Source organism: Tursiops truncatus, chromosome 8 (genome assembly GCF_011762595.2).
Source record: "Tursiops truncatus isolate mTurTru1 chromosome 8, mTurTru1.mat.Y, whole genome shotgun sequence".
Lineage (NCBI taxonomy): Eukaryota > Metazoa > Chordata > Mammalia > Artiodactyla > Delphinidae > Tursiops > Tursiops truncatus.
This window is the reverse complement of record NC_047041.1, coordinates 10,060,334-10,204,512: the sequence shown is the minus strand read 5'-3', so window position 1 is coordinate 10,204,512 and position 144,179 is coordinate 10,060,334. Positions and strand designations below refer to the sequence as shown.

The 144,179-nt window shown below is 45.1% G+C and overlaps 2 protein-coding genes and 1 non-coding gene across 5 annotated transcripts; all 3 read right to left on the bottom strand.

Annotated features, from left to right (window-relative positions):
- Positions 1–28,416: 28,416 nt before the first annotated feature.
- On the bottom strand, positions 28,417–33,122 carry HSPA8 (heat shock protein family A (Hsp70) member 8). The gene is made up of 9 exons (XM_033861883.2): positions 32,996–33,122; positions 32,074–32,283; positions 31,597–31,802; positions 31,252–31,404; positions 30,609–31,164; positions 30,196–30,398; positions 29,737–29,935; positions 29,155–29,387; positions 28,417–28,849 (listed from the first exon to the last, which is right to left on the bottom strand). The coding sequence occupies exons 2-9, from the start codon at positions 32,276–32,278 to the stop codon at positions 28,652–28,654; spliced, it is 1,953 nt and encodes a 650-aa protein (XP_033717774.1). The 5' UTR covers positions 32,279–32,283; positions 32,996–33,122; the 3' UTR covers positions 28,417–28,651.
- LOC117313468 (small nucleolar RNA SNORD14) lies at positions 28,967–29,053 on the bottom strand. The gene has a single exon (XR_004527974.1). It is a non-coding gene; the product is annotated as a small nucleolar RNA SNORD14 (small nucleolar RNA).
- Positions 33,123–36,922: 3,800 nt separating the features above from the next.
- Positions 36,923–127,076, bottom strand: CLMP (CXADR like cell adhesion molecule). Of its 3 annotated transcripts, XM_073808049.1 has the most exons (10): positions 126,911–127,038; positions 125,992–126,323; positions 64,263–64,346; positions 56,534–56,691; positions 44,630–44,725; positions 42,102–42,303; positions 41,241–41,408; positions 40,647–40,769; positions 39,940–40,081; positions 36,923–39,346 (listed from the first exon to the last, which is right to left on the bottom strand). In XM_073808049.1, the coding sequence occupies exons 5-10, from the start codon at positions 44,666–44,668 to the stop codon at positions 39,046–39,048; spliced, it is 975 nt and encodes a 324-aa protein (XP_073664150.1). In that variant the 5' UTR covers positions 44,669–44,725; positions 56,534–56,691; positions 64,263–64,346; positions 125,992–126,323; positions 126,911–127,038; the 3' UTR covers positions 36,923–39,045. The 3 variants fall into 3 exon arrangements, with proteins under 3 accessions (XP_073664150.1, XP_033717775.1, XP_019797297.1); XM_033861884.2 differs by lacking the exon at positions 64,263–64,346 and having other exon boundaries at positions 126,911–127,076; XM_019941738.3 differs by lacking the exons at positions 44,630–44,725; positions 64,263–64,346 and having other exon boundaries at positions 126,911–127,039.
- Between the last annotated feature and the right edge of the window lie 17,103 nt (positions 127,077–144,179).

The window sequence follows — 144,179 nt, the reverse complement described above, 5'->3', positions numbered from 1 at the left end:
ACCAAGATTTTTAATGTAAGAAAAAAGATGTAAAGGGTAAATTTTTAAAAGCTAGTAAAGATCTTGGCAAATAGAGATTATGCAATAAATCCTAATTTCTTCTTCTTCTTTTTTTTTTTTTTTTTAATTTTGGAAAGAGACCTTCCACCTGGATTGGGTATGGACCGAAGGGTCCAGAATACAGGGAGTTTCTTCCCTTTGCCTGGGGTTCTCTTATACTGAGTATTCATTACAAGCAACAGAAATAGCCTCTGACTCCCTTGAGGGGAAAAAAGACCTATTAGCAGGATAGTCACAGGATCAAACGAAGTGCTGACCAGTCACACTTTGGGGAGAGCCCTTCGAGTAGGACAGGCTGGGAGCTGTTTTATTTTTCTACTGCAGCAGAGCAAACCAGCACAAAACTTAGTGACTTAAAATAATAGCATATTACTTCTCATTCCCCTTATGTGTTGGCTGGAAATAACTTCAGTTGGTTTCTCCTGGACTCACTCATGTGACAACATTTAGCTGGTGGACAGACTGGGGCTGGGCTCAGCTGGGAAGGCTGTGAAGACTGGCCCTCTCTTTCCACTGATCTTTTATCTTCAAGGAGGCTAAACCAGCCTCTTCACATGGTGATGGGAAATGCTTCAAGGGGGTGAGAGTGGAGCTGTAAGGCCTGTAACTTCTCTTATGTTCTGTTGGTCAGAGAACCTCACCAGAATAGCCCAGATTCCAGGGTTGAGGAAACAGACTCCACTCCTTAATGGGAAAGACCACAAAATAATTTGTGTCCATTTTTAATCTGCCACAGTCCATCCTTGGGCCACAATTGTTTGCAGCTCCTCCCATCAAGAAATGGAGTTCAGGGCTTCCCTGGTGGCACTGTGGTTGAGAGTCCGCCTGCTGATGCAGGGGACACGGGTTCATGCCCCGGTACGGGAAGATCCCACATACCGCAGAGTGGCTGGGCCCATGAGCCATGGCCGCTGAGCCTGCGCATCCGCAAAAAAAAAAAAAAGAAATGGAGCTCAGGGACTTCCCTCGTGGCCCAGTGGGTAAGACTCCACACTCCCAATGCAGGGGCCTGGGTTTGATCCCTGGTCAGGGAACTAGATCCCACATGCATGCCACAACTAAGATCCCGTGTGCCGTGAGTAAGACCCGGCACAGCCAAAATAAATAAATATTTTAAAAAAAGAAAAAAAGAAATGGAGTCTATGTCTCCACCCCTTCACTCCAGACTAGCTTGCAGCAGGTTTTGAATGGTAAAACATCGGGGAAGACTTGGGCTGCAGTGTCTTGCCTTTTCCCTCTTGGAACACTGTCTCAGCATGTGAAGAAGCCTGGTCTAGACTTCATGAGGATACAAGACCACATGAAAAGAAAGCCACCCCAGGCTCAGTTCCCAGTCAATCTGCCACCTGGATGCAGCTGCATGAGTGGGCCCAGAAGAAGAGCTTCCCAGCCAATTCACAGAGTTATGGGAAACCATAATGTCTATTTGAAGCCACTACACTTTGGAGTATTTGTTATGCAGCAATAGGTAACTGCTACAGGGGCTCTCCACGGCAGGAGTTGTGCAAAGTCTGAGTTGTCATTATGTGACTGCTCCAAAACCTGGTGTCCAGGTCTCTTGGCTCCAAGTTTGAGTCAAGAGTCTACCTCTGAATCAACCAGCTGGGAGGTGAGGGGCCAAGTCTCCTGGCACAGACGGGTGCCCAGGAGTCACCCAAGTTGAAAATCTCCCATCACCTCCATGCTGTATCCCAAGGAGGCTGCTATCTCTGCTTTTAACCTTCAAACCCAAGCCCAGGTAGGATGAGTGTCCTTCCTCGCTTCACTTTAGCACAACTGAAAAATGCTGAAACTTAAAAAAAGAAAAAAAAAATTGCCCAAACTTCAAGAGGAACCAAAGAGACCAAAATAAAGGAAAATGAGAAGTATCTAATAATGTAAATAACAAGGTGTCTGATGTGTACAGACTACACATGGCTGTCACGATGAATTCTATCGGTCCTTACATCTCACATGCTGAGAACAGTTCTGTCCCTGTTGCAGATCGGACAGCATATCAATATCTTGACCATGCAATACACGTCTGTAGAACGTGGGTCTATTCCAGAAACTTTTCACTTACAAATTCCACTAGGGGAAGTTTTTTGGGGGGAGACAGTATTGCACAGTGTTTAATATTATGGATTTTAAAGAATTAGACTAGTCTTCTCATTTGTAAAATGGGAATAAAATGTATTACCCAAGATTATGGGGCAGACTAAAAGAAAAAAGCATGTACAGGCATCCCTCGGCATCTGCGGGGGATTTGTTCCAAGACCCCCACAGGTACCAAAATTCACAGATGCTCAAGTCCCTTATATAAAATGGCCTAGTACAGCTGGCCCTCCACACCTGCGGATGCAGAACCCCCGGCAAGGGAGGGTTGACTCTTACAGCATAGCTGGCCAACAGTGCTCAGTAAATGCTTACTGTTAATAATAAACTGAAAACAGCTTTGAGCACAGGGACTTGCCCCTTCATCTTTGTACCCTCAGATACCCTCAGCATATCCTAGGGGTACAATAAATGTTCACTGAATGAGTCACTATGTCTAGGGGTTGGGGAGCACAAGGACACCCAGCAATAAAGACATTTGCCACTCTGCCACTTCAGAGCAGAGTTTATAAATCTCTCCAGTGTGGGTTTCCCTTTAAGTCTCTTGCTTCCGGCGTGTTTAGATCGTACCTGACTGAGCATAAGTCTTGGGGAGAAAGATTCAATCAAGGTTCCAAGTCTGATTCTATTCCAGCCAGAGCTGAGTGTCTGTCTCTCCTTTTCCCTGGGCCTGCGACAATCTTGACAAATAGGCTTTTAAATTAAGTAGTGATTTGGAATGTAAGTGAGTGCATTTAAGATGATAAGAGACAGATCCTAATGGCTGAAATATTTGTCATATCACAAGTAAACGGAGTGTTTCGGGGAGTCACTAATATAACTAATTTTTTCCAAACCCTCCTGTGTTCTGTGTGAGAAGATGAGGTCAGCACAGGTTGAGCCAGCCTGCAGTGAGCAGCTGTCGGGGGACTGAAGAGAATACTGATGGATGGCCCAGGCACCCGGACTGTTTTCCTAGGGAAACCAGGGCCCAATTGCGCAAATTAAGCTGCGGCTGCCCAACAACCAGCGGCAGGTTGCTGCAAATGAAAAGGTGGGGGAATGAGCGTGCAGCCCAGACGGCCTCCCCCCAGAGAGCAGACATGCTGATGGTTTGGGCTTAGCTCCATGCTGGGGGCTCTGAAGGGAAAGTAGAAATAATCTCACGCAACGCCCTCCTCCTCACTCCCACCCCCTACTCTTGATTCTCCTCTGCAGCAAACCCAAATCATGTTCGGCAAACCTCTTCTTGACTGCTCCCAGAGTCTGGGTTCTCACTACCTCCGAGGCAGCCCACTTCAATCAGCACGTTCAGCAGAACCCAGCAGTGTCCTTTACAGCAGCCTTATTAACATTCTGCTTGTGTTGGCAGTGAACCCAAAGGTGGACAGACCGGTGAGTAGGGCTTGGTGCTTGGAGTGTTTACACTTCCAGCCAAAAACCTGAGTTCAGATCTTGACACCACCACCAAATCTGCTGTCCTATCTTCAACTAGGAACAATGCTTGCTGAGACCCTTCTGGTTTGTAAAAATGGGGATGACATCTACCCCATGGACTTTCCCAATGGGAAGTGTTGATGGAGAGAAAGAGTCATTTCACCTGAGTCTCACATTAATGAAGCTCCCTAAATTTACATTTTGACATTATCTCAAAATGAGTGTACATTCAACTGCAGAGAAATACTGATGAGAGCGAAAGATGTTCATCCTCCACTTTCAAGCTGATGTGTCACACAGCTTCACCACACCTTCTGTGGCACATTCTAAAGGATTTTTAAAAACAATTTTGTCTGGGACAAGCATATGGCATTGTATTTTTTAAAGTATTCATTTATTCCATGTAATAAAAATGTTAATATATCACAATTTTTTAAATCTCACTTTCAGGTTTCTTAATATCTTCAGAGTCTAAAAAAGAAAAATGGAAATGGTCCAGGACTCTAAAAGGCTCTGTCCTACCTGCTTATAAGATTATTGTTGTAGGACTTCCCTGGTGGCGCAGTGGTTAAGAATCTGCCTGCCAATGCAGGGGACAGGGGTTCGATCCCTGGTCCGGGAAGATCCCACATGCCATGGAGCAACTAAGCCCGTAAGCCACACTACTGAGCCTGCATTCTAGAACCCACGAGCCACAACTACTGAGCCCATGCACCTAGAGCCTGAACTCTGAAACAAGAGAAGCCACCACAATAAGAAGCCCGCACACCGCAAGGAAGAGTAGCCCCTGCTCGCCGAAACTAGAGAAAGCCTGCGTGCAGCAACGAAGACGCAATGCTGCCAAAAATAAATAAATAAATTTATTTTAAAAAGAGATTGTTGTAATCAAATAAGATTAAGATGGTAAAAATTAGTTGGCTATAAAAAGGTCTTACATATTATATGAGATTTCTAGAATAGTCACTGTTAGAAAATATAATGGTACTTCTACTTTCCCAGGGGCTGGGGGGAGTGGGAAACGGGGAGTTGTTGCTTCACGGGTGCAGAGATTCAGTTTTATAAGATGGAAAAGTTCTGGAGATTGGGTGTACAACACTGTGAATATACTCAACACCACTGCACTGTACACTTAAAAATGGTTAAGATGGTAACATTTGTTATATGTATTTTACCCCAATTAAAAATATTTTAAATCTTAAAAAAAAAACTTTTTTAACATTTAATATAAATATTAGGTGTTGCTGATAATATGAATACTAACAGTAATTATATACCCAGCCTCTCTTTAAATACATCTTTGTGTATCTACTCTGCACAGTGCCGGACACCATGCAAGGCCCTAGGGAACTTTTAACTATAGGTGGTGAACCAATATAACATAGAACTTCTTGAGATACGTGACAGGAAGTTTATAAAAAGGTAATATAAATTAGTATCTGAGTGTTGGAAGGCTCACCAAACGGAATTCCAGCCTAGAGTGGCAACCTGCCCTACCATCAGCATGGCAGCAGGAGAATGCTAGAATGAAGTCAGTTGTCCTAGACTCTAATCTGGGCACTACTGCTAGTTAACAGCAACAGAGAGAAAATGGGTAAAAGTAGGAACTCAAGCCAGAAATCTTTGGTCCAAACCTCGGCTTTGCAATTTATTATCTGTGTGATCTTGGGCAAGTTACTTACCCAGGCTGTATTTTGGTTTCCCACCCTAGGAAAGGGGGATTTATAACAGTACCTACAGGAGAATGTGATTATGGTTTAAATGAGCTATTTATCAAAGTGTTTAGAACAGTGTCTTCTATATAGTAAGTGCTATATATAAGTATTAAATGAAACTTTCTTGACAGTAGTTAAGTCAGGGTCCAGTGAAGAAACCAGAAACCATACTAGTGATTTCAATGGAGAGAATTTCCTGTAAGAAACTAGGTACTGGATAACTGACAAAGCTAAAAGGGGACACTGAGGTAATACAGAGATAATAACTTCAGTCACCTCATCCAAGGCTGGGGCACAAAGGGACGGGGAGAGGCTACTGGAGCCTAGAAGCTTAGATGAGTCCCCAATAAAGCTGGACCCAGACCTCTGAGGAAGGGCACTGCCTCGTTACTGCTGGGACCTCAGGAGGTTGGAGGGGAGCCCAGTGGAGCTGTGACTGAGACCTCTGAGGGGGCAGTTTTACCCAGTGCTGATAACCTCTGAAGGGCCACAATGATATTTGCTCCAGGTGTGCTGAAAAACAGCTGAACACTAGAACAAATTGCCACTGTCATGGCGGAGGGCCACTGCTGAGTAACGCTATCAGTAGCAGCAAACCAGAACATGGACGTCCCTTATCCTTCCTCCTGCTCTCCAGGCTCCCTTTGATGCCCCCTAACTGGCGAACTTAACGATGATCCAGCTGGAAAGGAGAAATATGATTTTCAGAGTCCCAGGCCCTACATCAAAAAGCAGAGTCTTGGGGGCTTCCCTGGTGGCACAGTGGTTGGGAGTCCGCCTGCCGATGCAGGGGACACGGGTTCGTGCCCCGGTCCGGGAAGATCCCACATGCTGCGGAGCGGCTGGGCCCGTGAGCCATGGCCACTGGGCCTGTGCATCTGGAGCCTGTGCTCCGCAACGGGCGAGGCCACAACAGTGAGAGGTCCGTGTACCGCAAAAAAAAAAAAAAAAAAAAAGCAGAGTCTAAAAGAATTGGTTTGGCACTAGAGAAAATAACTTCATAACTGACAGCCCCCAAATTGCTTCCTGTTACTTCAACTCAGCCACAGATGCCGGTTCTGACCTCCAGAGTAACCCTGATATATTCACACTCTTCAACTATGAAGAGTAGGTAGCCCACAGATTCAATGCAATCCCTATCAAATTACCAATGCATTTTCCACAGAACTAGAACAAATTTTTTTTTTAATTTGTATGGAAACACAAAAGACTCTAAATAGACAAAGCAATCTTGAGAAAGAAAAATGGAGCTGGAGGACTGAGGCTCCCTGATTTCAGACTATACTACAAACCTACAGTCATCAAAACAGTATGGTATTGGCACAAAAACAGAAATATAGATCAGTGGAACAGGATAGAATGCCCAGAAATAAACCCACGCACCTTTGGTCAATTAATCTATGAAAAAGGAGGCAAGAATATACAATAGAGAAAGGACAGTCTCTTCAATAAGTGGTGCTGGGAAAACTGGACAGCTACACGTAAAAGAATGAAACTAGGGGGACGAGGGGAAGATGGTGGAAGAGTAAGACACGGAGATCACCTTCCTCCCCACAGATACACCAGAAATACATCTACACATGGAACAACTCCTACAGAACACCTACTGAACGCTGGCAGAAGACCTCAGACCTCCCAAAAGGCAAGAAACTCCCCAGGTACCTGGGTAGGACAAAAGAAATAAGAATAAACAGAGACAAAAGGATAGGGATGGGACCTGCACCAGTGGGAGGGAGCTGTTAAGGAGGAAAGGTTTCCACACACTAGGAAGCCCCTTCGCGGGCGGAGACTGCGGGTGGCGGAGGGGGAAAGCTTCGGAGCCGTGGAGGAGAGCACAGCAACAGAGGTGTGGAGGGCAAAGCGGAGAGATTCCCTAACAGAGGATCGGTGCCGACCGGCACTCACCAGCCCGAGAGGCTTGTCTGCTCACCCGCCGGGGCGGGCGGGGCTGGGAGCTAAGGCTCGGGGCTTCGGTCGGAGCACAGGGAGAGGACTGGGGTTGGCGGCGTGAACACAGCCTGCAGGGAGTTAGTGCACCACGGCTGGCCGGGAGGGAGTCCAGGAAAAGGTCTGGAGCTGCCAAAGAGGCAAGAGACTTCTTCCCTCTTTGTTTCCTGGTGCGCGAGGAGAGGGGATTGAGAGCGCTGCTTAAAGGAGCTCCAGAGACGGGCGCGAGCCACGGCTAAAAGCACGGACCCCAAAGACGGGTATGAGACGCTAAGGCTGCTGCTGCCACCACTAAGAAGCCTGTGTGCGAGCACAGGTCACTATCCACAACCCCCTTCTGGGGAGTCTGTGCAGCCCGCCACTGCCAGGGTCCCGGGATCCAAGGACAACTTCCCTGGGAGAACGCACGGCGCGCCTCAGGCTGGTGCAACGTCCCGCTGGCCTCTGCCGCTGCAGGCTTGCCCCGCACTCCGTGCCGCCCCGCACTCCGTGCCCCCCCTCCCCCCGGCCTGAGTGAGCCAGAGTGCCCGAATCAGCGGCTCCTTTAACCCGGCCTGTCTGAGCGAAGAGCAGACGCCCTCTGGCGACCTACATGCAGAGGCGGGGCCAAATCCAAAGCTGAGCCCCTGGGAGCTGTGAGAACCAAGAAGAGAAAGGGCAATCTCTCCCAGCAGCCTCAGAAGCAGCGGATTAAAGCCCCACAATCAACTTGATGTACCCTGCATCTGTGGAATACATGAATAGACAACGGATCATCCCAAATTGAGGAGGTGGACTTTGAGAGCAAGATTTATGATTTTTTCCCCTTTTCCTCTTTTTGTGAGTGTGTATGTGTATGCTTCTGTGTGAGATTTTGTCTGTATAACTTTGCTTCCACCATTTGTCCTAGGGTTCTATCCGTCTGTTTTTTTTTTTTTTTCTCTTAATAATTATTTTTTGTTTTAATAACTTTATATTTTATCTTACTTTATTTTATTTTACTTTATCTTCTTTCTTTCTTTCTTTTTTTCCTTCCTTCCCTCCTTCCTCCCTCCCTCCCTCCCTCCTTTCTTTCTTTCTTTCTTCTACAAATTCTTTCTACTTTTTCTCCATTTTATTCTGAGCCATGTGGATGAAAGGCTCTTGTTGCTGCAGCCAGGAGTCAGTGCTGTGTCTCTGAGGTGGGAGAACCAACTTCAGGACACTGGTCCACAAGAGACCTCCCAGCTCCACATAATGTCAAATGGTGAAAATCTCCCAGAGATCTCCATCTCAACACCAGCACCCAGCTTCACTCAATGACCAGCAAGCTACCGTGCTGGACACCCTATGCCAAACAACTAGCAAGACAGGAACACAACCCCACCCATTAGTAGAGAGGCTGCCTAAAATCATAATAAGTTCACAGACACCCCAAAACACACCACCAGACATGGACCTTCCCACCAGAAAGACAAGATCCATCCTCATCCACAAGAACACAGGCACTAGTCCCCTCCACTAGGAAGCCTACACAACCCACTGAACCAACCTTAGCCACTGGGGACAGACACCAAAAACAATGGGAACTATGAACCTGCAGCCTGCAAAAACGAGACCCCAAACACAGTGAGATAAGCAAAATGAGAAGACAGAAAAACACACAGGAGATGAAGGAGCAAGATAAAAACCCACCAGACCTAACAAATGAAGAGGAAATAGGCAGTCTACCTGAAAAAGAATTCAGAATAATGATAGTAAAGATGACCCAAAACCTTGGAAATAGAATAGAGAAAATGCAAGAAACATTTAACAAGGACCTAGAAGAACTAAAGATGAAACAAGCAACAATGAACAACACAATAAATGAAATTAAAAATACTCTAGATGGGATCAATAGCAGAATAACTGAGGCAGAAGAACAGATAAGTGACCTGGAAGATAAAATAGTGGAAATAACTACTGCAGAGCAGAATAAAGAATGAAAAGAACTGAGGACAGTCTCAGAGACCTCTGGGACAACATTAAATGCATCAACATTCAAATTATAGGGGTTCCAGAAGAAGAAGAGAAAAAGAAAGGGACTGAGAAAATATTTGAAGAGATTATAGTTGAAAACTTCCCTAATGCGGGAAAGGAAATAGTTAATCAAGTCCAGGAAGCACAGAGAGTCCCATACAGGATAAATCCAAGGAGAAATACGCCAAGACACATATTAATCAAACTGTCAAAAATTAAATACAAAGAAAACATATTAAAAGCAGCAAGGGAAAAACAACAAATAACAAGGGAATCCTCATAATGTTAACAGCTGATCTTTCAGCAGAAACTCTGCAAGCCAGAAGGGACTGGCAGGACATATTTAAAGTGATGAAGGAGAAAAAGCTACAACCAAGATTACTCTACCCAGCAAGGATCTCATTCAGATTTGATGGAGAAATTAAAACCTTTACAGACAAGCAAAAGCTGAGAGAGTTCAGCACCACCAAACCAGCTTTACAACAAATGCTAAAGGAACTTCTCTAGGCAAGAAACACAAGAGGAGGAAAAGACCTACAATAACAAACCCAAAACAATTAAGAAAATGGGAATAGGAACATACATATCAATAATTACCTTAAATGTAAATGGATTAAATGCTCCCACAAAAAGACAGAAACTGGCTGAATGGATACAAAAACAAGACCCGTATATATGCTGTCTACAAGAGACCCACTTCAGACCTAGGGACACATACAGACTGAAAGTGAGGGGATGGAAAAAGATATTCCATGCAAATGGAAATCAAAAGAAAGCTGGAGTAGCAATTCTCATATCAGACAAAATAGACTTTAAAATAAAGACTCTTAGAAGAGACAAAGAAGGACACTACATAATGATCAAGTGACCGATCCAAGAAGAAGATATAACAATTGTAAATATTTATGCACCCAACATAGGAGCACCTCAATACATAAGGCAAATACTAACAGCCATAAAAGGGGAAATTGACAGTAACACAATCACAGTAGGGGACTTTAACACCCCAGTTTCACCAATGGACAGATCATCCAAAATGAAAATAAATAAGGAAACACAAGCTTTAAATGATACATTAAACAAGATGGACTTAATTGATATTTATAGGACATTCCATCCAAAAACAACAGAATACACTTTCTTCTCAAGTGCTCATGGAACATTCTCCAGGATAGATCATATCTTGGGTCACAAATCAAGCCTTGGTAAATTTAAGAAAATTGAAATTGTATCAAGTATCTTTTCCGACCACAACGCTATGAGACTAGATATCAATTACAGGAAAAGATCTGTAAAAAATAAAAACACATGGAGGCTAAACAATATACTACTTAATAATGAAGTGATCACTGAAGAAATCAAAGAGGAAATTAAAAAATACCTAGAAACAAATGACAATGGAGACATGACGACCCAAAACCTATGGGATGCAGCAAAAGCAGTTCTAAGAGGGAAGTTTATAGCAATACAATCCTACCTTAAGAAACAGGAAACATCTCGAATAAACAACCTAACCTTGCACCTAAAGCAATTAGAGAAAGAAGAACAAAGAAACCCCAAAGTTAGCAGAAGGAAAGAAATCATAAAAATCAGATCAGAAATAAATGAAAAAGAAATGAAGGAAATGATAGCAAAGATCAATAAAACTAAAAGCTGGTTCTTTGAGAAGATAAACAAAATTGATAAACCATTAGCCAGACTCATCAGAAAAAAAGGGAGAAGACTCAAATCAATAGAATTAGAAATGAAAAAGGAGAAGTTACAACAGACACCACAGAAATACAAACCATCTTAAGAGACTACTACAAGCAACTCTATGCCAATAAAATGGACAACCTGGAAGAAATGGACAAAATCTTAGAAATGCACAACCTGCCAAGACTGAATCAGGAAGAAATAGAAAATATGAACAGACCAGTCACAAGCACTGAAATTGAAACTGTGATTAAAAATCTTCCAACAAAGAAAAGCCCAGGACCAGATGGCTTCACAGGTGAATTCTATCAAACATTTAGAGAAGAGCTAACACCTATCCTTCTCAAACTCTTCCAAAATATAGCAGAGGGAGGAACACTCCCAAACTCATTCTACGAGGCCACCATCACCCTGATACCAAAACCAGACAAGGATGTCACAAAGAAAGAAAACTACAGGCCAATATCACTGATGAACATAGATGCAAAAATCCTCAACAAAATACTAGCAAACAGAATCCAACAGCACATTAAAAGGATCATACACCATGATCAAGTGGGGTTTATTCCAGGAATGCAAGGATTCTTCAGTATACGCAAATCAATCAATGTGATACGCCATATTAACAGGGGCTTCCCCGGTGGCGCAGTGGTTGAGAATCTGCCTGCCAATGCAGGGAATACGGGTTCGAGCCCTGGTCTGGGAAGATCCCACATGCTGCGGAGCGACTGGGCCCGTGAGCCACGGCTACTGAGCCTGCACGTCTGGAGCCTGTGCTCCGCAACGAGAGGCCGCAACAGTGAGAGGCCCGCACACCACGATGAAGAGTGGCCCCCGCTCGCCGCAACTAGAGAAAGCCCTCGCACAGAAATTAAGACCCAACACAGCTAGCATAAAGAAATAAATAAATTTATATTAAAAAAAAAGAAAGCCCAGAGATAAACCCACGCACATATGGTCACCTTATCTTTGATAAAGGAGGCAGGAATGGACAGTGGAGAAAGGACAGCCTCTTCAATAAGTGGTGCTGGGAAAACTGGACAGGTACATATAAAAGTATGAGATTAGATCACTCCCTAACACCATACACAAAAAAAAGCTCAAAATGGATTAAAGACCTAAATGTAAGGCCAGAAACTATCAAATTCTTAGAGGAAAACATAGACAGAACACTCTTTCACATAAATCACAGCCAGATCCTTTTTGACTCACCTCCTAGAGAAATGGAAATAAAAATAAAAATAAACAAATGGGACCTAATGAAACTTCAAAGCTTTTGCATAGCAAAGGAAACCATAAACAAGACCAAAAGACAATCCTCAGAATGGGAGAAAATATTTGCAAATGAAGCAACTGACAAAGGATTAATCTCCAAAATTTATAAGCAGCTCAATAACAAAAAAACCAAACAACCCAATCCAAAAATGGGCAGAAGACCTAAATAGACATTTCTCCAAAGAAGATATACAGACTGCCAACAAACACATGAAGGAATAATCAACATCATTAATCATTAGAGAAATGCAAATCAAAACTACAATGAGATATCATCTCACACCAGTCAGAATGGCCATCATCAAAAAATCTAGAAACAATAAATGCTGGAGAGGGTGTGGAGAAAAGGGAACACTCTTGCACTGCTGGTGGGAATGTGAATTGGTACAGCCACCATGGAGAACAGTACGGAGGTTCCTTTAAAAACTACAACTAGAACTACCATACGACCCAGCAATCCCATTACTGGGCATACACCCTGAGAAAACCATAATTCAAAAAGAGTCATGTACCAAAATGTTCATTGCAGCTCTATTTATAATAGCTCGGAGATGGAAACAACCTAAGTGTCCATCATTGGATGAATGGATAAAGAAAATGTGGCACATATATACAATGGAATATTACTCAGCCATAAAAAGAAACGAAATTGAGCTATTTGTAATGAGGTGGATGGACCTAGAGTCTGTCATACAGAGTGAAGTAAGTCAGAAAGAGAAAGACAAATACCGTATGCTAACACATATATATGGAATTTAAGAAAAAAAAATGTCATGAAGAACCTAGGGGTAAGACAGGAATAAAGACACAAACCTACTAGAGAATGGACTTGAGGATGTGGGGAGGGGGAAGGGTAAGCTGTGACAAAGCGAGAGAGAGGCATGGACATATATACAGTACCAAACATAAGGTACATAGCTAGTGGGAAGCAGCCGCATAGCACAGGGATATCAGATCGGTGCTTTGTGACCGCCTGGAGGGGTGAGATAGGGAGGGTGGGAGGGAGGGAGACGCAAGAGAGAAGAGATATGGGAATATATGTATATGTATAACTGATTCACTTTGTTATAAAGCAGAAACTACCACACCATTGTAAAGCAATTATACTGCAATAAAGATGTAAAAAAAAAAAAAGAATGAAACTAGAAGGCTCCCTAACACCATACACAAAAATAAATTCAAAATGGATTAAAGACCTTAATGTAAGACCAGATATTATAAAACTCTTAGAGGAAAACATAGGCAGAACACTCTTAGACATAAATCGCAGCAGCAATATCTTTTTCAATCTGTCTCTTAGAGTAATGGAAATAAAACCCAAAATAATCAAATGGGACCTAATTAAACTCAAAAGCTTTTGCACAGCAAAAGAAACCATAAACAAAACAAAAAGGCAACCCACAGAATGGGAGAAAATATTTGCAAATGATGTGACCAACAAGGGATTAATCTCCAAAATTTACAAACAGCTCATACAGCTCAATATCAAAAAAAAAAAAAAAAAAAAATCAAAAAATGGGCAGAATGGATGGGAGGGGCGTCTGGGGGAGAATGGATACATGTACATGTATGGTTGAGTCACTCTGTTGTGCACCTGAAACTATCACAACATTGTTAATCAGCTATACTCCAATATAAAATAAAAAGTTTAGGGCTTCCCTGGTGGCGCAGTGGTTGAGAGTCCGCCTGCCGATGCAGGGGACGCGGGTTCGTGCCCCGGTCCGGGAAGATCCCACATGCCGCGGAGTGGCTGGGCCCGTGAGCCATGGCCGCTGAGCCTGCGCATCCGGAGCCTGTGCTCCGCAATGGGAGAGACCACAACAGTGAGAGGCCTGCATACCGCAAAAAAAAAAAAAAAAAAAAGTTTAAAAAAATGTGCAGAAGACCTAGATATTTCTCCAAAGAAGACATACAGATAGCCAAGAGGCACATGAAAAGATGCTCGACATGGCTAATTATTAGAGAAATGCAAATCAAAACTGCAGTGAGGTATCACCTCACACCAGTCAGAATGGCCATCATCAAAAAGTCTACAAATAATAAATGCTGGAGAGGGTGTGGAGAAAAGGGAACCCTCTTACACTGTTGGTGAGAATGTAAACTGGTATAGCCATTATGGAGGACAGTATGGAGGTTCCTTAAAAAACTAAAAATAGAGCTACCATATGATCCAGCAATCCCACTGTTGGGCATATATCTGGTGAATAACATGGTTCGAAAGGATACATGCACTCCAATGTCCATTGCAGCGTTGTTTCTTGAAGCCAAGATATGGAAGCAATCTAAATGTCCATTGACAGATGAATGGATAAAGAAGATGTGGTACATATATACAATGGACTATTACTCAGCCATTAAAAGGAATGAAATAATGCCATTTGCAGCAACATGGATGGACCTGGAGATTATCATACTAAGTGAAGTCAGAAAGAGAAAGACAAATATCATATGACATCACTTATATGTGGAATCTAAAAAAAGTGATACAAATGAACTTATTTACAAAATAGAAATAGACTCAGAGACTTAGAAAACAAACTTATGGTTACCTAAAGGGGAAAGGGTGGAGAGGGATAAATTGGGAGTTTGGGATTGACATATACACACTACTATATTTAAAACAGATAAACAAAAAGGACCTATTGTATAGCACAGGGAACTCTGCTCAATATTCTGTAATAATATTCTGTTATTCTTTTCCCTAAATGGGAAAAGAATCTGAAAAAGAATAGATCTATGTATAACTGATTCACTCTGCTGTACACCTGAAACTAACACAGCACTGTAAATCAACTATAGTCCAATATAAAATAAAAATTTTTTAAAAATAAAAATTTTGGGACTTCCCTGGCAGCCCAGTGGTTAGGACTCCACGCTTCCACTGCAGGAGGCACAGGTTTGATCCCTGGTTGGGGAACTAAGATCCCGCATGCCGCATGGCATGACCAAAAACTAAAAAAAAAATAAATTAATTAAATAAAAATTAAAAATAAATTTAATTAAAAAAAAAAGAGTAGGTAGCTCAGCTGCCCCAGGCTTTCCTTTTCCAGCCTAACAGAGACTTATGCTGATTTCTCCACTGTGGGCTCCTAAGACAGAGTCTCTGGGACTCATTTCTGTGCCCCTCTGGAGTCAGCATAACACTACGAACACACCAGGTGCTTTCTCAGCGTTGATGTGAATTGTCAGATGGCTCTAAATGTTGGGAAATTAGTCTTTATACTCAGCCCAAATCAGCCTGTCCTTAAAGCAAGTGGCCTATTCAATTCAGGACACCACCTCACCCACTTAAGACCCTGGCATGATTACAGTTCAGGACTCCCCAGATGAGAACTCTCTGCGTGCCCTTTGCACCTTCCTCTGTCACTTGGCCTAGCTGCCTTCTCCTCCTCAGATCATGCAAGCACTCTAGAGCATTAGCCAGTGGAGATTCTTTGTAAGAGTGGTGGGCTTTCAAGGAGGGATCAATTTTGGCCAATTTCAGGGATAGTCTTGCCTGGCACTGCTCATGGTAGGCTCAGTACAGCGTGGAGGGGAACCAAACAGGCTTGGGAGTCACCTGTGTTCACATTTCTGCTGTGTTCCTTCTTATGTGAACTTGGGCAAGTAACTTGGGCCTCACTTACTCAACTGAAAATTAGAGTCAATAATGGCACTGAACTCAGAGCGTTGTTACTATTCATGACATATAATAAATGCTCAATATATATTAGCTACTTCTGAGCACTGGATACTTGATACTGTACAGAGTGTCCTTTGCTACCCTGTCATTTAAACCTTTGCGTGCCTTGTGACTGGGTATATCACCCACCTTTTACAGATGAAGACACTGAATGTGAAGTGGCCACATAGACAGAAAGAGGCAGTGCCAGGGTTTTTGAACCCAGAGTGATTTCTGAATGTCTTCCAGATATTCATGTAGATGAAAAAGCTTTCTAGGGCTTCCGTGGTGGCGCAGTGGTTGAGAGTCCGCCTGCCAATGCAGGGGATACAGGTTCGTGCCCCGGTCCGGGAAGATCCCACATGCTGCGGAGCGGCTGGGCCCGTGAGCCATGGCCGCTGAGCCTGCGCGTCCGGAGCCTGTGCTCCGCAACGGGAGAGGCCACAGCAGTGAGAGGCCCGCGTACCACAAAAAAAAAAAACAAAAAGCTTTCTATAAATAATGTTGTATAAAAATAACATGAAGTCTTTTTTGCACAACTGAAAAATACACTGAATTTTTCCAGAAGGTGAATACCATGTAAAATAAGAAATGAATGTCCTTGCTTCATTTGGGACAATACAAAGATTTGGTCAGCATTTCAGAAGAGTGTATCTTGATTGACAGCAGTGCCACTGATGTCTAAGCCACCAAAACAATGGCCTGAATTCTGCTTTCACAAGGATTCTGCAGAAGGGGTGAGCATCCCACTAGTTATGTCTTCCAGTTTAACTGAACTTGAGCGTCTATTGAAACACACGTCATTTTATTGCAAACTTTTTCTTTCACTCTTTTTCAGATTTATAATTAGAACATTAAATGCAATATTTTGATTACCTATGAATTTCATTCCAGAATAGTAAACAGATATTATAAAATATTTGTTATAAAAAAGAAATTCAAGTTCTAATTGGATTGGGAACTCCACTGCATTACAGTATACACTTTCTAAAGCCTAGTAGGATTTAACTAATTAATTTTCCACTCACCCTGTGTCTGGGACCATGCAAGATTGTCCATTTGTTCATCTCTAAGCCACACCTCTGTTCCAGTAAAAGAAACTGTGTCCCTTGATTCAACACATATGCACTAAGTGCCTATACCCAAAAAAGAGCAGGTAGCAACTACCTCTAAGATAGGTATTATTATTCCTTTCTTTATAAATGAGAAAACGGAATCTCCCACAAGTAAGAAACAACTTCTTAGAAGGAAATCATATTTTAAAGAAAAGCATTTTCAGAGGGAAAACTTGTTGAGGTTTGCACAGCTGGAGGAACATGCTACGCAGACCCCAGAGCTCTGATTCTGCTCCGTGATTCCCAGGGAGGCAAGGCCTCAAAGGGGTAGGGGGAATGTGAAAATGGAGAAGCCTCAGTCCCTACCTCAAAGGATCTCACTGTCCAGGGGGAGAGAGCCAGCCACACAGACAGCTCCAAAATGTGTGAAAAGTGCTCTACTAAAGATATCAAATGTATAGGGAGAAATGAATGGGGGCGTCACCCACGTTGCCCAGGAAAATCCCGAGAGGGACTATTTCAGCTTTTGAAAAATGAATAGATTGGGACTTCCCTGGTGGCGCAGTGGTAAGAATCCACCTGCCAATGCAGGGGACACAGGTTCGAGCCCTTGTCCAGGAAGATCCCACATGCCGCGGAGCAATTAAGCCCGTGTGCCACAACTATTGAGCCTGTGTGCTAGAGCCCGTGTGCCACAACTGCTGAAGCCCGTGCACCTAGTGCCCATGCTCCACAACAGGAGAAGCCACCGCAATGAGAAGCCCATCCATGGCAACGAAGAGTAGCCCCCACTTGCCACAACTAGAGAAAGCCCGCATGCAGCAACAAAGACCCAACGCAGCCAAAAATAAATAAAATAAAATAAATTTATTAAAAAAAAAAAAGAATAGATCAGCAGGTGGAGAGGAAGAAGGAAGCCATTCTAAGCCCACAAGTCCCATCTTGAGGATTTTATTCTCTCTTGGCCCTGCCTATGTCCATTCTTCCCAGGCTGTCTCTGAAAACCACATTTTGCAACACTTCCTGTTTTCAGTTTCAGTCATTTTCTTTAAATTGTGAGCACCTACATTTCTTGCGTTACTCTCCTTCCTCCATCCTGGTCTTTGCTGGCAGTTTTATCACGGACCGGCTGCCATGCTCATATTTACCTTTAATACAAGCATGATACCAAAACCCAATTTGTTAAAGAATATCTATGAAAAACCCAAAGTTAATATCATACTTAATGGTGAAATATTAAATGCTCTCCTCCTAAGATCAGAAACAAGGCAAAGGATGTCCACTCTCACCATTCTATTCCACATTTTACTGATGGTCTCAGCCAAAGCAATAAGGAAAGAAAAATAAGTAAAATATGTACATATTGGAAAGGAAGAAATAAATCATCTTTCCTTGCAGATAACATGATTGCTTATGGAAAAAATCTTAAGAAACTCTTCAAAACCAGTACTGGAATTAATAAGTGAATTTAGCAAGATCACACAATACATGGTTAACATTTAAGTTCTGCTGTATTCTTACAAAGTAAGAGCAAGTAATTGGAAAATGAAAATTTGAAAACAGTTCTATTTGCAATAGCATTAAAAAATGTAAATGAAAAACGATTTAAAAAAAGGCAGAAGCTTTCTTCATTCTAAACTACAAAACATTGCTGACAGAAATTAAAGAAGACCTAAAAAAACGGCAAGCTATGCTACGTTCATGGGTTGGTATTCAATATTGTTAAGGTATCAGCTTTACCCAATTTAATCTATAGTCATTAAAATTCCAATTATAATTCAAGAAGGAAATTTTTTTAAAAGAAATGAGTTGATTTTTTGGGCTTCCCTGGTGGCACAGTGGTTGAGAATCTGCCTGCCAATGCAGGGGACATGGGTTCGAGCCCTGGGCTGGGAAGATCCCACATGCCGCGGAGCAACTGGGCCCGTGAGCCACAATTACTGAGCCTGTGCGTCTGGAGCCTGTGCTCCGCAACAAGAGAGGCCATGAGAGTGAGAGGCCCGCGCACCGCGATGAAGAGTGGCCCCCGCTTGCCACAACTAGAGAAAGCCCTCACACAGAAATGAAGACCCAACACAGCCATAAATAAATAAATTAATTTAAAAATTAAAAAAAAAACTCAAAGAAATGAGTTGATTTTTTTAATTTACATGGAAAAGAAAAAGATCTAAGAGTCAAAACAAATTTGAAAAAGAAAAACAAAATTGGGGGACTATGACTGCCTGATTTGAAGACTTACTATCAAGCTATGGTAATCAAACTTAATCAAACACAAACTTTACCAAACTTAACTGTTCCAATTACCTGTCACTGTGTAACAGATCACCCTAAAACAGTAGCTTAAAACAATAACAATCATTTATTTTGCCCATAAATCTGGAGGTTGACTAGGCTCAGCTGACCAATTCTCACTCAGGGGCTCTCTGAATGAAGATGTAGTCAGTTGACGGCTGGGGCTGGAGTCAACTCCAAGGTTGCTTCACTCATGTGTCTGGTACCCAGACTAGGACCACTCAACAATGAGGTTCCTCAAGCATCTCTTTCTATGTGGTCTTTCCACATGGGGGACTCAGGGGACCAGACTTCCTACAGGGCAGCTGAAGACTCTACAGTGAATGTCCAGAGAACCAGGTGGCAGCAGTAGGAATTTAATAATCTAGACTTGGAAGTTACCCAGAGTTGCCTGCTCCACCTTCTATCCATTAGAAGTCAGTCCCCGAGGCCAGCCCATATTCATGGGGAGAGGAATTAGACTCCATTCCTTGATGACAGGAGTGCTCAAAAAAATTGCAGACATGTTTTAAAACCACCACATGAACTAAACAAGTGAAGTAAAAATCACTCCTGGCCTAGAAGAAAGTATGGTAGAAACACAAAAGCATCTGACAAAATGATGGGAAATGCCATCCGGGACTTTTTGAGCTTCCTGAAGCTCCTGATGAGCTTTATCAGCATGACAGGCAGGTAGAAGACAAGAACCCAGGTTGGGAGAGGGACGTGTCCCCACCTCATACAAAGTATTGGCCTCAACTAGATGAGGGCTCCAAATTTCTTGGGCCTTCTCTTTCATTGCCAGGCCTTTCCAACATGCTGTTCCACTGACTAGCATGCCCTTCCTCTTTCCTATGACTACCTCCTACTCATTCTTCAGGTTCAGTTTAGGAATTTGTCCCTCCAGGAAGCCCTCCTTGACCCCCAAGCCTGGGTCAAGGCCCCTCCCATGAGGTGCCATAATTTCCTATACTTTGCCCCTTCTCAAGGCTCATTAGTGTCTTGTGGCTACTTATTTACTTATTGATCCCTCTACCGCTTACTAGAGTTGAAGTTCCCTGAGGGCACAAGGCAAGTACTTTGTACTCTGGGAAGGCTGATGAATGACTTACGTGAGGGTGTGGAATATTCCTGATCTAAAATAGGACTCAAAGCTACACAAGGAAGTGGCTGCGAGATCTCTTGCATCACCTCCCTGCATAGGCAAACTAGAACTGGGCAGAGCAGATCTGACAAGAGTGACTAGCTCCCTCAGTGTGAACAGCTGACACTGCAATCTGCTCAACCATGGCCTCCCCTCCAGCCTCCCCAAATCAGCAACTCCCCTTCCCAGCTCCTCTCTGAGAGTAGATCGACCTGCTTCCCACTAAAACCATAGATGCGATAATAGGAGGAAAAAAAGAGGGTCGAGGTTAGGACAATTGGTGGCAACGAGATGAACACAGATTAATGATGAGGACCTCGCCCTGGCCACCCACCCCAGCCTGGGCTGGCGAAGGTTCATAGTTGATACCCATTAAAGAGCTTAATTAAATAATTATAATTCACACCCCAGAGCATCAAAGAATCAATACCGGGGAACTTTGGGCCACTCTGGGGGTGGCATCCCACTGGCTTCACAGTTCAGCACAGCAGGCAGAGCTGGTGGAAGTAAATGCAGTTGACACGGAAGTTGCATTAAAAGAGGGCAATAATAGATTAAAAGCTGCCAGGATCCTGGCGACTGGCCGTCAATATCCTTTATTCCCTACCTCGCCCCAATTCTGCCCCCTCCACACACTATTAGCCCAAATCGATGGGCTGTCAATTGACAACACCAGCTCCAGCATTAATGCGAGCTCACAAAAGAAGCCCGGCCCCATATTATCACTTCTCTTGCTTCCAAATTACCACATAATGCAGGCCGCAGGCAGCTTGTGACATATTAACACCATACACGATTTGTTGGGATTGGACTAAATATTTCATGGCTAAAGATTTCATCAGAGACTTGATGACAGAAATAAACTGCTGCCCACAGGGAAATCACTGGAAATAACAGAATTAGGCATTGTTGGAAAATCCAGAGGGACCAAGGGCTGGTAAAGGGATAGAGAGGAACACTGCCCACAGCTGGTGACCTGCGGTTCAGGGAAAGAGACTGCAATGAAAAAGCCTTTTTATTGGTCCCACAAAAGAACAGGTATTTCGATTTCGTCTCGTTTACTTTCTATTCTTGTGCAAAAGCTGGGGAGGAGATTCCTCTTCTTGATAACAGGGAATGTGATTGTTATGGGTTGAACTATGTACCCCCCCCCAGCCCGCCCATTAAAAAAAAAAAAGTTAAAGTCTTCATCCCCACAACCTCAGAATGTAACCTTATTTGCAAACAGTCTTTACAGGGTAATCTAGTTAAAATGAGGTCACTAGCGTGGGCCCTAACCTAGTACAACTGGTGTTCTCATAAAAAAAGGAAATTTGGACACAGACGTGCACAGAGGGAAGACAATGTGAAGACACACAGGGAGAAGACAGTCATGTGACTGGAGTGCTGCATCCTTAAGCCCAAGGACACAGGAGGCCACCCGAAGCCAGAAGGGAGGCACAGGACAGCTCCCTCCCTGAGCATGCAGGGAGCATGGCTCTGCCAACACCGTGATTTCCGGCTGCTGGCCTCCAGAACCACAGCACGATACACTTCTGTTGTCTAAGTTTTTGGTACCTTGTTATGGCAGCCTTAGGAAATGTTAATATTATCACTTAATTCATTTAATTAATAGTTAATAACCCTTACTAGCACGTACTCTATGGGTCAGGCACAGAGCTAAACTCTCCACATACCCTGGCTCACTTAATCCTCATAACACACCTAATGGCTGATTATTATAATCCCCATTTCATAGGTGAAGATAATCAGCTTCAGGAAGAATAATTCACTGAAGGTCACACAGGTAGTAAACAACACAGCAGGTCCCAGACACACGAGAAACACTAAATCAACAAATAAATAAGGTTTCTGATGAATATCTGCAATGTCTGTTTTGGTTTTTTTAATGTGGCTTGATCTAATTTTTTTTTAAATTTAGTTAGTTTTGTTTGCGTTGGGTCTTCATTGCTGTGCGCGGGCTTTCTCTAGTTGTGGTGAGCGGGGCCTACTCTTCATTTCGGTGCGCCTTATTCTCATCGCGGTGGCTTCTCTTGTTGCAGAACACAGGCTCTAGGTGCACAGGCTTCAGTAGTTGTGGTACGCAGGCTCAGTAGTTGTGGCGCACGGGCTTAGTTGCTCTGCGGCATGTGGGATCTTCCCGGACCAGGGCTTGAACCCGTGTCCCTTGTGTTGGCTGGTGGATTCTTAATCACTGTGCCACCAGGGAAGTCCGTTCAAATGTATTTTCAAGTGGTTACTTGCCTGCAGCCTGCTTTCTTTTCAGCCCAATCTAATTTTTTCAACTCTTGGGTTTGGAAGCTGTATCAGCTTGGTTTGAGAGTCCACAGTCTCAAAGGGATGTGTAGACATTAGAAGGCAACAGCATAGGGCAGTGGAGAAATGGGAGGATTTGGTGAAAGGGTACACACTTCCAGTCACAAGATGAGTAAGTTTGGGGGATCTAATAATGTACAGCCTGGTGACTATATTTAACAACACTGCATTATATACTTGGAAGTTGCTGAGAGTAGATTTTAAATGTTCTCACCACAAAAATGAAACAGTAATTATGTGAGATGATGGAGATACTAATTAACCTCATTGTTTTTTTAATTGGAGTATAATTGCTTTACAATGCTGTTACTTTCTGCTGTGCACCGGGAAGTGAATCAGCTATATGTATACATATATCCCCTCCCTTTTGGATCTCCCTCCCACTCCCCCTCCCCCATCCCACCCATCTAGGTCATCACAGAGCACAGAGCTGAGCTCCCTGTGCTATACAGCAGGTTCCCACTAGCTACCTATTTTTTATATGGTAGTGTATATATGTCAATCCTAATCTCCCAATTCATCCCACCCTCCCCTTCCCTCACTGTGTCCACATGTCCGTTCTCTATGTCTGCATCTTTATTCCTGCCCTGGAAATAGGTTCATCTGCACCATTTTTTCTAGATTCCATATATATGCGTTAATATACGGTATTTGTTAAGTCAGAAAAACTAACCTTATTGTTGTAATCACTTCACAACATGTATCAAATCAACACTTTGTACACCTTAAACTTATACCATGTTATATGACAATTATGTCAATAAAGCTGGGGGATAAAACGGAAAACCACCGCACAGCCAATGTTATTACTTACTTCCTTGAGAGTAAGAATATTGTTTCATATTCACATACATTCTCTCTCCCCCCACTTTGGGGAAGCCAGCTCTGCAGCCTCCTTCTTTTCTAACTCAAAAAAAATTTTTAAGTGCTTTGTTGAAATACTATTCATATACCACACTATTCATTAATTCATCTATTTAAAGTATGCAATTCAATATTTTTAGTATATTCACAGAACTATGCAACCATTGCCACAACCAATTTAGAATGATTTCACCATCCCAAAACCCCATACCTGTTTGCAATAACTCTGCATTTTCCCCCAAGTGTCCTTTCCCCCAGCCCTAGGAAACCACCTCTATCTCAAAGGATGTGCCTACTCTGAACATTCCACATAATCATACAGTATGTGGGCTTTTGTCACTGCCCTGTTTTCAAGGATCATCCATGTTGTAGCATGTATCAGTACTTCATTCCCCTTTACTGCTGAATACTATTCCATTGTATGGACATGCCATGTTTCACTCATCCATTTGCTGATGGACATTTGGGTTATTGCCACTTTCCGGTTATTATAATCCTGCTGTGAACATTTGTGTATAAATGTTTGTGTGGATTTATGTTTTAATTTCTCTTGGGTACATAACTATGAGTAGAATGCCTGGGTCATATGTTAATTCTAACTTTTGAGGAACTGCAGATTGTTTTCCAGACCCGCTGCACCATTTTACATGCGCACCAGCGGTGTATGAGGGTTCCAATTCCTGCACATCCTTGCCAACTTGTTCTTGTCTAGGCATTCTAGTGGATATCAAGTTCTGCCTCACTGTGGATTTGATTTGCATTTCTCTGATGGCTACTGATGTTGAGCTTCTTTCCATATGATTATTAGCTATTTCTGTATCTTCTTTTGTCCATTATAAACATTGGTTTCTCTTTTTTGAGTTTTAAGAGTTTTTGTAATACATGCTGGATAGTACTACTTTGTTAGATCTATGACATGCAAATATCTTCCCCAATTCTGTAGGTTGTCTTTCTTCACTTTCTTGATGGTATCCTTTGAAGCACATTTTTAATTTTTATGAAGCCCAATGTTTTCTTTTGCTGCTTGTGTTTTTGGTGTCTAATGCAAGGTCAAGATTGGCAGCCTTTTTCTTAGGGTCCTGGGGCTGGCTGCATCCTGAGTGTTCTGTGGCCCAGCTTTAGGCTTCAGTTCTCCTGGCAGGCCCTGACTGTCCTCTCATATTGCAGAGACTATGTACACTACTTCTGCTCATCCCACTCATGCCACACACTGCCCAGATCTCAGGGGCAATCTGAAGACTGCAGGTGGTCCTTTAGGTCAAAGACTTGGACAGTTCTGTTACTGCCAACTTTCATTTGGCTAGAGCTGCTCTGGGCTTGATCGTTTCCTCATCTCATGCCGCTCTAATGTTGGCTCCCCCACCCTGCGAGGAGGAACTGTAGTGGAGATCTGCAGGGAGCCTGAACTCAGCCAGCCAGCCAGCCTCTCACCACTCCAAGAGCCATGACCATAGCATCATAAAGCCCAAAGGGAACACATTCTACCACTAACTTCTGGGGTGCCTGCTCCATCCCTTCTCATTCATTCACTTGACATTATGTGTACAATGGGCCAGACACTGGCTGGAACTGTAGGAGTGCGTGGATATTCTTGCACTCATGAGTTTCAGTTTGGTGAGGAATTCGAACATTTCATACAAGTCATGAGTCTCAGGAGTCGGAGTCAAGGGTGATGAGGGAAATAACAGCGTTTTAAACTAGAAAGAGCGGATCAGGAAAGACTGTTTTCTCTTCCCGGGGAGACTCATCTTTTTTTCCTGCGTATTTCAAAGCTCTGTCTGTATTTAACCTGTCTGTCCCAAGTACCCTAAAAATCTCTCCTCAAACCCATACCCCACAGTCAAGACACTTGCTCAACTTATTCAGCCGGGAATGATTTGCCTGGAACGTGAACATTCGGAGCTTTCTTTCCTCAGCATTTACTGTGCTTCTAGTTAGGCAACTTGTGAAACAAAAAGCACAAACCTTAGTGAAAATGTTCCAGCAGCCTCTCTCAGCGACCCAAGTAGTTTTCTAAATAGCTTACTGCCATCTAGTGGATAAAGATGTCCTTACAGCCATATACACCAAAGAAAAGAAAATCCTCAGCCTTTCCTATTTATGTCCCACCAATCACCCATTTCACCTTAACAGAACCCAAAAGGCTATTATTCCTAAGAATGTATATTGTAGGTACTCAATATTGTTTCAGCAAAGAATTGTTTGCAGGCATCGTTTTCTTTACAGTACAGTTTAAGTACATAAATAACTGCAGTAATGTTACTGGGAGTAAATGTACTGCTGTGGCTTCTAAGACGAAAATTATTCCCTTAGTAGTTTAAAAATTACAATTACTGTTTCTCCATAAAAATACATTTTTAAACATAACCATGTTATTGCTAAGTCCAGCTGAAACCAGCATGTAACTCTTAAAATTGGACATGGAGATTGAGGGCCACTGAACTTTTTTGCTCACTTTCCGATCCAATGGTGCCCTGTGCAAAATTTAAATGCCAGGCATCCCAGGGCCATGACCTTAGACTTATAACAATTCATTATAATAATCCACACAAAAGTGAAATTACTTTTGTCATCATCCTATACAGACTTACGCATGCACAGCCAGACGATCCAACCATCACTCTTAAGGTTGTTAGGATAATCAAATAGAGTAAGACAAGCGAAAACCATTAAACTACCTAGACTGAATGGAGAACTGTAAATGCTGTTCTTATGGCCACCTTCTCCACATCTTCTTCTAGGCTGTAATAAACAATCTAACTTACACTTACTGCCATTGTTTCCCCCGCAAAGAGTGCCATTTTGTAACTGTCTTCATCTTGTGAATGTCAGTCTCTCCTATAAGGCTGGAACACATCTTCCCCAGCTTCTGTATCTACTCCTGCAGTCAGGGCTTAGCCCACAGCAGGAAACTAAAAAATAAGGCAAAGTGAGACAAAAATTGACTTAAGTCATTGGGTTCAAATCCCCAGATTGCTTAGACTTCTTGCAAAAGGTAAGTCTCCAAGTTTGAACACCCAAAGGACTGATGGGGGCAAAGAAAGACAAACGGAATTATCTGAAGGACACTGGGACCAAGTTCTTAAGTACGTAATTCCAAGTGTTTTCAGAAGCAAGATTACAAATTCCCTTGGTTTAAAGAAATCCCTTCCAGTACACATGAACCCCAGGCTCTGCATTGAGATGAGCCTGTACTTCATAATTCACTACACTGGGATGCAGGAGGAAACATACAGGTCTTGGAATAAGTCTACCCCAAATTCGAATGCCTGGCTGGCTCCCCCCCTCCACTGTATAATTAAACCTAGCAAATTGTTAACCTAATCCGTAGCTCCTCCCTGACCCCACTTTATTTTCTACTACACAGGCCCAGCAATGCATTGTTTCTCCCACCTGTGTAAAGGAAATAGTTTTATTTCACTGATGAAACTTACAACTTATGTAACTGTTGAAATTCAACAACTTCCAGTAATGGCTACTACTGATAACCTTCCACTAGGCCTTGTGCTAATTTTCACTATCACACTTGATCTTCAATTTTCTTACCAAGAACCCATGGTTCATGCACGAGACATGTTACTTCCTTCAGTGGTCTCAAAAAACCACCACACATGGTTTGCTCCAGGTTCACAAACAATGCAGTAAATACTAAAACACAGGTCAGATTCCCACTCACTTGAAAACAGGTGCAAAAAAAGGTATATCAACTATGCTTTCATTTGTAACCCTTGGAGAAAACAAATTGGGTGCAGCGCTATAAACTCCTGGAGAGTTGCCAAACATTAACACACACCTAAGGCACTAAACTTAGTCAATTTGATGTATTTTTAGAAGAAACTTCAGCTGTTTTACGAATTATAGCCTTTAGCTATACCCACTAACCTGAACAAGGGAGGGTCAACGCTAGGTAGTTATTGGGGAAACTCTTATGAAGCTCAACTGTCATCTGCATTATGCTAGTTGGGTCATCCAAGAACTGCTACAGAAAGGTGAAGGAAAGCTAAAGCAGAAACTAAGATTGGGTCATTCTGCTGAGAATGAACTGTGACCCAAGACATCCCACCATACCAAAACTGAGAATCTTCCCAAGTGACCACTAGGTGGCTGGTTGGCACTAAGCAGGCCCATCTCACACAAACATGACTTTACAGGATTCACTCAGGTGCAATACCTTCTGGCCTGTCAACTCAAGCTAACATACCAATGGCCCAACGAACAAAGAACCAATGAGAAGGCCTTTGCTCCTAAGCAAGCCTACCTAAAGACAGTCCAGTGTAATTAGGCTTGGTAAACACAATTGTTCTGCCTGAAGTTGCTGAGTTACGGTTGGCTATGATTTAAGATGAGATCAAAATTAGACAATTTCCTTAAAGTCTGTTTCAAAGGGGTCAAGGGACATAACTATGCCAACCTTACAGCTAGCTCCATTAATTCCCAGCCCTTAATACTCAGGTGAGAAAACAGAAAAGCCTCTGCCCACGGATTAAAGGATTTCAAATGGACACTACCTGAAGTTACCTGTGTATACCACATGTTATTACTTCTGACAGGATATTTCCTTGTCCTAATTTTGGCCTCAAATTTATCCTCTTTTGAACCCTCAGATGGTTTCAGGTATACCACATGGAATACTCAAAAATATCTGGGATGCCCCTTTCCAGTCTAACAAACACTGGAAAGCACGATGACCTGCAGTTCAAACTACACTAACACTTATGTAGACTTAGTACTAAATGAGCCTAGCTAGCAAAAGGTCTACACATTTTCCCATTTTTTATACCTTAATTTAAAAGGTTCAGGCAGTTGCCTAGACGTAACAATTTGTCATTGACAACCCAGATGCTGTTGTAATACTTATTAGGCCAGAAAGTTGTTCAACCCCCAAACCCGAACACTACCTTACTGCCCTTGTAAACAGAATCAAAACAATTTTATGGTGCCAATTTTAAATACAGTTTTATTTAAGACATTGCATTTTCCACTTACAATACAGTGCTTGTAAAGTGCAATGTTATTTGCTTTCCCTGTGCACACGTTCCATGTTCAAGTATCAAGAATGCCCAGTTTACTACAGCAGCTCAACTTTAAAACTGCCATGGAATTTGCTACAAATTTAGGTCCTTCAATGTTGTGTGGAACAATGCTAAACCTATGCTAAGCTGGCTTAATCAACCTCTTCAATGGTGGGCCCAGAGGAGGCACCACCAGACGGAGGAGCTCCACCACCAGGGAAGCCCCCGGGCATTCCTCCTGGCATTCCTCCTGGCATGCCTCCTGCGCTCTGGTACAGCTTGGTAATGATGGGGTTGCAGACTTTTTCCAGCTCCTTCTGCTGATGTTCAAATTCTTCCTTCTCTGCAGTCTGAGGAAAATAAAAATATTTTATTACAAGTTCTTCAAATAGAAGACTAAGCCTGATGTAATCAATCTGACACACTAGACACACAACAGCACATGGAGTTACGTTTAAGATCTTGGGTCACTCAGACATCCAAGGAAGGAAGTTGCCAACATCTGTAGTTCTGGTGGAAACCGCGAATGTTTTGAACCATTCTCATCATCGTGACCCTACAAATTTGTAAAACCCACCCACCCACCTAAGCTTTTGCTAAAGCCCTTTACACCCAACCCTGCACCCTTAAATCTTTGGCAACAGAAATTACAAACCTGGTTCTTATCAAGCCAGTTGATTATTTCATTACACTTATCAAGAATCTTCTGTTTGTCCTCATCATTAATCTTGCCTTGAAGTTTCTCATCCTCAACAGTAGCTTTCATGTTGAAAGCATAGGATTCAAGAGAATTCTTCGAAGACACCTTATCCCGCTGCTTCTCATCTTCAGCTTTATACTTCTCTGCTTCCTGAACCATGCGCTCAATGTCTTCCTTGCTCAAACGGCCTGTAAAATTAACCAACCTTTTAGGCAAGACAATCACCTGCAGTTCTGCACCATCATCCTGCAACTCCATTTAGCAGCTAAGTATGATCTCCGCTAAATGCCCTTGGAGTAGGAGTAGAAACACTTGGAAAATAAAACCATTATAAACCAAATTCTGCCTCTAAAAAGCAGGTTAAGAGTGCCACAGGGTACAGGGTGCCACAGAACAAGTCAGCATTTGATTCTTCAAATCAGGTATGGATGACAGATACACAAATTGATTCCCTCTACGAAGGAGTCAATCTCAATACTGGCCTGGGTGCTCAAGAGTGCGCACTTAGCACACTCACAAAATACTGCCCAAACTTACCCTTGTCATTAGTGATGGTAATCTTGTTCTCTTTTCCTGTGCTCTTATCCACAGCAGAGACATTGAGGATGCCATTGGCATCAATATCAAAAGTGACTTCAATCTGAGGAACACCACGGGGAGCAGGAGGTATGCCTGTGAGTTCAAACTTGCCAAGCAGGTTGTTATCCTTGGTCATGGCACGCTCACCTTCATAAACCTTGTTATGAAACAGAAATAAATTCAAAATTACAATAAAAACACAAAGACAAGAAAGAAAAATCACAAATATCTGTGCTACTTCAGATTTGTATTAGCTTGATTAGGAAAGACTGATCGCTCAGACATCCAAGGAAGGAACTGGCCAACACAGGATTTCTGGTGGAAACTACGAATGGTTTTGGAATCCATCATCACAGCGGAACAAGTCTTCCCCAGTTTTACAGGACCTCAAGTAATCTAGGCCACAGAGAAACATACCTGAATGAGTACACCAGGCTGGTTGTCCGAGTAGGTTGTGAAGGTCTGCGTCTGCTTGGTGGGAATGGTGGTGTTGCGCTTGATGAGGACAGTCATGACTCCACCAGCAGTTTCAATTCCAAGGGAAAGAGGAGTGACATCCAACAGCAGCAAGTCTTGAACATTTTCAGATTTGTCTCCAGATAAAATGGCTGCCTGGACAGCTATATGATTAAAAAAAAATTTAAATAAAGCACGGTACTACAATAACTCATTATGTAACTAACCATTCTCAATCACTCAGACATCCAACAGTTTTGCCATCATTAGCTACAGCTTTTGGTGGAAACCACAAATGTTTAAAAATCATTCATCAGTTAGCTAAGGCCTAACAGGCTGCCTGTTAAACTGTTTAACTAGAATAGAAAGATTACCTGCACCATAAGCAACAGCCTCATCAGGGTTGATGCTCTTATTCAGTTCTTTCCCGTTGAAAAAGTCTTGTAGAAGTTTCTGAATCTTGGGGATGCGGGTTGAACCACCCACCAGGACAATATCATGGATCTGAGACTTGTCTAGCTTGGCATCCCGAAGGGCTTTCTCCACAGGGTCTAGTGTGCCACGGAACAGGTCAGCATTCAGTTCTTCAAATCGGGCACGGGTAATTGAGGTATAGAAGTCGATTCCTTCATAGAGGGAATCAATCTCAATACTGGCCTGGGTGCTGGAAGAGAGAGTGCGCTTAGCACGCTCACAAGCAGTACGAAGGCGACGGACAGCCCTCTTGTTCTCACTGATGTCCTTCTTGTGCTTGCGCTTGAATTCTGCAATAAAATGGTTGACCATCCGGTTGTCAAAGTCTTCTCCACCTAAGTGGGTATCTCCAGCTGTAGATTTGACCTCAAAGATTCCATCCTCAATAGTGAGGATTGACACATCAAAAGTGCCACCACCTAAATCAAAGATCAGTACATTTCTTTCTGCTCCAACCTGCAATTACAACACAAATTATTCTCATATCTATTGTGGTGACTCAAACTAATCTCGAGTGACGCATACGTAAAACATGGTACTTACCTTTTTGTCTAAGCCATAGGCAATAGCAGCAGCAGTTGGCTCATTGATAATTCTAAGTACATTGAGCCCAGCAATAGTTCCAGCATCTTTGGTAGCCTGACGCTGAGAATCATTAAAGTAAGCGGGTACTGTGACAACAGCATTGGTAACAGTCTAGGAAAAAAAAGATTAAAACTTAACCACTATATCATCTACTTGGACACACAAAGATACATCCTCAAACAACGTTCTGGTTTTACCACCCATTTTGATACATTTATCTACTACTCACTCTTACACCGCCATTATCAGGACACCTGGTAATCCCCATCTATATCCTCCCCTGCAGTACTGTGCACTACTCACCTTCCCAAGATAGGCTTCTGCTATTTCCTTCATCTTTGTCAAAACCATGGATGACACCTCCTCTGGATAAAAACTTTTTGTCTCTCCCTTGTATTCTACTTGAACCTTAGGCCTGCCTGCATCATTCACCACCATGAAAGGCCAATGCTTCATATCAGACTGGACAACAGCATCATCAAATCTTCGTCCAATGAGGCGTTTGGCATCTGCAAAAAGTATCAATACAAACGTTACCTTGAATTTCATTACACTACACCTGTTCCAAGACCAGATGCCTATGGATTCAAATTCCGAATGACCAAGATGCCGCAAACCTTAAGCCTTAAAAGGATAATCACTGAAGTTCCCTACAGAAAACTTTTCCTATCCTTAGGGCTTTCGTGGCCGCCTCACATTTAACAACCTTCTGAGACAACTTCTCAGATTACACACTGCCGAAATCACTTAAATTCATACCATGAAGATTTGCTGGCTTACCAAAAACCGTGTTGGTGGGATTCATCGCAACTTGGTTCTTTGCAGCATCACCGATCAATCGTTCGGTATCAGTAAAGGCGACATAGCTTGGGGTAGTTCGGTTCCCCTGATCATTGGCAATTATTTCCACCTTTCCGTGCTGGAAGACACCCACACAAGAATAGGTGGTGCCAAGATCAATGCCAACTGCAGGTCCCTTAGACATGGTTGCTGGGAAGAGAAAAAAAGTCCATGGTTTGAAAGGCGGCTCAAGCACTTACAAAACGTTTACCAAGTCAACGCTACCAGATACGACCACTCCGCAAATTATGCTTAGAACCTCGCCCCAGAAACTGCTCTCGTTGGAAATAACCACGCGGGAAGGTCAGAGCAGGCATGCCGTGCTGCAGTAAGGTCGCCGTCCGAACCGCAGAGCCCGCCGCAGACGGAAGCACGCACCTACCAAGAGGGTCTGCGCCACACCTGAGCACGTGGTCCCATGCCCCGGGCTGAACCTTAGCCCTCCCCTCCCCCCCCGCGCCGTGCTCAACACAGCAAGCCCTGCAAGGGTCCGAAGCCCCCTCCCCCACTTTGGGCGCGTGCCAATTATGACTTCCTCCTTTAAGAAGAATGGGTCCTGAAACAAGGAAATAGGGCACGACAAGCTCTAAGGCGCCGGTTCCACGCCCCGCAAACAGGCGCGGCCTCTTCTCCCTCCGGGCGGCCCGACCTCCGCAGCCCACTCCTCCGTCCCGACTGCACCCCCAAGGAGGCTGCCTCCCCTCGGAAACAAAGGTCCCCAGCCGGGCAAAGGAATCGCCGCACGCACCCTGCCTGACACACTCAGAAGGCCCCCGGCCGCTGCAAACCCATGCAGCCTGAGGAGGGCGGTAGGCTCCCGAAGGGCCGCCAAAAGCCTTGGAAAACAGAAATCTTAACTTACCTGGAGCGCAGGCCCGGGTCCACTGGAGGAGTATACAGCAACCTACAGAGCTGCCGCCGCGTTCAACGAGACCGGTTTCCGTCCTCCGCCCCGTCTCTTATACCCTGCCTCAGAACCTTCCAGAAGGGGCCCGCCCCTGTCAGAGCCCATCACGGCTCTCTCGGCCAATGGGCGCGCGGCCACCTCCGCAAGCCCCAATGACGAACCCGGCTCTACCTTTCGGGCCTCCCCTCTCCCGCCCCAGCCCGCCCCGCCTAGCGATGACGCACTCACCGCAGCGTTCTGGAACTTTCATTCTCGCCCCCGCTGTCCGAAAGGCCCAGGGGAAAGGGAGGGTGGGGCCGACGGAGCCCGCGCGCGGGAGTCCTCAGTCACCCCGGGCGCGGGGGAAGGGCTCGTCTGCCTCTGCGCATGCGCCCCAGAAATCGCAGGCGGGAGGGACGAAGGAGGGGGAGGAAGAGGGGCGGGCCAACTTGGAACCAACCAATGACAGCAGCGCGATCGGCGATCTGGCTCCTGCGGAACCCCCGGAGCGAAGGCGCAGGGCCTGCAGGGAGGGGTCCGGCGCCTGCAGCCCTGGAGAGAAGGCGGAAGTGGAGCGAGGACAAGATGGCCGCGAAGGTGGCTGCGCCCCTCCCCCACCATCCTCTTTCCCCTACTCCCACCCCGGCCTTGTAGATGGTCTTCTAGGCCCTCCGGGATTCCACACACCCACATAGCCAGCGTGGCTCTGTCCTAGGACTGACCCCGAGCGACGGGGCCGAAGTTTCCGACCCCAGGGCGCTGCGAGGGTAACTTGCCCAGTGGCACCCAGATCTGGGGATGGAAGGAGCCGGCCGGCCGCCGCGGCGTCTCGCCTCTGCGCGGAATACGACAGGTTAGCCGGGCAGGCCCCCGGGACCCTCCGTTCATTGTGGTAGCTGGAGGCCGGCTGACCCCGACGCAGAGTGCGGAGAGGCCCAACTTCTCAACCTCCAGGGTCCCGATGCTGTGTCTGTATCCTTAGCGAAATAGATGGCTAAACTCGCTTCTTGGAGCCCGGATGCCTCCGTCACCCCCCCCCCCGCCAGCGCCCACCGAGAACAGACTCGGCTTCTTGGCTCGGCCCCTTCTCCACCCGCCCGGGCCCCCTCACTTCTCAGTTATTTGTTTTAAAACAAAGAAAAGCTAGGGAGCTCTTTCCTTGTAAGTGAACCGGGCGTAAGGAACCTGGGTTCCGGTAGCCCTGTGTCCTTGATTGAGACTTCCTGAACCTCTTACTTTCAGTAATTAGAGGTAATATCTTTACTGCCTTGACTTTCGGCAAAAACTAAGCGAGAAACCAGGCAGAAGCGCCTTGAGAATATTACTGAACGAGTGGAGTGCACGAAACAGTACCTAGACTTTCAAATTGCGGCGCATGATGCGGTGTTTGGGGCCTTGTCATTCTAAGCCTTTCTCAGCACGTTGAATGCTTTCTAGTGAGCGCTTTCAAACAGGCTGGGCAGGTAGTATTCCTATTGAGTAGATGAGTGGGCACAAATAGGTGAAAAGATTTTTTTTAAGACCACCTAGCAGAACTTTTAGTGGCGTGGCTGGAATTAGAAAGGTCTCCAGACCAAGCCAGTAAAACCTAGAGACAGATTCGAATATTGGATCAAAGGATGTCCTTTCTGTATTTGCCTTCTGGGGGAAAATGTGAGCTTGAGTCCTTGGAGGTATGTACCTAACTTCTCCCCACTTCCCAAGGAGTTCGTTTTATATGATGCTTTCACAGGGTACAAAGTGCTTTCATTTGTTATTTCATTTAATCATCAAAACGATTCTCTGAGAGAGAGATCATTCATTCCTGTGTTAGGAGAGAAATGAAGTTCAGAGATGTTATTTGTGGGAAGTTAAACATCTGGCTGAGCTACAGTAGAACCTAGCTCTGGATTCCAGAATCTTTGGTCTTTTTTTATTAGTAATTTCCTTCCTGAAAACACTGCCGAGAAAGATGTATACTTCTTGCAGTTTTCTTTAGCATCTGCAGACTTCTCTCCCCACCCAATTTATCGAGTACAATCTCTGAACCACACCCTACATTTTGCAGCTTTTTAAACTAACCTCTGAACTACCTACAAGATTTGAACCGGTGGAAAATAGAACGGGTGCCTAAATCCACGGGTTTGGGGTATCCCACCTAGTAGCAGTGATTACAGAAAGCTGAACAGATAACCTTCCCTTCTGGTCATTTTCAAAACGTGTTCTAGGATTTGAACTATCTTCTTATCGACTAGAATGAGAGTTTATGTGTTATGTATAAAGTTCAGATAATGATAAATGTCCTGTCTCCACCTCTTTAAATGCACAGGGTTTCAAACCCACTCAGGATCTAAAGTTAAAGTTTGGGTGCCTGGGGCTCCAGTCTGAGACCTAGAGTTTCTGACTAGGGAAGAGGGTCATGATTAACATTTTTTGAGTGCTTGTCACAGGCCAAGCACTGTTCTAAGTGCTTTGCATATTATTACCTCATTTAATTCTGTGAAATTTTTTTCAGATTTATTTAAATCTCATAGATTTATTTAAATCTCTCTGAAAAGTGTTTACTTTTCAGATTTCTTTGAACCCCTTAGTGTGTACTTTTTTACTGGCACTTCACCTTGATATAAAATACTGGCTTAGTAAATATTTGTTATTTTGATAAAGTCCTTAAGGTCGGAAACGGTCATGAACTTTGTCGTCACTTGGTTTGTCCAGGACTACTTAGTATCTCGCCTTGTGAGAAAAAAGTGCTTGGTATATTTGTGACTGGAATCAATAAATAATAGATCATATTCAGTCTGAGTTCTTCTGTTCTTCAGTTGGCTGCAAGCTAATAAATAAATTTCCAATGCAGGTTATATGAGCTTCAGCCTCTCCTACAGTATCACCTTTACTTATTTATTTTTAAATTGCCGACACAGATGCACCTGTAATAAATACTTGTTTTTTGTGATCAAACACAGTCCCATTTACAAGGCAACTTAGAAGTTAAAATTGAAATATAAACAGCTTAACACGAGAAATGAAGCAGAATTATATATGTCTTTTTCGCAACGGCAGTTTTGAAATTGTTCTTATACAGGGTAACAACAAAGGCATCACTTCATTCTTTTACAGTTCTAAGTTTAGTGTGTGCATTTTATTGAAATGGTTATTTTCTAAACATCCGCATCATTCCATCTGTATCTTCTTCCTACACTTTTTCTTCCACCATCTATTTTATCCTTTTTTGTTTCATATTAAAGAATCAAATTTGTTTGACTTGCAAGGTTAATGGAATATGGTTTGAAACCAGTAGTGGCTCAAACTTTATCTTAAACCCAGAGCCTGTCATATCTGAACCCAAAAGCCTGACTGAAAGAGAAGCACACTATCACTAAGACTTCAGCACCTTATCTCTCAGAATCTTCAATTCTTGGACTTTCTCAGATTTCAGGTAATAATTTGTTTTGTGACATTTTTTGTAGATATCCAGTATGAATGGACTTCCAAAATAATATGGATATTCAACTGGTATTTTAGTCTTCTAATAACTAACCTGTTTAAATAATCAAAACCTTTTCACGCAAAGGGGACTGATTCCTGCTTGCAGAGGCATAGACAGGAAACCTTAGGTTCAAAGGTAATAAATAATGATAAGAGCAAATTCCTAGTGATGGTAGAGCTGCAGCTGCCACAGCATACTCATTTGGCTTAAGTGCTCTAGGAATGAGAATTCTCAGAATTACAGAGCAGATGTGTTATGTTGCCTGGACACCACACTACCAGAAGAATAAGGAAGTGGAGTAAGGAGTTTATGTCTTACAATGAGGCAGTGTTAGTATAAGAAGCATTCCAAATGTGCTAGCCCTCTTAAACTAATGGCAGGCATTTTTTACATTACTTCCTCAATGTCTCTTATGTCCCAACTTTTTTTGGGGGGGGGGGTGGGGGGCCGGGGGCCATGCCGCGTGGCTTGCGGGATCTTAGTTTCATGACCAGAGATTGAACCCATGCCCTCAGCAGGGAAAGCATGATGTCCTAACCACTGGACTAACAGGGAATTACCCCCAATTTTTTTTAGAGGAAGACAAAACTCAAGATGAAACTTTCACTCAAGGATAAAACCCTATTTCTTAAAGGATTTTGGAAGGAAATGCATTTGTACTATGTGAGAATTAGATGTAAAAATGAAAATCAGAAATAGGACAAAATCCCAGATCAACTTTTTCCCTTTAAGCGCCTGATTCCCATTTTAGGAACAGGGCTTTTATCACCACATTCAGCACTACTTTTTCTTTCCTATAGCCTGCTGCCTTTTTTTTTAAAGACTTTATTTTATTTTTATTTGTCTATTTATTTGTTTATTTTTACTTTTGCAGGGCCTTAGTTCCCTGACCAGGGCTTGAACCCTCACCCTCGGCAGTGAAAGCGCAGAGTCCTAACCACTGGCCTGCCAGGGAATTCCATGTCCTTTTAATAATAAAAAATATTTTGCTCTACCACTGGTGATCTGTTGACACTTGCTTCAGAGTCTTTGAAGGGCTATTTCAGGTTTAGCATTCTTGCCATAGGATGAATTTGACTAGCAGAGTCATGAAAACTATTAAAAAGGCAAGTTGTATTGGAGGCTGCTTTCTTTTAATTTCTCAGACACCTGTCTTCTCCCATGTGTCAGCTCTTCTGGGAGCTATCCTGGTAAATCATTTCTGCTAATTCTTTCCAAGATGCCAACAGTATTTAACAGGCACTAACCTAGATCCCTCCTGCCACCCACTAGTTATCCTCACCATCTCTTCCCTAAATGTTAATATCCTATCCTTCCAGCCCAGAGCTAGGCTTCCTGAGAGGCTAAACTGGGAAAACACTGAATTTCTCTCTGTCTCCACCTCTCAGGAGGGAATGGTATGATGTCCATGCAGTGCCATCAGGAAAGGCGGTCAGTCCCTGAACTTTTTGATAATTTAAGGCCTAGAATCAACAAAAGTCCCAGGTTCACATCTTTCTCCGAAAATGAAAGCAATGGAGGAAGCTCCAAGTTTGGTGCAATGCTGAACTTCTGATGACACTCCTTGACATATTAAGAGAAAGCTGACCTAGTCTCCCTTTTTAGTCTAGTCAGTCTTGAAATCCTGATTTCATATGTTCACTGAAAGAAGAGACTGTGGTTGGATGATCTTCCAGCATTCTGAAAAGATCTCTTTCTCTAGAAGACTTCTTTCTAAGGAGATTGTTAAACGACACCTAATGATTGTTTTCTTGCTCCAGAGATATCTAGCAGGGAAGTCCTTAGAGACATCCAATTTGAGGGAAAATCCACAATTATTCCAGCATTATATTTCTGATATTTGTCAGTGGCCCTCTGAACATCAAGATGGAAAGCTTTTCACAGTCCCTTGTTACACATTTTGGACTCCCTTTTTTTTTAGTTCAATATAAGTAGGAAGATTACTAGTGAACAGAGTGGGAAAATCTCAGTCATTCTCCATCTCCCACTATTTCTCAACTCCTCTTGAAATTAATATCCAAACTTTCTGGTAAATAAAGTCAGGTCAGGATGGAAGAGACTTGTTTCCTTTTTTGGAGTTTTTCATGGTGCAGATAGGTGTGATATAAGGCTGTGGGTTCTGCTTGACTCTGAATAATCATAGCAATCCAGTAGGTTTGCAGAAATGCATAGAAAATTTATGAACAACACCTCATTTCTTAACAGTGGTGAGTCAAAGTGTTGACACAAAACAGCCCAAGTGAGGAATTCTAAGTGTGTTCACTTCCCGTCTCCCCAGCCTTTCTCACCACAGGTCCTGGTCCCCAAATGCACAGATTTGGCCCCCGCTCTGTTCTAAAGGCACAGTGAGATGCCTTTTTGGAGACCATCAGCTTACATCCTTTTCCTTGTTTGCTGTCATATGAGGAAAGTGCTCATTTGAATCTCTCCCATGCAATGGTCACTGCTACTTAAATGACCTCTCGTTTGGTCCGAGGCGGTTGTGTGGCTGGTGACTGGGCGTCAATGACGAGAAGAGTCCTGACTCCTGGGAAAGGATGGGAGTCAAGTCCGCTCGAACTCAGACAGTTTGGAAGGCTCTGCTCTGGCTGGGGATCGTGCCAGGAGTGCTCTCTGCTTTGGTCAGGGTAGCGTGGTGGACTTTCTTTGGTTCAGACCCTCTTGCCTCCGGCCCCACAGGACCGTAGGTGTGGGTAGCCAGCCCTGGCCGGGGCGCCGCTTCCGAGGACGGTGTCCGCTGGCTGCGGGAGCCGCTGTTAGCCGTGGAGCGCGTGGAGGAGGAGCCCGAGCGTGAGCTCCGAGAGCCCGAGGAGGAGGAGCTGGGTTTCACAAGGCGGGCTTTCGGGGCTTCGGCATCTTCTCTGAAGAGGAAAAAGAGCAAAGATAGATTTTAGGGCCACAGGACTGCGAAAGCTTCCGCTGTGCTGCTGCTTTCTGAGGTTGCCCGATCAGCTCCTCAAGGCGGAAACCTCGAGCTACCACGTAGGGAAACAGGGACTCCCCCTGCGTCCTGCGCCCTTCCGGCGGGCTTGGGCGGGTGTGCGGCCCCTTGGCCGCGAGGTCCACCCTGTTACTCTGGGGGAATGGGCACTCCCTACTGGATGTCTAGACAGCAGTCCCCTTGACTGGGAGTTTGTCTGCAGAAGCCCTTTCATGGCCCGTAGGCTAGGCCCATTCTCTATTGCATGGCCTTTACAAGTGGAAGGCAATGAGAAGGAACGCAGAGTTTAGCTATTACGTCCCTGTTGCATCCCTGTTGCGGATAGTTTCACAAGAAAGCCAAGGTAAACCAGTCCTCCTGCCCCTAGGCTGGAGCTCCTTACCCACCAGAATAATCCTTTTAACAGATTTAAGGTTAAGAGGAAATGGGACATTTTTGTTGTCACTAGGGAGCTGGGGAGCTGGCGGTAGAAAGGCAGCCTAGGTGAGGAAGGGGATTTTGCGGGAGGTTTACCGGATTTCATTCGGTCTCTCTTCCTCCTCGTATCTCTCTTTGTCTTTCCGTCGGATTAGCAGCCACACCAGGAGGAAAATCAGCAGGGCTCCAGCCACCATACCTGTCACCGCTCCTGCAATCATGCCGATGCTTTGTACATCTGTTTTCTCAGAAACAAAAGCAAAAGTAAAACCAAGCATAAGCTAAGCAACACATAGACTTAAAAAACATAAGCTCTGGACAAGATGAGTATTTCCAGATCTTTGTATCTATCTTCCTGAGTTCCCCATATACCCTTTCTTGGTGTATGACTGTCCCTCTTGATATTGAAGGGGAGCAGAATACGACACCCCAAAATATGCCTCGTTGACATTAGGATTATTTTTAGCTGATTATTTTTGAGAAACAGCAGACACAAGAGAAGCTCTGAAAACAGAGTAGAAGTTACCCTTTGTAAGGGTATATCTATAAAGGAAACCTCCATTTGGTTTTGGTCCCCTCCTGGATATAATAAATTTCTTCAGGGGGCTGGAAAATTCACACATACTATAAATACAGAGTTAGCTACAACTGTTGAACAGTCCTTGGTAACTACTGAATTTATTTCAGTGATAGCCATGTTCTTCTGTAGATAAAGATGTTGACCTTACTCTTACTTGTGATTAAAAACATTTTACGCTGAACCACTGCAGAGACAAAACCAAACCAACCCTTTGCGTACTTACACTGAACAGTCACTCGCACCACACAGCTCTCCTTCCCGGCCTCATTGCCCGCTGTGCACTGGTAGAGCCCAGAGGAGGACATGGTGAGATTCTGCAGCAGGACGCGTCCAGGGTGGTTGTAGTCTACACAAGCAGAAAGATGACTGTAATCCCCTAGTGACAAGGTCTATATTTATCGTTTATTATGTCACTGACCTAAGATTCTATCAATATAATACGGTTTGGTAAGGATGAGGTGAGAGAATCGATCCCTTTTTGGAATGTGGGAAGAAAGGTGAACGTTCCTTTAAACTGCAGTGCATCCTCAAAAGTTACAAAAGATTCTGAACATTTAAGGGATACTAAACACAATAATTAGATATAATGAATTTATAGAGTACATTTATTCCTAATCTCCTTACCACTTTTATTTTTGCCATTTGAGGAAAGAAAAGACAGATTTTTCTGTCCCCGTTAGGGATGAAAAATGGAAGTTCAAAGAGGTCCAGCAGTGTGTTCAAAGTCACCTTGTGAGTTGCTGACAAAACCAGATTTAGAATTCATGGAGAGAGTACTGTCCTGCTATCTCAATAGACCGGTAGAAAGATGACTTACCAATCCTAGATTTGGGAGGCAAACGTTCATCCTCTCCCTCCTTCTCCCGGATTCGCTGCCAGTAATACACAATGGGCTTTGTGCCAGAGGATGACTCACACTGTAAAGTCAGGTCACTTCCTTCTGTCAGCTCTCCTTCCAATTCACACTTGGGTTTTGATGGTCTCACTGGCAAAAAAAAAAAAAAAAAAAAAGATCCCCAAACACCCGATTCAGTGGAAGAACTACATCCTGTTGACTTGTTTTTCCACCCACATGGTCAACTTTTGAGTGTGGATTCAATAGTACTTTGTTACCTCGCCATGCTTTACACCACTCTCCAAAATACACCCACTTCCATCCCCTGCACACATATACACCCAACTCCAGCTGTTTCCAGTGGTGCTGTTGTAACTTTTAGAGGCTGCCTCAGAAACTCTCTCATCACTTCTCAAAGAAGAGAAACTTTTATAATTGGAAATTTTAGGAAAGTTGAGTGTGATTTTACTAATACTGAAACAGGGACAGAAGTTCATTAACTTGTAAGCAATTAAGAACTTAGTAGTTCTTGCTATCACAAAACAGAGAAATGGACTTGAAGCAGATCTGAGAGATTTGTTAAGTATGAGGATACTATTTAAACATTAGAGGATATTTAAATTTTGTAATGGGCTACCGTGGAAAACTGTGATTATTTTTTCTTCTTTCATTACGACTAAAATACAAAACATACACACTTCTTCCCAGGGAACTGGACTAGGTGACGTCTGTATAATACGAAGGATTGAACAAGAAGTTTTGTAACAGTGTGACACATTTGCCTATCCGTCACCAAGACCTTATTAATAAGATGTAGGCATTTACGAGGGCACTCTGTCTTACCTAAGACTTTTAAGATGACGTGGCTCCACACATAGCGCCCTGAGTTCTTCACCTTGCAGGTGTACCGGCCCTCATCGCTGGGCTTCAGAGGCTCAATCTGCAGGGAAGCATCTCCTGCCAGGAAATTGGAAGCAAAGGCCACTCGGCCCTTCTGCTCCTCAGTCAAGTTATTGTAAACATGACGACTGGAGTAAGTGATCACCTGTGGGACAGACGGAGGCAGACTCAAGTTGTGTGGCACTCAGTCTTGCCCTCTAGCTGAGGTCAAGGTGAAGAAAGGATGGGAATTCCTGGTGGTCCAGTGGTTGGGGCTCTGTGCTTCCACTGCAGGGGGCCCGGGTTCATTGGGGAACTAAGATCCTGCATGCAGGCACGCGGTGCGGCCAAAAAAAAAAAAAAGACGAGGAAAGGAAAGGAAATGGAACAAAGCAGTCAAGCCTGGGGGTGATTCTAAGAGTCCAAGAGATCTCTGTTCTAAACAAACCTAAATACACTATGTTTGTCTAGGCCTTCCTTTTTCTAAGAATACGAACACCTCATATTTGTGTAGCATTTTAACCATAAAGTAGTAATTGTTGCATTAAATGCTCAGAACTTTTCTATTTTACAGGTAAGGAATTTTATTTTTATTTAAAAATTTTTTATATGTGTATTTTTTTATTGAAGTATAGTTGATTTAGAAGATCATGTTAGTTTCAGGTGCACAGCACAGCAATTCAGTGATATATATATGTGTGTGTGTGTGTGTGTGTGTGTGTATATACACATATATATACACATATATATACACATATATACATATATGTGTATACATATACACACATATGCATATATACATACACATATATACACATACATAATACATACATACATGCACATATACATATATGCATATATACACATATATAGATATATACATAATATATACATACACATATATACACATATACACATACATACACATAATATATACACATACACACATATACATACATACACATATATATACATATATACATACATATATATACATATATATATAAAATCTTTTTCAGATTCTCTTCCCTTATAGGTTATTACAAAATAGAGTATAGTTCCCTGTGTTATAAGGAATTTTAAATTTGAGTTACAGACTCAAGTTCTCACAGCTGAGTCCAGGAAAGAAGTAAATGCACAGAACGGTCCCCAGAGTTGACTCTGAGGGGAATTGAGAGAGTGGAGGCTAAGGAGGGGAGAAGACTTACCTTTCCCCTGCATACCTTCCTCACTTTTGCATTTCCTACCACTTGCACATGATCTGGTCAGAGTACATACACTCCTTGTGTTAAGTGCTTTTACATCTAGTTTATTTCTCACAGTTTTTCCAAGTAGGCGTTATCTATCCCCATTTCACAGGCACATAGCAGAACCAGGATTTGAACACGGCAGTCTAAAGCCATCCAGTTCATTGTTTTGCTTACCACAGTTACCTCTCCTTGTCCCACCTGCACTCATTTCGCTGCTCAGAAACTGCTGTTCCAGAAAGTTTGGAAATGAAGGAGAAAATGTGAAATGAAAAAATGTGTTTTGTTTTTACAAAAGTTTCGAGCCCAGCTGAAGTTAAGGAGTAGAAGTTTATGGTTAAAATCTAGGTTTGATACTGAGGGATTCATCGTTGGCTTTCCTTCTTTGTCTGGCTTCGCTGTGAAGTAGTAACTTAGGTGGGAAAACATTGTGTCCTTTCCTTCCATAAAATACACGTGAGCTTCATGTCTTTGTTTTCCCTGATAGGGGGACCAAACTTCAGATTTCCCCAACAGGAAAAAACAATCATGATTTTTACTGGATTTTCATCTGCCTGCAACACCACCTCTAGTTCTTGAACCTTTTCCTGGTTCTCTTAGTCCATCACCTCCTGGTAATCATGAAAACCATGCTGATCTTGTCTACCAAGACCTCAAGCCATATAACTTCAGTTCTGTACTCCCCGCCACTTAGCAATCATATTCCTAAAATTACTTGATTTAAACATCAGCAAACATTTATGGAATGACTGCTCCCCATCAGGTCAGGAGGAGGCTATACAGATGAAGTAAAACCCCCTTCTTATCATCAAGTAATTTATAATCTAGCAGGATTAACAAGGAGAGAAATGTAAACATAGAAAAAGGAATGACTAACTTGAAAGAGTATCAAGAGACAATGTCCCAGAAGAGTTGGTGGCATTTGAGTTAGGCTTTGAAAGATGAGTAGACTAAATAAGAGATTAGAGAGGCAGGGAGAAGCCTGCTGGAGGGGGCATGCCAGATACACAGAACAGCACTAAAAAAAGGCCGCAAGCATATGGGAATCCCCCAAGCACATTTCTGGCTGCAGCTGTTCCAAATTGTTTCACTCTACTTTAAGCCCTTAACCCTACTGTCAATCACGTGATGCTCTGCAGCACAGGAAATGCTTTCCTGAAAAGATACGAAGCCATCCAATAAAATGGCCATAAATGCTGTCACCATTGTATCAAAACTTTTCAGTATCATCCATTTTGCCCTTACCACCTCTCTGAAAAAAAGTGCTTTCTCCTTTTTCTGCATGTTCTTTTTCTTCAGCAAATGTTTATTGAACGCATCTGCCGGGTGCTTTGCTGGGCACTGGAAAACAAGCAGGAAGAAGACACAGTTCCTACCCTGGGGCCTCACAGTTTTGTGGGGGAAAAAAATGGGGGAGCAGCAAGTAAGAAAATTAAGGTAAACACTGTAATCGATAATACACTTAAAACGTTTTCAGTATTCAATTTTGTCCCCTCACTTCAACCAACACCACAGTTGTGATAATTCTGACATCTTTGTCACTATCGCCAACATATTTTTGAGCTCCAGTTTTATATTTCCAGCTACCTTGCCCCTACAGATGTCTGTCTTCTCCAGTCTACCTTACATAATAATGTAAGTTAATGCCAAGTTAATATTAATGTAAAACTCATGCTAGCTCTTTCCCAGATCAAAAGCCTTTCATGGCTCCGCGCCACCTCTGAATGATGACCAGATTCAGACCAGGGCCATCAAAATGATCTCTGCATTACCTTCCCAACCTCGTTTCCTATTTAGTCCCCCTCACATTCTTGAGTGTAGTCACGGTACATTTCCCTTGCTTTCATGTGAGGTGCGCTTTCTTTATGCTCACATGCCTTTGCCCACTGCACTTTTCCACTTAGAAACTCCCCTTTCTCCATCTCTCCACATAAAGAATCCCTGTTCATTCTTTTAAACCCCAAATCAATGTTAATTCCTTATGAAACCTTCCCTGATAGGACACTCAGACTAAGAATGCTGTCATCCATAGCATGTCTTGGCACCATTTTTTTTTTTTTTTTTTTTGCGGTACGCGGGCCTCTCACTGTTGTGGCCTCTCCCGTTGCGGAGCACAGGCTCTGGACGCGCAGGCCCAGCGGCCATGGCTCAGGGGCCCAGCCGCTCCGCGGTACGTGGGATCCTCCCGGACCGGGGCACGAACCCGCGTCCCCTGCATCGGCAGGTGGACTCTCAACCACTGCGCCACCAGGGAAGCCCCCTTGGCAGCACTTTTATGTGAGGAGAAAGTGTGAAAGACAAGACATTGGGCAGACAGGTTGCTGGATCCTCTTTCTATAATTCTGGGCATTGTCTGGGAGATCCTTCAGGCCACTGTGATTTTATGTATGTCTGTTGCCATCGACTGTCTTTGGCTAGGCAATTTTGCAACCCGGCAATCGTTTATTTAATAAACACTAATTGAAAACATACTCTACACTTGGCACTGTTCTAGAGATGATAACAATACAGGGAAATGAATTTTATAAGTGTTGTCAGGGACCAGGACATGCCACCCCCAAACATGCCACTTTGCATATGCATAAGGATAAGTTTCAGCGGAAGTCACTTGAGCTCCTGAAATCCCTTCTCTGCCCAAAAGCAGAGCCTCGCCAAAGAATTTGTGTCCATAAATCCCCTTTCCCAGGGCAACTCTAACCTTCCCTTCTGGGAGATCAGAAGTGGGCCTCACACCCAGACATTGTCACAAACTACCACATCTCCCATCTATCCTTCTAAGGGCCCATTTATCTTTCCAAAAGGTCATTTGCTTTACCATAGGTGCCCTTTCCACCCCTCCCTTCCCACACTAAATTAGGTATCCTCTAACCACCTCTTTGAGTTACTCATTGCTGGGTACTCCCAGGTGTTACTTACACAATGCATGGGTTAATAAAACGTTTGCTTTTTTTCTTATTAACCTGTCTTTTGTCAATCTAACTGACAGTGCCCCAGCCTGAACACCTAGGAGGGTAGAGGAAAAAAATATATTTTTTTCCTCCCTTACAGTTTTAAAGAACAACTTTTTTTAAAAAAAAGGTGAAATCGCGACTCTTATATACGTAGAAAATAAACACGTATCAAAGATTTTACTTAACTCGTTAATTAATGATGGAACCAGAAAGCTGTTACCACAGGTTCACAGGAGAATTGGACTAAAGAGTTTATATTCTCCTTTGGACAAAAATTCATTTGCATCTCTATGAACAGGAACCATTTCCATCCTATGGATAGGAAGCTTGGCATCACCATCAGCATTCCCCAAGTTAACTTCCATTTCTGCAGAAGTTAATACGTGAGGAAAATTAGACCCTAATCCATCGCCAGGAAACTTGGACTCTAAGCATAAAGCTGATGTTCAGGCGGCACCTCCCTACGGTGTATTGCAGGGAAGGGCCAAGTCTTCAGGCTCGGGTATGGAGAAAGCCACTTTGGTATGACAATGAGGGGAATTAGATCCCTTGAAGGCTGTTTCCCCTGCGTTCCCGCTCCCCTACAGCTGCCTCCCTTAGGGTGTGGTCTCCAGGTTCAACTCGCTGAGTCTTTACATTAGAGAACCTGAAAGGCTACTGGGAACAGCACTATGGGGGTGTCTCCTTCTTACTGGGATGAGGGTGGAGGGGGAATTGGGGCAGCTTCGCTAGGACAGCACCATCAGGCTGCTCCCTAAGACTAAGGTGAACTCTTCAAAGACATCTTAAAGCAAGTTGGGGGAGTCCCCTAACCACGTGGTCCAGTGGTTAGGACTCTGTGCTTCACTGCAGGGGGCACGGGTTTGATCCCTGGACAGGGAACTAAGATCCCACATGCCATGTGGCACGGCCAAAAAAATAAAACAAATTGGCAAGCATGGCCAGTTAGAGAATATTTAGGAGAGCGAAGAGAGGGTAGGAGGGAGAGTCATCCATAGGTAAGGCTGGACATGTGACCAAAGGCTGGACTTGAATCTTAAGCTGAAGAGATCCAAGATGACAGTCATTCATTCAACACATTTTGAGCCTCCACTGTGCCAGCACCTTTTTAGGCACTGGGGAAATATCAGGGAACTCAACATGTAAAAATATGAGAAGCATATATTCTAGTGATGGAAAACAGACATAGAAGAACATTACATGGGAGACCCGACAGCGTGAAATACTATGAAAATACAGAGCGGGGGAGGGGGTTGTGGGCCAGGAAGACAGACTGCAATTTAAATAAGGTCATCAAGGTAGACCTCACTGGAAGGTGAAATTAGAGCACACAGTTGAAGGAGACACAGACTTAGCCTTGGAGTTATCTCGGGGCAGAGAGGCCTAGGCAGAGGAAAGAGCCAGTGCAAAGGCCCTCAGGTGGGAGGGCGCCTGGCATGTTTGAGGAACAGCAGGGAGGCCAGGTAGCTGGAGGACAGTAGATGGAGTCAGGCACTGGGGCCTCATCATGTAGGGCCTCATGGGCCACTGTAAAGATGGCTTTTACTCTGAGGGAAATGGGGGGCCACTAGAGGGCTCTGAGCAGAGGAGTATCAAGACCGATTAATGTTTTGAGAATAGGCTGTAGGAGGTCAAGGGTGGATACAGGAAAACCAGTCAGGAGGCTACTGTAGTGAAGATCCAGGCAAGAGATATGCTGCCTGGAAGGGAAGCAATGGAAGTGATAAGTCATCAGATTCTGAATGGACTTTGAGATAGAACCTACTAGATTTCCCAATAGACTGACTGAGCAACTTATTGAAATGTTTGTGGCATGAGAGTGTGAACTAAAATTCGTATTTATGGCAAGACAAGAACGATTTAAACATAAAGATTCTTCTTTGCCCTTTGCCCCCACCCCCCACCCCGCTCCGCATCGTGTGTCTGCATTTTGCATTGACCACACCCCCCATCAGCAGGAATGCCTGCTCAGCTGTAAAAAGCAATTCTCCTAGCCTCAGCAAGACCGCTCCTTAGAGATAATATTCCTTCTTGATCTTATAAAGGGTCACATGACCCACCACGATGGTGCTTAAATCTGAATTATGTAACCTGTCGATCATATGTCATTTAATGTACAGCCCTCTGGCTCAAAAAACGTATATAGGGCTTCCCTGGTGGCATAGTGGTTAAGAATCCGCCTGCCAATGCAGGGGACGTGGGTTCGAGCCCTGGTCCGGGAGGATCCCACATGCTGCGGAGCAACTAAGCCTGTGCGCCACAACTACTGAGCCTGTGCTCTAGAGCCCGCGAGCCACAACTACTGAGCCCGTGTGCCACAACTACTGAAGCCCGCGTGTCTAGAGGCCGTGCTCCGCAACAAGAGAAGCCAGCGCAATGAGAAGCCCGTGCACCACAAGGAAGAGTAGCCTCCGCTCGCCGCAACTAGAGGAAGCCCGTGTGCAGCAACGAAGACCCAACGCAGGCAAAAAATAAATAAAAATAAAATAAATAAATACATAAAAAACATTATAAAATGTGTCTTGACTTCTAAGGGGCAGAACAGTTCTCAGAGCTTTCTGAGATGCTCTTCCTGGGTTACAATCCTCAAACTGGGCTCAAATAAAATTATCCAATTCTTTCTTAGATTGACGGATTAATTTTTCATCGACAAGAGAAAGAGGAGTCCAGGACTACTCCCAGGTTTTTGGCATGAGTCCATGCAGGGAGAGAACTGCCCTCGACCAAGAGAGGGAAGACTGCACAGAGCAGGTTTGGGGTCAGAGCATGAGGAGTGGGGAGGGGTCAGGAGTTTAGTTTTGGACTTACTCCATTTGAGGTACCTGCTGGACACCCAAAGGAGGTGTGGAGTAAGCAGCTGCATACTTGTGAGTCTTCTGTGCCGGGGTGAGGCCTGGACTGGAAATAGGCATGTAGGAATTACAAGCATGTGGTTGGTGTTTAAAGCCAGGAGGCTGGGTAGGATCGCTGAAAGCATGAATAAGAGACCAGGAACACAGAAGGGAGAATGAGGCTATTCATATAGTGGATATGGAAACACAAGAACGAGAACTCCAGTAAAATACCAACAACCTCAGAGTAAAACGAATGACTGTCATCTTGGATTGCTTAATATACAAGTCCCGCCTCACCTCTGGATGACAGCTTGTCTTCCTCCCACCCTCTCTTCCTAGAGGCTCTCTGAGTCACTGGTGAAGTCTCAGTGAGACCACAGACCAGGAGGAGGCCTTGGAGGCATGGGGGCGGGGAAACAGCCAACTGGAGAGCTAATTCTCCTCATTGTCATACCAGTAGAGGCTCTCTCCCTACTCCAGCCTGAAAACTGCCACCTGCACAACTTACCCTCTAGGGAGGTGCCTCCTGAACACCGTCTTCAAGCTGAGGAACATTCCAGAAAGTACAGGAAATGCATGGGGAGGGGCAGAGGGCTTTAACTCTAGGAATCTTGGGTTCAGATCCGAGCCCTGAAATCTATCAGGCAAGTCCTTCATGTTTGCAAGTCCGAAAGGTTTATTAGAGTCCAAGTTTTCTGGAGATGAAGTAAGGTCTCATGTTCCTCACATATTAAAAGAAAACTACTGTAACAATCCTTACCCTACCGACTTCACAGGCTTATAGGAAGAATTAAATTTAAGATGGGAGTTCCCTGGTGGCCGAGTGGTTAGGATTCTGGGCTTTCACTGCCATGGCCCAGGTTCAATCCCTAGTCGGGGAACTGAGATCCCGCAAGCCATGTGGTGTGGACAAAAAAAAAAAAAAAAAAAAAAGTTTAAGAGACGACGTTTGAGAATGGGCACAATTCCTTCCCTCGATAACCATTTAGCAACTCCTCTGCCAGCACAGTGCTTGGCTCTGGGATCAAGCATGTGAATTAGATGTAGACATGAAAATCCACCAACACAATACAATACACCCACTCAGGGTTCTTTGTTTTTATTTAACAAACACGTATGTGGTATTTATTTTGTGCTGGGCACTGTTCTAAACACTTAACAAATATTAACTCCTTGCATTCAAGAAAAAAAAAAAAAGGCAGCATCATACAGTGAAAAGTTTAAGACAAGATGAAGGAGATTAAGGAAGTAGGCGCTCCCGTACACTGCTTAGATTTAAGGCCTTTCTTTTGTTTAATAAATATCTGTAGAGTGCCTTCCATGGGGTGGGTACATATATCTTTAACCCGAAACTGGGGCCCTGCAGTTGAATCCTGCTAGAATGGGGTAGTTCTTTTGGGCCCTCCTGTAGTTGCTAATTAATAACTGCATTTCCCACTGAGGCTGGGCATCCCAGGGAGGAGTTCTTAGGACCCGGGAGAGGTTTCTCTCCTATTCTTATCCCTTAAAAGGCAACCAGCCTCATGTGCCAGGAGGTGGCCAGCAACATTTCTGAATAATTTCTTCATCCCACCTCACTACTTTTTGTTTTTCTCCCAATCAGATAAAACCTATGAACTCTGACCCAGAAAAATGTACATGACATCTTATTTTGCAGATAATTCCTTAGGGTTCCTGGTGTTCAACTTAAAGCCCTGTGCCTTAGACCCAGGCCAGGAGGAGCTAGGACCAATCCTCCCGATATTGTACTTGTTCGTTTTAAATGTTTGCAGGGTTTTCTTGCCCCACCTCCTGTTGCGCTCCATGGGAAGAATAGGTTTCTTACAGGGTAGAGGAGCTGCCATAGAAATGCCAAACCAGTGGGACAATGGGGAGAGGATGAAACACATTAGCAACAGGAAAAAAGTGGAAGCTTTAGCGCTCACCTCCTCTCTAAGAGGGAGTAGGGGGGGGCTGATGTTTGGAGATAGAACAAGTAAGCGTGGAACACTTACTAGGCACGCGATGTTATTTTCTCTCTTTTTGACTTTTTCATATTTGTGTACATTTATGTAGGTGCACATCACCTATGTGCTTCCTAAGAAGAACAAAGAGACTCTAAACCTAGAAATTAGTACAGAGCTGGGTGATTTTTAGGGACTTTTGGGTTTTGTGGGCTGTGGGAGGTTGGTGACCCCTTTGTGGTCTAGGGAATTTCTTCCTTGTTCATTTTAGTGTCTGGACTAATATCAGGAGATACATTTGTCTCAAAAGGTACTTTTGACTTCGGAGAGCCTTAGGAGGTGTGGTCCAGAGTTGAATCTGACTGCTTTGGACTGTCAGAAGTTCACTACCGTAGGAGCTTTATAACGTTTTGAACAGGCGCACACTAAGAAATACATTTTTCTTCCTGACCCAGCACACACAGAGCGTACACACATATAACTGAAACATAAGTTTCATGAAACAGTGTACGTGCCACATGCCCTGATACTTTCTAGTCTGTGTTAAAACAAAATGTCTTGTTGCTTAGGATCCACTACTGAGTCCTAATTTTGAGAAACGCTACTGTCTGGGAAGTCGGTAGTCCTCTATTCCAATGAGAGTTCCTCCACCTACAGCTGTGTGCCTGGGCTCAACTAATGAACTTCTCTAAACCTTAAGGTCCTCAACTGTCACACAGGGACAAGCCACTTCATAGGACTTTTGTGGGATGAGACAGTAAGCGTTCATGATCACTTTTATTAGGCAGATTCTGGGTTCAAGGAAGCCCCTAAGGTTTCCAAACTGTTCAGCCCATTCATTCCATTCATTTCTATAGTGAAGCTCTCCTGGCTAAAAGCCTCCGTTGTTTCCCATCACCTGTGAATGCTGTGGTCTACGGTTTGACCCTCTGAATGTGGCCCCTAAGGCTAGTGCAGCCTGGACCACACCTCAGCTTTGACCCCTGCCCTCACATCTCTGAATAGCCTAGTCCCCAAACTTGAGTCCCTTGATTCCGAACAACGTCCTCTGTTGTGTCTTTGTCTTGAAGCATAGTCTTCTCCTTCTGAAATGCCTCTCCTTTTATTTTTACCTAAACAACACCTACACAGGTCTCAGGATCAAGCTGAGGGTCACCTTCTTGTATACAGGCTTTCCCGGTATATTGCTTTTCCCTCCCTTTCCCCCAAATCCCGTCCTAATATTAAATGAAGAAAAAAGAGATAACTACAGGTAAGTATTTAACATCTTTGGGAAGCAGAGATTATGCAACTTCAAAATAATTTTTTTTTTTGGCCACGCCACCCAGCTTGCAGGATCTTAGTTCCCAGATCAGGGATCGAACCGTTTCCTCAGCAGTGAAAGCGCGGAGTCCTAACCACTGGACAGCCAGGGAATTCCCCCAAAATAATATTAATAGGGACTTCCCCGGTGGCTCAGTGGTTAAGAGTCTGCCTGCCAATGCCTGCCTGGTCCGGGAAGATCCCACATGCCGCAGAGCAACTAAACCCATGAGCCACAACTACTGAGCCTGTGTTCTAGAGCCCGCGAGTCACAACTACTAAGCCCGTGTGCCAAGCCCGTGTGCCACAACTACGGAAGCCCGCGTGCCTAGAGCCCGTGCTCTGCAATAAGAGAAGCCACAGCAATGAGAAGCCCACGCACCTCAACGAAGCGTAGCGCCCACTCGCCGCAGCCAGAGAAAGCCCACGTGCAGCAAGGAAGACCCAACGCAGCCCAAAATAAATAAATTTATTAAAAAAATAATCTTAATATAATTAAATAACCCTTATTTAATATGAGAATTTCACAACACTTCTGACACGGGTTGGGGCTCAGTTACAGCCTTGCAATTTGACTCTTTTTTTTTTTGTTCAGACACACACTGAATCTCAGATGCTTGTGTGCCTCTCCGTTTCATTTTGTTTTTTAATTCTAGGGGATGGAGTGCTGAGACCAAGCCATGGATCAATAGGGGTGTGATGGGGGGAACAGTGAATAAATTTAATCCTTCTGCAAACAAACAAATTAAATATATGAATCGCAGCTGCTGTAGGGCTGTTTGTCTTATGACATTCCTGGTGGGCCTGCTCCGGATGCATTTTTAGGGAAAGAAGGCAGGACAATTTGTTAGGACTCCAGTGGAACAGCGCAACTTTCTGGCAGTTGCTCTGCTGTGCCAGGCCCTATGTAGCAGCTGTGAAACTGCCTTGCAGGAGATGGACGTAGACCCCTCTCTCTATGTTTTAGATCAGGATTTTTCTTGCTTAAAGCCAAAGGGAAAGGGGAAAGGGTGAAGGAGTGGCCAAGAGGGTTGGCATGGGAATTGGAACACTTCTGTCCTGATTTCTCCAACTGAAAAATAGAGGGGAAATGTTGTGAGTTCCTGACTGACCTTGGGGGAGGTGAGCACTCTTACTTTGGAAATTCTACCGTGTTTCCATCCTAGAACCAGGAGGAAAGCTCCAGGTTTCTAGTGGCCACGCTCTCTAGGTTGAAATTCAAATATTCCTAAATGTTCCCTGCACATCTGAGCATCCTAGACAAGAGGGATGAAAGTGTTTCTGCTCAGATTGAAAGGCAAAGCTAAGCTTGGGATACAGGTCATTGGTTAGCCTCACATCCGGGAATTCCCTGGTGGTCCAGTGGTTAGGTCTCTGAACTTCCACTGCAGGGAGCACCGGTTCAATCCCTGGTTGGGGAACTAAGATCCTGCAAGCCGTGCAGCGCGGTCAAAGAAAAAAAAAGAAAAAGAAAAAGAAGCACTGCGTCTGTTCCAACCCTTCCTGTATTTTATTTTCTTCCTTGGTCCCCCTTACTCTCACTCCCAACCCCCTGGCAATTAACCAGCTCTGGCAACGGCACCCACTGCTTGGTATCCCAACTCCCCATGACTGTAGTTTAAGCCCTTATCGTATAGCTGGAAACTGTTCAGCTGACCTTGTTTCTACTGGAGTCCCGCTTAGATCAGCCTCACAGAGCCAGAATGCATACTCTAAAATGCAAAGATGCCCTTTTCACTCTTAAAAGCCTTCAAGAACGCCATGACCTTGTAGGGAAAATTCTCAGCTCCCTGGTATGAGAGACAAGACCTTTCAGTTTCTGGTCCTGCAACCGCACAGGCTCACACTTGCACTCCTTGAGAAGCACACCTTGACCTCTCCCCTCCTTCAAAGGCTCTCAGCCAGTGGCTCCTCCTTTGTTTTCCTCTAGAACACTCTGCTTATCTCTATCATGATATGTATCTCTTGAAGTAGCTCCTTTATGAGAGAGGGTATGTGTGTTTAGTGGGAATCCAATATTTATTATATTTAACTAAACTGATTTTTGATATTTCAGAACTTCCAATAGTGCTCAGCTTTTTCCAGCAACAGAGTCTCTGCATAATTAATTCTGTCTGGAATAATTTTCTCCCCATATTCTCCTTATTTCCTATATAGCAGCACATTTTCTAATTTCAAATTATTTATGAAGGTGACATAGCTAGTGGTTAATAGCCCAGGTACCACCGATGTCAGCGTGCCCAATTTCAAAAATGGTGACTTTAAGCAATTTTCTCACTTTGTATGTGTATATGCACATGCCTTAGCTCCTTATTTGTGAAATGGCACCAATAATCCTGGTTATGAGGATTAAGTTAAGTGAGATAGTATGTGCTAAACAGATCTGTGCCTGGCATGTAGCTAATATTTATTGCTCGGTCTTTAAAAAAAATTTCTTGGGGGAGATTGGGATTGACATATATGCACTAATATGTATAAAATAGATAACTAATAAGAACCTGCTATATAAAAAAAAAAAAATTTTTTTTTAAATTATTGAATGACATTTCGCTTTAAGCTCCAAGAAGGCAGGGATGCTGCTATCTTCTTCACTATTGTACCCCAGTGCCTACCGTAGCACACAGTAAGTGCAAAATAAATTCATGCCATGTGAATGACTGAATAAATGGCAATCCTTACTTCAGAGCCTTCACTGAAGATAAGTAGGGAACTGTGCCTGCTTATCAGAGTGATAACAGAAGCCGTATCAGTGGCCTTCTTTAATCAACCCTTATGTTCACTTGGCTACATAACCAAGCAACTCTTTTCTTCTTTAGTTTAAATGAAACCCCTTGGGTGAAAGTTAGATGAGTGGTGTCATTCTTGGATTTTTATTAGAGGAACATGGCCTCTTATTTACTTCCTTCAGAACTGAGAGTATCATGTCTAGGGTTGATTATGAAATTGTTGGAATAAACATGCACAGGTTAAGGTGACCTTGCTCTCGAGAGAACAGAGTGAGTCTTGGGATGATGTACTGTGAGAACAAAATGACAAGCAGTATCAAAATAACAAGGTGATGTAGGCAGCTCTGTAAGCAAGTTAAACTCCAACCGTGATCCTGGATTTTCTTTTCAGCGAAAACCTTTGCTTCTCCCTGCATAAACCACCTTATGAAATTAGTAGCATAGACAGAGGAGAGGAAAGGACAACTTTGCACTTTTTGTAGGGAAAGAAGTAAAGTTCTGAAAACGAAGCAAAGTCTAAAGTCAGCTTCCTAGGTTATAGTTTTTTGTTTGCCTGTTTGTTTTTTTAAAATCACAAGACTTTCAACAAAAAGATTTTTAAAAATAAGCCAATGGGTAAAGGGAGTAAGAATAGTTATGCTAGAAAACCTAGGTTGAGGCAAGGTACAGTGGCTGAGTGCAGCCAAGGCAGAAAGGATGGTAACAACAGGGTACCTACTTCTCATTCTCTAATGAAGACCAGACCAGGGGGTCACCAGGAGCAGAGAGTGACAAGTTCTGTTCACACCACCAGAAGTTTGTAGAAACCAATGGACCACCCTGGTGGTCCTACAGAACCTGAGCACTGCAGACCCAGGGCCAGCTCCTTTGTTTTCCAACTCTAGAACCAGTATCAGTTCTTTTGCTAGCCAGTTATACATGTGTTAAACATTTCCATTTATGTCCTGTACTTGTTCCTCTGTATCCTATATTGTTTATCATATTACACAATCTTAGAGTTCAGAAGGCATGAGTGCGCAAAGCTTAGGCATCGGCAGGTGGGGACGGTTTCAGAGGAGAAAGAGGAGCAAGATTCCCAGTGCAGGTGTGACTCTGGCCCATCAACCAGGCAATCAAGCTACTTCATCCTAGCCCCCTTCATAGGAAAGACCCTACTGGGGCAGATTCCCTCCTTCGGCAAATGATAGATGGCTTTCTCGTAGTTCTTGCTTGCCCAGGAAACATAGAATCTCTTATCCTCACAACCCAGTACCCTTTCTTGTTTATAGTTTTGCATCTGGAAGACTCTAGCCTTTTTCTAGCTAGAAAAGCAGTTCTAGCCCTTTCTGACACAAGGAGAAAGGCCAGGGAGGATGGGGGAGAGGAGGCGGGGCTCTAGCCGGCGCACACTCACCACTTTTTGGTTCCCTTCATGATCGGTGAGCAGCCATTCGATATCCAGGGTGTCTTTTTCTGGGAGCCCCAGTTGATGGTGACAGGGCAAAGTGACCTTTTCCTCTGCCACTCTCTTGATCTCAGTGTGAGTCCCCAAGGTTCCAACATAGTAGGAAACTGGAAGAGGAAAACCTCTGATGAATCACGCAGAAACTGGATGGCAACGTGCAGGAAGCAAATATTACAACTAATAGTTATTGGATGTTTCTGTGGGCAAGGGGCGAGTCAAAGTGTTGGAAGAATCCTGGACCAGAAGTAATGGAAGTCCCGGGTCTCACACTGGCTCCTCCATATTAATTGAATTCATCATATCTTCCTTAACCCCCCAAATTACAGTCCAACTAATGCCCACCTTTCCTACCTTACTGGGCTTTTAGGAACAATGAAATAACTCAGGTCAACAACAGCTTTGTCTTTTGACCTTTCTCTCCTCTACTAGCAAAGGCCTCCAAAAGAACGGAACTTAAAAGGGAAGGCAGGGTTGGCCTCCTCCCAGAACAGGCTCCAGATACCGGTTCACTCCTGAGAATCTTCTTAAGGTCAGGCTGCCCTCACAGAACTCTGAGTAAGTGCAGCATTGCCTCTGGGAACAAGTGGGCTCTTACAGGCAGTCCCTGCTTCCTTTATGGACACACATTCTCCTACCTTGCCACCCCCGCCAACTTCGCTCTTTCATTCTCTGTAGTTTCTTTCTTTTTTTTAAATTGAGTTATAATTGATATAATATTCTATATAAGTTACAGGTGTTCAATATAGTGATTCACAATTTTTAAATGTTATACTTCATTTATAGTTATTATAAAATATTGGCTATATTCCCCACGTTGTACAGTATGTCCTTGTAGTTTATTTTATACATGATGGTTTATACCTCTTAGTCCCCTACCCTTTTATTTTCTCTGTAGTTTCGTATCATAGGGCTTCAAAATATCAAGCAGCACTTTCTATCCAAAGCAGAATTCCAAGTTACCACATTTGGATGCTGTCCCTTCATCCATCCAATATTCCTCTGGCCAATAGGAATTCAGTTCCACTTTTGCTTTCTTTAACTGTCATCTTTTTCCAGGAATGGTATGGTGTCAGCAACTTTACATCCCAAGTTCACCTTCTCTCCTTCCCATTCATCTCTTAGTACCTGAGTTTTTCTTTTTCTTTTTTGTAACTTTTTGGCTGCACCACATGGCATGTGGGATCTTAGCTCCCCAACCAGGGATCGAACCTGCGCCCCCCTGCAGTGGAAGCTCGGAGTCTTAACCGCTGGACCTCCAGGGAAGTCTCTCTTAGTACATGACTATTAAATCTACAGTATTGATGACCGATACATTGATATGATGAAACCTCACCTGATTCTAGGTATGTGTCTGGCAGTCAACGTGTGCTTTAGCTCTGATCCTCCTTTATCTCCTTACACAGTGATAAAGAAGCTCAGTGTCAAAAATGACCTCTTTCAAGCCATTCACAATGGAACAGAATCACACAGCCTCTAAGATGGAACAGCCCCAAGTGCCAGGGCTTGTGTGAAGCCCTCTCGCTGGCAGAGAACTCACTTTGTCACTTTAGAAGGGTGTTAAGCACTAAAGACCAAGAGTCGTGACCAACAGAAGCATATAAACTACCTCTCTTATTCCCTGTTCATTTCCCCAAATTGATTAGCAGCAAATCTGTAGGAAGGAGAAGGGCCTGTCTTCTTGCCTGCAGGGAAGTGAAACAAGGAAGAAGGGAGCAGAGGAGACTGTGGTTCTCGCTCGGGGGGCTGACGGGCTGAAATGCAGGGGCCCTCGGAGGTAGACCCCAAGAGAAGCAGCAGGTGGATTCCCAAGCTCCATGGCCAAGAAAGGAGACTAGAGAAATCTGCTGAGCATAAGGAGGGGCCTCAGAACCAAAAGACAAGCCCCTCGTGGGGTCTAACGGACATTCTCAAGAAGCTTTCCGTTATCTGTTTAGAACTTGACACTGCAGTGGGCGTGGCCACCATGTAGTGAGCACTTCCAATGGTGCGGCTCTGCACTGAGCAGCCACTCTATAAAGAAAGGGTTATCATCCAAAATCACTGAGGAAATGTAAAGAGGGGGTTAGCAACTTGCCCAATATCATACAGCTAGCGCAGTGTGGCAGTGCTGGGCTCCACCCAGATCTGTCTCACTGCGAAGCTCACGCTGACAACCATGCTATGCTGCACATGCCCTTTGCCTTTTTTTTTTTTTTTACAGTTTGTTGGTATTTTAATCTTCAACATCTGAGTGCTTTTTTGGGTCTCTACACAGGTGACCATTTGGGTTTGATCTCTACACAAATGACCATTTCTCCAGTGCTTTTTCTGGAGAGACGACAGAGACAGCAAGGTCTCAGTTACCTGGCAGACACAGGGCAGTACTTGATGAACTGGGGGAAGAACTCTCCAGGGCTTCTTCATACTCCTCTGTCAGATTTTCATTCTTTTTTTTTATTCTGCTGGTGGTAGAAGACTAGTATCATTGACTTCTTCCCTTTCTTACATTTTTCCACACTCTGCCAAAGGGTTGATCTTACCTTCACGACTGTCTTCTGTACCTTCTCACTTTCATAGTCCTGGAGTTGATCTCTGAATCCGAGTTAGGCTCCTGTGGTTTCTCAGTGACCTCTGCCATGGTGTAGCAACAGTGTGATCTCGTGCCCTTTGTTTTATGTGGCTTCCTGGATGTCTGGTTCTCCCGTTAGCCTCTAAGCTCCTCGAGATCAAGTTCTGTTCACCACTGCGTGCCCAGAGCACTCAGCCTGGGTCTCACATGCTGCAGGTGCTCAATAAATATGTGTTGGATGGATTTGAATCTAACCCACACAATGATTTTACCAATGAGCAACCTGAGGTCTGGGAATAAAGGAGTCGGCCCAAGGTCCTACTGTTAGGGGAACCACTGACCAAAAGTGCCCTTCCTGGTCAGGCACGACAGTAACCACTTGCATGAGTTATCTTACAACAGGAGGTCCTGATAAGGAACTCGGAACTGACAAGCTACCACCAGTCGGAATAAGTCAGGAAAGGTCAAAAGGAGAGAGGAGATGCCAGTCCGTATGTCCTACCAACCTCCCAGAATCCTTCTCGCTGGAATCCATCTTGGCTGAGCGATGCACGTGTCACCAGGAAGGACCCTGAGTCAGAATGATTGGCCAGAGACAACCCGGAAACTAAAACCTGAGACTGTGAGCCACGTGGCAGAGCCTTTCTCCAGGGTTCCCTTACCCTGCTGCTCTCCCCCCGGGGACCCCTTCCCCATAAAGTCTCTGGCTTTGTCAGCACGTGTGTCTCCTCAGACAATTCATTTCCTAGTGTTAGACAACAGCCCACTCTCGGGCCCTGGAAGGGGTCCCCCTTCCTGCAACACTACAACTCATTTAGTGGCAGAAATAACCCATATAAAACCCATCCTCCCTCAGTCCCCACAAAGCAGAGGCGGTTTGCACTGTACTAAGCTAAGCCTGTAAGAAGGAGCTCTGGCTTCCATCCCTGATCATTCCACTGGACACGACAATGTTCAAATGAAGCACTCCTGGCAAAGCCAGAGAACCCAGTACCAACTTGGTGCATACAGCAGGCACTCTATACCTTGAATAAATTGCAAAGAATCAGCTACGTAAGTTGCCGATTTTAGCCACTAGAGGGAATCAAAGGCTCAGATTTGGTTGCTGTCCCACAAGGAAAGGAACGTAGTGGTGGGCGGCGTGCTTTGCCAGAGCCCCAAGTTCTATTCATACCGCACCCAGAATTAAACACAGCAGTGCAGGGACTGGCCACTCAGTGAATACAAACGGCTTTACCAAGGCAGGGGGCCTCAAGATCAGGGTGCACGCACCTTCAGTCTTCCCTGAACCTCAGTTCCCCAGGACCCCTGGAGATTTCTCAGGTCCTTCTGTGCTTTTTAACCCACACTCATGTTCTGCAGTCTACACGGACAGGGGCCTGGGCTCTGATTACCACCCCCAGGCTCGGCAGTGCTCATGGGGGATGCCGAGCACGTCTGCCGCCTGGCCGGTGAGCAGGAAGGAGCAATCCCAACACCCCGGGGCCATCCTTGGGTTCCCTGGACACTGAACGGTTTGTCTTCATTGAGAAAGACCTTAGGGATCATCAAAATTTAACTGCAGCTTGGAGAACTGAAGCGTCAAGTCACAAAGCTGGTTGGTGGCAGAACTGCAAGTAAGGGAATTCTCTCTATCGTGTGACTGGGACTTGTGGCGTTTGACAGTGGGGACAGGTGCTGGAAGGCGGCAGTGGTAAGGACCCCCTCCATGTGCAAATGCAGTCATGGATGCTGCGGCCGCTCCCTAAGCTGAAGCCTTTGCCTACAGCTCCAGCACTTAACAAAGGACCCCTGTGAGCTTGGGAGAATTACCCTCTCTGAGCCTTAGTGTTCTCATCTGCAAAATGGGAATTAAGCTGGACGCTGAGGTAAAGCACCTGGTGATGGCACATAGGGGCCTCCCCCTAAAATGTTCTTCTCTAGTACAGAAAGGAGCTTCTCCTCAGAGGACGGCTGCCTACATTCGTTAAGGTTAGTTCAAGGGTTTATTCTCTAAAGGGCATGTACATTTATTAAAGATTCTCTTGAACCTTCAAGACCTCCTTCAAAGAGAAGGGGCAGGGGTAACTTTATCTTTTCAACATGAATACTTGTATATAACGGAGGGAAAATAAGCCACATATCTTGAAGATGAATCCACTGAGGAGATGAGTCAGTTTTTATTAATTAATTCATTTATTTTTGCTGTGTTGGGTCTTCGTTTCTGTGCGAGGGCTTTCTCTAGTTGTGGCAAGTGGGGGCTCGTCTTCATCGCGGTGCGCGGGCCTCTTACTATCACGGCCTCTCTTGCTGGGGAGCACAGGCTCCAGACGCGCAGGCTCAGTACTTGTGGCTCACGGGCCCAGTTGCTCCGCGGCATGTGGGATCCTCCCAGACCAGGGCTCGAACTCGTGTCCCCTGCATTAGCAGGCAGGCTCTCAACCACTGCGCCACCAGGGAAGCCCGATGAGTCAGTTTTTAAAAGGCGATTTCTATAACCAATTGACTATTCACATTAAAACACTCATAGTTGACTATTCTACTCACATAAAACATTCACTCTCAAATCGCCTTTCTAAAAATGTTATATATGAAGAGCTGGCCTTGTTTCAGTGGTCAGGTAGACGCCTTGGACAACACTTTCAAGGAAGCTCACTTAGGCCAAGTAAGTGAAGCCTATAGTCTTCAAGCCCTGACAAAAACACTGTTTCCCTCGTATACTGAGGCCCTATTTCTGGATCAGACTGTATGGGTTCGAGAGATGTGGCAGGAGTGAGAACCCTGGCTGAATTTTCTCAGATGGCTCTCCTAGGGCTGCCAGTGACCCAGCTTGCTTTCACAGATGCAAAAAGACAAATGGCCAGGGGTAAATTTTAATAGAAACCAGGATGCTGCATATAAAATATCTATTTCTCTTTTCTTTCCCTAACAGAGAAATTTTCTACTTCTCAAATACTTACTGAATGCCTACGGGGTACAAGTTGCCCAGGGTCTGCTTGCTACTCTCTCCAAAGAATGGATCCTCTCTGCTGCCCTCATCAACACAGGTCATGCACACTATTTAGTGTACAGCAGGGCACCTGCTAACAGGCTATGGAGGGGTGCAAGCACCTGCTTCCACTCGGTGGTTACACTCTTTTCAATGGACCTGTTCTCTTACCTGAAGAGGAGGAGAACTTTCTTGTGTTTTGCTTTACATGGAATATTTGAGAAAGCCTCAAGAAAATCAAAATCATCGAACGTCATTTAGCAAAATTAAAAGGATTTTGGAAATTTAAAAATAGACTTCTCTTAATTTATAGATCAAGAAATCGAGGCTTAGAGAGAAGTGACTCACCCAAATTCCTCCTGATTTCTAAGACTAATATATATATATTATATATATATATATAAATTCTGTAGGGGTGTGTGTGTGTGTGTTTGTGTGTGTGTGTGTGTGTGTGTGTGTGTGTGTGTATGTGTGAAGGCATGTACCTTCCAGACTGTATGGAACACTGTATGCAATTCAAGTTACAGCAGGATGCAATAGAAAGAGCATGAGTTTGGAGTCAGACAGATGTGGACTTAATTGGCTCTAAGACCAATTAATTCCCTGACTGCTCTTTTTTCCTTCTCTGTAAAATGAGCATAAAAACATCAACCATGAAAGGTGATTTTAAGGGTTACATGTGATGTATGTAAAGTGTCTGGCACTGGCACATGGTACACAGTACATACTCAACATGTGTTCATTGTTATTATTAATAGTTGTACACGCCATGCTTTGAAAGACAAGGAAAACCAGAAAAACATGCTGAGGAGGTGAAGAAGAATTGTGAGGAGTCTGAAAGTCATTTTGCTAGATAACTCTTAATATTTGGCCATATTTGCTCTCTCTCTCCATATATATATATGTATCTGTATATATATGTATGCATATGTATATATACATACATATATGTATGTATACATGTATATTTTGCTGCATATTTTTGCTGCTATGTTTCAACATCTTGATTACACCTAGGAAAAGTGATCATATTGTATGGAAGATCAATCATTTCCGACAAGAGTGGTTAAGGAAGACGCCAAAAGTAAGTGGGATTAAGCTGGTTCTGGAGAAGACAGGCTTTTCCTGCACAGACCCCAGGGAAGGCAGAGAACATTCCTGGTGGAGAAGCAGCTTGAGCAGAGGCAGCCTCTCTCCTCTCGTCAGCCTCTCAGGCGCCCTTGCTGTGAACCAGGCAAGTTTCTCTTCTCTCTATTTTGCTTTCCCAGTCCAAACCCAGCATCTCTCCAGCCAGCTGCCTTTATGAGGTGTTCGGAAAAGGAAAACCAATTCACTCTGAGCTGCTAGATTCATCTCAATGTCTTCTCAGAGACAAACGTATAATTGATATTTAGAGAAAGCCTGGAGCTGAAGGAACGCAGCTGTGGTTATCAGTGGAATTTCAGGCATCTGGGAATCAGTGTGGTGCCTTGTTTTTTTCCCCCAGGAGGTGAGCATTTGTTCCTGTAATCCTAAAATTAATGTGGGTGCAAGGACCAAGATGGCAGCCTTGGGCTTCAGTGGCGGGGTGGGAGTGTATAGAGCTTCCTCTGGCTTCCCAGCCTGGGGGTTGGTTTCAGAGGAGAAGGAAGGCAGAAGGAAGTGGGGAGGAAGATGGAGTAAAGGAGGAGGGAGGGAGGGAAGGAGCAGGGCTAGATGTAGGGGGGAGAGGAGAGGGGAAAAGGGAGAGCCTTATGCTGATAGAAGATAGTTGAAGAAGTTTCCAGACTAAACACAGGCTGATTAAAAATTATCAACTCATGGGCTTCCCTGGTGGCACAGTGGTTAAGAATCCGCCTGCCAATGCAGGGGACACGGGTTCGAGCCCTGATCCAGGAGGATCCCACATGCCGCGGAGCAACTAAGCCCGTGCACCACAACTACTGAGCTCTGCGCTCTAGAGCCTGCGAGCCACAACTACTGTGCCCGCGTGCCACAACTACTGAAGCCCGTGTGCCTAGAGCCCGTGCTCCGCAACAAGAGAAGCCACCGCAATGAGAAGCCAGCGCACTGCAACAAAGAGTAGCCTCCGCTCACTGCAGCTAGAGAAAGCCCACACACAGCAACAAAGACCTAATGCAGCCACAAATAAATAAATTAATTAAAAAAAATTATCAACTCACCTTCCTTCCCCTCTGTGAAAACCTGTCTCAATATGTACTTTGTGTGTATTTATCCACATTAAAAAATTGTACGGAGCTCTTCACCTATCAGATATAAAGGGATCACATAAGATAACAGTTTCTCCTCCCTCCTCAAACCATTTGAAAGCTAATGATTAATAATACTATACATTTATTTAGCAATTAACAATTAACTCAGCCTATTCAAATGCATCATCTCACGCGGCCCTATGAGCACACGATGAGCTCATGTTATCACCTCTGTTTCAGAGAAGAGAAAACAGAGGACCACACAGCTGAGGCCACACGGCTGATGGTTGGGACTGTGGGGACATGGGCCCACCTCCAGTGTTTATTCTAATCTCTTTCCCACACCAGAGGTCATTGCCTTTGCCTTGAAATTCGTTGGAAACACGGAGGTCGTGTTTATTAAATATGGGTGGCACAGAGCTAGGTAGCTGAGCTAATCTGAGTGAACACATTTAAGATATATAATTATCTTGCTAGCTGGGATTCTGAGCCAAAGGCTAGATGAAATTTAACAGAGACAATTGTTAGAAGTTATAGCTAGGCACAAGTACAGGGTGGGAAAGACCTGGAGGACCTGGGGGGCTACAAGATTTACACTGACCAGTAGTATGATATAACTGCTGAAAAAGCGCATGGAGTTTGGGTTGCAAAACCGCTTTGAGGAATAACTGCTTCATTGTCCTCTATCCTAGACAAATGAGCACACCCAGAACAACTGTGTTCAGTTCTAGAAGCTGCACATGAGAGGGACATTGACAAAAAAGTTGGTATCCAGGGTTGTAACTGGGAGATGATGGGATCTAAAAACATGTCATATGAGGAATAGTTGACACAATTATTGGTGAAAAGGTAGCAAGACGGAAGACTAAGGGACAACATGGTAGTTCCTTTCCAACATTTAAAAGCCTACAAAACAAGTAATAGGCTTATTGAGTGTTGTTCCAGAGAGTAGAATTAGGTCCAGATGGTGTAATAGATTCAATCATAAAAGGATAAACTGGGAGATCTCCAACACCTCTTTCCAGTTCTGAAATGATATGATTCTCTTACAAAGGATCTATTCCTTTTGGGCTTAATATCTTTTTTAACTGAATTATAGTTGAATTACAATGTTGTGTTAATTATTGCTGTACAGCAAAGCGACTCAGTTATACATATATATATTCCTTTTCAAATTCTTTTCCATTATTGTTTATCACAGGATATTGAATATAGTGCCCTGTGCTATACAGTAGGACCTTGTTGTTTATCCACATCTGGGCTTAATATGTCGATAGACTTCCTAACAGTTAGTCCCTGCCTGATCGGAGAATGCACTGAATCATTTAGTGAATTTTCCATTCCTGGAGTCACTCAAGTGTGGGTATGTCAGGGGCTGTGAAAGGGATCCTTATGTGTGGATGTTAAACTCAATATTTCATGTCCTTCCTAACATTCTATGAAATATTTTTCCAACGCTTGATATAGTCAAGGCATGGTCCTCGCATACAAAGTGTGAGATACAGATGTATACTATTAGCTGTCAATGTATTTTGTCATCACCTATCAGCTCTTACACAATTTATACAAATAGTCTAGTTTTGTTCCATTGTAACATTACTTTTCAAGATCACTGACGGGCTCTTTGATAGAACTAAAAGGAACTGGCCCCATGCAACTGTAGCATTTCTTTCCTAGCTGTGGATATTTTAATCCACAAGGGGGCAGAATTTGCTTAGCGAGATTAGCCGAGCCTCACCTTATGTTTTTATAATAGTAAAAAGGATTAAAATTGACAAAGAATTATAGACGACCTTGGATTTAAGCTTGAAAAGCACTTTGTTGCCATTTGTGGTTATATGCTAAATTTCAAACTGTATGCATTTAGTTTCCAAGGGCCATGAAAAAAATGGAAATCTTAGAAAATATGATCAGGCATCTGAGAATAACGTCATTAAAGAAATAGAAACACACACTTTTAAAAAATAACTTAAGGTCACTGGTTTAACTTTTTCCAACTGAAATAGGTGTTTACTTTGTCTAAGACCAAAAAAACTTATTTTCATTGCAGAACTTTTATGAAACAAATCAATTACTCAGGTACTGTGAAGTATCATCTTCAGAGAGTCGGGGAGGGAAGGAACAAAAATCCATCCCAGGTGGCTTAGAGGGGAGAAATCAGCAGAAGAACCCTCAGGGTCCTTTACATCTTGATGTTTAGCCTTTGTTTTAGGTTGGTAATTTACTGAATTACAAAACCCTAGAATGCCCTGGTTCTCTGTAATCTAGAATCTCAAGCTTGGGAAGGCCCCGAAGGTCATCTTGGTCATTATCCTGCCTTCAGGTCAATTTCACATTTAAAACTAATCTGCTAAAACATATGAAGTTGTTCATAGTCTCTCATTATCACTGAGAATCTGAAATCACAGGAAAACTTTTATAAGTTCTTGACAGGTCTGTTAGTATCAAATTGTTTATTATTGTATATCATAAGATATTCAGGCATACTGATTTCTATAGCATTTCCTTAAACATCTCATCCACCATGCTTCAGATGCTGGGTGCCACAAACTAACGGGAACATTGACAAAATAGTTGGCAGCCAGAGCTGGGTAACCAGGAGTGCACAGTTGTTCAAGCAATATGAGTAGCACTCCTGTTACCACCCTAGATGGTGCCGGGCTACAGAGATGAACAACATTGTCTTTTGTCTATGAAGACGTCCCAATAATAGAGAAACAAAAGAGGCACCCAACAGATCCAGTTCAAGGCAGTGTGTGTGATAAATATGAATGTGAGGGTCAGAACATGCTCTAGGATTTAGAAGAGGAAGATCACCAAGGCGATCAGGGATGGCTTCATACAAAAGGAAGTATTTAACCTGGGCCTGAAGAATAGGTTGGACTTTTAGCAGCTCTAATTCATAGGTGATGACATTCCAAAGACTGGGAATGGCGGCCTGACTGCTTAGGAAATGAGTTGTGAAGCTGACCTCAGTGTTTGGCAGATTAGAACATCACTGTGGACCCTCGATCCTGGTGAGGTCTCACAGACTGGTCTGTAGTATTACAAAATCAGCATGTAAGCTCTACCTACCACTGTCCTACACCTGGGGGTTGGCCATCTGGGAGTAATGGTGTACCCTGATTTCTCCAGTACTAATTGTCAGGGTAAGGCTACCAATCTAGTCTACAGGGATCACTCTGCTACTAAAAAATATACCAGTTACCCCTCAGAATTCTGTTCGCAGTAGTATGATTGTACATGTTCTGTGCCTGTATTCATGTCCACATATGCAGCACCACACACACACACACACACACACACACACACCTGTCTAGAGACCCCACAAGCATGCCCGTGTCAGTATGCAGATCAGACAAGAATGTATGCCTTTGATGCTGAGATTCCAAGAGCTAACCTGTTTCATTGACATGCCTATTTATAGCCTCTATCTCATTCCAAATGCTAAGTCGCTTTCTAAATCTAAATCTTTTATTACCTCAGCAGAGATTTGACCAGAGGGAGGAAATTAAAAATAGACACAGACTGGCTACTGAGAAAGCAGTAGTCAATTTTTAGGGATTCACAGCAATGGAGACTTGAGATTATGCTTATAATTAAAATCTATTGATAAGTTAAAGCCTCATTTCAGCCTTTAACTTTATCCTTCCTCCTCCACCTTCCCATCAAAGCTAATTACAAAGAGAAGATGCCCAGTCTGAACTTCATCTGTTTCCCTCTCCATCACCCACTCTAGGGACAGACAGAAGAGCCAAGAAACAAAATGACAGTACAAATTGGTCACCCAATATATTTTTTAAAAACTCCCGATGGAGGGCTTCTCTGGTGGCACAGTGGTTGAAAGTCCGCCTGCCGATGCAGGGGACACGGGTTCGTGCCCCGGTCCAGGAGGATCCCACGTGCCGCGGAGCGGCTGGGCCCGTGAGCCACGGCCGCTGAGCCTGCGCGTCCGGAGCCTGTGCTCCGCAACGGGAGAGGCCACAGCAGTGAGAGGCCAGCGTACCGCAAAACAAACAAACAAACAAAAAACCCAAAAAACTCCCTATGGAAACATTTATCAATAATAGCTAACAATTTTTGAATGCTCATTTTGTGCAAAGCATTGCACTACTCTATTTATATTTATTTATTTTTAATTAAAAAAAATTTTTGGCTCCGTTGAGTCTTCATTGCTGTGCGCGGGCCTTCTCTATTTGCAGTGAGTGGGGGCTTCTCTTCGTTGCGGTGCACGGCACGGGCTTCTCATTGCGGTGGCTTCCTTTGTTGTGGAGCACAGGCTCTAGGTGCACGGGCTTCAGTAGTTGTGGTGCACGGGCTTAGTTGCTCAGTAGTTGTGGCTCAGTAGTTGTGGCTCACGGGCTCTAGAGTGCAGGCTCAGTAGCTGTGGTGCACGGGCTTAGTTGCTCCGTGGCATGTGGGATCTTCCTGGACCAGGGCTTGAACCCGTGTTCCCTACATTGGCAGGCGGATTCTTAACCACTGCACCACCAGGGAAGCCCTCAATTTATATTTATTTCCATTTTTAAACTTCTCAACAATGCTGTGAGGTAATCACTAGTACTATTCTCATTCTATAGACAAAGATGCTGAGGCACAGAGAGATTAATTTGCCCAGATCACACAGTTAGTAAGGAGTAGAGCCATGATTCTAATCCAGGCATGTTATCTGCAACACCCATACTCTTAACAGTGTATTATACTGCCTGTCAGTATATATATATTTAACAAACATTTTATTGCTCTAGAGTTCTGCTGGGATTCTTGTGAATTCCTGCAGACCTTCTCATCATCTTCTTTTCTACTCTTGGTCATATACAGAGATGCTTCTCAATCTTTCTCTATTATGCTCCCATTTTTACATATATATCAACTCACACTCTTCTTTACTACTATTTGGAATAGATTAAATACTGTAATTAAACAATGGCATTTTAGAGCAGGCCTTTAAAAACTAGACAAGAGGAATGTACTGCTGACCCAAAGAAGGTAGACACAAAAGAGTACATGCTACGTGCTTCTGTTTATACAAGGTACAGGAACAGAAAATTCATCTATTCTGTTAGAAGTCCAGATGGTGGTTACCCTTTGAAGGAGGAGGAATGGGTTGATGGGAACATGGGGAGGCATCCAAGGGGCTGACTAAGTTCTATTTCTAGATTTGGGTGCTTGTTAACTTGGGAGTGTTCATTTGTGAAATTCATCAAACTGTACACTTATGATTGTGCATCTTAGGTATGTATCTTATACTTCTTTACTAATTTTACCTCTTTCTGCATACCAAATCGAACTTATTCCAAAACTTAGCAGTTAGAGTTTCAAACTCATTCCAAAATTTAGCAGCTTAAAACAACAAACATATTTCATAGTTTCTGTGGGTCAGGAATCTGGGCACAGCTCGGCTGGGTAGCTTTGGCTTAGGGTCTCCCATGAGGTGCAGTAAAACTGTTGGCTGGGGCTGTGGTCTCATCTGAAGGTTTGACTGAGGTAGGGAGACTCCATTTCTAAGCTTACATACGTGGCTGTTGGAAGGTCTCAATCCCTCACTACATGGGCCTCTCCAAAGGGCTGCCTCATCCCATGGCAGCTGGCTTCTCCCAGGGTAAGTGACCCAAAAGAAAGCACAAGAAAGTGTCGAAGATGGAAATGCAGAGGAGACACCTGTTGCCATATTCTTTTGATATTTGTTATAAGTGATTACATTATTCCTGCCCACAATCAGGCAGAAGGAATACTAGGAGAGAGGAATTCTGGAGACAATCTTAGAGGCTGCCTACCACATCCTTTAATAAATGTTTAAAAAATTATGCATTAGCTTCCTCTACCTCCCCATTGACAATGATAATCACCGTCTCATAGAATTAAAAATGCTTTAACTATTCACAAGTTTTTTGGTAACCCAACAGCCCTAGGAGGAGGTTATGACATGAATTCTTCATTCTGTTTTATAAAAATGTAATGATAAGCTTGATATTTTACCACTTTTATGTCTGCATAGCACTTTTTAGATTTCACTGTTCTTTCCCATATATATTTTGAGTTTTGTTATGCAGAGTAGGTGGGAATTGTAGTTTAGTGTTAGTTTATCTGAAAGTACTCTGCAATCATAAAAATGCTTTATAATATTAACAATATCTAACATTCATTGAGTGCTTACTATATGCCAGTTACCGTATGCTGAGGAATACATACATATATGTACATTTTATATATATAAACTCACTTAATCACTTAACCCTATGAAGCACGGTTTGCCTCATCTTACAGAGCAAAACCTAAGACTCAGAGAGGTTAAGTAATTTGCTAAGATCTCAAAGTTAATAATTTCAACTCAGTCTGACTTCAGACCTCCCATGCTCTACACATGATATAAACTATACTCTTCACATCATTCCGGTAACACATTTTCCTGGAATATGTCATGGGGAGATGTTTACAGAAGCTGTGCCATCCTAATATCATGGGGGCAAAAAGAAATCATCTTCAAAGGTTACAGCAGGTAGAATGTGGAAGACAGTAATTCCCCCAAATGGCCTTTGTATCCAAGAGTCAAGAATATAATCCTCCTGCCAATGCAGGGGACATGGGCTTGATCCCTGATCCGAGAAAAGCCTGCGTGCTGCAGAGCAACTAAACCCGTGTGTCACATCTACTGAGCCCATGCACCACAACTACTGAGCCCACGTGCCTAAGGCCCATGCTTCACAACAAGAGAAGCCACCACAATGAGAAGCCCATGCACCGCAACAAAGAGTAGCCTCTGCTTGCCACAACTAGAGAAAAACCCGAGCGCAGCAACAAAGACCCAACGCAGCCAAAAATAAAATTAATTAATTTTAAAAAAAAGGATATGGTCTTTCTCCAAGAGGCTGATGCTACTGACCTATTATCATTTGGCTAAAGTGCTGGAATATATTCTTACTAATATGCTCATGAAAAGGTGACCATTCATTACCATTTAACACAGATTCTTATTTATTTTTTTTCTTACGTGGCTTAGTGTTATTTTTTTTTAACATCTTTATTGGCATATAATTGCTTTACAATGGTGTGTTAGTTTCTGCTTTATAACAAAGTGAATCAGCTATACATATACATATATCCCCATATCTCCTCCCTCTTGTGTTTGCCTCCCACCCTCCCTATCCCACCCCTCTAGGTGGTCACAAAGCACCGAGCTGATCTCCCTGTGCTATGCGGCTGCTTCCCACTAGCTATGTATTTTACATTTGGTAGTGTATATACGTCCATGCCACTCTCTCACTTTGTCCCAGCTTACCCTTCCCCCTCCCCGTGTCCTCAAGTCCATTCCCTACATGTGTAACACAGACTCTTCTAAAAGGGCTTATAAATCACTACTGAATTAGATAAGTTCTTAAGGACTGCAATAAGCTTTCATATGCTTCCTACAACAAGTATGTGAGCAGAACTATAATCAGGCTTAGCTCTTGCTTCACAAGAAACATCTCAGAGCTTCTCTTCTCCCAGAGACAGAGAATGGCAATTAAAAATCTGGACCTTGATCTGTGTGCTATGTAATGATGGTATACAGCTAAATCAGCTAACCCAGACTTCAGCTTCTCATGTTGAGGTGGCAAGAAGAGACCTAGCGTTGCAGCCTGGCTCCCTACACCCAATATACATCCCTGCAGAAAATGTCAGGTCTCAGCAGGGGAGGATTTACAGTGCCAAACAATTTCCCCTAGCTTTACTTCCTTCCTCTCACTCACCCACACCCAAATGACTCAAATGGCTGCTTCATGCTCATTTATCCTTTCATTCACTCCTGTATTTATTCAAATGACCTAATGATGAGTCTTGGCTTTGGCTCGCCAGAGGACTGACTTCCAGAAGATCTTTGCATTTTCACCAGTGCAGCAGACAGGTTCTGGCTGACATCCCTTTCTCCCTGCCTACTCCATGCTTACAAGAGAGGAGTGGAGAACTGGTAATCATCCAAGGGCTTTTGATGGCTTCCAAATTTAATTAACTATTGGCATCACTTAAAAGCGATTTCTTGATTCTAAACTTTTTGGAATAATGTGATAAGCATATGGTAAACATTCAAACAGAACAAAATGGTCCACAGTGAAAGGTAAGTCTGTTACCCACACCTAGTCCTCAGTTTCCCTCCTACAGGTGACACTTGTTACCAGTTCCTGTGCATTCAGTGTCTCACACTTGACTCCTGGCTTGGTTGCTATGGAATATTAGGTTGGATACAGTTTTCTCAATTCCGGAAGGCATTGCTCCATTCACTTCTGGCTTCCAGAGTCACTGTTAAGAAGTCTGATGCCAGTTTTAATTCCAATCTTTCATAAGTGACCTCTTTTTTCTCTCTGAAAGTTTTTAGGGTTTTATCTTCATCCTTGGAGTTGTCAAATTTTGCTAAGATGGGTTTTGGATTGTACGTCTTTTTTTTTTTTCCCCATTCATTTATTGTTAGTAATCTGAAAGCTCATTTAAATGTAAGGCAATGTTATTATACTATTTAAAAATAATTCCTTCCATTTTCACTTCTTCCTCTTTGTATACATATGTATTAGATGTTGGACGTCCTGGGTTGATCCTCTCATTTTCTTACCTTTTTCTCATGTTGTTTGAGTTGTTCCGAGAGTTCTTTTCAAAGGATCTCTTAGAGGTCATTAAAATCAGCAACTCAAACACATTTAGTACATACTCCTTTCTGGTTATATAACCTCTGACAAGTTCCTTACCTTCTCTGTGCCTCAGTTTTCTCATCTATAAAATGGGGAAAATAATTGTACCCAATTCATGGGCATTTAATGAGGATTGTTGATTTATACACACTACTATATATAAGATAGATACCTAATAAGAACCTACTGTATAGCACAGGGAACTCCACTCAGTATTCTGTAATGGCCTATATGGGAAAAGAATCTAAGAAGAATAGATATATGTATATGTATAACTGATTCACTTTGCTGTACACCCGAAAGTAACACAACATTGTAAATCAACTATACTCCAATAAATTTTTTTTAAAAAGATGTGGTATATATATATATACACACAATGGAATACTACTCCCTAACTATTAAAAAAAAACATAAAAAAGAATGAAATTTTGCCATCTGCAGCAACATGGATGGACTTGGAGAGCATTATGCTATGTGAAATAAATCAGACAGAGAAAGATAAATACTATATGATACTGCTCATAAATGGAATCTAAAAAATACAACAAACTAGTGAATATAACATAAAAGAAGCAGACTGACAGATATGGAGAACAAATCAGTGGTTACCAGTGGCGGGGGAAGGGCATTATAGAGGTGGGGGAGTGGGAGGTACAAACTGTTGGGTAGAAGATAGGCTCAAGGATGTACTGTACCACAGGGGGAATATAGCCATTATTTTGTAATAACTGTAAATGGAAAGTAACCTTTAAAATTGTATAAAAAATTTTTTAAATTTTAAATTAAAAAAATGAGGATTAAAGCATGTAATGAGGATTAAGTTAGTTTAAATACATGCCTGGTACATAGTAAATGTTCAATAAATATTGTTATTATTAATCTGTTCCTTTTGCATAACATTCTACAATTTCTTCTCTTATATCCCTTAGGATATTGATCATAGCGCTCCTTGCACAGTCTCTGTTTCTATTTGTTTTCCTCTTACTTTTCTCAAATGTCTCATGTTAGGGAAAGAGACACCAAAAATCTCTTTGGAAGTGCTGTGAGCCAACAGGGCTTTTTGTGCCACGGATTTCTCTGTAGGCTTTTTCACTGCGGGATTCCCAAATGTCAGCATCCGGAGGCTTTTTCTTTGAAGCTGTTCTCTTTCTCCAGAGAATTCTCAAGTCACCCATCTGTCAGTGGGAGGTGAGTAATGGCTGCCAGTGATCTCTGAGCTGGGTGGCCAGGGGGTCGGAGGGAGAGTCCTGTTCAGAAATCCAACAGCCTCAAAGAAAAGGCCTCCAGACCTTGACTTTGGGAAGCCCCATGTTTGCAGTTTGGCCCTTTGCTCTTTGCTGTGTCTGATGTCTCTGTTTCTCCAAACTCCCTTCTCCTGTAGGGTGGGGGAGGAGTTGGGGCTTCTCTGTGGAGGGTGCGGAAGGAGAAACTTAGATCTTTTTAAACAGACTGTCACCTGATCCCCCAGCGTTAAGAACATGCCTCAGCTCATCTTTTTGCTCCACGAGCCGGCTGCCCTCTACAAGCAGCAGGTTTCAGCCACGGGGACCTGGTGAGTCAGTTCTTCCCTTCATCCAAATGTTTGCCGACATTTCTCTTTCCCCTCAATTTCCTCCCCTATTCTCTTGACCTTCGTGGATTTACAGCCGTTTTATTCCTTTACTTTCATCTTAATGGGATTTGGGGAGGAAACAGAGAAAAACACCTGTGTTTAACCCAATAGGGGATTGGGGGCGGGGAGCAAGCGTTGTCTTGCCCTAGACATTTTCTCTGCTCCATGTCTGAGACCAACTAACAACTTGATAACACCTGTGGCTTTTTATCCTCCCACTTCTCCTGTTCAACAGATACTCATCTTTGCAGGGTGTGTCCCTCGACTGTGACACTGATATCTGACCCTGTGCCCGATGGGACAGTCCTTTGGGAACAGAGCTGCGTGTCCTTTTCCTCAGGCCGCTCACGTTGGTGTTGGCGACAGGATGGTCACACCCCTGCTGGAAAGTATTTCTGCTGCAACCTCCTTTGTTCAGCCTGATAGGAAAGGAGAAAGGACGCTTCTGTCTTCTCCACTGGACCTTGCCTGAAGAGCAGGGTACCAGAATAATGTGAAAGCAAGTCTTATCTTGTTTTTTCTTTCCTCCCTCCCTCCCTCTCTTCCTCCCTTCCTACCTTCCTTCCCTCCTTCCTGTTCACCGGGCATGTTGTATTTCAACTATTTTGGTTCAGAGTGGGGAAAAATGAATCAAGGTTTTCAGAACGCATGGAAGCAGTTCAGAAACCCTGGGGATAAAGCCATCCTGCCCAACATAAAAGCAGCCCTGTTCTGCCCAGCACCCTCCTTCCTCCGCCCTCACCTCTTTTGCTGCGTTTGCAGCTTAGAAACCCTATGAGAGGCCGAGGCCCTCCTAGGAAAAATATTTGTTTAAAGTTCTCATTTTCTCTGTGGTTAAAAGCCACTGTGGTTCTTAGTCCCGGAATCAGCTTTTCTGGGCATATCACACTGGTCTCCATCTGTGACCTTTCTAGGGGCATGAACTCTACAGAACTCTAGCAGAGATCTGAAGATTTTTGTTCAGGAGAAATTGGTGGCAAGCCCTGTAAGGAGCTGCTTGGGACATGCAAGCAGATTTCCTTGACCACTAGCTCCTGTGTCAACCAGGGAACCAACAGCGTGAGCACGTATTATGTCCCCACTGTGCACAGGGATTTTGTGAGAGATAACGAGAGTAGGATTAACACAGGATTCCTGATTCCTGCTCTCAAGGAGCATCCAATATAGTTGTAAGTGGTGTGCAAGAATCAGAATGCCATGAGACAGTACAGAATGGGCAAATCCTGGGAATTCCCTGGCAGTCCAGTGGTTAGGACTCCACATTCTCATTGCTGAGGGCCCAGGTTCAATCCCTGGTTGGGGAACTAGGATCCCACAAGCCGTGCGGCGAGGCCAAAAAGAAAAACCAAAAAACGAAACAAACAAACAAACAAAACCTCCCAAATGGGCAAATCCTGTAATGTCTCAGGAGCTCAGAGGAAATAGTAACCCAGGGATGGTGACAATCAGTAGAGGAAGTAACCCCTGTGGTCTGAAGGATCGCAGCATTTCAGTAGGTAGGACGGGTGACAGGTAGAGGGGAACTTTGCCAGGCAGAGAGTTGGGAGTAGAGTAGTGCTGGATGTTTGGGTGGGAGTGACATGATCACTCAAAGTTGGGTTGCAAGGGAAAGAGAAGAGGAGGGCGCAAGTCATTTGCGGCGAGATTCAGGATACGGAAGCTTCTAGAGAAATACTACTTCAACTGGCCCGCAGAGCACAGCTCTAATTTTTCTTTTGATTGTTGTTAGTTTAACAGTGGTCTCAGGTTTTATCAACAGTCTTCCCGCCTGACCTGGTTTACTGTTCTCTGAGATTAATCCAGAAGCAGATGGAGACTTAATTTCGCCCGCTCTCCACCCTGTGAACCCCTCTTAAATTTCCAGGCTTTTGCTGGGCTGTAGTGTCACAGGTGAGTAAATTGAGATAAAAAGGAATTTAGACATATTTCATTCAGCACCACAGGCCTATCTGGCAGCAGAGGCCTGAAGTGTCCCATCCCCACTTTTCTGGATCGTGCCTCTGAAATAGTCTAGCAGGCATCTGCCCATATCGTTTTTAGGATAGCTGGGGGTCTGAACATGACAAAACCCACCCCTTGCCATGACCCGCAAGAAGTTGCTCACTCTCTATTGCCTCACCTTCCCTGCCTGGAAAATCTCTCTCCCTCTCTCATGGAAACAGCCCAGGTAGGTGGCTTTCCCTAAACAACATGGCTTTCTCTTATCCTCTTTCCCATAGTACTCAACAGACACCTATTAGAGTCTTTATAATTTGTTGTGCCTGAATATTTGTTCGTCTTTTCTCCCACTAGACATTAAGCTTCCCAGGCAGGGACAGTTTTGTACCCATCTTTGTAGTTATACAATGCTTGTCACAAAATAGGCCTTCAGTGAAACGGAGCTAATTTTTCAGAGGGACATGCAAATTCTCTGGGAAGCTCATCTGAAAGCATTAATTTATTCATCATCTCTCCATTCATTCATTAAATACTTGCCAGCTTTCTACAACTGAGCCAGGTTTATGAAGATAATAGTAAGGAAAACAGAATTAGTCTCTTCCCTCATGAAGCTTATATTTGTGTGATAAAGACTCACAGGAATAAAAGAAAAATACTTAATCGTAAGTATTAAGTTATATTAAATGTGATCAATTAAATAGAATTAAATAAAATCTGTAAAAGTAAAAAATGTTTTACTTTTTTACTGGGCCCGTGAGCCATGGCCGCTGAGCCTGCGCGTCCGGAGCCTGTGCTCTGCAATGGGAGAGGCTACAACAGTGACAGGCCCACGTACCTCAAAAAAGAAAAAAAAAAAATCAATCATAGTAATCTCCCATATTTATAGAAAAGGAGAAAAGAAATGTCATTTCAGTAGATGAAGAAAAAGAATTTAACAAGTTCGACACTCACTTATGATAAAAGAAAAAAATTATTGGCAAACCAGGAAAAGAGGAACTTCTTAAAAAACAAAAAAACAAAACAAAAATAGAACTACAGTGGGAAGTCTGCAGCCCGAAAGAGGGTCCTCACCTGACCATGCTGGCACCCTGATATCAGACTTTCAGCCTTCAGAATTGTTAGAAATAAATTTCGGTTGTTTTTTTAAAAAATAGAACTACAAGTAAAAAAGTGAACATTACTTAAAAATGTAATCATCAATGACCTTTTTTGCAAATTGAGTCATAAAATGTAGAGGTGAGAGGAGCCTTGTGGGACTTCTATGCTAATAGCTCTTTTTTTTTTCCCCCTGACCAGGGATTGAACCCTCAGGAGTGAAAGCGCAGAGTCCTAGCCACTGGACCCCCAGGGAGTTCCCACTAATAACTCATTTTATTGATCACTTCCTAAGAACCCTACGAACATTATCTTATTTAATCCTTAAAACCAGTCTATAAAATAGTTTCAATTTTTTATTCCCATTTTACAGATGATGAAACTGAGGCTTGGAGAAATCAAATAAAGTGCCTAAGGAAATGCAACTAGTAAATGGCACAGCCAGTATTTGAACCATGGGTCTGTCATTTGGCATTCGTGGTCAGCACTCATTTAGCCACTTTACCTTATAAACTAAGCAACTGAGTGTTGGGTCACACTGATGCAGGTTACTGGCAAATTTAGGACTAGAACCCAGGCCTTCTGACTCCAGGGGCACTATGTGTTACTTTCACATCTAATCCTCCCACTCCTTCCTTTTCAACAAAACACACGTTATTCCTCCTTGGAAACTCCAGGCCCAAAATACTAGAGAAATAAATATAATTTAGAGAGCCAAGAATTGCATTTCATCTCCTGCTTTGTTTAGCATTCAAAACCACTAAGCCACATAGAAGACCCTGCCCACGGTCAGAAAAGAGCAACTTAAAGCAGGATCGAGTGGAATCCTCCCTTCATAGGAATGCAGATGGTGAGAAAGGAAATGTATTAAAGGGAAAAGGAGGTAAAGAAAGTTAGGGGTGAGGGTAGAGAATGCTCATGGTTTTCATCTCTCAGAGATTTGAGACTCTGCCCCCCACCCCTGCCCCAAGAACAGAGGAATGTGGACTGTATAAGTGCCCCAGGAGACCTCAAACTGGCCCTTCTGTGACAAAGATCAGTTCCCATCTTCCTACTCACAGCCCCCAGGACTCCTTAGAACCATCTGAGAGGTGCTGGGAAGTGGTCCCAAGGGCATCAAGGCTCTGGAGCTTTGCTCTGCCCTCTGGAAAGGTTTGGCAAAGATAAAAAGAAAGGAAAAATTCTTTGCAATTCAAGAAATGTGAATTAAGAAGAGAAATGGTATGGGCTGGATGGTGTTGAAGCAGATCAGGAGGGAGAAGAACAATGTCAGCATCCTTCCTTTTAGATGGGCTGAAGTTCCCTAAATGATGCTCTCATCTGGACAGAAAGGAGCCCACCTTCCCTGTCTGGCACCACCCATCGTGACCGGCATCATTCCTGTGTCCTGCACTACATAGAGGAATGTGGGGCAAGCATTTTGAATGATGAGCGCTGAGCTGTTGAAAATGGTTGCAGATTTCTTTCCAAATTATAGCATATTTTCAATATAGAGGAAATTAGAATGAAGGAAGTAAAAACCACCCATTTCTTATATCATCCAGAGACAACCACCGAATTCATCAGGAATTTTATTTTTACTTTTGTTAAAATACTTTTTATTTTTTAACAAAATAATAGTGCATCTACAATGCTCATAAATATAACAGTGATCTCCACACTTTACTTCCCAATTTTTGTTCCCCAAGGGCAATCACTCTGAATTATTCTAGCTATTTCTCTGTCATATCCCTTTATTAAAAAAAAAAAGTTAGATATTATCTGCTGACTTTCTCCTACGGAAGATGAAAGTTTATACTCTTTTTTCCTTCCCACTCCTTGCCTCTCAAATACACACTTCCCCTCCAGCAATGATCACAATGGAGTTATATCACATTTCAATATGTGTATTCAGCATATATATTATTGTGACTGTGCAAATAATACTCACAACTGACCCACGCAATTAATTCTGATTACATTTTCTTTATTGTATGATTTTTTAGTATTGAATGCTGTTAATATTGAAAAAAAGAAAGAAAAGAAAATGGTTGCAGAAAAAAAAAGTAGTTCAGGAGTCAGAAAATATTCACAAATCTAAAACTTGGTTGAAAGTTGTTTCTAAACACATCATGGTACACATGTGCATATGATCTTCACTCAGAGCAGAAAAAGTGTGCCTAAGATCTGCAAAATCTTTGTTATTCTTCCCCAGGTGGATTTCAAAACTAATGTACATCATTCCAAAGTAGGATGGATGTACGAGATTGTTCTTCCTTCCCCCAAAATGGTTTGATCATTTAGTTTTTGTTCCTTGTTCTCCTTCCTCAAATGCAAAGGAAGAGGGGCTTCCCTGGTGGCGCAGTGGTTAAGAATCCGTCTGCTAATGCAGGGGATACGGGTTCGAGCCCTGGTCTGGGAAGATCCCACATGCTGTGGAGCAACTGAGTCCGTGCGCCACAACTACTGAGCCTGCGCTCTAGGGCCCACGAGCCACAACTACTGAGCCCACGTGCCTAGAGCCCCATGCTCCGCAACAAGAGAAGCCCCTGCTCGCCGCAACTAGAGAAAGCTCGCACAAAGAAATGAAGACCCAACACGGCCAAAAATAAATAAATAAAATAAATAAATAAAATATCACTTTAAAAAAACATAAAGGGATAGAAATTTCACTTGCCCATCAGTTGCATTAAGAAATATTTCCTGGTAGCCACAGAGGTTAGAAAATAAATATGGAAAAGAATATTTTGAGTCTTGGAGGGAATTCTTAACTTCTCTTAATTTTATGTATTTAAGATTAGAAGCAAAACAAAACAAACAAAGGACAGTAACAATAAAACAAGCCCCCACTTACTTCCTCCAAAGTCTTAAAATAGTAATTTTAAACACAGCGTGGAGAGTGGTCACCCAAGCGGGCTTGGGTCAGGCTGAGTCCTGATCCTGCCTTTCACTGGCCAATACTATGTGGCCTTAAGATCCTTAAACTTGTCTAGACCTGATTTTATTATCTGTAAATTATATAGTAGTAGTCCCTTTTCCACAGGGCTTTTGTAAGGATTAAACAAAGGAACGCTTGTTTTAAAGCACATGAATGCTTTAAAATATGAAATATGAAATATGTCTTCGCTGCTATTATAAATAGTACAAAAGTGGAAAGAAAGTAGTCATTCTAGGGAGAGGGAGGACATATATGTAAGAAACTTCTGAGGAAGGAGCAAAATTGACCCTAGGTACTGAGGCAGGGCCTCTGCTAGGACAAACAGCACCTTTTTTGAGCAAATGGCAGAAAGACGATTTATATCTTTCTGTGGGCTGATTTGTTCTGATGCCAGTGCACATGGCTGGTGAGTGGGCAGCAGCTCTTATTAAGGGACTCAGCAAAGGAATGATTACTCTGGGGAACTGTCGAAGACAAATACATCACGATCCCACTTATTTGTGGGATAGGGAAAGCTTTTTGGAGCGTTGCTGTGGAGAAGGCTATTTCCTAAATAACAGCTTCTCCAATATTTCCTATTTCTCTGTGGGCTCTCAGGTTATAATTGCGGACTAAGGAATTCCAGAGTTGTTGGGATGACCTGGAAATATGTTCAGGGTAGGATGAGAAATTTCCAGGAACTTCAGCATAGAGTTGACAGGACCTAATGACTGGATATGAGCTGCAAAAGCAGGATAGGGCCAGGCCAGGAAAACTTTGCCTGACATACTAAGAAGACTGGAGTTTATCCTTGATGCATAGGTAATGGGAAGCCATGAGAGTTTTTAAGCAGGAGTGTTTCATGCTAAATTTATACTCTAGCATGAGAACTCTGTTTACCTGTGTGACAAATGGACCCTGCACGGGGAGGGCTTGGTTCATGGAGGCTGGGTGCTATAAATCCATGAGCAGCAATAAATAAATTAACAGCTTTTGGCCTTGTGAAAATTCTCCTTTCTCCTTATCCGCCTTGAGGACAACAGAATACCTGAGAAACTTGTCAAACATCCTTGTAATGTTTGTACTGACAGTCTCCAGAGTAAAGTATTTCTATGAAAATGGCAATCCTGACTTATAATATCTGTAAACTACATGCATGTTAAGGTCAAGGCTAAGGACTGAAAGTTAATGTCCCAAGAGGGAAGAACAGTGAAAAAAAAAAAACAAAAAACCTGAATGAAGTGTCTGTCATAGATATTTTTCAGGAATGTGGGATGGGTATTGAATTGTTTGAAGCAAGATGATTACCCATAGGTTTTCATTTCCAGTGTAACAGTTCATGGCTGGAACCTAGCTTATTACTTTTAAACAATACATCTGAAATGTAGGCCCGAAATGTAACTTTAATAACTTGCCATAAGTGGAATCTTACTTATGGGCTGGCTAACAGCCTCTGGTTTTAGGTGTTACAGGCTGCCAACACAGACTGACAGGGTTTATCCTCATTCCAAATTGGGTAAGTAGACCTCCAGTGCTCAGTTGCCTGAGCCCCAGAGAAGTTTCCAGCCACTCTTCTTTACTAGAGAACCAAATTAACTTCCCATGTTGGAATTTTCCTTGCAGTCCTCTGTTTTAAAGTTCACCCAGTGGTATCAAATTCAGAGGAAAGCATCTCAGAGGGAGGGAGGGGGAGGAAGTGAGAGAGGAGGAAGGCTGGCCGAGCCCGCAGGGTCCCAGAGGGGAGATGGCCATCTCCTAAGAATAAACTGTTTCACCAGAGGCTGCGCTGGGGACATCTGCTGGCTGTTTGCTTTGGACAGAGCCGGCCAAGAGGTCTCAGGGTTAGTGGTCCCCAGAGATCCCGAGTGGCCCCAACCTAGCAGCCCAGCTCCCTGAGCAGCTGCCCGAGCCTGCAGCCTGTTGCCTGAGGCTGCCCTGCGATTTCCGGAATTTTACAGAAGGGGGAAGGCCGAGCCCCAAGACGGCTCTGAGGGCAGCCACCCTCGCGGGGTCCAGCTCCTAGCAAACAAAGAAGTCAGATGGGCGCCCGGAGCTGGAGCTGCTGGGCTTCTGCTCTGTGATTGAAGCCACGTGGGCTGCAGGTTTTCGCGCCCCGGCCCAGATGCTGGGGAGCCTGCGGCCTCCTTCTCTCTGTTTCCACAGTCAGATGCTCTAAGGGCTCTAGACCCCCAGTATCCCAGCAGAAAGAGCAGTAAGTTGCTTCCTCTTTTTCTTTTTTTTTTTCAATGTAATGAACGTAATGTAATTCCACCCCCTTCCCCACCCCCAAATGACTAGAAACCCCCAGGGGCCCACGGGCCTCTGCCTCGAAGCACTCTCCTAGATTTCCCTACCTACAGGAGACCTCAATTCCCTCGCATAACAGCAAGGAGGGGTGGAGTTTTGTTTCTGTTGTTGTTGATGGTGTGGGAGGGGGTGGTGAGGCATATTTATCAAAATAGCATAAGATACACAATAACCTTTTTTTTTTTTTTGCGGTGTGTGGGCCTCTCACTGTTGTGGCCTCTCCCGTTGCGGAGCACAGGCTCCGGGCGCGCAGGCTCAGCGGCCATGGCTCACGGGCCCAGCCACTCTGCGGCATGTGGGATCTTCCCGGACCGGGGCACGAACCCATGTCCCCTGCATCGGCAGGCGGACTCTCAACCACTGCGCCACCAGGGAAGCCCCACAATAACCTTTTTAAAGTTTAAAACTTTATGAAGTTCTAAGACTAATACATAACTGTAGTCTCACTATTAAAAAAAAAAAAAAAAAGGAAACACTTCAAGGCTTCCCCCGACCCATTCTTTTTAATCCTCCTCCTCTCCCCCAGGTAATTCATAAAAGCTATTACTTTGGGAATTCCCTGGCGGTCCAGTGGTTAAGGCTCCATGCTTCCACTGCAGGGGGCACAGCAGGTTCGAGGCCTGGGTGGGGAACTAAGATCCTGCATGCCATGCGGCGCGGGCAAAAATATATATATATTACTAATTTTATGAATATTCTAGATTTCTTCTTTCCAGGTTGAAGTCCCACATTTCACCTTTGGGGTCTCCATAGATCCAGGAAGGGGCATGTCAAGAAGCCAGTAGAGGCTCCTGGCAACCTACTTCCTGTGTGGGAGCATGGCTGAGTTCTAGGTGGTCTTATTTCTAGCTCCTACTCCCCAATTTTTTTGCAAGCTGCCTAAATGTTAGGGAACCATTGACTGAAACTGCCTGCCATGGCCAGGCAGGATAATATAGTAACCACTTGCATGAGTTATCTCACAACAGGAGGTCCCTGACAAGCCGGAAGAATTCGGGAGGGGCCAAAAGGAGGCAGGAGATGCCAGCCCATAATATGCCCTGCCAACCTCCCAGAAACCCTTACGATGGAAACCATCTTGACTGAGAGATGCGCACGCCACCAGGAATCGGACCAAATATGGGCACAGGCAAGATGACTGGCCAGAGACAACCCAGAAAGCTAACCCCATTACCATAAAACCTGAGACTGGGAGCCACACAGCTGAGGAGTTCTTCTGGGTTCCCTTACCATGCTGTTCTCCACCCGGGCATCCCTTCCCAATAAAGTCTTTTGCTTTGTCAGTATGTATCTCCTCGGACAATTCATTTCTGAATGTTAGACAAGAGCCCACTCTTGGATCCTGGAAGGGATCCCCCTTCCAGTAACAAAAGGGCAGGACCCATGTCTCACTGTACCTATGTGGAAGAAGGGATACTGGCCATGGAATCAAAACACATGGACCTTAGTTCCCTACAACCTAGTCATTCTCCCCAACCCTCACTGCCCACCTCTGTGAAATGGGGATAATACCCCTGTAGTGACAGAGCTGAAGGTGGCCCGCATGCCCCCACCTCCTGGTGTTCATGTTTTTGTGTAATCACCAGCCCTTGAGTGTAAGTGAGACCTGTGACTTGCTTCTAACCAATAAACATGGCCAAGGTGATGATGGGCTGTCACTCATGATTATGTTCAATTACAAAGAACTCCCTCCTAGTGGACCGGAGTTAGAAGCACTCCTGCTGGCCTTGAAGAACAAACTGCCATGTCGTAAGCTGCCTATGGAGAACGGCCCATGATAGGGACCTGGGGGTGGTCTCTGACCAATAGCCAGTAAAAATTGGAAACTCTCAGTCCTCCAACCACCAATAAACTGCATGCTGCCAACAACCATGTGAACAGGTACATACATCCTTCCCCAGGTGAGCCTTCAGATGAAAACCTAGCCCTGGTTGACACCCTGACTGCAGCCTTGAGAAACTAAGCAGAGGGTCCAGCTAGGATGTGTCTGGCCTCCTGACCTGCAGAAATTGTGAGATAATAAATGTGTGTTCCTGTGAGCAGCTAAGTTTATGCTAATTTGTTACACAGCAATAGATAATAAATACACCTCTCCCTTTGGTTTGTGTGTGAAGAGCTCTGTAATCTGCTGGGCACTGTATGTGCATAAGGCTTTACTGGATCCAATATCTAGCAAGTTTCAGGCACACTGTACTCGCAGTAACTACTTGTGCATGATGACATTAAAATGGAAACCAAGGTGAGCATCATGACAGAAAAGAAGGCGTACAGAGCAACAGACTGAGTTTTTTTCAGGGCAGGGAGTCCTCCACCTTGCAGATTTATGGGCTGATTGCACATGGCCCTGAGGTTACCAGCTGGTGGGTCCCCCTCGACCCCATCTCTCTGGCTGTGTGGGGTCTGTCCCCATTCCACTGCCTGACTGGAGCCTGGAGGGACCCTGAGCATCTCTGCTGTCCCAGCCCCTCACACTTACAAAGGCTCTAGAGCTATGCCAGCCACCCAACCACACTGGGCACTCGAAATGTGGCTAATTGGAATTGAGAGGCACCTTTGTATAAAATACACACAGATTTTGAAAACTTAGTGCAAATAAAAAGAGTGTAAAATATCTTGCTAGTAATTTTTTATATTGATCACAAGCTGAAATAATCATATTCTATATATTTAGGGCTAAATAGAATATATTATTAAAAGTAATCTCACCTATCTCTCATTGCTTCTTTTTGACGTGACTACTAGAAAATGTTAAATTACAAGTGCGTTTGCGTTTTATTTCTGAATTTTTTATTGGGCAGCGTTGCTCTAGAGCAGGGGTCCCCAGCCCCAGGGCCATGGCCCAGAAGCGGTCCATGGCCTGTTAGGAACTGGGCTGCACAGCGGGAGGTGAGAGGCGGGCCAGCGTGGGAAGCTTCATCTATATTTACAGCCCCAGGTTACCGCCTGAGCTCCGCCTCCTGTCAGTATTATGGTGAGTTGTACAATTATTTCATTATATATTACAATGTAATAATAATAGAAATAAAGTGCACAATAAATGTAATGCGCTTGAATCATCCCCAAACCATCCCCCCCACTGCCGCCCCATCCATGGAAAAATTGTCTTCTGCGAAACCGGTCCCTGGTGCCAAAAAGGTTGGGCACCGCTGCTCTAGGGTAACACTAAAGGTTAACTTTGTGCTCTGATCTAGACTGGCTGGTGGAGAGCTGCTGCCCAAGGTAAGGGCTGTCTTAGGTCTGGGCCAGGGAAACCCAAGTTAGAGGACACCCTTTCCCTTGTGCATCTCGCGCTGCTCCGGGAGTGGGTTCAGCTCCGCTAATGGTGTGAATGTGCTGAGTGAGCTGTGCTCCTGACCGGGTAATGCAGGGACGACACAGCGTTTCCGCCTCCGAGCCCTAGTGAGCCTGATGAATGCACTGAGAAGCAGCAGCTACTGCATCGCCATCGTTACTCGGCATATCCGCTCCTGCCCGTCAACTCACACCTATAGCCCTCCCAGGGGAGAAGATTCACGGCCCCAGCAAGCCCGGTTCTGGGCCGAGCGCAGGGAGCTCCCAGCTGCCTTAGTTTCTCCCACTCGTTAAACGCACGCTCACCACGCCTAGAGGAGGCTCTCGGGCAAAACCCCAGCATTATTTCCTCTCAGTTTTAATAGTGAGGCTTATAATTCTAGCCATTCTTAAAGGTTTAAAGATTTCTTTTCCCCTGGGAGGGGTAATGGGTTCAGCTTTTGTCGATGGGCAGCATCACATAGTGGTTAAAAGCAGGGACACTGGAGTTAGACTGCCTGGGCTTGAAATCAAGCCCCACTGCTTAATAGCTGTGTGACTCTGAACATGTTTCTTAACTTCTCTGTGCTTCACTTTTCTCACCTATAAATGCAGATAAGAAGGTAATGTACCTTTTTTTTTATTGTGGTAAGAACACTTAACATGAGATCTACCCTTTTAAATTTTAAAATGTTAAAAAACAAGGTCCTACTGTATAGCACAGGGAACTATATTCGTTATCCTGTAACAGATCATAATGAAAAAGAATATACATATATTCAGTTACATATATATATTCAGTTATATATATGTATACATATATATATACATGAATCACTTTGCTGTACACCAGAAACTAACACAATGTTGTAAATCAACTATGCTTCAATTAAAATAAAATAAAACGTACAATAAAGTCCTCAACAATTGGCGCAACGTTGTACAGCAGGTCACCAGGATTTATTCACCTTGCATGACTGAAATGATGACTGTTGATTAGCAACTCCCATCTCTCCCACCCCCAGTCCCTGGCAAGCACCGTCGCACTCTTGGATTCTAGGAATCCGACCATTTGAGATCCTCATGGAAGTGGAATCATGCAGTGTTTGTCCTTCAGTGACTGGCTTATTTCACTTAGTATAATGTCCTCAAGGTTTGTCCATGTTGTCTCACATTGCAGAATTTCCTTCCTTTTTTAAGGCTGAATAATAGCCCATAGTGAGAGAGAGAGAGAGAGAGAGAGAGAGAGGGAGAGAGAGAGAGAGAGAGAAGAGCATGTACCTAACAGCACAGATGTGAGGATTAAATCAGATTATCCAGGCAAAGTGTTTAGTGCTTGGCACATGTGTACACAGCAAGCGCTGGCTCTTCTCACTTCCTTACTCCTCGTGTATTAAGTGCTTGCTATTTTGGGGAAACAGAGATGAATCAGGCCCAACCCTGTTCTCAGGTCACAGCCTTGGTGGGTAGGTGATGTGTAAATAAGAAGTCGGCCCACCCCTCGTGGGTGACGTGTGCTCATTTCTAGAACTCTGCCTTTAGCTTGTGTGACACGCCGTCTCTGGGTTTCCTCCTTCCTTGTCCTATCATTGGGTCTTCCTCTTGGGAATGTCCCATGAATGCAGGCGCTGCCCCAAGGCCCCTCCTTCAGCTCTCTTTCGTCTCTCCCTGTGCGCTCCCCTGGTCTTCGGGGGCTTCCACGCACCTAAGTGCTGATGACTTAACTTCCTATCCAGCCCTACCACCCAGACCTCTTCCCCAGGGCCTGCAGATGCAGGGAAAAGAGCTCTCCTTGCATGTCTCACAGGCTCCTTGAACTCAGAGGGAGGGTCCCAAACTCAGAGGGAGGGTCCCAAACTCAGCGCTGTGCCTCCCATTTTCCTTATTTGATTGAATGGCCCCTTACTTCCAGAGCCAGAACTGGGAGTCACGCTGACCCCTCGCTCCTCCTTTACTTGACGTTCACCCCACGCCCATCCTGTGGATTCTGCCTCCTGACACCTTTGACTCTGACCCCTCTCCATCCTCGCTGCCCTGCTGTAGTGCAGCTGCCCAGGATCTTCACTGAGTTACCTCCAAAATGAACCCCTTGCTTGCAGTTTTATACTTTCCAATTCATTCATTATTGTTTTCTGAAATGCTATTTTTTCTCTCAGGTTCAACCTCAAATTCAGTACAGTAAAAGACCCTTGGAGATCTGACTTTGCTCTCCAACATCCTCCCTTGTAACCGGTCCACCCCCATGCGACGTTCCAGCCACAGTGAACTGCTTCCTATTCTGCATGTGAACTGTTATACCCTGGTCTTTGTTACACCTTTGTCACTGCTTCCTCCATCTAGAGGGCCTTCCCTACCCTTCTAGCCTGCCTGTGGCCTCGTGGTCTACCCTCCACTGGTCCCTTGAGACTTAGGGGGTCACATCTTCCTCTCTTGATTGCTCCTCCTCTGTGTTCCCCTAGTGCTGTCTGCACACCTCTGACCCAGCCCGCTGAGTTATGACATCTCCCCCTCTAGACTGTCAGTGCCTGGAGGGTCAAGGCTGTATCCTTTCTCACTGCATCTTCAACACCTTGTGCAGAGCTGGACAGAGATGGCGCTCAGGAAGTGGCTGCTGAAGAAATAAATGAAGACAATGTACCTGGTGGGAATGTAAACTGGTGCAGCCACTGTGGAAAACAGTACGGAGGCTCCTCAAAAAACTAAAAATAGAACTGCCACATGATCCAGCAATTCCACTCTTGATTTAGATTACAGTTATACCCCAGGGGAATATAAGAAGGAAGGTCATGTGATTCCAACCCACCTGGGACCTCTCGATAGACGCTGAAAGGAGAAAAAGTCACGCTGATATATTTGGTTCCTTCCCTCTTATCACCCCACCTTTTTCTTTTTATCCTTCTTTTTTTTTTTTTTACTGAAATGTAGTTGACATACAATATTATTAGTGTCAGGTTGCTACATAGTGATTTGACATTTGCATGCCTTATGAAATGATCACAAGTCTAGTAACCATCTGTCCCCACACAACGTTATTACAATATTATTGAACCTATTCCTTACACTGCATATTACATCCCTGTGGCTTATTTATTATGTAAATGAAGGTTTGTACCTCTCACCACCTTTCTTTTACAGGTGGACTTGTTCATTCAGCAGGTGTTTTGGGGGCCCCGCTGATACGCAGCAGGGGTGGCAGCAGCAGGGAGGACAGGAGGTCAGCCAGGAGCTTGCGGGGAAGGACCCTGGAGCACTGACGGGCTGAGGCCATGGAGAGGAAACCACTGGCTTCTGCCCATAAATCTGTTCTTTGAAATAAGTTATTTCACGTCATTGGTGCCATCTCCCTAGCAATTCTGTACAATAAAGTCCATATGTGAAAAAGTCTGCTGCCTGCAGTGAGCTGGTGGGCAAAACCACTTCCTTGAAGTTTCTCGGTCTTAACAGAGATGTCTGTTAGGTCCATTACCTGACTGCAGAGGAGGCTGTCCTGGGGACCCCTGTGAAGTTACTGACACTTGCCCTCAAGGTCCTCTGCCTCTGCTTTTTATGCTCTTTCCCTCCTCTGTGTCGGTGTCCACCTGCTCACTCTCATTCATTCATTCAAAAAGTGTTTATTGAGCTTCTAACTATGGAAATGTTTTACTAGGTACCGGGTATGCAAAGATGAATAAAATACTGTCACCTTCCTAGCGGAACTCATGGGCCGGGGAGGGAGCAGACATATGAATATAATTACAGTGCAATATACTAAGTGCCTGTAAGAGACACACAGGAGCACAGCTGCACTGGCGTCCTCCCTGCCCCTGCTCACCAGTCAGGGAGGAATCTGATCAACTAATTCATGCTGGGAAACAGAAGCCTGATGAAAACCAAATGCGTTACCCTTCCCAGCGGCATTTTTGCTAATCTCGTAGCAGCTTCGTTCTTAGCTTGTTTATTAATCAGAACCAACATAGTATGTCTGTTTAAATTATCCCACTTCTGGTACCAGAATTCCCCTAATTCAGGCTTTCATCACTTCACTCCTGTTCTGATTTCTAACAGTTCCCTGCCCCTGCCTCTTCACACCCCAAAGCCTTCTTCACAGCCTGTCAGATTAATTTGCCGACAGCACAGTTCTGATCGTAGCCCTTACATCTGCTGGTCAAGCAATTTAAACTCTCGCCACCTCAATCTCCTCATTTATAGGCTGGTTATAAAGATGCCCTGCTGATTTCGTTAAATATCTGTGGTGAGGAAATGGGATAATGTATATGAAAAATCTTAATAATTGTAAGAGGCTGTTCACATGTGTTATTATTCTTCTCGTTTTACTACCAGTTTAAAAGCCCTCAGTGGGAAACAGTCTCTCTGCAGCCTAGCCCTCCACGCTTGAGTTTCAGCTTATGTCCTCAAGCTCTTCTCCTCTCCTTTCCTATAAAATGGATGCTCCAATCTTACAGGACCAGTGTAGTCAACATCCTCTGAGCACGTCTTCTTAGAGCCCCACCTAGACCATTTCCCATGCTATTCCACCTGGAATGCGCTCTCCTCCATCCAACTCCCTTCCTCCACTCTCATCCAAGCCTTACTTTCCTCTCTAGCTAGTTCAGTCCCATCGACACATGAATGGATAAAAAAGATGTGGCACGCGCACACACACACACACACACACACACACACACACACAAAATGGAATATTACTCAGCCATTAAAAAGGATGAAATAATGCCATTTGCAGCAACATGGATGGACCTAGAGATTGCCATGCTGAGTGAAGTTAAATACCATATGATATTGCTTATATGAGGAATCTAAAAAAAAAGATACAAATGAACTCATTCACAAAACAGAAGCAGACTCACATAGAGAACAAACTTATGGTTACCGGGGCAGGGGTGGGGGACGGGTTGGGGGGAGGGATAGTTAGGGAGGTTGGGATTGACATGCACACACTGCTATGTTTAAATGTTTAAAATGGATAACCAACAAGGACCTACTGTATAGCACAGGGAACTCTGCTCAATGTTATGTAACAACCTAAATGGGAAAAGAATTTGAAAAAGAATAGCTACATGTATATGTATAACAATCACTTTACTGTACACCTGAAACTAATGCAACATTGTTAATCACCTATGCTCCAGTATAAAATAAAAAGTTAAAAAAAATAAAAATGAAGGCCTCCTCAAACCACTCAGGCTCATGGCAATTCCTCCATCTCCTGAGCTCCTTCGTAGTAGCACACACCTGGCAGGTAGCACAGCCGCCTAACTGATAGATTAACATAACTTTTCACATGGTTATGAGTTGTTTCCTCCTCTAACCTAAACATCCCTTGTTATGGACTGAATTCTGTCCCACCCAATTCATATGTTGAGGTCCTAACCCTCAGTACCTCAGAATGTGAAGGTATTTGGAGAGAGGGTCTTTACAGAGGTAACTGAGTTAAAATGAGGTCATTAGGATGGGCCTTAATCCAATATGACTGATGTCTTTACAAGAAGAGGAGGTTAGGACCTAGACAGGCACAGAGGGAGGACCATGTGAGGACATAGGGAGAAGACAGCCATCTGTAAGTTAAGGAGAGATGCTTCACAAGAAACCAACCCTGCTGACACCTGAATCCTGGGCTTCTAGTTATCCAGAACTGTGAGAAAATCAATTCCTGTTGTTTCCATCACCCAGTCTGTGGTACTTTGTTACGACAGCCCTAGCACACTAGTACTCCCATGAAGGAGCCCCTGAAGGGCAGCCACTTTTGCTTTTCTCCAAAGCTCAAATTAGGGAAACATTTGCCAAGTACCTTGTCATCTTCCTTTGACTCCATCTTTGCCTCTGTATCCTTGCATGTTGTGTATCATGTATGTCCCAACCAGACTGTACATTCCGAAAGCGCGGGGCCACGTCTTTTATTGTACATACTCAGTAGGGCCCAATAAGGGACTTGGAGCACAGAGGTTTTGTAAGAAATGCCTGAAGGGGAAGCATGTTAAAAGTATTTCACCACTGGGCTGATACAGACTGCCCTCAAAGGAAGTTGATTGAGGACATTTGTTCTTTTTTCTAAAGGTTTTCTCTAGGAAACGAAATCTCTTGCCTTGAAACGCATCTGGCTGAGAGAGTCCAGAGCAATGACATTAACCGTAATTGACATTAAAGCATCTCCCTGGACCGCTGTTGATGGGGCTCCCAAGGTTTCAGGGCTCGTGTTGCAGGAAGCACTGACATTCAAGCTTGCCCATCGTCTGGAACACTGAACTCCTCTCCTCTCCCCAGGCACAGAGCAGCCGCCAGGGTTTGAGCAAATAAGAGCTTCAGCTATTTTCTCTTTATGGAGGAAGGCACAACTGAAAACTTTTATCTGATCTTTTTCTCTGAAGTTCCTTTTTTCTCCTGCCAGCTTTTCTCCTTTGAGTCCTATTGCCATGACCACATCTGTCCCCAGAGATTTACCTCTCCCGCTTAAAATTTTGGCCCAAGTATGGAAAATAGAACATCTTCTCTCTTCATGTCCACTAATAAAGCGGAGGCAGGCAGGAACATTCAAAAGGAACTTTACTGTGAACTAACAGGGGAGTGAACATATGTGTTTATATGTAATACATACATGCAACAACATACGTGTGCATATGAGCATCAACATTTATGAAGTATTTGTTTTTAAACAATTGGCCCACTTAACATGCTCATAGGCATTATTCTTTCCACCTCTAGGCTGAGGAAATTCCTGTGTAATTCTTTGGCTTTTCTTCCTTTGGTTCTTTTCTTTTCCCTTTCAGAGAAGGTACTGGAATTAAACAGTTGTCATATACTGACCTGCTGGTCAAAAAGTGGGTCGCAGGAATTCCCTGGCAGTCCAGTGGTTACAACTCCACGCTTCCACTGCCGAGGGTCCGGGTTCCATCCCTGGTCGGGGAATTAAGATCCTGAAAGCTGCATCGTGTTGTAGTGGGTCGCAGGTCCACCCCAGATGAATGCGGAACCCTCCACTTCTCAGCTCTCATTCTCCACAGCAAGACAGAGGGCATGCAGAACCGCGCCCTCCCACCGCCTCCTCCATGCAGGTATTGTAAGAGATGACGTCATTGCCCCATCCTGACTTCTTTTTTTAAAATATTTTATTTATTTTTTATTATATTTGGCTGCGCGGGGTCTTAGTTGCGGCGCGTGGGCTCTTCGCTGCGGCGTTTGGGCTTCTCTCTAGTTGTGGTGGGCAGGTTTTCTCTCTCTAGTTGTGGTGCGTGGGCTCCAGAGCACGTGGGCTCTATAGCTTGCAGCACACAGGCTTTCTAGTTGAGGCGCATGGGCTTAGTTGCCCCGCAGCATGTGGGATCTTAGTTCCCCTACCAGGGAATCGAACCCGCGTCCCCTGCATTGGAAGGAGGATTCTTTACCATTGGACCACCAGGAGAGTCCCCCTGACTTGACTTCTATTTGTCAGTGAGAAGCTAGTTTCTCTTTGTGATTGGAGCGTATCAGAAAACTTGAAGACACAAAACTAGCTCCCTATCCAAAAGCTCTGATTAAATAGCCTGAGAACTTACAGGCATATTGGCTAGTGAGGCAGCCTTCCATGGAGGCCACACAGGCAGTAGCCTGTTCTGCGGTATTTACGGGCCCACAGTGGTAGGTTTGGAGGTCTTGTTCATTTGTGCTATTCATTCAACCTGAGCCCTGAGAAGGATTTTTTATCCTGGATTTTTACGTTAGACTGAAAAACACCATAGATCTCTTATCATGTCAGATATAATGACCTATAGCACAGCACATCAAATAAATAAGGTGACAATTTAGAATTAGGGGACGATCATTGGTTTGGAATTAGGAGGTCCAGGTTTGAGTCCTAGTTATATCATTAACTAATACAAATGACCTTTCATCTCTCTGGGCCTCTAAGATGATAATTGCTTTGCTTTTCACTGAAATTTTATCACAACTCAGTGTGGAAACACTGACGGTCTCTCACTGATCAGAAGTTCTGATGGGCAGTTATATATGCCTTTGATGAATTTAATGGGAAATGAAATGTGTAGTTAATGTAATTTGGGGATCAAAAGTATTTCAAACTATGGGTCTCACTGGGAGAAAAAAAATACAACCTTGGCAGTTAAAAAATTGGGATTATTAGACTAGATTATACAGAAGTCCTTCTAACTCTGACAATCTAGAATTCTTGTCTGTATCGCCATTGTACAGGAAAAGTATGTGAAGACTGGGCAAGCGCTGGAAGTGGGAAGAGCAAGGTGGTGAGAGACGAGAGAAGGCTGGGGAGGGAAAGAGTATTTACTTGATAACCACAGTTTGTGACTCAGCACATCTATTCTCTCCTTTAAGACAACCATCCTATGGGGAAAGGTATCATTAGCCTATGGTGGAGAAACAGGCTCAGACAGCTTTAGTGTTAGCATAGCCCTCAAGTGGTGGAGCTGGGATTTGACTTCGGCTCCAGGTCTGCTGGCTGTACTTGGAGATGAAACCTAAGGTTAAGTGAGGTCATACAGGCAGGGCCCTGATCTGACACAAGCAGTGTCCTTATAGAAGAGGCACCAGCGCATTCACACCATCTCTCTCTCCCTCTCCCTCCCTCTCCCTCCCTCCCTCTCCCTGTACCCATGAGGTCACAGTAAGGAGGTCCACCTGCAAGCCAGGAAGAGAGCCCGCAGAAGCAACCAATTTGCCGGCACCTTGATCATGAATTTCCAGCCTCCAGAACTGCGAAAAAATATAAGTCTGTTTCTTAAGCCACCCAGTCTGTGACATTTTGCTATCACATTAGCCTGAGCACGCTAATACCAAAGAAACAGATCCTTCGGTCTCAGCCAAGCCTTCAGATGACTGTAGCCCCAACGTGACTGCAAACTCAGGATCCCAGGCCAGAACCACCTGGCCAAGCCTCTTCGGAATTCCTAACCCACAGAAACTGTGAAATAATAAATGCTTCTTGTCTTAAGCCACTTAACTGGAGGGCGGGATAATTTTGTATGCAGCAATAGACAACTGACGCAGAGGTGAGGGAGAGGGCTGTTGATGGCAAGGCAGTACCCGTAGGGCATTTTGCATAGCCAAGGAAGGAAGCATCATTTGTGAGACTTTACCTGTGGGACAGAGCCCAGCTATGCTTTGTCCCACAGGCAAAGTCTCAGACGATGCTTCCTCCTGTGGCTATGCAAAGCGGTGGAGAGATGTGGGAGAGAGGTGGCCAGCTATGCACCACCCCACAAATAACATCTCCCAAATGATGCTTCCTTCCTCTCAGAAACATTTGCTGAGCATCCCCAGCAGCAGTGCATACAGCTCCAGGGAAAAATCTCCCCAAATGTCAGTACTTGGACACTTGCTTTCCTGGACACTGTCTTTTATTTTGCTAATAAATTATTTTGGTTAATATTTCTATTGAATGCTGAAGCTTATGACCAAATTAATGTTTAAGAGTTTTAGGAGCAGATACACTGAGGGGATACAGTTACAGTACTTCCAGGAGAACACTGGAATCATGGATGGTAAATACCTGGGAACAAATTAGCAGCTGGCTCTGTATTCCAAAATAAAATTCAGAGGAACTGGGAGAGGAGGTCACAGTGGCGGAATATTCTGAGAATGTTTAGGATATCAGGCCTAACCTTAAATCATCCCAGTTCAGGAGAATCTGAGAATTTCAGAGCTAAAATATCTTAAAAATCACCCAAGATAAGCTCTCTATTTCACGATAAAGGAGAAATGAAGGCCCAGCAGCTGAGTCACTTGCCCAAGCGTACGTGATATGCGTGTAAATAATGGAGCAGAGCCTGGAGCTCTGGCCTCTGGATTTTAGTGCAGGCTGTGCTGTCCCAGGGCTGGGAGGAGAGCGCCAAACCACTGCTTCTTCTAAGGGGGATCTTGACCACTTCCCTCCCTGCAGCCACTTCCTCATTAGCTGATTTTTTTTCTGCTCCTTCCTGCGTGATCCCTTCTACACAACCCCCCCAGGTCTGCTCTCGCAGGTTTCCACACATAGATCACTCAGCCTACCTGAAAGTACCCTCTGCTGCTTTGCTAGAACTCTGATAGTCAGCAAGCCTTTGTCAGGTAGGAAGGTAGGGGGAAGGGAACGTGCCCCGGACGGCAGGGTGAGGGACTGGGGCTCCAATATCGATCGGCCACCAGAGATCGGCCCTGGAATCTTAGGCAAGTCACGTACTGCTTCTCAGCCTTGAAGTGCCCTTCCAATTATAGCCCGCCGCCCCATCAGTCAGAGAGAGCCATCCTTTTTAATGAGCTAGCTAGCTCTCAGTGTGGCTACATAATGGCATGCTGCAGTCCTGATGAAATGCCTCTCTCCTGGAGAAGACTAAGGGAGAGAACAAAGGTGGAGGATTCAGACATTGTGCAAGCTGCTAGAAATCAGCCTCGGGGAACCCAGGGACAGTGCTGCCTCAGCCTGCCTGCTTTGGACGGACCCGGGCACCTAGCTGGGCCTCATCGTCTCCCCCTTGAAAAGGCACTGCTCATTATTTTCTCATACATGTTATGCCGTCGCGTATATGATTCTAGTTTTGCAATAAATCACAAAACCAGTAGCGTAGTTGAATATTTCAGTCCCTAAAATCAGAGTCAGTTCAACTCTAGTCCTCATGTGGTGCGGTATCAAACACACGGGCTTTGGAAATAGACAGACGTGGATTCAAAACTGGCTTTACCACTTCCTGGCTGTTGGACTTGGGCAAGTTACTTCCCCTCTCTGAGCCCCATGCTGTTTCCTTCTACCACGTGTGGGGCTAGTAATCCACAGCCCACCAGGTGGTTGTGAGGGTCACGCTAAGGTCATCACATAAAGGTCTTCACAGTGTGGCACGAAGAAAATGCTCAGTGAGCTTTAGCTATGACGCTTGCTCTTCTGTGCCTAATTCTCTGAGCTCCTTTATGTGCCAGGAATTATACTGATCACTGGGGATTCAAATAAAAAAGACAGTCGTTCCCTCAGGAAGTTCATGAAGTAGCTGCCTTGCGTGCCTGGTTCTAAGACATTTGGAAAATGTGGAAAGCCCAAAGATCTGTCAAAGCATTAAAAAAATGAATGTGCTTAAATATGGATGGGTGTGTGTCATTTAAACAAATGGTTACAACAGTGTCTGGAAAGCCCAGCAAAAACCCAGTCTCTCCAGGGAACCATTTAACCCCTATTTTGAATGAGAAGATAAGTATCAGGCTATGAACCTTCCAGAAAGTGCACCTATCAGATTCCCCATGGGCCACTGTGCAAACAGAGCTGCGTGGCCCCCCATGGGGCGAGCCTGGGCACGGGAGGGAGGTGCAGGGAGACACCAAGACCCAGTGGTGAGACGGGTGAATGGTGTCCCGGGTGTCTCCTTTGGGTCCCCACTCCGCAGGCAACAGATGATATGGGGATCACCTGAGTGTGTGTTGCATCTGGATGAGAACATGAGAACGTGGAGCATGCTGGATGCTGAAAATCTGTGGGCTGCATCAATTTTAATTTACATTAGCTTCTCTACTGCTTCAATCTTGAGATAACTGTCTCAAGCATAACAGAATAGGGGCTGGTCAGCTGACGTGACGAGGCAGTGAGGTAAGTGCTATCATGGTGGCAAGAGGCTGGGCTGTGCTGGGGGCACAAGGTAGGGGGTCACAGCATGCAGACCCCAGAGGACAGCTGGGAGGCCTGCCCCGAGTCTCCGAGGAGGTGTCCCCATAATTCTCCGCAAATCCTCTGGATTACGAATTGCTGTTCTAAAAAATTATTTTAAATTTCTAGCCCTAGAGGGAAAAAATGAGGACTTCATCCATTTTTTGCTTAAATTTGCCACGTTTGTTTGTTATTAACACCTCCTGCCTAATGGTGATGATGGTGATTTTATAACAAGTTATTAAATGTTCTGAGAACCACAAGACAGACCCTGGTGATAAGAATTTATCTCAACAATCCAGGTATACCCTCGTGAACTTAATTTTTTTCCCGAGGAGGTAAATAAATACTGACATTTTAGGAAGGACAGTCCTTAGAAGCATGTTTTCCTGAGTGGCTTCTCTACGTGTTTTAATGATTTCCTAAATGCTGGCTCACATGAACACTGTTTATTTTAAGGAAAATCAGAAAGCAGATATGCAGCACCACAACCATTGGAAGAGGGGCTGAATCGTGCTGAATTAGTCGGGATGGTCTGGGTTAGAGACATGTCTCTGATGTGCTGATTTCCTCAGACGCAGAGAATGCGTGGGCCTGCTGTAGTTCTCTTGCTTAGAAACCTCCTCCTCTGTAAACATCTTAGGCATGGGCGCTTCAAAGAAGTTGACAAGGAACTTGCCCTCCTCCTATTCATTGATTGAAATGGGGAATTTGAGGTTTCCTTGGCTTTCCTGGGACAGCAATACTGAAAAGGAACAGGAAAGGCCGCTCTTCATTCAAAGGTATGTATTGAGTGCAAACTTGGGGCCTAGCCCTGGGCTCTGCCTGATGGAATTTGCAAGAGAAGTAATTGAAGACTTGGTCTCTAACTGCAAGTTACTTATATAATCTATTTGGGGAGGTAGGACTAAGGTAGATGGAGCAAAGAATTTGATCCACTAAATAGTTATGAAGTCCCTACCACGTGGTAAGCCCGGCACAGTCAGCCCATGGGAAGCTCTGTGGCTTCTTTTCTTTCTTTCTTTTTTTTTTTCTTTTGCAGGATCTTAGCTCCCTGACCAGGGATCGAATCTGCACCCCCTGCAGTGGAAGTGCATCTTAACCTCTGGACCGCCAGGGAAGTCCCTGTGGTTTCTTGTCTTTAGATACAGAATGGTTGGGCCTCACCCCCAGAGCAGTGGTCCAAGAGTCATTTTCAGAGCAGCATCAGTCATCTGGGGACTTGTTACAAATGCAAATTCTTGGTCCCATCCCACAGTCTCCAGGGTAGGGCCCAGCCATCGCCGGTTTAACAAGCCGTCCAGGTGCTTATGACACACACACACACACACACACACACACACACACACACGTACATCTGAGAACCATCTGATTCAACAGGCTTGGTGTGGGGTGGGGGGCTCTGGGCTCCTGAATATTTCCAAAGCTGCACAGAGATACTGATGTGAGGCCAGGATTGGGAACCACTGGGCTGGTGATATGAGAGACACAGGGATGCTGAGAGCACAGCCCCTGATGTGAAGGAGCTCACAGTTCAGTGGACGGTATTAAACTAGATGCTACTGGAGGCCACGGAACAGCTCCACCTTGGGTCGGGGGGGATTCCTGGAGGAGCTGGAGCTCACGCTGCACCTTAAAGTTGAACAGGATTCCAAAGAGCTGCAGGGGGACCTTTTAGAGGGACAGATGAGCAAAAGGTCCCGAGGCAGGAAGGAGTGGGAAGGGCAGACAGCAACCTGCTCTTTACTCGGCCCTGAAGCAAGCATCCATTTATTCATTTTACAAACATTTCCTGAATGTCTACTCTTACAGCTGATTATTTACGATCTCTAGCTCGCCAGTTTCCAAACAGGATTTGAGGTGATTTACAATGTTAAAACACATCTAACACAGCATCATAAATAAATGCAAACGGAACAGGGTCCCATTAAAAGGAACTGGGAAACAGATCTTTCAGGCACTAGGATGTATGAATCGAGGGCTGGCTGGGAGAAAAGCTCTATGAGAGGTGCTATGGGGTTTGCTGAGAGAGATGAAGGACCCCACCAGGGAAGATGAAAGTGCACATAAATGACCATATTTTAGCCAAGAGCTGTGGCACTTTCGAGATCATTCTGAGCTGGGGAAGTGGGTGTCCGTGCCTTGAAGGAGGGAGAGGATTTGGGTGCTGAGATTAGGGCCACAGTTGGAAGAGGGAAGGGGCATCAGTGGGAGGAAGAGAATCCACGAAGTCCCTGAGGCAAAGAAGTGCTGGAGAGAAAGAACAGGGTAAATCAATGGGAATCGTGAGACTTCTCACACTACAGAGGCTGAGGCTAAATTCGAGAAGGTCTGAACTGCAGCCGGAGAAATCTGTGTCCCGTGTCCTAGTTAGTGGGGAGTCGCGGAAGGCGTTTTAGAGGGGAGCAACCTGGGGGCACTTATGTAGGATGGAGTGGAAGTAGAATGTATAGGTGGGGAGACCACTGAGGAGGCTGGGTCTAACCTAGAGGAGGGAGGATGGCCTGAGCTGGGGGTGGCAGCAGCAAGAGAAAGGCAGGTCGTTGAAAGAGAGGCTTTGGAGTTATAATGGACAGCTCGCTACTCCTGGGACTTGCAGTACCAGCTTCACCAGGGAGCTTGTTAAAAATGCGACCTTAGGCCCCTCGCCCGACCTCTACTGAGTCAGAATCTGCATTTTAACAAGAGCCCCAGGTGATCCGTATGCACAGCAATACTAGAGAAGCAAGGGTTACCAGGACCAGGCAAGTTCCTCAATACAGGGAGTAGGGGAAGGAGAAGATTCGAAGATATCATCAGATTTTTTTTCCTTTTTTTTTTTTTTTGCGGTACGCGGGCCTCTCACTGTTGTGGCCTCTCCCGTTGCGGAGCACAGGCTCCGGACGCACAGGCTCAGCGGCCATGGCTCACGGGCCCAGCCACTCCGTGGCATGTGGGATCTTCCAGAACCGGGGCACGAACCCGTGTCCCCTGCATCGGCAGGCGGACTCTCAACCACTGCGCCACCAGGGAAGCCCCATCAGATGTTTTGAGGACTGGACCATAAGGGGTTGGGGGTCGAGTCAGAGTAAGTTTGACTTGAGGCTGAGAGGACCAGACTACTGACTGGCTGTGGGTTCAAGGGCCTGTAGCTGGAGGCATGTGTCGGGAGCCACAGTATTTGCTTAATTTGTTTACTCCAAATCATTGTATGGTGGAGTCACTTGAATCATATTTTGTAAAATTTTCTCTGTAAAATGGAGAAATAACAATATCGTCCAGCTTCTATAAATTATGTAGGAAAAGATCCACATTAATTCGCCAAATGTTTGCTAACAACAGTAATAGTGATGATAATAACAGCAACGTATACTACCATTTATTAAGTGCTTGCTCTGTTCCAGGGAAAATACTAAATCATTTACTACTGTGCAAATCAATAGTAATATGCCTACCAAATGTTGCCCTTGATTGTTATAGATTTTTACCTCCTTTGCTCCATATAATTTATCTATTTATCTATTTATTCATCTGTCTCCCCCATTCAACTCTTCTTAGTTTTTCTAGTACTTAATATAGCGCCTTACAGTGAACTCATTGGGGTTTTTTAATGAATGAAAAACCAGTCGAGTGAGACTAGCTATGTGTACGATGCTTTAAACATCTTGATGTTTAGTCACACATTACATTGCACTTGATAATGCATCTGCCTCATACAGGAAGAGACAAACTTAGTCATTCTCCTGTTCCCAGTATTGAACCACTGTCAGGCACATAGCAAGTACTCGATAAATTTGGATGAATGAATGAATTTGTAGTTTGCACTAAAAGGTTTTTAACATGTAACAACAAACCCCTAAAGTTAATAAAAACAGGACCTCAGAATCCTCGGATGTGAAACTAACCAAAGAATGTTGTAACATAACCAAGTAGGTTTTCATTTAGCCAAGGAAGAAAGGATGTCATCAGAGAAAGGTCATGATCTTTACAAAGTTCTAGAAAAATGAACCAGAAAAATGAGATTGTGACAGTGTCATTCCACACTGTGCAGGGGACAGACTGTTCTGATAAAAACAGACACCTCTTCAGACTGGAGACAGTGTCTCAGCTCCTTCAGCCTGATGGAAGGATCCTCGTATCCACTACAGCGACTTCTGGTCTGTCCTCTGGCCTCCCGAGCACATGTAACTCCCACTCCCCCTATGGGAGTGTCCTGAACAAGTAACTAACCTTCAGCTGCTGAAAAGGCCTGACAGAGTAGAAAGAAGTTGGAATCCCAGCTCCATCACAGGCTAAGTCTGAAACCTTGAGCAATTTACTTGGCCTCTATGAGACTTAGTTTCTTCATCTGTAAAATAGATTGAAACTGACCTCTCAAGACAATGAACATTAAAAAATAAATTAGTGTATGTAAAGCGCCCAACCCAGTATCTGGTACCTAGGACAATAATATCAATGCTCCTGTCCATCCCCTGCCTCTGCCCATCCCTCACCCCTGCTCCCCCCATATCCCTATCATGGTGAACAAGGACATTATTACTATTTTGCATTCCTACACATGCACGCAGGCCCGTGGTGACCACCTCAAAGTACTGTTTTCCTGTGGCCTCAGGCCCCAGTTAGCCTTCCCCTTTTATCACCATTACTTGGAGTTTCCCGTCTTGCTAGCAATTCACCCAGCTGGCTTTGAGGACAGTGTCCTTTTTACCCAACCCTGACTCCGCAGGACTGTTTCTAAACGCACCTCTTCATCTTTCATCATCATAGGCACCAAGAGAGCGCAGGGTCTACCTAGGACCCATGTAATCTAGTGCCGTCTCCCGAAGCTGATGCCACAGAAATCACAGTAATAGCAACCACAGCTCACTGTCCAGACTGAACTGTGGATGCCGTCAAGCCGTCTTTCCCTTTCCCAAGCTTCGTTAAAGGTGTGCTACTTCCAGTAAAAGGGTCTTGAATTACATTTAAGGGAAAAATCAAAGAAAACTTCAAGGGGCACAGGGACTGGATTCCCTGCCACAAAACCATACGGGCTTGTCCTGCATTAAAACTCGTGTGGCCACGCTCCTTCGGTCCCTTCCACCGTCCGACCTCCCTTCGGCACTGGCCTGCTCTTACATCTTAGGCCTGAAGAAGGAACAGCAGAGCACGGGTTCTGGGAAACGTGTAGCATGTGGAGGTAGGGAGGTGTTTGTAGTGACCCCCAGCCTCCCCACGGCCAGGTGCCTCTCCTCCAGCTTCATCATTTTCGCCCAAGCCCAGGGCTACATTCGCTTCAGAGGGATTGACTATAAATGGTCATCAGGGGGAAGCGGCCAGTATGCCAAGAGCTACAAGCCTGACAGAACTTGTGTATCAGCCTGACAGCTTCAAAAGCCCAGAGTCTACATGGAATCCCAAACAGCCCTTGTTTCTTCCTCCCCAGCCACAGGCCTCCTGCCTGCCTCCCTGGCTTTATTTAAACAAGATGAGAGCAGGCTGTGTCTGGACCAGAACACCAGGGACCTTCCCCCAGCACCAGAGGGCAGGTCAGCGAGTCAGGGCTCAGACTTTAAGGCGAACTGCTCTCCTGCCTTTAGGTCCTCTGACTCGTATAAACTGGAGACCATAGGAACTCCATCATCTCAGAATCAAAGGTGAGGCATGTCCGTGACCAGTGCTGATGGCTGGGGTCTGCGTGTGGTAACAGTTACGGCGCCGGGCTCAGGGTGGGGTGGGGCAGGGCTGTGGTGATGCCTGTCCAGTGCTCAGCATGGCACATATGGTATACAGTAAGTAGTCAGTAAGTGAGAGCTCTTACTATCAATAATCAATAATCTTATAGATCATCCTACGAAGATGTATTGTTATTCATTATTACCCTTTTTTCTTTGTTTTCTCTTTTGTTTTTTGGCAGCTGAGGAAACAGACCCTCAGAGACGTTCAATAACTTATTCCTGGTTTCATCGCATTCAGGTCAGGGTGTAAAGCCAGACATGGTACTGTAGCCTCTGTTCTGTGTCACTTCTCACCGTGGGGACAAGACGACCACGTATTATACTCCAGCTCTGGAAAAGTCACCTCCTCACTCTGGGCTGGACGTATGAGTTGAAATTAATGACCCCTAAGGATCCTTCCCGTGTTACCTGCTGTGACTTCAAGTTGAAGATCTCAGGGGCAGGGGAACTCCTCCCTAGCTGAGAAGTCTGTCTCCTTCCCCATCCAAGAGAGGCTGCAGTGATGGGAAGGATGACTGCGGTCCATGAGAAGCAGATGCAGAGCCTGGGCTCTTTTAGGCCCAAGGAAGAAAGATGGAGAGGAAACTAGGGTGAAGGATGCTTCAGAAAGCAGGATGCTTGTTCTTAGCCTCACTGAGGGACATCAGGTCAGCAAAGGAAGTGGGACTGGAGAAACCTTGTCCAAAGAATCTGAGCTAAAAATGCTGTCAGAGGTTGGAAATCTGCCACCATAATTTCCTCCTTCCACTTCATCCACTGCCCTCTTCTAGTCCTCTAAGGGATACATGTGTTTTCTTTGCAGAGCAAGCTGTAGAGGGAGAGTCATGTATCTGGCCAGGGCAGAGCTGTGACACCACATCCCACAGCTGGGGCCGGAAAACACCGAGGCACCCACACCGGGCTCTCCCATACATATCGGGATTCCACTGGCTTCATTTCATGGCTTTTCTCTGCAAGCCCTTCTTTCCTTCCAGACTTGGAAACAATTGAGGTAGTTGGGCTAGTTACTTTGGAATGAGACGGGGCTGTTTTGGGGAGTCTGCAAACCTCCGGAGCTGCTGTCTCTCTGCCGATTGCCCTTCCGCACCCCTGGGTGGGTGAAGGGCAGCCGATCAGCTGTCCCTGCCCAGTAGTCGGTACCCTTCCCAACTCCATCCTTTTCCTGTCAAAATTCACCTCCTCCAAGAAGCTCTGAGGTTGGATGGAGCCAGACTTCCTTCCTGCCCTGCCCCCTCCTGGGAATTTACAGGCTTCACACACTGCTGATTACCTTCTCATTTACATCTCCCTGCCGCTGGTACTATGTCTCAGGTTTCCACTTTTTGATTTTCCTTCTCTGTTTTGTATATTCCATTAGACTGGGGGCTGTTTAAGCACAAAAAGCCCAGAGTGTCCTTACTCCGTCAGCTCTGCATTTTACAGCACCAAGTCAGGGCTCTGCCCGGGGCTGTGCTGCATCCATGCTGTGGGTTCACTCTGCCTTCTAGTGTCCAGGATCCGGGCTGTGAGACGGACAGCAGGGAAACCCCTGGTCTTCAGAGACCTTGGACCACCACGAGGGGGGGCGTGCAGAACAGAGCTGGTCTCCCAAAGGGCCAAGTGTCTATTTTTGCACCCCGAAAATGAGCTGTTGGGCCCCTGGGCCAGGGAATAGCCGCACAACACTGGGCTCCCCGGAGGCAACTGGGCTCAGAAAGCCCAGGAGGAGGTGCAAAGCGGGAGAGATGTTACTTTGGCTGTGAGGGCCTCTGGGACTCCTGGGTGAATCCACAGGCCTCATATATATTTATGTGAACTTAAGATGCTAATGAATGGTGTGGAGCCAAGGGCCCTGCTGGGCTCTGTGAGCAACTGGCTTCACTCTTAGCAGTCTTCTTTGTCTGCGGGCCTTTAGGTTCAAATTGCAGATCTGGGTTTGGAAGTACAGCTGACATGGAAACCTGCCCGGGGCTTAGAGCAGAATCACAGCAGGCTGGGGAGAAGCGGGGAGCCTCCCACCCAGCTTCTTCGGACAATTCGCTGAAGCCTGGGTCTGGCTGAAGTCCCCTTGTCCACCTTGCAATCACAACCCCTCTTACACAGGGAGGTTTCTACCCTCTTCTGAAGGCATCTCCTTACCCCAAACGTTCATCTATTCCAGTGATGGCAAACTGTGCAACTTTTTTGGCTAACTTAAATCTGTTTGGCTGCAGTGGAATGAAGGTCAGTTCACCGCCATATTACACAGATGACCTCCTTGGCTTTAGAACCCCCTGCTGCCTCCTCTGGTCCAGCTCAGTCACCGGTTTTCTTACCTATCCATCCCTGGACTCTGTGCCAGTCACCGGGCACACCAAGATGAATGAGTCTCAAAATTGACCCTCACAATCATATGGTCTTACATAGGGAGGAAGTTGAGGGGGAGCAGAATATATTAAAATACATTTATTATGATAAATTATATTTGCTAACACAGAGCTATAGGCAAAGTCTTTGGGGACAGAGCCAATAGCAACCAGCTCTGCTTGGGACTGATGGGTAAGATTTCATAGAGGGGCTCACCTCTGAGCTTGGCCTTCGTGGCAAGTAAGGCTTTCCCAGGTGGAGAAGGAAGGAAAAGGGTGTTCTAAGCAGAGGGAAGACCATGCATGAGGCCAGAAGATCTGAGAGTCTGGTCTGTGTGGTTCAACAGCAAATCACACAAAGGAGTTTGAACCCTACCTTCTAGTCTAAAGGCAACAGGTAGTCAGAGTCTGTATTAGACCAACGGTATTAAACCTGATCAGCTTGGAGTCACAGAAGACGACTCTGGAGACAGTACAGGCTGGGCTGGGAAGCGGGTAGGATGGGAGGAAGGGGTGGCGGTTGGGAGGCTGCCGTACTTATTCAAGCAAAAGAGAAAGCCACTTAAGGACAGCACTTAGAGATTTCAGCAATTCTAAAAATAACATTTAAAAAAACAGAAGTTATGTGTACTTATTATACAAAAACTGGAAAACAGGGACAAAAATAACACAGAAAATAACAAACACCTATAAATTTTCCTTCCAGTCTTTTTTCTATGCATACACACACACACACACACACACACACACACACACACACACACACACACACTACAGATTTTACTATATACATAGTTCTGACGTCTTTTTATTGCTTTTTATATCATGAACATTTATACAAGTCATGAAAGTTCTTTGTTACCTGTTTCACTAACAGCATTATATTCAATTGTATGGATTCACGAATTGTAATTTACTTAGTCACTTTCCTATTCTGGGACACTTAGTTTGTGCCAGTGTTTTTACTGCAGTGCACATTCTATTCAATTATCTCTTTAGCATAGGTTCCTAACAATGGAAGTATTGGTCCAAGGCTATGAATGGCTTTAAAATTCCTGAAGCAGACTTTTAAACTGCTCTTTAAAATGGTTTGTGTTATTAGCACCCCACTAATTATGCATGAGCACTGCACCCTTGGGTGCAGACCAGGAGTTCACTCCCTCTTTATCATTTCCTCAAAGTCCACACTCTTTTTCCCAGACTTCCCCAGAAGAGTGATCAGTCAGAGCAGATATGGTGTTTGCTTTAATCTCTTAGAAAGAGCTCATTTCTGAGGTGGGACGAGGCTCATCCCAGAGCAAGGGGAGTGTCACTCATGCTGGGAAGATCAGAACTGGCATTAGAGCGCGAGCAATCGTCTGTGACCCAGGATTGCTTTTCCTGTGGCTGGAGCCACCGCCAAGCCTGGATTTCTGGGACAGTCCCTGGGTTTGTCCATTTATTCTTAAAGTATATACTCATGCTGGTCAGAGCACAAAATTGCTTCTGTTTGTAAAGCACAGTCTGACATGAATGTCTTCGTGGACACATGTAGAAGTGGGCTGACATGTCTGTTTGCACATGCCAGGTGGAAGTCTGTGTCTAATAGCCACCAGGGATGATTGCACAGTACCTGGCTCATTGCAAACATTTCAGTGCCTATGATCTCATCTTGGTGTGGTTAGGGAAAAGAGCACAGGTTTCGCAATAAGATACCTACTGGGCTGTGACTTTGGCCAAGTTTATGAATCTCTAAGGTCCTTACCTTCCTCCTTTGTGAGATGGGAATGCGTATTCTCATTCTGTAGATAAGGAAACTGAGGCTCAGGGGTAGGTGACTTACCTAAGGTCACAGAGCTGATAGAAAATGGAGCTATCACTATCCAGGGCTATTTCCAGCTCCCACCAGATTTTAAAAATTCCAGCCCTATGAGTCTAAACTTCCGTGACATGGAGGCTAGGACTCGCCCTTCAGATTAAGTTCTTCTTACACTTACTTAAATGTCCTTTCTACTACATTATGCTTCCTCACGTTTCCCTCCAAATCTAGTTCTTCGGGAATAAGAAGCAGTTTGAAAATTTTTTGTTGCGTTCTATCTATAATAGGAAGTGCCAACTGTGTCTTTCTTTCTTATTGGGAAGCAAGATGGTTAAGGGGAAGGGATGAAACAAGCAAAGATCATCTGGACTTAAACCACTTTCTATCCTGAACCTGGCTCCCTTTCCATCTGGATATTAAAGCATTGTCTCCGGAAATGTAATATTTCACATCTAGGTCTGACACTGGGTCTCCTTGAGCTGATTTGTGAAGCACTGGAAAAAAAAATAACAGTGCCTCCCACTTGCTTCCTCCTTTTGAAGGTGTGTCTGGTCTCCGGGGAGACTTAGCAATGGATGACCTTGCTGGCCTGCCCATCTTCTGAAGAAGGCCCTTAAGTCTAGAGGCAGCACCTTAAGGGCCTTTGTATTCTCTTTCTATTTCAGGCCTCCATGAATTTCCTTAGTCCAGAAATTAGGAAACACTTCGGAATTTTTTTTACATGGTTGTTTAAGGGTTATTTAACTCATACCCTGTTACTCAACCTAGCCTTTTTTCCCTTGGCTTTAGCCATCTGGTTTGTATTCACTGTGAAACATGATAGCGGGATATTAAGTTTTTCAAAGTACAGGCAAGGAAAGGGGAAAAAGGCTCTGTCTTGCAAAAGTGGTAGCTTTTCCTCCATCTCTCATGACCCAAAAATGTAGTTGGAAGCATTTTATCTTTGGCTGGATTGTGATTTACTTGGGTCATTGCATTTGTAGATAAAAGCTGCAAGCTTGAGAGTCTCCGTTGCAACTGGGAACGGAACTCGCTGGTCCCACATCTCAAAGAAAACTTCAGAGGAAGATCTTTGTCATCTGGATCCCGCATCAAGCGCTCGCCCTGAAGGGTCATGTCCTGGCCTCTGCATCAGGCGGAAACTTTAAGGTTCATGGGAGTTTGATTCCTAGGCCTGTGAGTTACCTCTAAAAATTCTCTCAGCTAGTGATTCCCGAACTCTCGGGTATAAACTGGTACCATTGGTCCATGATGAAATTTTCATGGTTTCACAGGGAAGGAAAAATGTAGATGATATAATATGTATGGAGTAAGATGATAAAAGTAAAATATTTAGAATGGCGCCTCGCATACTGTTAGCACTCAGTAAATGTTAGCGGAGACAGACAGCTGTCTGTGTACGGCTGTCAACTGCCTTTTTGTTTCTATTATTGTTTTTGTTGTTGAAATGCCGTTTCTTTTTAGGAATAATTGTAACAGGATGGTAGTTTACATTTTTGTCTAACGTCAATAGTCAGCAATATTTAAAAAGTGGGCACCTGACTTCGTATCCAAATTTATTTTTGAACTTTCACTGGTCTCTGAAATCTAAAAGTCTGAGAAACGGTAATCTAGGCGCACCTATACTTCGAATCAAATTTTGTCTAAAACATGAATGGATTCCTTTCCCAGCGACCTAAGGCATCTAATCACTTGGGCCTTGCCCCGTCTGTCCACAAGGAATGGCTGTCTCTGGACGGGGAATTGGACTGGCAGCCCACAGGTACCAGGAAGCTGTAGACTTCTTTCCAAACGGGACCCTAGCTGCTGAGCCCCCCACCCCACCTTGCTCAGAACTACTCTCTCCCGCTTCAACCACCTGCCTTCCCCTGGCTCATCAGTACCAGCTGGAAGCACTGGAGGCGGGAGCCACGTCTCCCTCGGAGACAGCCTCACCAGCAACGGCAGGCTGACCAGTTATCAGCAGCCCATTTCCTTCCGTGAGCCAAGCCTAGCAAGCTAAGCCTCACCTCTGCTGAGAATTAACAGTGTGTGCGAAGATGGTGTATGCATCTTTCTGGCTCTGTTTATGTCACCCGAGTGAGAATCACATTTTGGGTGTAATATACCCCTACTCCATGTGTGACATCTGATGTGCGTGTGCGTGTGACACTGGGATAATGCTAGGCTCAGCTCTGAGTCCTGCCTAAGCAAAGCGACACGGCTCTTCCCTGAGGTTTAGGACAAGGTGGGTCATTCATTCCTTTGTTCAACGAGTAGCATGTGTACTATGTGTTAGACACTGCAGGGGATGCAAAGACGGATCAAACCAGGATCATGCCTGAGAAAGCGTACAGTCCAGAAAGTGAATAATTATATTCTAAGGGTAGAAGGTGATTGGTGACACAATGATAGTTTTGGGAGTTTAGAGCAGACAAAGATTACTTCAACTGAGGGAAATGAGGACGGCCTTAGAGTGAAGAGGGTATTTAGGCCATTGAGCTATCCCAGAGCAAGCCTCTGTCTTTGCATTCAGAGTCCTTCCCTGGAAGGACTTATGGTGTCTTTGCTCCCTTTAATGCAGTGTGTATTTGGGGACGGGGTTTCAGGAGGCAAGGGTGAGGTAAGAGGGGCAGCAGGGAGATAGGAATTGGACATTGACCCGGTGCCTCCTATCTCCTGGAGACTCGGATGGGCCATCTCATCATTACTGAATCCAGAACCCTGAAAAGACGGGCCCCTGAACTGGAGGACCAGCCCCATTGGGTTCCATTTTACTCAATTTTTCAACCCCAAGAACTTGATAGTTAACTTATTCCTGAAAGGTTCACGGGAATCCAGAGAAGCCAAACAGGGCTGGAGATGTGGGCTCTGGCCTCAAGGTCAAAATAAGTTGGAAGACTGCAAAGTAGTATGAACATCTAGAAGCAAAGGGAGCTGGAGGCTCCTGCAGATCTGGACTACCGCTGACCTCAGGTCTAAACCTTCCACAAGGCTTTCCAGGGATTGGAGATGGTTTGCGTCCTTCCTGGGTCCTTATACTAGACCCTCCATGAAGATCAGAACCCCCCAAATTCATAAGTAGGCATGTCATCCTTCTGGATTTATGACATATATTTAAAATATCTTGATGGTGGTGATGGCTTCATGGGTGTATATATATATATGCCAAAACCTAACAAATTATATACCTTAAATATATGCAGTTTATTGTACATCTCAATAAAGCTGTTGGGTTTTTTTTGAAGTACTTAGAATGGGTGTGAAGTAACCTTCTCAATAACAAAGCCCTCAATAACTCTCAACCTGCACAGATGCGGCTCCCCTGAAGGCCCAATTTAGTACGTGGTTGTTGTGTAAGGGAGGCCATGCCTGCCAACACAATAAAGATAGTTACGATGGGAGAATGTCCAAGTTTGCATCATTTCTCACCCGAATCCCACTGTCCTCATTCCATCCCTTCACCCAGCATTCTTCTCATTTTCACAGCCTACGAGGCCCAGGCTCAAATCCTCGCTTTCTGTCACTTATTAATTAAGTGACATTGGACAAATTACTTTTCTGAGTTTCAGCACTTTGCTCATCTACAAAATGGAGATGTCTTAAGGTTCTTGTGGAGATAGATTCAGTCTACATACTGGGTCCCTGGCTCATAGCATGGCTTCAGTTAATGATGGTTGTAGTAACTGGGGAGAAAGGTTAAAGGAAATAGGAGGGTTTAGTTTGTAAAAGGAGAGAGCAGGATAGGAGACAAACATGAAAGAACGTTCTTCAACTATTTATAAGGAGGATGGGCAGCTATGATGCAGTAGAAATGACATCGGCCGTCTGTCTTGAGACGAGTCACTGAATCCCTCCCTCAGTGTCCATATGTCAAAGGGGGATTGATCACTACATACTTCAGGGTGTGCTTGTAGTATTACATGAGGTGACGTGTATATGAAAATGTCTAGCACAGTACCCATCACAGATAAATGCTCTCAAAACATCACTTTACAAATTGGAGGGCCCTTTACTTGTAAGATTATGGCAGTCCTAATCTTTGTAGCCTTGGGAGGTGGCAGTTTCAAGCATCTCCAACTGAGAGCGGAAAGTCCCTCCCAGGGTTAAGAGCTGTCCTGGAGCGGATGGGGCTCTGCAGTTTCTGAGTACCCTGCAGTGTGTTCCACTGGAGGATGGACGGTCATCTTCCAGAGGGACTTCTGCTGGGTGGGAGGGGGAACAGACTGATGTGTAAAAGTGTTCAGAAATTGAATCGTCTGTGTCAGCAAGGCAGGAACTGGGAAGGCTGGGGAAGGGTGGAGGCGGCTCAAATGAGCTGATGCTCCCTGTGATAAATACTATTGACATACGCGCAAACCTTAGAGCAGCCAGTGGAAGCTCGGTAAACTGGAGGTAATGGCACGTTCTGTCCTGGGCGTGACAGCTTTTGTTTTGAGAGACATGAATGGTTCCCCAGAATTTCCAGACCTCCTCCAAGCACACACACTCAGCCGCCAACGTGTGTGATCTCCGCGTACCCCCTCCCATGCCCTCTGCCTCGGGGATGGAAAGAAGCCCAGCAGCAACCAGGCATCCTGGTCATGATGAGCAGGGGGCACGGGCCAGCATCTTGGGCCCCTTTGCAATCTCCAATTCAGGTGGCTGTATTCCTGCAAACGGTCTCTGAAGATGTGTACATGCTTTAAAATCCTTGGGGCTGCTGAGCCATTGAAAGAGCTTTAGGCTAGGAGCCAGGACACCAGGCTGGCCATGAACTAGCTACATGATCTAAGGAAAGCCACCTGGCCTGTCTGAGGCCAGTTTCTCTCCCTCCGTCTCTCCCTTCCCTCCTGAGAGGTATTTTCCATGGACCAGCAGCCATAGCTGGAAACTTGTTGGAAACATGGAATCTCAGGCTCCACCCCAGACCTCCTAAATCAGATCTCGCATTTTAAGAAGGTCCCCAGCTGATTCATAAGCACCTTAAAGTCTGAAAAGCGCTGGCTTAGGTGACCTGAATAGCACGTGAACTTACGGCACCAGCTCTGCAGTCAGACTGCCTGGGTTCAAACCCAGACTTCACAGCTCACTAGCTGTGTAACTCTGGCAAGGACTTCACCTCCTCTGTAAAAGGGGATCCTAATAGTACCTACATGGTAGAGCTGTTATGAGGATTAAATGAGATAACATATACAAAGAGCTCTGCACAAAGAAGGCCTCATTAAATAACTTTTTTCATTTATAAAATGTCTCGGTTGCTAGGCACACCATAGAGAAAAAAAGCAGATGTTTATTTGTCGTCTCTTTACTGACTACTTATCGCTGTGTCAAGCACTGTGGGGATACAGAAGTCAGTGATACAAAGTCCAGACTCTTGTAGAAAGAGACAAGAGACAAGTGCATGAGCAGAGGTAAAAAGAAGACTTCAGACTGTGATAAATGTTAGGGGGAAAATAGAGCAGGGTAATGTGAGGTGATCAGGCCAAGGCTCTGGTTAGAGGGGAGGCTGAGTGGAGCTCAGGGAGGGTCTCACGGAGGAAATATTTGCACTGAAACCGGTAAGGTAAGAGCCAGCCTTGCAAAGACCAGGAAGAGAGCGCTCCAGGCGAGGGACAGATGTGCAGAAGCCCTGGGATGCGAGCATTTTCAGAGGCAGAGGCCTGGGCAGGTCAGACTGTATGTGGGTCTATTCTAGTGCCAGGGAAAGCACTGGGGGCACAGCCAGGGAGCTGGGGGAGCAGGGAGACCTGGTGGGGGCACAGGTGAAGCATCAGCTCACAATGCCTGCACGGGGAGGATGGCGAGGGATCGTTGGGGTCTGAAGCCTTCCGCTAAGGAGTACAGCTGAGTCCTCCTGCTGCAGAGTGGGAAGGACCTAGAAATTCTCCCCTCCGATCTCTCCTGGTGCACGGTGACAACTGAGACCCAGAGAGGGAGTTGCCCAAGGTCCTTCTCCACACTGCCTGAGGTAGGTCCCCAAATTGGCCCGTAAACTATGACTGCGTGTTATTTCCAGAGTGAGGCTGAATAACTGTTTCACAACTACTCCCCACCCCCCGCCGTGTCCTCCCTGCCCCCTCTATGCCCCCAGCTGCGCGTCTCCAGGCTCCTGACCCCTCACCCACCCCCTGACGCAATATCTTCATCTCACATGACACGTACTCTTGCTCCACTGTTTGCCGAAGATCTTACACCTTAATGACTCTCCTTTTCCAAATCCCGCATTTCACTTCCTGTCTGTACCAAACATTCTGGCCTTTAACTACATTCCGTCTGACATCGTTCACCATTTCCTTTTTCCTCTGTCAGCCTGGTCCCCTGATAGGACTTGGATGAGCAAGTATCCAGCACACCACACAGGAGTTGCTTCACAATGGAAATCTGTATCTTCTGATAAAATCCACCCACAGCCAAGCCCTTGGAGCTCCCAGGGAAAACAACATGCACAGACGAAACTGTTACAAAAACCAACCTAGGTCAGAGGCATCTCTCCCTATTATGAGAAAAGCGATGGTTTGATTTCTTGGTGTCAGGGTGGGATTAAAATCACAGCAGAGGGCTTCCCTGGTGACGCAGTGGTTGAGAGTCCGCCTGCCGATGCAGGGGACGCGGGTTCATGCCCCGGTCCGGCAAGATCCCACATGCCGCGGAGCGGCTGGTCCCGTGAGCCATGGCCGCTGAGCCTGCGCGTCTGGAGCCTGTGCTCCGCAACGGGAGAGGCCACAATAGTGAGAGGCCCGCGTACCGCAAAAAAAAAAAAAAAAAAAAATCACAGCAGAAATAGGCTTTGTCTGAAACGGCTCTAACTGAGCAGATGAACACATCCATCTCCAGGCCTGCCTGTCGTCCCCTCCCTTGAGCTGCCCTTCTTTCAGAGTCCCTACTGAGCATGTGACTTGGAACAGAGAGAAAGCGGACCAATGTGGGTTATGCTTCATTCATTATGAGGCTGCTCCGCCACCCCAGCCTTACAAATGTCTTTTCCTACCTTGCCTGGTACCTGTGGTTTTCACATGTGACAGTCAGGTTTGAGAGCAAAGAAACTAACAGAAGATGACACACCACCACCATCACTCGAAGGACGAACACCTGCTTTGACCCAGGTTTACTCTAGGATGAGCCAAGGCCTAGAGGAGCCTGTGAAGCGTGTGAGGAGCTGGCCAACCACCTCCTCGCTGGAGCACAGGTTCAGTGATAACTTCTATTTACGTCCCAGTGAAGTGCTCACCGTGGGGAAGGAAGGGCCAGGTAACCGCTGCCGGCTTGCTTGCAAAGCTAGGTTAGGATCCTGTGACGAGGAGCCAGGCGTCGCACAGGAAATCCTGTAGGTGTGGAGCGCTGCTTGAATAGCCTACTATTCCTTCCATAACTAACTTGGAGAGTCTGCTCTTCGGCGAGCACGGCTCAATTAGGTGCTTTGCCCTCTGTGCTCTCATTTCCCGTGTCTCCAGGCCCCAGGGGCATAGGCCGCTGCTGGCCCCAGGCAGACCCTGGGTAATTTGCTGTCGGCCACTGCCCGCTCCAGCCTCGCCCCAGTAAAAGGAAAGGAGAATCCAGGAAACTTCAGAACCTTTATAACGTCATCATTCCAAGGACAGACAGAAAAGCTTAACCACGCATCACTCATGCCCACACAGCACCAAGACACCCTCCAGCCTTCTCACCCCCATGTGCTCAACCCTGGGACCTTTAACTCTTTTCCTCTCAGCCTATAAGCCTAAGTCTTGAGTGTCAATGGACATCACCTGAGGTTACAGCAGGTGATGGTCCCAGGTCAGGGAACTCAGGTGCACATCTTCCATTTCCCCAACTCCTGCCAAAGGTGCCTGAGGTCCTGCTCTGGAGCTTCTCAGATGTTTCTTATGTTCTGCAGGGAGCTTGCAGATCCTGGTTCAGTGGGTCTGGGTGGGACCCGAGATGCTACATTTCTAGCAAGCTCCCTGAGCTACCCCTGCCACTCATCTGAGGATCACACTTTGAGTGGTCTACTGCTTGGGTGACCAACCAGATGGTTTTCTCAGGACTGTCCTTGTTTTATCATTGCAAGTCCTGTGTTCCACGTCCTGAGAAACCTCCCAGTCCTGGGCAGATCAGAACAGTTGATCACTCGAGACAAATCTCAAGCCTTCCCAGAGTTGAAGGCAGCCATATCTGGCGACAAAGCTTATGCACTGCCCCCTCCGTGAGCTGGTAATGAGACACTGCAGGATGAGAGCCAATGAGGCGTCCTGCTGTGGGGTGTTGCTGCCATGCATAGGGAGGCTCATGGTCCAGTGGAGGAAGGGGATGAGCAATGGTTTGGGAGCCAGAAGACCTGACTTCTCCTTTTGATTCTGCTACTAATTAGCTGTATAACACCAGGAAAATGTCTTAACCTCTCTGATCCTTTTCGATAAAATGGAGGCTGACAATACCTGTCTCACAAAGCTGTCGTGAAGATTAAATGCGCTAACATACACATAAGCACTGAGCTGGGAAATAATATTTTTTGAATCCCACCAACACTTCCTGTAATCATTGACTTGTGTTTCCTCTGTTTGCCCTACCTCGGATACCCTAGTGGAGTTAGTGATGTGCAGGGTGAATCCACCAAGACAAAGGAGAAAGAGGGAGGAAGAGGACCTTTGACTCCACGTGCCGGGCAACACAGGAAAGACGAGGTGTACAGAGTTCACACTTGCCTGTGCTGCATGTATGTGTGTGTGTGTGTGTCTCACTCTGTCCCCCTCTCCCTGTTTCTCTCTCTCTCTGTCTCTATCTCTTTGTGTGTCTTTGTCTCTGTGTGTGCATGTCTGTTTCTCTTTGTCTCTTTCTGTCTCTTTCTCTGTTTTTTCTGTCCCTCTCTGTCTTGCTCTCTTATCTCTCTCTCTCTCTCTGCTTCTCTGTCTCTCTCTCATTAAGTACCAGATCCGAGAGCAGCCACACTGGGTCCAGAGAGAGAGAGGGGAAGAACAAGGGGAAGGTCAGGCTCAGGTGCCAGGCATGTGAGGACGGTCACCTGGATTCCTCAGGGCTTGGGAAGCTACAGGACTCCGGGAACAGGGAGGGAGAGGCAGTGGAGCAGAGACGGTGGCTACGGAGAGGTGGCCCCATTTCCGGCTCACCTCCTTTGAGGATGGAGAGGCCGCAAGGCGGGAGCCTGAACTTTGCTATTGGCTGGAGGGATGGGGGATGGACCTCCAGCCAAGGAAAGCAGATGGAGACCAGGCCTCAGCTAGAAACCCAGACTCTACCCGCCTGGGCCAGGAATCCATTCTAAGTGGGAATTCTAGGTCTGCGGAAATCTGGGACACCCAGTTTAGCCCACACTCTTTGTTGTTCAGGTCAGTGGAAAAAATCAGACATTTTTCTTCCCACCTTGAGGTTTGCCTTTCCTCCCAAATTGAAACAGGAAATACAATTCAACATGTCTCGAATGTGGGTATTGGGCTCACTGGATCTAATCTTGGTCAGGACAAAAGTAGAGGATGCAGAGCCTTGCAGCTCCATCTTGGGCCAAATCCTCAAGGACCACATGGTGGCCTCCCATCCATGTGTCCCCATAGGTACGTCATCCATCTGTCTCTCCACTCCTGTCTTCCCCAGATCATTACTGAAGCAGAAAGCAAACTCAGCTCCAGTCTGTACAGCTGTACAGCCTACGACAGAACACCTGACCTCTTCAGCCTGACTTTTCTGACCCAAAATAGGGATGACAATAATACTGACCTTGCAGTGGACTTCCCTGGTGGCGCAGTGGTTAAGACTCCACGTTCCCAATGCAGGGGGTCCGGGTTCGATCCCTGGTCAGGTAACTAGATCCCATATGCATGCCACAACTAAGAGTTTGCATGCCACAACTGGGGAGCCGGCGAGCCACAACTAAAGAGCCGCAACTAAGACCAGTGCAACCAAATAAATAAAATAAATATTAAAAAAAAATAATACCGGCCTCACAGATTGTTGTGAGGATACCAGAAATTTCTGGTATGAAAGTCCCTAGGATGATGCCTGCTACATAACAGGTGCTCAATAAAACATTACCTGACAGCGAAGGCAGAAATTAACCAGCCTGTGTTTGCCCAGGCTGGACAGCCCAAGCGGGCACAGGCCTTGGGGAGCGTGTGATGGAGAGGGCAGAGTGGGGAACATAAGTCTGGCCCCCTGTGATTCAGCTTCAGCAACCTGCAGACAGTATGCAGGGCAGCATAAGGAAGGGCGCCTCTTGCCTGGAGCTGAATAACACAAAAAGTTACTCTCCTAGAGCAGTTACAGACAACTGGGGCACAGACAGGGTTTATGCACCTCTTGGGATCCTGGAGCAGGGTGACATTCCCCGAAGGACATATGGGAACTCATCTGCAGGATGGAGGGGCAGTGGTGACCGGAGCCCTGAAGGCTGGCCCTGCTGGCCTGGTATCTGCTGGCTTCAAGCAGACCCTGCAAATACCTCTGGGCTGAGCCTCTCCCAGCAAGGACAGTCACGGGAATCAGGACAGCCATTTATTAGCTTATTATGTACCAAGCAGGATGCTAAAATTCTTTGTATGCATTGCCTCATTTAATTCTCACAACAAACCTGTGAATTGTTAATAGATGTGAGTACTGGTGAGAAAACTAAGGTCAGGAAGGTGAAGTGCCCAAGGTCACACGGTTATAAAGTGGCCCAGCCAGGAGCCCGGGGCTGAGCTCTTACAGAAGTGGCTACGCGGCACATCCACATGGCCGCCTATGTGCCTTCCCCCACTCTTCCCTTGAAGAGTGATTGGAAATAAGTGGAACTGTCACTGGAAGTAATGAGAAGTGACAGAGGCTGGGTTGGAAGGCTCATTGCTCCAAGTCAAAATGATCTCCACAAACCCAAGCCTAAATTTAAACAGTGAAGTCGCAAAGCACTTTCCCTCTCCAGGAGTTGACACCCTCTCACCCCCAACCCTCCCAACAAGAGAAGAAGTAAGGTTATGTCAGGGGCTGAGTCTGTTCAATACACCAGATTTCTTCTGGAGCAAAAAATTCCTTTTCGGCTTGATCTTATTCACTTTCCACATGGACAAATATTACGAAAACCTCAGGTGACCAGACCACCGTTCTTAATTAAGAGATCCAAATTCACTAATGTATTTCTTCCTCTTTTTCTTTTCTTTTCTTTTTTTAAACATCCCATGAGGGACGAGGAACCAGAGGCAGCTATGTAACTGGCAAGTTGTGAGGCAGAACGAACCATAACTTTCAACAGGCAAGGATGTCGGGAGGTCCGATCCTTCCAGAAAGCACCTGGCTGAACGCCAGGACACACAGCACTGCATCCGTCCCTTCTGATGATGACGGGGGGGATCCATCAAGCCACCAGCTGTTTATTTAGCACCGGCCCCACTAATGTGCAAGTGCTGTGGATGACAGGGGAACATCAGCCACCGTCCTGAAGACGCACGTGGGAAGACACAGCCCATCTCCGTAAGACGGCACAGAATTGAGTTGCTACCCCCCAGGACTCCTAAAAGCCCTGGTACTTGCCTTGATGACAGCGCTCTCATATATCTGCAATTCCCTGTTTATGACTATGTCGCCCCACTGGGCTGAGTTCTTAGATGGTGGAAACTGTGTTCCATATCAGTGACACCTGAGAGCCTAGCCCAGGGCCTGAACTACAGAAGGAGCCCCCCCTCCTCTAGTTGTTTTGTGAGTGAGGGTGCATGAATGATGTCGAAAATGTTATGGGACACACATGAGAGTCCCTGGAAGCTCCTGAAAGCCGCTGCCACTCTCCGTGAAACAGAAAGAGCTCAGAGAAGCTGCTCTGTAAATGCCAGCAGGGCCGAGCTTTCAGCTTTTGCGTCCTCGCTCTCTGTTTCTGTGTCTTCCTCTCTTCCTCCCTCTCCTCTTTCTTCTCCCCCGTCGCCTTTCGTGACCTCAACTCTCCAGATCCCCTTGCTGCCTCGCTTCAGAAAAACCTCCCATATTCCACACCGACCTCGGAAGACAGCTGCCCATGTTCCCTTCTCAGTGTGGGCACAAAGGCAGCGGCTTTCTCCCCTGTGTCCCGTGGAAACAAAGTAGCCTTCAGTCTTATCACCAGCAGACTCTGGCCGAGGCTCCACACACAGTGATCCAACCACTGTCACTAACAAAATAAAGGTTGTCGGACTTCAGCATTCTTCCCCATTCTGGTCTATGTGTTGCCAAAGGAAATAAACTTATTTTCCCAGACTCTAGACAGTTAGGAAGCTCAGATAACCAGATTTTTTTTTTTTTTTTTTTTTGGTACCGAATGCATTCTTCTTTGGGAAGAAGTCAAAACTGCTGAAAAGAGGAATTTAACTACAAAAGGCAACATATAGGGTGAGTTGTAGCCAATACACTCGCCACCCATAGCCTCAGGACAAATAAGGAGTTCACGCAACCAACCCCAAAGCAAGGCGAGGTCTCCACGACTACGAGAGTCTTCCGATTCGTTAGAAGGAACTAGTAACCCATGTACGACATCCATAGTAATTCTGGGTTATAAACAATAGACATTAACCCAAACGAACCATTTCTTAACAATTTGAATGGAGTGGGGGGGAGGGGGTGATAAATGTTCTAACCGAACTTTCCACTGTGGGATTTATCGTTTGGAATCCTGTAAATGAAGCCTTGCTTCAGCCTGATCCTCTCTTCTTGGTAACACAGAAGCCTTGATTTCAGAATAACTATGTGCCTCCTGATAATTGGAAAGCAAATAGTTTTTGGAATCCAAAATGTTGGGTCGGTGTCCTGGCTCAGCTATGTACTGAGAGGGTCATCTTGAGAAACTCACTTTATTTCTCTAGGCCTCAGTTTATTTACCTGTAAAGTGGCATAATGATGACATTTACTCTCAAAGAGTGAGTTGAGAACGAGATAAGGTGTGTTAATATATTTTGTAAACTGTGAAACTTTGTACAAACGTTAGCAATAAATTCTACTGCCGTCATAATCCTACCCACATCGTTCTCTCTCAGGTACTACGAGTGAGCTCATAATACACAATTCATATTTCAAAACCCAACCACAAGTTCAAATCCATGCAGGGAAATCATTAAGCTACATACTTAGTGGGTGCACTTTACTGTATGTAAATTATGCCTTAATTTTAAAAACTGAAGGAAATGCTAATGCCTGCAAACAGTTTCATGCAACAGACCCTCTACTCAGAAGTCTACCCTGGGTGCCCATGCTTGGGGTTGTTCTGTAGGTAACTCTGCTCAGGATGAGGTCCTTTTGGTGAGTATTTCAGGTACTAAACTTCTAGGGCAGAGGTCTCTGGCCATCTACCCTGACCTTGAATGATGCTGCCTGGCTAACAGTGCCCCAGTGCAGACCCAGGATGGAGTCACTACTGCTCTCTTCACATTAGGCAGCCAGCCGTTCTGGATTCATAATCATATGCTACCTATTGCCATGAGGGCTCCGTGCCTGAAAAAAATCAGATGAGCGTGGTAACACCCATGTGTTCTGATCACAGCCACATCAGGCAGGACCAGCCGGAAAATTCTCAAAATTATAAAAAAAACAGAGAATGTTAATGGTACAAGGAAACACAGAGATCACCTGAGTCTAGCAATCTCGTTTCACAGAGAAAGAAACTGAGGCTCAGAATAGTAATGACTTGCCGAGAATAACCCAGCAAAATTGTGAAGAAGCTAGAGCTGTTGATTTCCCTTTCTATTCCTGTAGGCACACCTGCATCTTTAGGACTTTGCGTATAATCCCTTTTTCCTGAATATACCAGACATTATACAAGGCACTGCAGAAGTTTCCAGGATTTCTAGTTATGATGGCTAAACTGAAATGTTATGACATCGGCCCTATTTTTCAGACAATTTCTCAACATAAAACCGATGGCAATTATTCAGCACTGACTACATTTAACTGAAGCATCTGAAGAGCTTAACTACATGAGCTGAAAAGGAGGGAGAGAGATTTTCCACTTCGAGAAGGTGTGATAGGACAGACTATGGAGTTAGGGGGTCTTGTCTTGGCCCTTCTACTAAGCTACCTGTTTAACTTTAGCCAGATCTCTCTGAACTTTGGTTCTTTCTTCATCATAAAAGAAGGGGTAGGTTTAGATCAAGGATTTACTTGGGTTCCAAGGAACGGTATCAGGAGGTCAATGAACCCCTAGAAGTTATAGGAAAATCTGATGTATATGTGTCTTTTTCTAAGAAGTGGATTCAGGGTTTTCACTGGATTCTCAGAGGGGTCTGGGATTCAAAATTTTAAGAACCACTGATTTAGATAGTGTCTTAGCCTTTCCCCATGTCTGCTAATCTTTGATTCTACCTTTTAAAAATGTCTGTCTAGTTCATCATCATTAGGTACATTTATGAAATAGACTCATGTGTACTTTGCCCAGCTGAGCAAAAGATAAAAATTGAATGAGACAAGATATGAGCCTACCGGGAATGTATCTATATTATAACCATCACCGTTAATGTGGGAAGACGAGGGAAGGACATGGAATCCTGCTGAGACCCGTCATTAAACCACAGGCCAGTGGACCAAGCATTCAAGCACTCCTCAAACTCATTTTTTTGGAAACAAAGCTCCTTCCCCATCCTGGCAAAAGTTTCCATGAATTCTATTGTTAATGTCTGGTACTAACGTACTTGATATATTAAGTTTGTATAACAAATGTATTATCTGGTCCTTGTCCATGTAATGTTCTATGTATAATTATTTTGAAAACAGTACTCATTGTGTTTGCATTAATGGACAAGGCAGCACAAAAGCAAACAGTTAAAACTGGGCTCCTCGCAATTGCGTTGTTCCACAGTCAAAGAGTAATAACACTCCAGATCTTTCACCTCTCTTGACCTTAAATGTTTCAAATATCCAATTATTTTAACAGATACTTCACAAGCTTTCAGTTTCTGCTAGGTACTAAAAGTGGTACCCAGATGAATGAGGCATGGACCTTACACTCTAACTGGAGTGTTAGGTAAGTATTCAGATCGCTGTAATACAAAGTAGCATAATAGAACAGCTACTGGGATTCAAAGGAAGGAAAAACGTATATTCTGCTGGTGAGATCATGGACAGGTGTATGGAGGAAGTGGTATTTGAGGTGAGACTTGGAGAGTGAACATGATTTTGATCTGGAGGGTCAACGATCTGTAAGGGTGGAGAGTAAGAGGGCATTTTTGGTGGAGGGATTATCATAAACAAAAACATAGAGCCAGAAAGAAGCATGGGGCATGGTTTGAGTACAGGAAGTAATCCAGGTTTCTTGGAGAGTTGTTGGGCGGTGAGTTGTGAATGATATTGTGTAAAATCTTTAATATGAGAATGAAGTGTATATACTTGACATTATAGGCAATGGAGACTACTAAAAGTTTATGGAAGAGCAGAGTAAGATCATGGAATCAGAGAGAATGCGAATTCAAAATCCCTCCACCCCCATTCTGCAGTCAAGGAACCCAGAGAGCTTGCCAGATTCCTAATCCAAATTCTTTGCCTTATACCAGCTGTTTCACGAGGTTACTAGGGTAGCAGTATGTAGGAAGGGAAGAGAGAGCTTGGGCAGGAGACCACGTGGCAGCTATTACAGAAGTCCAGGAAGAAGTTCAGGTAGGATAATGAGACCTGAGCAACAGGGGAAGGGGAGAGGTGGTGGTCAGAGGAGCTGCTGGGGGAACCCATGAAGTCCCCCTTGTTTCTCCTCCGTGGGGCTCAGAGCATTCCTTTTCATTCACATCAGAAAGGCAGGACATTTGATTTCACTCACTGGTGGGTCCAGAACTCTTAGCCCTCCTGATTCCCCTTCAATACTGTGCTTTCTCTAGAAAAAAGAGGCCAGAAGTCACGCTAGCAGTGGCCAGAAGCCACGCGGGATCTGTTCCTTTCAGGGAGCAGGAGATGATTTTAGGATTCAGGCAACACTGAGGGCTTTCTTTCTGGCTTTCCTAAAGAGTGCCCGTCCAGGCATCCCAGGGCTCAAAACCACTTTGCAAATAAGGCTAATCCAGCCCACAAGAGTGGTTCCCCAGGGGCTGCTGACCCATGCAGGGATTTCAGTTCCTTCAGTGTTGCTCCCCTCAAATGCTGGTCTCTGGCTCTCCAACCTCATCTCAGGTTTTCTGCCCTGTCCCTTGTCCTGACCCTTCAACTCATCTCCTCTGTGACTTCTTACTTGAACAGTTTATTCAATTCAGAGCTGGGATGTCATATGTCATGACAAGGGCACTGATGTGGCAAAAGCTTAATAGTAGGTGAACATCCTATTATTAGGCGAATAGTAGATGAACATCCAGTTATGAAGAATTTCTAAGTCAGTGGTCCACTTTTTCTCTTCTACATGGCATTTGGTTTGTAACAATTTTATAAAGACAGAACCCTCCCAAAAAAGATATCATGAGAGACAATTTCTATGAGAAAGACATCAACCCAACAGATGATATTCTCACCAGAGGAATGATACACATAGTAGGCACTCAATAAAAAATGGCTAAGGAACCAATGACATCTTTTGATCCATGCCTTGGTCTGTTCCTCTTTCTCATGAACTAAGACGTTGACCATCATCAAAGCCAGCTGATTTCAACTGACCATGCGGGCCAAAGTCACTTTCCACCAGAAACTGTGCCCAAATGGGGCTGGTGTAGAGCAGGTGCTCAAACACTCTTAGCTTTTTTCCCTTTCCCAGGCTCCTCCCATGGGGCAGGATCTCGCTGATGTCTCCTGCTCCATGAATAGGACTGAACTGGATCTCAATGCAGAGAACATCTTTAAGAGTCCTTCTGTGGTGCCGGAAGCCTATAACATGGCGGTTTAGCAAGCAAACAACGTGCATTCAAATCCTATCTCTGCCAACGAGGAGCCTACGGCTTTGAGCGAGTTACCTGACCTCTTTACATCTTGTTTTCTTCACCTGTAAAATCGGGGTAATAATAGCGGGTGGCCAATAGGGTTGGCGTGAAGAATAAATGAGTCAACAAGATAACCCACATAACATGCTCAGCATAGTAAGTACTCAGTGAGTTCCAGCTGCTTTTAATAAGGCTGCTCTGCCGTTCGAGCCTACTGACATCGGGTGGTTGGTGGCTTAGGGGTAAGGCCAGCAGAAGTACCATCCAGACACGCCATGTGCTCAGGAGCGGCGCTGCCATACTTGGCTGGTATTTACAAGAGCCTAGAAAATCGTGGCTCCTCACCTGCCCTACCTGAGCAATAGTTTAGGTTAATCCACCTCTTTTATTCCTCTAACCCGGGTGAAGAGTTATTGTTGGCCTGAGGCTGGCCTAGGCAGGCATGCATACGGCCTAGTTGGTTTGTAAGGTTTCAAAAAGAGAGACAGAGAGCTCTAGACATCTAATTCAGAGGGAGTTTTTAGTGCCTCTTCACTTTTGTTTGGGGACTTTTCCATCCATTAGGTCCCTGACAAACTCCTGGTGTTTAAGGCTGTCAGAGCCAGAAGGGACTTAGGAACCATCTCCTTTGCTTGTTTGGGAGCGAAGGGAGCTGAAGGCCTGGTAGTGGGTAAGTGGTCCAAGGTCACCCAGCGAGTCAGTTCGAAACTGGGACCAGTTCTCACCTGGCCTGGTCTCCAGGGCAGCGCTCACTTTACCACGCCTGCTGGCTCTTTGGTTTTCTGAACTCAGGCTCACATTTGGTCCTGGCTCTAGGTGTAGCCCTCGTTTCCCTGGTTCCTATCATGACTTTCCTTCAGCTCCCCAGTCAGCCTTCCCTGACCTGGTGCATCTCCCTCCTGTCAGCTCTTGCCCACACATCCTTGATGGGCACTGTCCTGCCCTGTCCTGTAAACTTGCCTGCTTCCAGCCCGGGTGAGTCTATGCCTTAGGGCCTCTGAGGCCTCAGAAGTCCCCAGAAGGGACACGCGGGGCAGCACTTCTCTTGGCCCCAGAGCCTGTTTCCCTCTATTCTCTCCTCCGCTCCATTTTTCTCTGTCTTGATCAGTCTCTCTCAGGCTTGCTGTTCTGCCTCACATCCCTCCTCCTCTTTCCTCTCTCCCTCCCAGCCCTTTCCCTTCCCCTCTTCGTCCCTCCCAGTCTGTCCGCACCTTCCTGGTCCTCCTGGGGCTCTGCCCTTTCCCCTCTCCTGCTTTCCTCTCCCCCTCTCTTCTCCCACTCCCTTTCGCTTACCCTCCAACACATCTGTTTCTAATCTGCGCCCTCCAGGCGCCTGTTGGAAACGAAAAAGCTCCCCCCACCCTCAGGAACCTGGCACAAAAATTCCTGAATAATACCTTCCCTCTCCCAATTCTCCAGTTTCCCCAGATACTCCTGAAACTAAACACCACCCCCAAAAGCACCCGCCACACCATGCGGTTCTCGGCCAAACTTAACCAGGAAACACCCCAACGCCCAAGGCTGCTCCAGGGCCCAGATGTGCGAGACGTTTTCGATGGCCGACTGGGCGGCCCTCCGCTGCCAGATGTGCTCCTCCCTGGCCGGGAGGCAGGGACACTGGCGTCCGGCTCACTCCGGGGGCCGCGGGGACAACCGTTCGGAGCCCGTATCGCGGCCCGGGTGCGGGACAGTGTGTGCCCGGGGCCACCCGCCCTCCCCAGGCACTCACCTAGCCCGAGCAGGACGAGGAGGATCATCCCGATGCCCCGGCGCGGGCTCCTCCCCGCTCAGTCGCTGCTTGGCTCCGGGGCGGGCGGGCTCAGCCGACGGACCTCGGGCGAGCTGGGCGCGGCGCCTCGGGGTGCGCGCGGGGCGGCTGCAGCCATGTGCCGGCGCGGGAGCGGCCCCACGCCTCGCGCCCCTCTCCGGGATCCCCGCAACGGGCGCAGAAGGGCTTCCAGCGCTCGCCCTGCCAGCTGGCACTCGGACGGGAGCGGGGACCCGGGTCAGCGAGGAAAAGGCGAGGCAGAAAGACCCTACCGCTTCGTGGAACACTTTTCCCTGTTTGGAAAGAAAAAGGAGTGAAGAAAGGCGGGGGGGGGAAATAGAGTGAGCTGGAACCACATGGTTGCCTCCCACCGGCAGCCCCTCCCTCCCTCCCTTGCTCGCTCGCTCGCTCGCTGCTCCCTCCCTCCCAGCGCTCGGGGCGCGCAGGGCGCCGGCCGGGCAGCCGCGGGGGTCGGGCCCGCGGGGCTCCGCCGGCGGCGGGAGGGAGGAGAGGGGATGCGGCCGCTCGGAGGCCGGTGGTCGCGCCCGGCGCTCGGTGTGGGGTCGACCCTGTAGGAGAGAGCCGGGGACACTTGGCCACGAGCGAGGATGAGGCCTTGTCAGCCTCCTCGGTCTCCGTCCTCACTGCGTCCTTCTCTCCACTTCTCTCTCGCATCCTTTTCTCGCTCACACACACTCTGCTTCCGCACAAATCTGCGCTTTCTCCTCTTCCATCTACTCTCTCCATTTCTCTCGCGTTTGCATTCTCCTTGCCTCTCCTCTCTCACCTCCTCCCTCCTCTCCTTTCCTTCCTCATTCCTCTTTTCTCCTCTCCTCCTCCCTCTCTGCCACGTTTAGTCGGGGTGAAACTCCAGACCCACCGTGCAGACAGCCCAGCCTGAAAGTGACAGTGGACTGTCAAGCAACGGGTCTGGTCGGGCGCTCCTGACTCCACGGCCTGTTTGGGCTCCACAGCCTTTCCGTCGGCCTTTCGCCCTCGCTGTTTCTCCCTCGGCGGTAATCACAGCAGCCCCCGCTCGGATCCGGCCGAGCTAAGCGAGCCATCCCCCCGGGGGGAGTGAGGTTCACAACTCTGTGGAAAGGAGTCCGTTAGGAAGCCCTGGAGCTGACCTCCCTGCACGTGGCCCTGGACAAAACAGGCATCACCTCCTTTCAGAAAAGAAGGCAGAGGGCACGGATTCCCTCCTCCGTGCGAGGGACCCCGCCCAGGAGGCCCGCGGAGGGCTGCCCGCGAGCTCCCGGGCCGGCGCCTGGGGTTGTGTCTACCAGGACCCTGCTGCTCGGCGGTGGCGGGAGGGGACTAGAGAAGGAAAGGGCACCGACGGCCACGCTCAGGTCTCAACTGTCCTGAGGCTCCGAGAAAGCCTGGACCTGCACTCTCTGGTGCCCGGGCTCTGGACGTCCCTGGAGCGGGGGCTGCTGCTTCAGCCAGACGGAGGCACGACCTGACCCGTGCCCGCGAGGGGAGCTGGGGCCAGCCTTCAGCGGCGGGGCAGGCTGCTCTATCACACTTTCAAGCCCGTTTGCCCAGTCCTCGCTCCAGGGGCCTTAGATGCCGGAGCTGTACGGTCCTTTCTAATTAGCTAGTCTTTTCCGGTGGAATGAAACCAACCCCATCTCGTAAGTGAGGAAAGCACAGGCCTGGAGAGGTGACGGCGCTCTCACCAGGTCCTTCAGAGGGGTAACAAAAGCAAGGGCTGCTCTTGGGGCTTTGGGATCAGCTGTGAGAGTCGCTTGAGTAGAATTCGGGCATTTTTCCCCTCTCTCCTCGCCCCCCACCCCTTTTTCAATAGCTGTTTATTATGCATCTACTCTGTGCCAGATGCTTTTGTAGGTGTTGAGGACACAAAGTGAGTAGAACTTGGTTACTGACATTTCTTAAACATTTGGAACTAGGATATCTTGGCATCACCTATGGACCAGGAAGTGTATTAATTATTTAATATTTATCGTTTTATTAATTCTTATGATAATGCTAAGGGATAGGCAGTTTTGATTCCATTTTAAAGATGAGGAAACTATAACCTAGAGAGGTTAAATATCATGCCCCAGATCACAAAATATTAAAACTCTTCTATTCCAATATTAATATTCTAATGTATTCGTATTAATATTAAAAATAAAACATTTTAAAAGTCTGACTACTTTTTTCCATTTTATACTTCTTGTGTAATAGGAGAAATAGAAATATTCATAACTATAATTCACATATGAATGTGCTGAAAAAATGTCAATTCTCTTAGGCTGAGGAAGGTAGGAGGGAAACTACAGAGAAAGTGACTTTTTGTCATTTCTGTCTTAAAATTTTATTTAATATTGATATATTTTCAGACTTAGAGAAAAGTTGCAAAAATAGTACAAAAAATCCTTGTATACACTTCACCCCAGATTTCTACTTTTTATTTCTTTCTAAAAGAGATATTTCTGTAAACGTTTTAAAGCCCCATCTTTACTCCTCCATCACTGGTGGCCTTTCTCATGAACCTGGTGACACCATGTATTGAGTGAGGGCTGGTGTGCACATGAAGACAGATGTATGCAGGTGTAAACAGACATGTGTTTAAACCCACGTTGCTCAGGCTGAAGATAACAAGATAGCTTCAGCTCCAAGTTGTTAGTCAGTCACCAGCATAGGAAATGCCAATTTCATATGATTTTTGCTGAGATTGGGTCATAAACACTCAGTTTCCCCAGGTCTGAAGTCTTATAGCCAGTATATATTGGGCATAGACTCCTTGGGGAGAGTCCTTGGGTCTCTGGAGATGACTGTCCCTGAATCTGAAGCCCCCTTTCTGTTACTAGGCATCTGTGAGCCAGAAGAGTGCCCCAGAGCCCCTGGGGATGGCTCACAACTCAGAAACACATCGCCTACCTACGCTGTGTCCCACACTGATTGGGCTGGGATCCAAAAAGGTACCGGCAGTCTTTACCCTAAATGGACCTCTCAGTCCAGTGAGAGAGAAAACATCAACATTCGAAATCTTTCCACAACAAACACGAAAAGTTACGTAATTAAGTGACAGAATAAATTATCCTGACAGTAAGAAACACTGGGAATTCCAGGAAGGGAGGGAGAACTGTAGGCTGGCGCGGCTGTGAAGGTTCTTTGGGAGAACACTTCTTGAGCCAGGCTTTGGGGCATGGAGAGAACTTCACTAGATGGGAGGACCTGGGGAGGACCACTGGAGGGGGGGCACTCCTGGACAAAGACATGGAGTTAGCAGTAGCTGTGGTGTATACAGGGGGTGTTGAATGGAATGAAATCCATGAAATGAAAAATTGGTGTTGGTGCAAAATGCCTTGTAACAGTTAGCCTGCAGCAAAATTGTGGAGAGTCCTGAATGTGAGGCAAAGGATTCTGGAACTTGTTCCACACCTTCTGCAGACCCACTGAAAAAATTTTCGCAAAATGGACCTTGATGAGAACCATACTTTAAGAGATATAAATTGGCAGTGCCCAGAGGTGACTGCAAGGGCTGGCCAAGGGTGGAGAGCTTTAGTACACTTTCTTACCCATCAAGCTCCCCGGCCCCATGCTTTAATAGAAACAATTACATTTCCTCAACATTTTGTAAAGTGATATGAATATGCAGCTTCGAGACAAGTCCCTGATCCTCCCCACTCTGTGTGGAGTCAGAGAGCCACCCTAAACCTCTTCTCTATAGGAATTCCAGAGCCACCACGGGGTATGCGTGAAGCATGGGAAGAAAAAGCTGAAGCAGAGAAACTGGCTAGAACCTACTGTGTTAAATGGGGAGATGAGGTGAGGGCGGTAAATCAAACACAGAAGATATCTGGGAGAAAGTTAAACCAGGTTAAACATCCAGTGGTCATTGTGAGCGGAAGAGGGAGTGGAAGACAAGCGGCACCGAAGATAAGGATAAGTGATCTAATGTATTGTTATATATGCTAAGATTAAAGCTACAATTTATAGACCTTCTAGTATATTCCAGGGATTATAAGTGTCATCAATAAGCCTCGCTATACGACATTACAATGAGGACACTAAGGTTCAGAGAGTAAATAAATTGCGTATCATTCCATGGTTAGTAAGTGATTGAGCCAAGATTTAAAGTTAGAAGATTGAAAGCCCTCACTGTCTTTTGACAGTAATGCTTCCTAGGAAGTCAAGTAAGTTAACTTGTCAGGAAGGGAAAGATCAATTTCATTTGAGACACGGTAACTCGGAGACGATGATAAACCACATCTATCCATTCTCCATCCATCTATCCATTCACTTTTTTATTTTTAGTTTGAATCAATAATTCAGTAAATCTTGGTTAAGTACCTATGAGGTGCCCAGCACTGGAAGTCAATGATGAACAAAGCAAAAGTTGTCCTTGCTCTCTAGAAGCGTATGGTGGGTTAAGGAAGATGGACAGCAAAGAAGCAATCACAAAGCAGAGTGAGAAATAGTCCGTAAGGGAAAGTGCAGAGTGCTACGGAGCTGACGGCAGGACCCTGTACTCAGCGCAGGGGACGTCAAGGAAGCTGCCCTGAGCAGGAGGGGAAGGAGATGTCTCATCTTACAGGACACCTGGGAACCACGGCCCACTTCTTTTCATCTCTTTGCATTCCGGTATCCACCTGTGCTCCATTCTCAGAGGAAGACACATTCCTGAGGGCATTTAGGACAAGAAGCTGTGGGATAATGGAAGGAGCTGTGGGCTGCGAGGCAGACAGTTTGGGTTCTGAGTGGCTTTGAATAGGTCACTTGACGTCACGGAGCCTTTTCCTCTTTTCCTGACGCTGTTATGAGGCAGAAATGAGATTCTGGTGAAGGTGCCTAGCACAGCGTGTAACATATAGGAGACTCAGTAAATACTTGTTCCAACTAAAACTTAAGTCTACAGGACTACTTCCCTGCAGTAAAAAAAGAGCCAACTTCTGTCTCATTTCCTTTTTCTATTAAAACAAGGTTATCTTTACATATTCTCTCGTGTCCCACAAGGACGTCACTTCTCGCCTTGGCTGTTCAGCGCGCTGGTTCTGTGTATGGCTGGACAGTAAGAGGCTCCAGCCGGCTATCGGGGTCTTGACTGGACAACCCTTCCTGAGGCTGTGTCTGAGGAGCCCTGTGTGTTGATGGAGGCTAAGGAATGAGGGGTTCTCACCGAGGAAGAGGAAGCAGCTGTTCTCCCCACCGACGGCCTGGGGGGTGGGTGGGGCAGAGGTGAGACCGGCTGGCCCTGCTCTACCCCAAACTGCGAGATGACAGTCCCCAGCTTTGATCTGTGTGGTCAGCTGAGGAGGCAGGGATTTGGTGGGGCTCAGGTTTCCTGTAGGACATTTGTCAGTGAAGAAGGGACCTATGCTTCCCTCTGCCTGCCAGGACGCAGGATGCATAGGTCTGTCCTTCGACCCCAGTCCGCTTTTCAGGTGCCAGTGGGAGAGTCAAGAGGCGAGATGAAAAACAGAGAAGGTTTATATAGCTGCTGAGCCTAAGGTACAGTCTGAGCTTCTGCCCTACACACCGCCTTCTTCCCCGAGGTCAGCTAGGTCTGGGGTTTCCCAGCTCCTCCCCACGTCCTACTTTCAATTCCTGCTAAAGTGATGCCCTCAGAGACGTAGTTCAAGCTTTGGAGAAAGACAGGCTGATTTTGAATTCGCGTGGCTCTCCCTGCCGTGTCTAACTTGGGCTCCCTCAGCCTCCGTTACTTCCAGTCATCTCTAAGAGTTCTCACGGGTTTTTGAGACGATTACCTGAAACTATATAGAGAAAGCACCTAGCACAGGCCCCCTGCTACTCAGCACACAGCAGCTCCCTCTGTTCCCCCTTAACTAATGCAACAGTGCATGCCTCCAGGATACCATGTAACCAGGTCTGCAGAGGGTGCTTTCACCTCTCAGAGAAGGGGAGAGAGAGCATCTCCTTCCTCTAAGGGTGAATTGAAGTCTGGTGACTTCCTTAGAAACACACAGCAAAAGGAGTAGCGAAAGTATCCCTGTGCCATCTCCCTTTCTCATTCCCCATCTCTAAGTTAAGATGAAAATCAGAAGGTTTTTCCTTGGCTAATAATACTCAGAATGCCCACAAGACAAGCTGTCCTAAGGAAGCCTGTGAGAGAGGAAGAAGATGAAGCACTAAATTTCAGATCATTTGATTGAAAAGACTATCAGAGGCATCTAACATCCTTATTTCACTGAAAACAACTCAAGCTCAGAGAGGAGCAACGACTTGCCTAAAGCCACACAGCCAGCTGGTGGCACAGAACTGATCAGAGCCTTAGTCTGATGCCTAGTTCAGTGCTCTTGCCACCACCTCCTACGGGCCTGCTCTGATCACCAGCTAGGCAGGTAAGCAGACCCACGTCTGGCTTCATTCTGCAGCCGGACAGACCTAAGTGATTTTCCTGAGAATCCAGCAGCATGTTTTCCTCTGTAACACATAAGCACATGGCAGAGAACACAAACGGCCAAACCAGAAGACAGAAATCATTCCTATCTTCCCAGCTTGGGATCAGCCACTTGCTGTCCCCAGCTGCATGAGTTCTCCTGTGCTTTCCATTCATTCAGCCTTAACAGAAGTGTTCCAGCCATGAGCCCCGCATTAGTTCCACCTCTGTGCAGCTGCTGTCTCCACTATCAAGCTGGATGGGTCTTAAGAGTTCCTTTTGGTCGAACTTCCTCACTTTGTTGACTGAGACCCAGCCAGGGAAGAGCTATCTCAGGGCCACACTCAAGTTAGAGGCAGAGCCAAGCTTGAGACCAGTTGCCTAGAGGCCAGCCCATTCTCTTTCCAGCAGGGTGGACGATTATCACAGAGAGTGGCTCTCCCTCTTCCGAAAAGGTTAAGAATGAGAACGGAAAACTACATGGTGTCTGCTGGCAGAAACAGGTGTGACAGGGTCCCAGGAAGAGCTGGGATTTTTTTTTTTTCCTAATAATGGTTGAGGCCGTCAAGCCATTGAATAAAACTGAGGACAATATATCCAAAGCCTGAACATGCCACTGGTGTCCTGTGAGGAGCTCATATTTTTGTAGGCTGAGATACGGGGAGCTGTCAACAGCTGCTTGCAGCTGCTCAGTGACAAGACTGGTGTCTGCAGTGGGCAGGCTGAGGAGCTGGCAGGGGACAAGAACCATCCCCCACCTTCCCGACCACAATACACGCACAACGGCGTGACACAAACTCGGACCACTGTCTTGTGTTGTCTTGCATCTCCCCTGACTACACTGTCCCCAGGAGGCGGGGTGAGGTACAAGACAGCTATGGCCTGAAACCACTGTCTGAGAGGCACTGGAGAGTGGTGGACAGAGCACGAAATGTGACATCAGGAGACCAGGACTGAGCACTTCCTGGCACTGTCATTTCCTGAGTTATCTTGAACAAATGATTTAATGTCTCTGAGTCTCAGTTTTTCATCTGAAGAAAATAGGGATGCTACAACATTGTAAATTTTTAAGCTCTTTATGAATGTGAGGGCAGTATTATTAGGAGTATAAATTGCAGGAATTGACACAACCTGATTAGAGCTGGTCATTCTTTTCTGTTCCCCTGTTTCTCAGTTGGAATAGAGAATCTATGAATCTAGAAGTGTTTATAGTGTGTACCCATGGTAGACACAGCACAGCATGCAGAAGAAACAGACCGGGCATAGGACTCAGGGTGGGGCCCTCCCCTCTGACTTCCCAGAAGATGTGTTAAACTCAAAGACAGGGCTGGCAGCCCCCGTTCACTGGCTGCCCAGCCCATTCCCTACACACCTCCACCGAGGAGGCTAAAATATTAAAGCACCTGCCCAGCGCCCCTTGCCCCAAGGAAGGCCAGGTGACACAGGTCTAGCCAATGAGTCAGGCATAAGAGAAGTTTGCTGAGGAGCTTTTGGTAAACATCTGCTTTATACGATGTGCAACCCAGAATTGGATTTTCCCCCTAAGGGGCATCTAGTTTAAAGAGGGATATGTAATTTGCTCTTACATATCTTACATATCTTACATTTATGGTAAGTAACCATAAACCCAAGATAAAGCATAGCCATTGGCCTAAGAAAGGCACAGGTGAAGTGCTATTGAATTTAAAATATCCCTTCCTAATACAGTGATCGGGGACTGCTTCATGGAGAAGGTGGCACTTGAGGCGGGCAGGGCTTGAACAACACGAGGACGGGACATTGAGAAACAGACCCCAGTCCCAACACACCAGTCCTGAGCTTCCCCACTATCCTGAACCATGTTACAGGGAAGCCAACAGTTCTTTCTAGGTGAGGTAATTATAACTCTGGACATGATCAGATATAACTGCATCTTGTACACACAGAGCATTTCCTCTAAAGTCCTTTAAAGATACAATCTAACGCATCCCTCTGACATGGGCAGGGGTGGATAAAGAATAAAGAAGGACGCTCACAGACACGGAGTGACGTCCTAAGATTCTAGAGTTGTTTGGGAAGAGAGTCTGCCAATCCCTTTGGCCATCCCATCCTTCTTGGAACTCTGCACCTTCCCTTTCATCCATGTAGAGGCACACCCTTGCCTACGTGTGCACACACACATCCTCTAGTCATGCAGGGAGGTGCCTTTGTCTAATGTGCATCATAGAAAAAATTCTCACTCATAGTGAAGATATAGGAAATCTCTATGAGGAGGGTCAGTATTTCAGTTCATTACCCTTAAGAGCATGGATTTGCTCGTTATTCAAGCGCTTTCCCTGGTGTCCAGTGGAACCAATGCTTCTGTGAATGCCCCTGGCTGGGCTCGGGGCTGGCATGTCAAGTGGAAGCTAGCCTGGTTTCACTAGGACCATTCTTTAACTCCTCTGAATAAACTGCCCTGACAGCCACATGTTTAAAAATTATCCATCTACACACTCATTAAAATGACTAATATCAAAAAACCCAGAAAATACCAAGTGTTGGTAAAGATGCAGAGAGAGAAAAACCCTTGTGCACTATTGCTGAGAATGTAAAATGGTACAGCCACTATGGAAAACAATATGACGACTCCTCAAAAAATTAAACATAGGATTGCCATATGACCCAGCAATTCCACTTCTAGGTATATACTCAAAGGAACTGAAGGCAGGGACTCAAAGGGATATCTGTACACCCGTATTTATAGCAGCATCATTTACAGTAGCCAAAAGGTGGAAACAACACAAATGTCCATCCACAGATGAATAAATAAACAAAATATGACATATACATACATGGAATATTATTTGGCCTTAAAATGGAAGGAAATTCTGACACGTGTTACAACATGGATAAACCTTGAAGACATTATGCTGAGTGACATAACCAATCACAAAGGGATAAATACTGTTTGATTACAGTTGCATGAAGTATATATAGACGTCAAAGTCATAGAGACTAAAAGTAACAGAATGGTGATTTCTGGGGGCAGGGGGAATGAGGAGTTGGTGTTTGATGGATACAGAGTTTGTTTTGCGAGATGAAAAGAGTTCTAGAGATGGATGGTGGTGATGGCTGTACAGCAATGTGAATGTGCTTAATGCCACTGGACTGTACGCTTCAAAATGGTTAAGTTGATAAATTTCATGTTGTGTGTATTTTACCACAATTAAAAAAATCACTCATCTACAACATCACTTACTTAAAATAAATCTGGTCCTAAGCTGTCCAGATCAAACATGACCTAGTTTACCTTTTGGAGATCATCGTGGTCTAATTCAAAGAGCTACATCTCGAATCAGAAAACTTAGATTCAAATCTCAATTCTGCTGCTTGTTAGCTGTTTGACCTTATACTTACTGAGCCTTAATTTCCTTATCTTTGGTCAAATATAATAACATCAGCTTTGACTCCTTCGCTGGGTAGACGTGAAGATGCAATGAGGTAATTTATGTGAACGTGCTTAGCAAACCACAGAACACTAAACAAATAACAAAAGATTTTTTGAGAGAGTAATGAGGTTTTCTCTGGGACCTATTGTAATATTTTCCAACTTTTCTTGCCAAGAAGTTTCTTCAATCAGACCTAAATTCCTTCCAACAACAGCTTCGGCCAGGTTGGAAATAGCCTTTCCGTTAGGACATTTCCAAATTCCCGGTTTAGAGATCCTTCCATCTGGTAGGTGTCAAAGGGGACAGCAGGAACCACAAGCAGAACCACGTGGAACCACTAGCTCTTTGGGCCAAGGACAGAATTCTTCTTTAGGTCTGGTCTGGTTTGCAAATTCCTGGCTGTCATAGTAACCCCCAAAGTAAAGGAGGACTGTTCAGCGTCATCTTTGACTGCAGGCCGGGCTGGGAATGCACTCAGGTTGGCCCGAGTAAACAGTGTTCGCTGCTAACCACTCTGTGCCTCTCTCTCTGGGCCCAGGGATGGGCGAGGCAGGGAGCTCGCCAACCTCAAGCCCTTTGGCTGCAGAGCTTCCTGCTGGTGTCCTGCTGGTGTCCCGCATAAGCGCTGCCAGGTCCAAAGTGGGGAGGGAGTTTCCAGAAGAGGGGAGGCCCCTGGGAGATGGAATGAACGCCACCATGGAAGCAAAAGTCTGCAGCCTGTGAAGATGTATGTAGATGCCTTGGGGAGAGGACGACTGTTGGCACTTCCGTAGTACTTCAAGTGTCCCTGTTAAGTTCACAGTTGACCTCTGCTGACCCCTTCAGTCAGGGCTGTTTATCCCAATGCTAGTGCTGGAGACCTAAAAATGTTGAAGATCTAACAAATGTTGAAGATCTAACAAATGTAGTCGGCTTCACAACACAAAAAGAAAACAGCGAAAATGAAATTATTAGGCACCTCACTAAATCTATAAAGATGCTATGATGCCATTTTCTTCGTTACATTTATTATCATAAGATTTTTACCTATTTGAAAATAACTTGCTGGCTAGTTTTTCGTCATTGGCAGAATTCCTGATTATGTGCAGTGATCGCCAAGAAATCATTGCTAGGCCCAATTTCAAAAGTAAAATTATAAAAAAATATTGCGATATTTTCATAGTTTAAAAAGTTAGAGTTTGAGTATATTTTAATATGCTTAATATGGTGCGGTGTGGGGCCAAAAGGCCTGGGAAGGCCCCCAAATGTTTCTGCTTCTCAGTTTGTCTCTCTCACTCTTTTTCTTTCCTCTTTCCTTCTTTCTTCTTCTCTCCCTCTCTCCTTCATCTCTCTCCCCCCTTCCTCCTGTCTTCCTTCCTTTTTTCCCTCCGCTCTCCTTCCCTCTTTCTCCCTTTCTTTCTTTCTTCCTTTCTTTCCTTCCTCTCTCTCTCTTTTTCTATTTCTCTCTCTCAAGGGCGTAGGATCATTGGTGCCCGATGCGGAAGCAGCATAAAACAGTGCAGAAGCTCCGTGCACTCAGACGGCATGTATTCTCACTACAGGAACACAGGCACGCTGCTATCTCTCTGGTCCTCTGGGACTATCTGTCCACTGGTAGAATGAGGTAATACCAGTTGCTTCCAGGAGTTCTGGTGAAAATTAAATTAGGTTAGTAAAAGTGTTTTGCTGAATCTGGTGGTTGTTATTACTGATAGTAATAGCCACCTGCGCTTCACTAGTCATCACACACACATTAACATGCCCTCTATCCACGACAGAACATTACTACTCTAAGGTGTGCGGAAACCGTGTCTGTGTTTCTAGTTCTTCCTGTGCCCAGATGAGAACAGTATCCTGTCTGAAAGTCAATTTCGTTAACCCCGTTAGATTACACTGTTGCTCCACCTCCCTGGGTGATATTCAAAATTACTGTGGAGGCATCAACTAACTCTGGAGACCTTCTGCTGTGTCGTGTCCCTTCTTTAGTTGCTGAGTCATACAGTGGGTTTAGAGACTCTTGGAGGAGGATTCAGGGCAGTTGGGGGGCAACTAGGGGCCCAGAGCTTAAACTCACTTAAACTCACCAGCCAGAATGGAAACATTGCAACATTTAATACTGCACGTGTAATAATGAGCGTACCACCTGAATATGCCTTCTTTGCTCCGATGTAATGTTATTAATTTCTTCATTTATTCAGTCTGTCAATACTTAGAGTTTTTGAGCAGCTTTTTTGTGCAAAGTATTAGGTTAGACACAGGGGAGGAGATTAAAAAGAGTGAAGAAACGTACCCCAAAGAAACACATGGTCTCCTAAGAAAGCTATGGCAATAATCAAGTAAGCTCAGTAAGAACAGTGCACGAAAACTGTCCTAAGGAAAGTGTACTCGTCTTGGGAGTCAGGAGCATGATGTCGCATCTGGCTGGTGATCATGGAAGTCTTCGTGGAGAAGGTGACTTCTGAGGTCAGGCCTTGAAGGATGGGTAACATTTCAATACATGAGTAAGAAGTGGGTGGAAGCCCAGATAGAGGAAATGGCAAGGGCAGAGGCTCAGAGGTTAGGAATGGGAGTGATTTTGAAGGATCCATGAGTAGTAACATTTTGTGGGAGCATAAGAAACATGCGGTCGGATAAGGGTGAAGTTGGGCCAAATCACGGAAAAAATGTCTAGGCTATTCAGTAAGCAAAAGAAACTGTTGAAGGTTTTTGATCTGGAGAGCAACACAGTCTTTATGAAGAGTGGTCGGATTTTCTTGTGAACACCTTAAAGGAAGGACATGAGACTGGAAGTGGTGGAGGTGAGGGAGGGCATTGGGACCAACTAGAGGTGGAAAGTTAACCTGTAAGGCATTCAGTGTTCCAAGTGAGAGGTAAAGAGGGCTGAGCTGGGACAGAGGCCATGTGCCCTCAAGGAAGAGATGATGAATGTAAATTTTTGAATAGAGTAATGAGACTTGGTGACTGATTAGAGAGAGTATGGAGGATGGGGAGGGATGGAAAGAAGTTAGTCATAGTGTGGATTTTGAGTCTGGGAGACAAGAAGAATTATGGTTCTAAGCCTAGAGAGAAACACAGAAGCCAGGAGAGGGAGCTGGTTGAGAAAAGAGAACCCAGTGAATTCATTTACGTTGTTTTCGAAAAACACATTCATTTATTTATTTGGTTGCGCCAGGTCTTAGTTGCGGCAAGTGGCTCCTTAGTTGCAGCTCGCCAGCTCCTTAGTTGTGGCATGCAAACTCTTGGTTGTGGCATGCATGGGGGATCTAGTTCCCTGACCAGGGATCAAATCCGGGCCCCCTGCATTTGGAGTGCAGAGTCTTAACCACTGCGCCACCAGGGAAGTCCCCATCTATGTTGAGTTTGAGGAACCTACAGGACACCTCGTGAGATGGTCACTGGTGCTCTAGCTTGAATTTGGATTGTTATTTACATCAGGAAAGGGCCGCCAGGCAGAACCAGAGCTGCCCACTGGGAAAAGACTGCTAAAAGACAGTGAAAACGAATGAGCAAACAGCGTGGTTAAGGGGGTACTGAGATCTCCAGGTACCATCAGGGCAAACAGTAGGGCAACAGAGCGGTCCACAGTGCAACAGCAGGTTGAATCAAACTTTTAGAGCTATCATCTTCTGGGTCACACTGGCAGCCCCACCAACCTGATGCTAAGTGCTGGCCTGGTGCACGGGTTCCCACATCTGGCGATGCAGAGTCACAGGGGAGCTTTTAAAATGACATATTCCTGCCTCCCCAACCCCAAGGTGGCTGGAGGTGGTGCCTGGAAGTCTGTATTTTTAAGTTTCACTTTGGATTCTGGTTCTCAGGCATTAGTCTAGTGAGGAGTAGTAGCTCTCATCTCAGAATTGGTCTTAGTTGCTCACTGGCGGGGGGTGGGGGAGGGCTGATCCTGTAGGTGAGAACCTAGGGGTCCTAGTCTTCCCTCCCCCACCCCCTCCCCCTTCCTTTTTCCCTGCCCCTCTCCTCCTCCTCCGCTCCCCATGTCAGGGAGAAGAGAGCTACTGGGAGAGGCTGCTCCTCAGACTGGCAAGAGTTCTGCAGAGAGGTGCAGGCAGACCCCTGCCAGGGAGCCCCTGCAGAGAAGGGCATCAGCCACCAAAGGATGGAGCAGAGAGTAGAACAAGCCAATATAAGCTCCACGAGGTCAGGGATTTCTTAAGGAAAATCTCCAACCTAAAAAGAAGGAGACAGGATAGTGTAAAGAACCCCCATGTTCCTGACACCCCACTCCAACAATTAGCCACAGCAGCTAATCCGTTTCACCTATTTCGTCTACACCCAGCATTCCCTCCCCAGCCTCCACCATCTTGAAACGAATAAGGAAAGATACTTTACGTGCTCTTCTGATCTCCTATTTTGCAGTCCACCAGCCCCTTTGCTGGTAATAAAAACAAGCTCTGAGGGAAGAAGGGATCAAGGAAGAATCATCAGCTAACCCCTAATTCCTCTTTGAGACACAAAGAGGCACTCATTAATTTTGTCACCAAGTCGCTGAACAAAAATATGCAGCCTCTAGCAAAGGGAAACACACAACACAGTAGCCAGTTAGAAAAGCTACAGTCTGGGGACTTTTCTGGTGGCGCAGTGTTTAAGAATCCGCCTGCTAATGCAGGGGACAGGGGTTCGAGCCCTGGTCCGGGAAGATCCCACATGCCGCGGGGCAACTAAGCCCGTGCGCCACACTACTGAGCCTGCATTCTAGAACCCGCGAGCCACAACTACTGAAGCCCGCGCACCGAGAGCCCGAACTCTTAAGCAAGAGAAGCCAACACAATGAGAAGCCCACACACCGCAAGGAAGAGTTGGCCCCGCTCGCCGCAACTAGAGAAAGCCCGTGCACAGCAACGAAGACCCAACGCAGCCTAAATAAATAAATTTATTAAAAAAGAAGAAGAAGGGCTGCGGTCTGAATTTACTAGAGCCCTTTCTGTGTTCAGCAGTCTGGTCCTAATCATCAACAAATAATAATTCTGCCCCAGGGGGTGAGGCTCCAGAGAGCAGAAATGTGTGCGTGGTTCAAGGGGCCCTATGCAGTAGGTAGGAGCTGTGGAGTCTGGGTGGTCTCCACGTCGCAGGTTTCAGACTGCTCTTCCCTCTCAGGGAAATAAATCTCTGTTCTGAGTCTACAGCACCGCCCTTCCCTGCCTTGCCCCCTTCTAGGGCTCCACTTCCACACCCAATAATGGAGCAGAGAAACTAAAGGAGGCAAAAGAATGGGGAATTTGGACCAATTCAAGTAGTCATAAATCTCCCTAAAGAGTCAATCCTCCAAGAATCAAGAAGGGCTTAGGCGGGGCTCATGGGTCACGGGTCACGGAAGTCTTTGCAAAGAGGAGGGCCTACAGAGAAGGCTGGAAGGAAGCATGGTTGTGGAGTGGAATTACTGCCTAGGGCAGGCCCTCTTTTTGGCCCCTTTCCAAGTTCTGGCTCCTTGAGGGCTAAGAGGTCCTCAGTCAAGTGTGGACTCTTCTGTGTGGTAGCCTTTATCACTGAGACGTCATGAACAATATCATAGTAAGGTGCTAACAGTACAGTGCTTTTCAGAGTAGGATACTTAAGCCTCTTGGGTTATGGGAACCTCAGAATAAATATGGAACATCTTGGTGGAATTCGGTTTTACCAAAGATGTTTATTTCTCGGCGGGGGGACTCTTATTCTTAATATTAAAATAATCTTGGGGGACTTCCCTGGTGGCACAGTGGTTAAGAATCCACCTGCCAATGCAGGGGACACAGGTTCGAGCCCTGGTCCGGGAAGATCCCACGTGCCGTGGAGCAACTAAGCCTGTGTGCCACAACTACTGACCCTGTGCTCTGGAGCCCGTGAGCCACAATTACTGAAGCCCATGTGCCTAGAGCCCGTGCTCTGCAAGGAGAAGCCACTGCAATGAGAGGCCCACACACCCCCAACGAAGAGTAGCCCCCGCTCGCTGCAACTAGAGAAAGCCTGCAAGCAGCAACGAAGACCCAACACAGCCAATGATAAATAAATAAATGTATTTATTTTAAAAAATAAAGTAAAATAATCTTGGGAATGTGATGGACTAGAACGTAAAATTTTCATGAATTTATGAAGAAAACACAGGAATTTTAAAGAAGTGTCCCAACTGCAGTGGCCTATTTGGAGAGTTATTTTCTTTCTTCTCTTTTTAGAGGTGTTTAGGAAATTTTGACAGGCGCCACCCTGATGTTTCTCGGGATAGGTGAGTTATTATGATGTTGCGGTGTCTGCCCATCAGACACGTCAGCTCGCATCTCCCATCAGCCTGTGAGGCTGGCAGTTTTGTGGTCTCTCGGGATAGGCTCACCCTTTCCTTCCTCTTAAGTCTTTGTCCAAACTGTCACTTATGTCTGGGACAACCTCCCACCTCCTGACAGCCACATCACATCTCTTCCTCTCCTTATAATGCTGGTCAAGGTCATTTTTTCCAGAAAGCTTTCCCTAAGTTAAGAGAACTGACTCCCAAAACAGAACCTGAAAGAAGTCCAAGGTTGGGATGCCACAACCCCATCCTGATACTAAATATTTGTATAGTTTTGTATAGGACTTAGTGTATAAAACTGACACACACACATCTTACTTAGTCATCATCACAACCCTATTTTGTACGAGAACTGTGTTTTTAGAAGTTATACTTTGACAGCTCCATACTCCAAGCTCTTTCCATCAGAGGCCACCAAGGTCGCTCTGCTCCCCAGTCTGCAGCTGAGAACGCCCACGAGGTCTGTTTGTGCACTGACATTTATGCCTTAGAGGCACATCTGTTAGTTTTTGTTTGTCTTGTTTTTCTTTGTATCCAGTAAATTCTTTTAAAATTGTATTTCCTGATTTTTAAAAATAGACAATACATCTACTTGGTTCAAATTCAAAAAGTTAAAAGGGTATATATATCCTGAAGATTTTACTTCTCACCACTATCCCAGACACCAGGTTTTCCTCCCCAAAGTCAACTTGTGTAACTTCCAGTGTTATTCTCTCCATATACTATCAAGTACGTTTACATATCCTTTTTTTTTTCAATAAATGGTAGAATATTCTACGCCGTCTTGCAACTTGCTTTAAGGGCTCCCCACTGTTGTTTATGGCTATATACTATTCCACTGGATAAATCTACCATAATGATTTAACCATTCTATTAATAGATATTTAGATCGTTTCCAATCATTTGTTATAACAGGCAATGACGCGTTGAATAACTATGTGCATATATAATTTTGTACGACTATGAAGGATAAATTCCCAGAAGTGAAATTGGTTGGTCACAGGACATATGTATTTATAATTTTTGAAGTTTCTGAGGAATTGCTCTCCTTATGGAGAGTTGTATCAATTTACACTCCTGCCAATGAGAGTGCTTGCCAACGTGAAAGCAGGTTGTGAAAATTTTGAACTTTGATAGGCGAGATAGTATCTCATTGTAGTTTTTACTTGTATTTCTTTTATTAATAATGAGGTGAAGCATTTTTTTCATATATTTGACAATAATGTATATACCTTTTGGGGGAACTGTGTGTTCATACCCTCTGTCAATTTTTTTATTGGTTTGTTAGTTTAATATATGTTATAAATATTTTCCCTAGGTTATCTTTTTTTAAACTTTGTTTATGGTGATTTTTCATACATGGACTTTTTATTTGATGCTATTGAATTTGTCAATATTTTATTCTATAGCTTCTAGTGTTGTATCATAGTCAGAAAGGTCTTCCCCAGTTGGGATTATAAAAGAACTCTACAACGTTTCTTTTGGTAAGTTTACAGTCCCACGTTTCACATATAAATCTCTGATTCATTTGGAGTTTTCTCTGGTGTTAGGTATGAAGTATGGTTTCAGCTTAATCTTTTCCCCAAAAAGGTTGTCATATCATCCCTAAGTCAGCTATTCAATAATCTCTTTCTCTACATAAACATCAGTGGACCCTAGAATCCCAGCTTGATTATATACCAATTTGCCATATGTATTTGTGGTTTTTAAAAAAATTTTCTATTTCATGATCTGTCTATTCATTGCATGAGTAGACAGATTAATTGTGCAATAAACAAGTAGACAGATTTATATTAATTGTGCATTAATATAAATTGTACAATTTATGTTAATGTAACTTTAGAATACATATAGTATCTGTTAAAGCTTGCACTCCCATGATATTTCGTTGAAAACATTTTAAGGATATCCTTGTATATTTATTTTTCCATATCAAGTCTAGATTCAGTTTGACTGGTTAGAAAAAAAACTTGGTATTTCTTGAAAGCACATTAAATTTATAGATACATAAGGGAGAATTGACTTCTTAATAATGCTCTGTCTCACTGCCAAAGAGTAGAGTAAGCCTTTTCACTTGACAAGTTTCCCAGTTTAGTTTCAGAATTTTGATGTTGTATTCATTTTGCATATT

What these genes read in the sequence shown, in the direction of transcription:
- HSPA8 (XM_033861883.2), bottom strand. Translation starts at nt 32,278, where the DNA reads ATGTCTAAGGGACCTGCAGTTGGCATTGATCTTGGCACCACCTATTCT. An exon ending in CCTATGGCTTAGACAAAAAG is followed by an intron (nt 31,165 to 31,251) that starts GTAAGTACCATG and finishes TTGTAATTGCAG; the next exon opens with GTTGGAGCAGAAAGAAATGT. An exon ending in ACTGGCTTGATAAGAACCAG is followed by an intron (nt 28,850 to 29,154) that starts GTTTGTAATTTC and finishes TATTTTCCTCAG; the next exon opens with ACTGCAGAGAAGGAAGAATT.
- CLMP (XM_033861884.2), bottom strand. Translation starts at nt 126,019, where the DNA reads ATGATCCTCCTCGTCCTGCTCGGGCTAG. An exon ending in CACTTTTTTTCAGAGAGGTG is followed by an intron (nt 42,304 to 44,629) that starts GTAAGGGCAAAA and finishes TCTGTCCCACAG; the next exon opens with GTGATCACTTACTCCAGTCG. An exon ending in GGTGCGAGTGACTGTTCAGT is followed by an intron (nt 40,082 to 40,646) that starts GTAAGTACGCAA and finishes CTGAGAAAACAG; the next exon opens with ATGTACAAAGCATCGGCATG.